Here is a 118,185-nt window from a genome sequence, read left to right on the forward strand (position 1 = left end):
ATGCCACGTCACAAGTGATAAAAAATTTTTGAAAAAAATCTATATATTAAAGACAAACAATTAACAGTTAGCTTTAATACGGTAAACTATATAAGTATTCGTGTTTCTACATTTATGTGAATCTACAGTTAGCTTTAATACAGTAAACTATAATCTATTGAAATGATTTTATCAGTTTTTTTTAAAAAAAATATTCAACATACACCTCCGGTCACTATTATAAGCAAAAAAGTACATTTTAGATTCATTCATTAAATGATGTATGTGGTCTTTATTATGAACCACATACATCATTTAATGAATGAATCTAAAATGTAGTTTTTTGCTTATAATATAATGACCAGAGGGTGTAGTCTGTTTCTACCATTTATATCAACAATTCAATCTAATGAACCAATCAAGACCCTTACTCATCCATGACCAAATGAAATCTTCAAATCAACGTTGCACTACCAAATGATCAAAGGTTTCAAAACTTATCATAGAACTGAAACCACAATACAACCTCTTTTCCTCAAATAATGATTTTACCATCACCTATGCTCCATGTAACATTTTCCAAGACAGTAGAAATGTACTGCTAAATTTCATGCCAAATGAAAGAGGTTGCATGATGGACAATTGGTTTGTTTTCTCTCATTTTTGCCCTGCAGCACTGAGCATGTTGTTCCTTGCTATTTAAGAAATTCCAAACTAAATGCGATATTGCAACCTCGTTGATATATAGTTCTAGATGATCTGATGGATAACCCCCCTTCATTTAGACTCAGTAGAAATCTTCTTGATGAGCCTGTTGGGTCATTGGATCATGAGATTCAACATATAAAAGTGTTCGACTACAACTACAAAAATAATATGTTGACAATTTTCTTTGAATGGATAGGGTTAGCAGGTTAGAATTTAACCATATTAGAGATATAAAAGTTAAAGCTAAATTACATCAGAGGTCTTCTAAGTTTGAGATTTGTAACATATTATTTTTAAGTTATTTTGGTCACACATAAATCCTTTAACTTTGAGGTTTGTAATAGATTGGTTCTTTAAGTTCTTTTTTGTCACACATGAATGTTTTAAGTTTGTAAATGTTTTCGATTTAGTCCTTCTACCACATCATCGTTTTTGTAATGTTTTCGATTTACCCATTCTACCATATTTATTGTATCATATAGGCTTAATTACAATTTTAGCCCCCTAAGAATCCAAATGTTACGATTTTGGACCCTAATAAAAACAATAACAACTTAGCCCCTTATGTTCAGCCCCTTTTGCAGTTTTGGCCCCACAAGCCAATTTTGACTCAGTCAACGCACACGTGACAATTTTTAATTTTAAAAAAATAAAATAAAAATGCTACGTGTAAATGCGTTAATTAATAAAATAAATAAATAAATAAATAATTTCAAAAATAAAAAATAATTAAAAAATAAAAAATAAATTAAAAATTAATAAAAATTAAAAATTACACACGTGGCGTCCACATGTGCATTGACTGGGTCAAAATTGACATAAGGGGCCAAAACTGCAAAAGGGGCTAAACATTGGGGGTTCGGTTGTTATTGTTTTTATTAGGGAGCCAAAATCGCAACATTTAGATACTTAAGGGGATAAAACTGTAATTAAGCCTATCATATATTAGCACATAAGACCCGTGCGTTGCACATGTTGGCAGTCTAGGAACCTAAACGGTAGCTAACAAACTATCAATGTTCAAATATAATATAAAAGAAAGCTGATAAAATCATTCCAATAGATTATTCCAATTTCATAGGAAAAAAAACAAGCGGAATTTACATAATGGTAGGAAGAGGAATACTTGTAGAGCTTAAAGTATTAAAGTTAACTGTTAATTATTTGTCTTTAATATCTTTTGAGTCAAGGGATAAAAAAAATAAAATATAAATTTCAAGCTTAGAGGGCATTTTGCACATAAGCGAAAAATTTTGGAGGGGTATTTGCTCATAACCGTAAAAAAAATCCAGTTTTTTTTTTTCAAAAAAAGAAAATAATGAAAAAAAAATTACCACATGTGACGTATGACACGTCTGACACGTGGCAGTGCCACGTGGACAGACAAATGCCACGTCGTGTTGACTAATAGAAGAATTTGACGGAGGGGGTAAATTGATTCACATTGTGCAATTTCGAGGGGGGTAATTGAAGTTTTGTTAATATCATGGGGTAATTGACGAAACGTACAATTTCGGGGGGTAATTGCCTATTTAATCACTGTATATGGGTTCGAATTCAGATGTGTTTATGGAACATTTAACATTGAGGTGATGGTTGGTTCAGAAGTGCTTATAACATCAAACATGTTTACTTATACATATTTTTGTCCTCTTGTTTTTGAATTCATACCTAATTTTACAAATAAATATTCCATCGACATTATAAATCAAATGATACAACTTTAGTTTTGAGAGCAATGAATTTGGACATACTAGTTTAACATTAAACGTTCACATGATCACTTTTTAACCAGGTTTGTTTAAAATACGATAATGGTGCAAGTATTTTTTGACTTAAAAATCAATTTGTTACAAATAAAACTTAAATGACTAATTCGTTATAAACATCCAACTTAAATGATTGCAGATGATATTTGACCTAAAAAGAACTAAAGCAAATATAATAATAGATTCATTGAAAAATGAAAAAATATAATAAAAAAAAAGTAAAGAGAATGAAAATCTAAAATATATTTTGTAAGACTAAAAGAATAAAATCAAACATTAAATTACAAATATTATTTTATTAATAACAAATGATTTTTTCTTATAAATATTTGTATGTATAAAATATTTTTATTCTAAATAAAGTATATACTATATAGAGGTAAAAAACTTATGTTGATACATATTTTTATTCTTTTTTATTTTATTGAATGATTATTTTTATTATTTTTACCATATTTAATTTTTGCTTAAGAGTATTTATGTCATTTTACAATTACACATGTTTTTCTTTCTTCATTTTCTTTAATTTTATCTCCTATCAAACTACCAACAATCATTTTATTTTCTCTTGCTATTGAAAGGAATTAATTGTTATTAACTGACTTTTTTTTTTTTTGGCTAGGGGTGTATTGGATTAGAATTTAAACAATTTTAAAAGGCTTTTTTTATCATGAAAAAATCTTGTGATACATCTTTACAATTTAAAAAAAGTTTTGTGACATTCAATCATGATTCTTTGTCATTTAAAAAAAGTATTACTGTATTTAATTAAGACTCTTTATCATTTAAAAATTGTTTTATGATATTCAAAATCATTCAAATTTTAAAGCATAGTTTGATAAATTGGATTTTGTGAATTTTTTTGATAAAATTTTAGCAAGAAAAAATCTTTCATAAAAACATGAGATTTAACTTTGTTGTTGGGTTACTGTCCAATGGAAAAGTACAAGAGGGCACTCCTACTTGGGATACTGGGAAAATACTTGGATGACATAATATCACCGTGACATTAAATCTGGGGCACACAAATGTACTCATGGATGTGTTGTGTAGCCCAGATGCAAATGGCAACGTGTGTTGTGTGGCTCAGATTTAATGTCACAGTGATATTATGTCACCCAAGTGCTGTCCGGGATACTGTACAGCAGATCCTCATGGAAGCTACCGGTGCCTTCCAGAATCGGATGCACATGAGGGGAAGGGGGTATGCGTCAAACAATGTAGGATATTTAGCTTTGTAACTTTTTTATTGTCATGTTTGGTCCCTGAGTTACGAGCAAATTTTGTAACTTAACTTGACATATTATCGTTTGGGTAAATATATCTTTGTTCTCATGTTTTGAATCTTGTGAAATTTGGAAAAGTATTTTGCAGAAACGAGTGAATGTTATTGAGCTGGTATTTGAAGAGTAGAAGACGGTCGTCTAATTAATGTATGGGAGAATAATTGGCTTCCTTATCAAAATGGATACAAGGTTTGGTCCCCTAAACCCCCTAATTGTGATATTATGTTTACCTCAGATCTCATTCACTATGATATTCGATGTTGAAATGCGCATTTAATTAATGAAATTTTTCTCCCTTTTGAGGCTCAACAAATTCTTCAATTGTCAATTTCTTTCTATCAATTGCAAGATGAATTTGTGTGGGGTGCTTCACGGTCAGCTACTTTTTCTGTGAAGAGTTCATACCATTTCTTAAAGGCAAGGCGTGAAGCAAATGACTCACATAGCTCAATGTAGGACAATAATCATCAAGTGTGGAAAAAATTATGGAAAATAAAAGGTATTCCAAGACACATCCACTTTTATTGGAGGATTTTACATGAAAAACTACAAGTAAAAAATGAATTGTTTAAAAAAGGAATAAGTAGCGATCCATTGTATGTTATTTGTGGGGAACATAATGAGACGATTTCACACCTCTTTATGGAATGTCAGTGGTCAAAGCATATATGGTTTGCTTCCTCTTTAGGTGTGGTATTTAATTCGCATGATTCGAGGTACATTCCTTTTCATAAGTGGTTGGAGAAAAATATTATTGATGTCGATGAGGATATTATAGTCCATGTTTTGGTCTTGTGTTATGAGATATGGTGTGTTAGAAATAAGAAATGTTTTGAGGGGACTGTTGTTGATGTGGCTGCCACTGTTTAAAAGGCACAAAGATCTATTGTGAATTTCAAGAGTGCTAGTACAGTGTTGGTGGAGACACTAAGTGGAGGTCCAATTTTGCCAATATCTGATGTTCATTGGACACCTCCTTTTAATGGTTTTTATAAGCTTAATGTTGATGCAACAGGGTCAATAGAGGGTGATAAGTGAGATATTGGTGTTATGGTGAGAGATAATGAAGGTGTTGTCGTTGGTGCTAGTTCCCCGCAAGTCTTTTCATTACCAGATTCAGAGGTTGCAGAAGCTTTAGCTATGCGGAAGAGTTTGGAATTTGCAAAAAACATGTCTTTTATGAATCTTATAGCAGAATCAGATGCTTCTAATGTGGTTTTAGCGTTGAATGCTCACCAACAATCTCTCAACTATGTTGCCTCTATTATTCGAGATTGTATTAGTTTTAAGGATAGTTTTCGTAGTTTAAATTTTTTGCATGTTAGGCGTGAAGCCAACCAAGCTGCTCATTATTTAACTAAATAGGCTCTTAGAATTTAGATTGCATATGGGTCAAAGAAACTCCGCCTTCTATTTCTGCAGTCTTGGCATTTGATTTATTGCGAAACTTTCATTATTGAAATTGTCTTTTAACGTCAAAAAAAAAAAAAATCTTGTGAAACTTGAATGTTTTGGCAAATATAATTTAGAGGGTCTAAAACAAAAAGATAGAATTTTTATAGGAACAAAAACATATTTAACAATTTATTTTACACAACAAACATTAAAACTTTTTTTATTGAGATTCAAACCTTAATTCACTATATTATAGCAAATTAGTTACTTATATCCAACCTAAGTTGGTTGAATTTTGTCTCTCTTTCAATTTTGTATACATAATTAATTTAAGGGTTAAATATGTTTTTGGTCCCTATAAATATGTCAACTTTTTGTTTTAGTCCCTCTAAGATTTTTCTTCAACTTTTAGTGCTCCAAAAGTTTTTCATCTTCACTTTTGTTCCATCCTTTGAAGTAAACTCATATGTATAATTCATATTTTTGAATAATATTATAAGAATCTCCAAAAAAATTAGATTTTTTTTAACAAAACATGATTTAAATATGAATTTTTATATTTTTTGCGGTTAAAAATTCATATTTTTTACAATATTCTACATATTTCCGCAAAATTTCATTATAAAATACAAAAATTGACTTAAAAATATGGATCAAAAGTAGTGATTGGAAATTTAATAGGGACTAAAAGTTAAAGGAAATTGTTAGAGGGAATAAAACAGAAAGTTGCTATATTTACAGAGATCAAAGACATATTTAACCCTTAATTTAATTTTGCTTGACAAGTTTCCCTTGTAAGTCTAAAAAAAGGTCCCCTTTAAGAAAATGAGAATTCATTAAAAAGTTGGGTTAAACAAACATCAAATCTAATGACACATCTTCTCATATATGAAGAAAGATTGAATTACTATAAGAGTTAGAGTTATCTCACTTAATAATTTATTGGGAAATGTTAACGAGTGCTTCTGGGGTACTCTTTAAACACTTTAAATGGTAAGTTTTATATGAAAAGTTATGTAATGAATGCATTGAAAATTTTAATAGTTGACTTTTTAAAAGAATAATTTCCAAATTTGGGATGCTTAAAGAGTGCCCCGGGGACACTCGTTAACAAGACCCTAATTTATTTTAAATATTAGATTTTACCGTTGTTCTCGTGAGCTTAGCTCAGTTAGTATGGACAATGCATAATATATGCAAGGTCTTGGAGTTTGAATCTCAGCCACCACAAAAAAAAATCAAGTCTACAATTTTTCCATAAAATTTATTATTTTGATTAGTGCAATTAATATTGGTAGCTTAAATAAAAAAAAGTTAATATTGGTTGGTAGTAGAAATAAATGAAGTAACAAAAAAAGATAAAAAATGAAATAAAAGGGGAAATAGTTTGAAAGATGAGTTGATTTGGTACAACAAGAGCAGTTGGTGAGCCCCCCCACTCACGTAACCGACCGGACCCCAACCATTTCTCCAACAAACTTCTTATTCTCTTCTCTTCCATTTCAACCCTTTCCTTTTCTTTCTTTCATTCATTCAAATTTCCACTCTTCTTCTTCTTCTTCTCCGCATTCTCATTTTTTACAGTAGAAACAAACAAACAAGAACATGACTACAGAGCTTCTTCAAATCGATCCTTCCGAACTCAGATTTGTCTGTAAGTCAAATCCTTCTTTTCTTAGCATTTTCTTTTCAAGACTAATTATATATCACAATGCTGTTGTTGTTGTTTTCTTCGTGTAGTTGAATTGAAGAAACAAAGTTCATGTTTGATTCAACTTGCAAACAAGATTGATCAGTACATTGCTTTTAAGGTACGCACGCAGTACCACAACTATTTACTCAATTATCGTTAAACCTTTTACTGTATATTATTACTATGATTGTTTTTCAAATCTGCATTTTTCTTGATTCTTGCTTTAGTATTTACTATTTACATTACATTACATTACGAACAAGATACATACATATGTCTAAAATTTTGTAATCTACTTGCAGGTTAAAACTACATCGCCCAAGAAATATTGTGTTCGACCTAATATAGGCATCATCAAGCCAAAGGATAAATGTGATTTCACTGGTATATACATATATTTATCTTATTGTTTAAGGCTCAATTCATTTCATATTTTTAGTATACTTTTTATCTGTTTTTTATTTTCAGTATGATTCAAGTAACACAAATTATTGGCCTATGTTTATTTGTTGGATGTACTAGTTACGATGCAAGCTCAACGCACGGCACCGCCTGATATGCATTGCAAAGACAAGTTTCTTATTATAAGCACCGTTGTCCCCTTTGGAACTACAGAAGATGACATTACATCTGATATGGTGAGATCATGTTATTTATATATTTTTCCCCGTTTTGAGGGTGTGATAAGGTTGTAAGCAGGAAGGGTTAAAGATATAGGAATTGTCTGGGTATAAGCTATTTCTATAATAAAAGTTAAAACAGATTTTAATTGTTTCGGTATAAGCTATAAGTTGTTTTCATAAGCTATCTTGAATAACTAATGAAAATAAGTTGAAAACAACTTATGAACAATGTGATAAGTTGGTTTTATAAGTTCTCCCAAACAGTCTCACAAAACTAATGCAAGTAGATATGTTCAAATAAGTCAATCCAAACTAGTTCAAATAGTCCAACTATTTTCATTCTATTTTTTCTTGAATGATTTTAAATTTGTTCTCTTTACAGTTTGCAAAAGATACTGGAAAGTACATCGAGGAGAAGAAACTGAAGGTAGTCCTCATCAGCCCACCATCTTCACCAGTTTTGCTACCAGTGAATGGTGATATCAAACAGGATCCGTCCAACCAAATTAATGCGCTAAAAGATAGGGTGTCCAGTGGAATTGAAAACATACCGCCCCCTCTAAGAGTGAGCTCCTCTCCCTCCAAGTTAAAAAAATTAATCTCTCTCACTAGTTACTTGAATTATGAAAACACAGTAGCCATTTTCTGTGGACATACATTGTAGTATAATATGAATAACATTGTTAATTTTTCACTTTCTGTGCCTATCAAGTTGCCAGCTATCTGTTAGGCACCACCAGATATGAATTTGAGATTTTTTAGTTTTAGTTCAACTCAGTGGTGGCATATAATGTCCCGTACCATTGGATGATAGATAATAAATTAATAACTCTCTCATTTTCTTAATTTACTTTTACCAGGATTCAGAGGAAGTTAAAGGTTTGGAACCAGCCTTGGATACAAGAGAGGATAAAACAGATGAGGCTACTGTCCCAAGGCATGCTGAAAATGTGGGTGATATGAGCCCAGAAAAAGATGATGTGCAGTTGAATTTAGCCAAGAGTTGTGAGGAATTGAAGTCAAGGCTTTGTATGATGGATTCCAAGCTAAGAGAGGTTAGAGATCCTGAATTTAGATCAATCATGATGACAGTAAGTTTTCTAGTCCATGTGGCCGTCATACTTTAACATAATTCTCTCAAAATGTTGGCTGATAAATATCTAAACCTTACTAGACTACTACCTTAAATGGGAAATGATGAAGGAAATGAGTAAACCCAATGTAATTTAAAGCTATCTAATATTTGTTAACCCCACATTATACTAATATATGGACAAATAAGGCTAGGATAATATCAGAATGGCATATTGTTTTGTTCCATGTGAGTCAAAAAGAGAGAGAGAATTTATCATCAACTATAGATTCTTGACTTCATTTGAAGTTAACATGTTTTTGATTGTGTAATGATTATTGCCTAGGGCCATAAATTGTCTTAAAAGGTTGTAATATGCTTATCCTATGCCAGTGTGGTTTATTAAGATATTATCTCAGCTTATGTATGGTCCAAGACTTGGTGTCAGTTCTTTTAAGTTGTGTTTTTTGCCATTTTTTGTAAAGTGCAAAGATGAAGCAATTCACAACTTTAGTTTTGATCTTTGCAGACTGAGGCTGCTGTGATGAAGTTGAATGAGGAGAGACGCGCGAACATTAAAGAAAAAGATTTGCTGAAGCAAGAGTTGGTAGGTTTTATTTTTGTTATTTTTTATTTTATGTCGATGTTATCCTGCATGAATTTTGCTTCTCATATCAATACAGTTGAGAATCCTAGAAAGTGTGTTTGTGTGCCCAGGGGTGGTGGGGGGCATAGTTTTAAACTGAGGTTCGCAGCTGCAATTGCTTTTTGTGGCTTCCACAATTGCAATGCGGCCACATGATTTGTCTGCATTTTTTCGCAATATTAAGGGCAACAACATAACCGCAAATGCAATTTAAAACTTTGGGGAAGGGGAGGGGGAAGGCATAGAAAGTCCATTTGATTGTTAGTTTTTTCATTATAAATCATCACTATAAACCAACATCTTTTTTTAGACTATACTAACTTCAATTTAGGCAATTAACTCAGAAGGAACTATTACATGTTTCTCATATCAGCAAACCATTAGAAGTTTTCTGATCAATGGTGCTTGATTTCTGTCTGGCATTACATACACAAGTGGGGGATTTACACTGATTGTTGAATGTTTCAATGTTCGTGTCTTCTGATTCTTTAAAGCAGTGAAATCATGTTTTGAGCTACTATACATTTTTTTATTGACAACGACAATTGATATAAGTTTTCTTTTGTTTTGTTAGGAGGCGTTAAAGAGGAAAAGTAATGCAAAAGTTCAAGCTGGCTTTCCATTACTGTTTGTCTGCATGGTTGCTCTTGTCGGCGTGGCAGTCGGATACTATGTTCATCCATAAGGCATAAAACTGCTTGAGCATAATAGCAAATGTTTTGAAATCAATTGTTTCTCTATACTTGTTTATTATGATGGTTTGACTCGATCGATGTTCATATGTGACATGTGAATGTGTTTAAAGTGAACTACGCCTATTAATAGAAGATTATAAGGAACCTTATGATATTCTCAGCTAAAATCTTTAATCCGTTCATTGACTTTCCTAGAAATGTTTCCCTTAGAATTCGTGATAGAAATAGAGACTGACTGAGGTCTCCATATTCTTCCAAGTACCTTTTTGAACTTTCTAGTTTCTTGTAAAGGAGTCCAAACCCTGCAACTAGAGCAACGACAGGACTCATGCTGTTGTCTTGTTGCACCATGTGAATTCAATCTGCTCTCAGCTCACCACCAGGGTGATTATGTGCGCCTAATTCTGTCATCATGGAACAGGAGATAAAACCCAAAAGACATTTGATTAGTTCAATCGATTCAACTATTGTTGAGTCGGATGATTAATAAATAAATATTATTCTCTACACAAAATATTACACTGATACACGATCTATTTGCTCCAAATATCAGTAATTTAGACACTCTCATTACACAACCAAGCAATTGTAAAATCTATATCTGCAGTGTCTCATGACGTTTTCATCCACAGCATGTACAAACCAAAAATTTGAATCACTTAATCAGCATCAAATTACAATTTAAGTTACCCAAGCAAACAACTCTTTCTTTGTCTGTAATATTCCTCCTATAAATCTTTTCTTTCCTTGTACCTTCTTCACTTTTTTCCCTCTTTTGGCAATTGGCATCGTATAGAAAGTTGAAATCTTCTAAAAATTGACAAAAGTGCACAATCAAAGCCAAAATTTAAGCCAAACCACACAGCACACCATCTATCAAACTAATTAGTATATAGATTCCAGTGTTTGACACTAAGTTAAAGGGGTGAACCAGGAACATAAGGTACAAAACCCCGGCCACCAAAGACAGGTCGCATGAAAGAATCATCAAATTTGCGCCAGTAGTGATGTACCCCATGACTAGGAATCCTAAGGAGCGTACGCAATCTGCTTGGTCTTTGGGTACCACCATTGCCCCTTACATCTTCTCCATTGCCAAGAAGTGGCACACTGAATGATTTCGGGCTAGATGGCGGGGACGGTATGCTGATTATTATGTGTTTAGAAGAAGGTAGCAATATCCGCACAAGTGGCTTCGTCATCAACCCAAACACCTGCACAATTTCAAATGTTCAAGACAATATTTGGTAACTTCTTCTCCTTTTAACATTCCTAGTTATGATGGAGTGTCACTGTCACTTGTATACAGGTCTATTTACTTTTACTTAATGTGAAAATGACACTTCTCCTAATCTATATTAATGTGCCATTTAATTGAGTAGAGTCTAACCACTGTGCTGAAGAGTACAACTGTAATAGTACTAGTGATCATGATGGCATTCTCGCGCAATTTAGTATGTCCTAGTCTTGTAAACTGCATGTAAGAAAGTGTTTATTAGTATGAGTCAATTCTTTCAGGATGTTGAACTGGAAGCTATGAAGTTTGATCTTTCACCTGATTGTAAGCAAGTGCAATAGAAACAGCTCCACGCATGAGACCAGCCCACCAAATTGTCACCTGTGAGACAGATCATCGGTGCGAAAGTGCAATACATCAAATGACTCACTCAGCTATGAAGATCTTGAAATGGAAATGAGAAGATACTTACTTGTTGCTTAAACTCAATTTTCTCAGATTGAGACTTCTTAGACAAGTTGGATATGAAGGAGAGAGGGAAAACAAATGCAGCTCTTCCCACTAGGATAAGTGCCAACAACAATGAACTGACCCCAATTGATTTTTTTGGGCTAATGAAGAGACCACAATGTTAATTTCACATCTGACAGTAATTTCAAGTCAGTTTATCGACTCCATCAATCTAAAAATCTTTATACCTTTGACTTACGAATCGCCACTTCTCCATATCTAGTGCATCCATCCCAACATAAAGGAAGATAAATATCTCAGCAATGAATGACATAGTAGCAAAAGTATGCCTGCAGCAGAGTGATTATATAAAATAACTTTCAAATTAGTATCAATATTTATACTAATGTAAATATGTTGGACAATTTAACGTACTTTGTTGTTATTCTTGAACTTTCTGTCACATTATGCCAGGTATAATGTGACATAAGAATGCCGCAGAAGAACACAGTCAGAATGGCACTAAAAGAAAATAGCTGCCAAAGAAATAATAAAAACGATCAGTACTAGAATCAGTTACAATATTATAGTAAAGCATCGACTCAATTTCCAGAAAAAAAATCTTACTTCAGCTAGCATATATGAAAGATAAGCCATTAGTATCATTAGAGCAACCTCGCGGTCTGTAGAGTGTCTGACATTTGTCCAAAAAATAAATAAATTAGAAAATCACTAACTATATGCTAAAACAATTTCTGAAAAATGCCCGAATTAATCCACCTTATCAACTTGCCAAAATAGAGCCTTTTAATAATGTATGCGCTAAACAATCCAACCTAAAAAATATCAGAAAAAACAGTTACTTAAGTCACAAGCAAACAATAGAAGAGACAAGGGGACAAGATTGAAGAGTCAAAGAAACACTTACAAAGATTCCCAAGACAGTGCTTGCTATGAACAAATATAAAAAGTTTCCTAATAAATGTAAAGCAGTGGTTAAGTCAATGTGGGAGAGGTCAAAATTCTGAATTGCTTTGAAGAGTACTATAGAAGTAGCATCATTTACTACGCCTTCTCCGAACACCAGGCTGTACAGTAAAGGTGTTTCATCCTGATTAAGAACCTGATGCATACATATAGATAATATCAAATAAATGCTGTGTAAAGAGCGAAAAATGTATTGAAAGTTATACCTGCAATGTGCACACAGAATCTGTTGCTGAGAATATTGCTCCAATTGCTGCATTCAGTAGAAGAAGATAAGGTAAGTGTTCATATTTGTGGATAAGTCCAACATTAAATCATCAGATAATCATATATAGAGTATATACCTAGATAATCTCCAATCTTGAGGGAACCAATATCTAATTTTTGGAAGAAGTGTATGGCACCTAGGCAAAATAAATAACAGATAATAAACGAGTTAGTATTAATTTAGACAAATTATCACACACAAAATGTGTTGGTTAGGGACAAATAATGTTACAGTAATAGAGAACGTGACGCCACATTTTGATCCAAAGTCTTATCAAAACAAGTATTTGTTATGAATTCTCAATTGATAAAATTGATTGATGGTATAGAAAGTAGAGGCATAGAGTTAGTCAAATTAATTACCTAGTGATATAATGCAGAATGATATGAGTGTACCAATTGCACCAAAAAGCATTATAGTCATAAAATTGCGGAAAAATTGTTTCTTCTTGACCTGAAACCTAAGATGGATAAAGAATAACAGAGCAAATGAAGTCAGAATCATGCAATTGTGCACTATCTTAAAACAGCACAGTTAAAAGTAAATATTAAGAGATTAGATTACAGTAATTCCTATGTGTGACGAGTGAGCGCGCAACAACACTTTATTTTAGTGTTTCTAATCAAATCATACTATAATGCCAGTATGTCACTTTGTTATGTTGTTCTCAGAATATCCTTTCAAATATCTACATTAATATTGTTTAATTATATTTTTGCAAAGGCGCAAATATGATTTGATTAAATGTATATGTAAAAAAGTTTTATATGGATTGTAAATACAAATAAAGGAAGAGTAAAAAAGAGACCCTGCATTGAAAATGATGGGTGGGAGAAGGTAAATAAAGAAAAGATCTTCACTGAAAACCATTATATGAGAGCTTCTTCCTCCAGTTGTAAACAAAATTAACACTCCAGTACACAAACCCTGCCATGCCATCAATAATATATCATACAATGAAAGCATAGTATATTTGATTATTGATGAAGAACATAATATTACTACTTAGTACTTACAATGAGAAGAGCAGTGATGGATTCATTAATCCAACGGTTCTCCTCCAACAAATGACCAATGACGATACAAGTACAAAGAAGAGCAACAAATATGTTGAGTGACACAACCGATGCATGATCCGAGGTCATCATCGTCGTTAGTTTCTCGTATAAAGCTCCTCCTCCAACCATATTCACACCTCCAAAACTCAATGTCACATATATTCCAATATAATCCAAACTAATTAACCTTTCTCCTTCACTTAGTTGAGTGATGAAGAGGTAAAATGGTTTAGAAGAGTTGTATGAGTGTGAGTCAAAATTAAAGAGAAAAGTTTAGGGTGAGTTAGTTAATGCAACATATATATAGTATAATATAGGGATGAATGAAGTAACACGTAAAACAGTTATGACCGTTGATTTAAGAGAGAGTGATGAAGATTGAATTCAAGTGTGATCGATGTGATATGATGAAATGAATGAGTTGGAATGCTTTTAGGCATGCCTTTGCCTTTGTTGTGTACTATAAGGGTGCAACACTCATCATTCTGTCATTTTCAAATCTTCCACCCACGCATCTTCACTTTTTCTGATATAATTATAATTCACCTTTTCATTATTCAAATCTCTCCCCCTCCCTCTCTCTCTCTTTTCATTTCATTATTCACCTTTTCTATTTTAAGTGTTTTTGTACACAAAACCAATTTGAATAAACTTAATTTTGTAAAAAGAGTATAGTATGAAAATGAGTTTATAAGTGACATGCATTCCTAATCTTACAGTATAGTGATTTATCTTTAGATATTTTTTTACTAAAATAAATTTGATGTAAAATTTAGTATAAATAAACTTCAAACTATTGTTAATGCTAATTTTCATAATTTTTTTTTGTCAAATGAAGGATTCAATTTGTCCTAAACAAGCATTGTATTTTAAAAGCAAACTTCAAACATAGTAATTGCATGGACTCTGTTATGCTTGAGCTTGGGAATAATTTTTAGAGTTTACCACGACGGTTAACAATACAATCTTTAACACACATTTTTAACACATTATTATTAATTGATCGGTTAAAATTCACACGAGTTCCAAAATATTATATTGAAGTCCGACATAGAAAGTTTGAGCATTGGTTGCCCTTATTCTGGAATCTTATTGAAGTTGACACATGAGAATGGCTGACATTGATCAGTGGATATTATCCCTCAAACTTAACCAACTGTACACGTACTTCATTGTTGACACAAAAGAATTCAATTGTCCCTCACTATGAACGCAAGCTCAGACATAAACTCATGCATTTTGAATCTTTCATGAGTGTATAATGTCGTGGAGGACTCCAAGGCTTAGAGTGTGATGTAGTATACCATTAAAAATGCCATTTGAAAAGTGCTCACAAGAAAAGCAGTTTCGTTAAATTTGGAACTAATGCCTACGAAAAAAACTTCTTTGTGGGGCCTTTTTTTGTTCATAAAGTAAAGCTTGGCACCAACAAGGAATATACTGGATGTGAAAATAGCACACAAATATTCAATGGTGATATGAGATTTGTGGGAAGAAAATGAGGAATATGTTAAAAAGAGTTTTAGAAAATAGATAAATGAATTATATTTCTCACACTTCTCTCCTATCTCATAATTTTCTCACATTTTCTTAACTTTCATCTCACAACAAAGACCCGGACTAAAACACAAACAACCCTTATACATAGGTGGAATACACCCTTTGACACCCACACACAAATGTGACATGTGACAAAAACATTGAAACTCATCCAAAAAGGGGAGATGGTGTGATGTGAGATTACTAAAATACCCCTGCCACATGGAGGTGTACATGAGAGGTACATAAAATGGGGTTAAAATCCTCTCCATTTATAAATTTATCCATTTGTTCCATTTAAAGAGATAAAGACACATAAAAATAAGAAATAATTAATGATAGTGGGACCCACTTAGTAATGGGACCCACCACTTATTTTTTGTGTCTATCTCTCTCCAAATTGCAACTTCCATTTATTTTTATAAATGAAGAGGATCTTTACCCCATGAAAAGGGTGTCTTGTCAGCCTATCATTTTTCAAAAACAAAATACCAATACATACACATGTATTTTGGTTTTCACAAGTTTTATAAAAAGATTAGGCGTCAACAAGTTACGTAGAAATATCAATAAATAGTTCATGTGAGCTTAGCTCACTTGGTAGGAGATAATACATATTATATGCAGAGACCGGGGTTCGAACCCAGACACCCCACTTATCCACTTTTCAGGTGAATTTCTCTAGCCGCTATGCTACTTGACAAAAAAAATATCAATAAATATATGGAGTACATTGTCAACAAGTTTTAATGATAAAATTGTTTGATTTTCATCATATCATAACTACTTATTTTTTAGGGATCTTTTTTTTACTAACTTGTTTTCTTTCTTTAAAAAAAAAACTACTTTTAAAATCACATATATAAATGAGGGTTAAATATGTTTTTGGTCCCTATAAATATGTCAACTTTTCGTTTTAGTCCCTCTAAAAAAATTCTTCAACTTTTAGTCCCTCAAAAATTTTCAATCTTCACTTTTGGTCCCTCCTTTAAAGTAAAATCATATGTAGAATTCATATTTTTGAATAAAATTTTGCAAAAAAACTTATAATAATATAAAAATCTCTCCTAAAAAAATTAGAATTTTTTAACAAAACATGAATTTATTATGAATTTTTGTATTTTTTAATGTTAAAAATTCATATTTAATTTGTGTTTTGTTGAAAAATTCTAATTTTTTTTAGAATATTTTACACATTTTTGCACAATTTCATTAAAAAAAATACAAAAATTAAATTAAAAATAGGACCAAAAGTAGTGATTGAAAATTTTATAGGGACTCAAAGTTGAAGGAAAATTTTAGAGGGACTAAAACGAAAAGTTGGTATATTTATAGGGATCAAAAACATATTTAACCCTATAAATGATTGCAATTTTCTAACATAATTTTTTTACAGCGACAATGTATTACAATTAAACTCTAAATATGTATTAGTATATCTCTTTCTCTCTGTTTATAAACTATATTCAAAATACCTTCCCAACAAAATATAGAAAATAATTAATTTTTGTATATTCGATTTTTAAAAAATTAAACAGTCGAAGCAAATGACGAAATCTAAAATGATTAACCAATATTTTAGTCTACTCTATATGAGAAAAGAAAATGTTTTAACTTCTAAGATATTTTATTGTTTTTCACATATTTTCTCCGTTTGAGATAATCATATTTTTTTATTTATTTTGTCGATAAAAGAGTATCACTATCACCATTTTTTTATACTAAAAACTTTCTCCACCTTTACTATAATTTTTTAAAATTTGCTATCCAATTCAATGACCGATTCATGTAAGATCAATATTATATCTTTGACGGATTCTATTTAAGGTCAAAATAAGCTCTTTATAACCTAATTCATTCCTTCAAAAAAAAAAAAAAAACCTAATTCATAGAAATTGACATCTCAGAATTTGAATCCAAAACCCTTATAAAAAGCATGCTTTAAAGCTCTAAGTCTACTACACTACCGGACGAACGTAACCATGTGAGTTTTCTTTTGCCATTAGTATTCCAATTCCAACTTTCGGGGTAGTGGAACTGTACGGACTGATGATAATTTCCACAGCCCAGACAGCAGCTTGATCATGGAAACAATACAATGATTATTGTCGCGCTTAGAAACGACAATATACCTCTTTCATTCAACCAAATGGTCCACCACAACACAATCATAAAGTAAAAACATTACAGCTTAGAAAAGAGATAGAGAAACATTAAACTAGTACTAATATTTTCAAGAAATCTAAAACACCCCTTTTTTAGTATATATAGTATTGTTTGATTTTGTCATTAACGGTTTGGCTAATTATGGTGCTGGAGACACAAAAACGAATCTTCTTCGGGTTTTGTTAATGGTTAGCCTAGCATGAATGATCATTAAGTCAAGGTGATAACATGTAGTAGGTCTCATTTGTTGGTTGATACGTGACATGGACCTCTCTTAGTCATGCCTAAAATGTTCAATCTTCTATTTGCTTTTCTCCACTCAATGTTTTAAGTATTCACCTCATGAGGACATATCAAATGAGAGGACCATTTATAATGAGAGGATGAGAGGGTCTTTTATCAACCATTAGATCTAAATCAATGGCTAATATCACAACTCTTATTTTAGCTACTGCTGTGCTTGATTTTTTTCCCCTTAATTTCATTCCATTCCTAAACCAGTAAACCGCGTCTACTCATCTTCTTCCTCTAGACATGGATCCAAGCAATCTTTTCGATCCCCCTCTCACATCGACATAACAAAGGATACTCAACCGACGATGTTTGAAACGGAAAGATCGAAAGAAAGTGCCTGAGAAAGGAACCTTAATGATGTGAATCTCGTTGCCGTGAAGCTGAGAAGATCTGACGACGGCTCCGGTGTTCATCGTTGGTGTTCCCATTCGTCGGAGTTCGCCGTCGGTGTTTCTGTTCGCCGGAAAAAGATTTATTTTATGGTTGTGCTTGATTTTGGATTTGGGTTTTGATGTTCTTATTTTATAACATTACATTCTATTGGATCTGACTTTACTGTTCTTCAACACTACAGATTTTTTTTTCTCTTAATTTAATTATGAATTGCATAAAATTTTGACAATCAGCAGAACAAATTCTGGGAATCTGGTGAGTTCGACATGGATTCACGTTTGAACACTACAAACTGAAATCAATTTATGCCTTGGATTTAATTTGCCACAAACCTATTCTTTTAATTTGGATATTTTAATTTGGAACAAAGCCTTTTTTTATATGGAATAAACATGTTCTTTAATTTATTGAAGATGAAGATGGGTATGATGGTGTCATGGTGCAGTGAGAACATGGAGAAGGAATTTTGAAGATGAAGATGGGTATGATGGGTAACGAACATGTGAGTGAGAACATGGAGAAGGAATTTTGTATGATGCAGTGTATATTAAAGATTTAATCACAACCGTACATTTACATCTTATGGTTTATATTAGTTCCTCGCATCTCTCACATTAACTACTCCTCTCACTTGATACATCCCCTTCACCTCATTTTACAAGTTTGTCATAGTTTACTTTCTACACAATTCCGCTTTTTTGACACAAATCCGTTAAAATCTTATTATAAAATTTGATAATGGAGAGAGAATAAAATAAAATTGACAACATAGTCGGTTTGAAAGACAAAATAATCCAATTCCTTAAAAATACACCCAACAACAACAACAATGATACAATTTTTGTCATCAACTCAGCCATATGAAAAAGATATCAACCAACTACGATTCAAAACATGCATGTAGGTTTATTTTGTTAATAATAGGGTTATGAATGCATCGGCTGGCTGGTTTGAAAATTGATAACTTACCTGACGAGACGGTTTTGGAGTGTAACTCGGTCGACACGGCAGTTATCTATGTTAGTGTTGTTAGCCACGGTCTTGGATGATGTAATACGTTAATTATATTAGTGGGTCAAGAATGTGGCACATATGTGTAGTGCAAGTTCCTTAGCTTTTTTAAGTATACAAATATCCATTGTAAAGATTATGTTACGCACACAATCAATCAAAGAAGTTTTTACATATTTTTATCACTTTCCTTTATCATTTTTTGCTTTATTTTTCATGCAACTTTTGATGGTAGTTCATCTTTCTATCATAAGTGCAAATACCATTCACGTTTGGGGTACCAGAACAAAAGCAACCATGTATTGAAGCAGAACCTTTACCACGACTTCTACGGACGGTGTTCGTGCATAACCTTAAAGGAAGAGACCAAAAAGTTTAAGCAAAACTATGCATTAATTCTGCACATTTCACAGGTTCATGGCTATAGCTGTCATCAAAGGGAGAACATTATGAGTGAATGTTAAAATTAGGGAGAATCATACTCATAGATCAATAAAACTGCTTGGAAAAACTACCTCATTAAATGTTCATAAACTGTTTAGTAAAGAAAAAAAATAGATTAAGATATACAAGATAGAGAATAATAAACCTTTGACCATTGAGAAAGAAATGGGAGCAGGAAATACAATGTTTTCTATCTCTCTTGTGACTAGAAAGAAATGGTACAATATCTTCTTGAAGCAGCATTTGTAGCATCAAGAATACTTAATCGTAATTTTTGGGCAAAAATGCTATTTAGTACGAAGCATTTCCATCACGAATGTCAATGTGATACTTTTTGTGGTGGAAATGTCAGTTCTGTATTTGTCGAATACATTGGAGGGATAAGTGATAAAAAACAACCAATCACATGTCGTGTACAATTTCGTGAGGCTCGTATTCACGAGAACTAGTATTTTTCTTTTTTGTAATGCACTGCAACTCTTTACATTCTATCTATTTATGTCCTTCTTTGATGACTTCGATTGTATGTGTTGGCCACCTTCCTTGTTCTTCTTTCTCCTTGGCGCACTCACCCTCGGTTCCACCAATGGGCCGGACCAGGTCTGAATATTTGCTTTATGATATGAGAAGTCTGTGGAACTAAATGGAACATCAGGAGGATCAAAAACTGGATTCATGTGACATGAAGAACCAAAAGGATAGCCTAAAGTTCCATCTTGATGCGGAGGAGGAAACTTCTCACTTTTACTCTTAGCATTAGTGCGCGTTACCAGTCTCCATCTCTGTGATGACACGAGTTAAACAATTACCACAGTATTGAAAAATAAAAGTATTAGAAATGTTTTTCTAAAATGAATATAGTGCCTGATCTAACATACATCAATATTGGCTTGCAGCTCAGCATTGACCTCTGGAACTGGAATTCCCTTCCCACTTCGATCACGCGAACGAGATTTCTTAGCACCAACAGCATTACCTTTGCCAGCAGCTCTTAATCTAAAGTCAGAAAACATTGAAATTAAAATGCTGAAATGTATGAATTTTCAATTATTTTATGCTCCTTCCATAATTTCTTCTCTCAAAAACTGGAAAGGAAAGAAATGGACTGAATTGACTTGAATGGCAAAATAACCTAATATATGTACATGTCAAATTTTTATTCACACAAGAATTCATAAGATATTTGAAACTTTCAATTAGAAATTCAGAAAATTTCCGCCATGCGTGTGTGTGTGTGTGTGTTAGAACAAAGAAAATCTTGATGAAGTTACTGTTAGACTTCAAAACTAAATTTAAGTTGTTACCTTCTAGCTTCTTCGTCTCGAAGCTTTGTATCCATCTCCTTACTGGGAGGATATTTTGGAAGGTTAGAGGGTTCACAAGCATAAGGTTGGGTTGTAAAGAACTGCAAAAAATTAAAATTAACAGTAAACTTAGATCCTTACCTTAAATTAATACTCCCTCCGTCCCGGAATATCTTACCCATTTTCTAAAAAAAAGTGTCCCAAAATAACTGAGGGATTTCAATTTTCAATACAACTTTCATCATTCCCAATACAATATAACTCAAATTAATACTACTTTCATCATTCCCAATACAATATATTCTACTTTCCCCTTTATTTATACATTTTTCTTAATCTGTGTGAAAAATCAAACTGGCTCAGATAAAACGGGACGGAGGGAGTAAAACATTAGGGATTTCAAGTACAATTTATCGTATGTCAAACTTCGAACAACATACATGATCTATGTGATTTCACAAGATTCATTTAACAACTAGATTACTGTCTTACTTCGCTGTGCAATGCAGCAGTGGCAGTTTGACGTTCAGCTGGATCGATTGCCAGAAGGGTGTCAATTAGTGGTAATGATGATAGTGGGAAATCTTCAAATTTCTCTGCTATGCACCGCTTATATGATTGTTGTGGCTTAAAAATTGTAGCATGTGGCAACTTTGCCTTTTTCCAATATTCTTCAGAAGGAGAACCACATAGCTTAAATATCTTATGTAGTTGTTCCACCTATGAAGCATGAAGGATATTATATTATCAGCAATATGAAGAAGCAGAAACCTCACAAACAAGTTGAAGAAAATCAAGAGAAACAAGTAAAGTAAGTAGTAGATTTTATGCTCTTGAAAGACGCCCTTAGAGAAACAATACAATGAAATTAGTAGGATTTGGATTTGCTGGAGTAACAAATTCCACGCATTCACACAGTCAACACATCGGTGGCCGTTGAATCATGACAGGACAATCAACATTTCAAGCTCATTATTTTAGAGTTTAAAAAAAAAAATCATAATCTGCTTCTTTCTCCACCGTCTGATCTCAATCCAATGGTCACCGTTGTGACTACAGCAAATCCGAATTAGAGATCTTACCTCTGTTTGACCAGGCATAATAGGCCTTCCAGCTAATAATTCAGCAAGAATACAGCCAGCACTCCAAAGGTCGATTCCTACACCATAATCAGTGGCTCCAAGAAGAAGTTCGGGAGATCGATACCATAATGTAACCACCCTACTAGTCATAGGATGTTTGTGATTAGGATCAAAGAAGGATGCTAATCCAAAATCAGCAATCCTAAGAATTCCTTCATTGTCAACAAGAAGGTTTGATCCCTTTATATCACGATGCAGCACATTACGGTTGTGACAGTGTTCCAGTCCAGAAAGTAGCTGATGCATGTAACATTTAACCTAAACAAGTTCCAAATAAAAAATATTCTTTTTTTAAATCATAAACAATTGTAATCACCTAAGGTAACTATTTCAATACCTGAGACATCGTAAACTTAATTGCAGGGCTCGTGGAAAGTCCAGCCAAATCATGCTCCATGTATTGAAAGACAAGATACAAACTACATGACATCCTAGAAGTCACTAAACCTTCTAGTTTCATAACATTGGGATGATCCAGACGACGCAATATCAGAATTTCTCTGGCCATGAATTTCACACTCTCTGGTTCTAAATTGTCGAAACGAACCTTTTTTAATGCAACAATTTTCCCAGTTAAAGTATCCTTAGCTTTGTAAACATTGCTATATGTACCTTGTCCAATCTGATTGAAAAATAGTACAGAAGTAAGAGACTCAGTCTCAATTTTAAGTTTACAACAAAACAACAGAAGAACCTACCATGTCTCAAATCCATATTACTATTTACACCATAAATGTTACAAATAGAATTGTGTCTACGTCGTCGTCGACTGTGCAGTACCTGTCTATTATTTAGTACAACTTGTGTTTAATTACTGCGGTCCAATTTAAATACTAAGATCCTGCTCTCGAGCGACTACTAATCAGTAAACTATGAGTTGTACACAAAAACAAATCAAGGCATTGGCATACCTTATCAAGCTTGTGAAAAGAATCGGCTCTTCGAGGTGTCAATCCATGTATGGCTTCTCCAGCAACCTTGGAAAGCCAAGAAGGCCACCCTGCAGCCACTTGTTCACCATGTATATGGTTAGGTGGATTGCTCAATCTTGGATTAGGCTTCAAAGATTGCCTCCTCTCCCTCCTTTCCCTTTGTCTCCTCCTCTTCTCATCCTCTCCACCCTCTTGCTCATTTTGAACTTCATACTCAACCTCCTCCACCTTAGCAACAACTTTCACTACCTCTTTCTTCCTCTTTGAACCCTCTTTCCCAAACACACACCCCATGTCTCACAATACACATTTACTCAACTTTTTCCTCACTTGCCACAACCACATTTTCTCTCATGCAACACCACAGAGTATCAATACCTAATAATAGTTTCTCCCACTGAATTTTAAAAGCTGCAAATGGTAATAATCAAAGGAATGTGCAAATGGTAATTCAAAATATCATAACTTTACCAGACAAAAGTGATAAAGCAATTATTTTGCAGACACCCCATAAATTGTGGTGCAGTTAAAGAAAATGAGTTAATATCAGTCACACACACAGATAGAAAAGAAAGCAACAAAAAAAAGCAGCAGTAAAATAAGACTAGCTTTTTTTACCACTGTGAAGGATTTTTTTCTTTTTTTGGGTCTCTAATTTCAGTATTTTTATGATTTATTTTTGCGAGTCTTTTGGTGATTAAATATTAAAGTAGAAAAAAAAAATGTAACAAAAAAAAAAGTAGAAAAATATATACTAACCAAATCAAAATCAAATTCCAATGGTAGAAAGACATGAAAAATCAAGTAGGTTCTTGACATCAAAATCAAATTGAGACAACTTTTTGACACAAGTGAAACAAAATATTGATTTTTGACACAGGTAAAATAACAGAACACAATACATATATGAAATTGAAAAATGATTGCAGAACACAAAAATTGACATTGGACACCGTATTCCTATACGGTTGGGATACATTTTAGAGTTTTGAATATCTTTAACTAAGATTTGTGTTCCAATATTATAGCTAAAGTTGAGTTACATATATAGTATAGGTGCCATTTAGTTTACACCAGCAAATAGAATGCCCCAACTTACACCACTAAAATAACACCTTGTAACAGCTTTTTCATCATAAGATCTGGACCGTTGGAATAAATTTATAATATATCAATGACTTATATTGAGGTGGTGTAAGTTGGAGCAATGTATTTGGTGGTCCAAAGTATAATTTGCCTATAGTATAAGGATAGAAAACGTTGAAGGGTCCAATTAGTTTGCACCCATGGAAGTATAGGTCCAACTTGGACCACAATTTCTCACCATTAGATTCATCTATGCACAATACACCACCCGCACTTGATTTTTTCCCCCTTTTCTCTTCCTGTTTTCTCCACCAGGAACCCATACACCAACCACCACCTCTCTCACTTCACAATACAAGCTGGCGACCCTCAACCGTCCTCCGCCGTGTTTCGAGTTCCGACCACCACATTGTTGCTTGTGAGAAATCGATGAGTGATGATACATAATAAGAAAAAGAGTGAATATGCAAGTTTATAAAGGGTCAATCATCATTTCTATATCAAACCATATAAATCAAAACATATGTTTTTTGATATTATATTTAACTTATCTTTGGTAAAATAATTTTTATCCACTCGATCTTAGGTTCATCCACCTTCTCTTTCCAAATCCCCAATACTTAATATTTATCATATTGCTTCACTTAATTAACAACAATCATCAACATGATTTTCAAGATAATTTATTGCTACAATTTTACCGCACACCTATTATTTCTTTAAGAAAATGTTCCTTCAATTTATGTGTTTTGTTTGTAGACCTCCATGGATCTGTTGATGACTGTTGTTTTAGTATGTGCGTGTCTGTCGAAGGTTTGTGTTAATTAAGCAAAATCTGTTTGCATAAATATTGATTTTAGTTGTATTACTATAGGGTCCTCTTTGTGATTTTAGTTGAAAAAAATTACTAGTGAGAGTTTGTACAGTGAAGTGAGAGAGGTCATGGTTAGTGTATGGGTTCCTGGTGGAGAAAACTGGAAGAGAGAAAGGAAAAAATCAAGTGCAGGGGGTGTATCATAATATTATGTGCATAGACAAATCTAATGGTGAAAAAAAGTGGTCTAAGTTGGACCAATACGTCAAGTGGTCCAAATTAAAATTACCCAACGTTGAAAGTATAAGAACAGCTACAAAAAACAAGGTTGGTAAGATAATTGAGCATAAACTGACCCAAGACATAGTGCATTGTCCATCCCTAATAGGGTCCTTTTAGCTTGGACCAGTGTATGTTTTGGTCCAACTTGGATTAGTGAAATTACCTGGTATCACAGGTAGTGTTCCAATTGTCCCATACCATACACCCCCTTATAGAAAACATGCTAGCAACTTCTTTTCCCCTTTTCCCTAGAGTCTAGATGCACATGGGTATGAGTGTTACAAATTCCAGAATACAGTCAATTTCTGTATCTTATTAAAAATAAATACAAGCCACTATAAAAATTTGTAAGAATGAAATTCGCAATAAAAATAAAAACGTAACTATTAATAAGAGATTGGCATCCAAACTTGATAAAAATTAATATAAGTTTTGTTTGAGGAATAAAAATTAATAAAAGTTTTTTTTTCCTTTCAAACTCTTTTCACTCATATAGTTTTTTTTTCACAAATCTTATTTTATTTTTCGTAAATAATTTTTTCTAAAAAGAATAAATTGGCTGATATTATATTAGTATATTACTTTACGTTACTCTCATCTTATGTTATATAAATTACTTGTTCGTATTTTATTGTAGCAGATTTTTTTCACATTAATCTTTTTCACAAATCTTATTTTATTTTTCGTATATAGTTTTTTCACAAAATGACAAAGGTCCATGTTTAGACCCAACCCATAAATCCATTTTCACAAAATGACAAAAATGTTACAATGCAGCCAATCTTACATAAGTCTTGCCCATCTTTCAACTTGTACAACAGGTAGTGAATAATTAATCTCAACCGTATGTATTAAATATTAATATATCAATGGCCAACTTTCAACTGGTCCAAGTTGAACCCCAACGTGTATTGGTCCAAATTAAAAGAAACCTCCCTAATAATATTGTATCATAGGATAGTCATAGATAAGTATCAAATATCAAGTAGTGAGTACCCGTATTTGATGATGTGAAAACTAACCATCATGCATGCAACATTTTTTTTAGGGGATCTATGCATGTAACATGTTTAGTAAATAACTAGATCGTGAACCCGTGCTTCGCACGGGACAACGATGATCACAATATTTATATATGAAAAATACATGGTTAATTGACATAAAAAACAACAAAATATGATTGTCAAAAGAGATCGCACTTGAAGCGTCATTATAATAGATAATAGGCTTAATTGCGGATTTGGTCCCTTTATTTCCAAAATTTCTCAATTTTGGTCCCCCTATTTCTAAATCAGCAATTTTAGTCCCCCTATTTTGTGAAATTCAGAAATTAAACTCATCCCTTGCCACTTGTGCTGATGTGGCATTTTCTATTTTAAATAATTAGTGCCATGTCAGAAGATATTTAAAAATCTAAATAATTTTACAAAAAAATAACTTTTAATTTTTTAAAAACGTAAAAAAAAAAAATAACAGTATTTTTTAGAGAGAAAAAAAGTTAAAATCAAGGTTTTTTTTTTGAAAAAAACTAATAAAAGACCAGAAAAAATTAGTAAAGCAATAAAATCATGTAAAATACCAGAAAAATAAGATAAATGCCTGAAAAATATAAAAATACCATAAATATTCTAATAAATACCAAAACAATATGATAAATGCTACAAAATTAAAAAAAGTACCAGAAAAATTAGAGAATATATATATAACAAACAAACAAACAAATATGCGCTTATAAAATAGCTAAAAATTCATTAGCATAATCATTCGGACCATAACTCACATAAGTCGCTAGTTGTAAACTAATCATTCAAGGTAATGTCGTAATGATACCCAAGTCATAAGGTATAAGCAAAAGCTATAATGCTAAAAGTTTCAAAAATAGGCATAACACTGCCATTACAAAAATAGGCTTAACTATCTAAGACCAAAACCATCTAATGACTTGATGCTTGTGATCCTCGAGGTTGAGGTGCTTGTGAACTCTCACCAGCCTGTGACTTCTTTTTTGAATTCTGCTCCTGCATAAATAGATAATAAGCTATATAGTTACAACGAACAATTATATGATTCGATCAACAACATAAACCACACACATTTAGGCATCACTCTATCTGCCGCTGTTTTACCCTTGCAAGTCCTCACATTGTGACCAAACTTTCCACAATTTCTGCATTTCACTGTTGGAAGGTCCCTTGGAAGTATTTTAGGATTCTTGAGCTCATCGTTACTCTTGTTTCTTTGTTTTTTTTTTTTTGTTTTCCTGGTGGATAGATTGACTCACTATCTATAATAGGCCAAAGCTTTGGACCATTCGAAGGCATGATGATGTGAGAATATGTTGCCATAAAGGTTGTTTTCCTATATGAATTGATGAAATTAAATTAAGAACTTTACAAGTAAAATACGAATTTAAAAGTTGAGTTAAAAATGTACCTGTAATACGAAGCAACATAATCCTCTGGAACTTCATGGTTATGCCACAATGAATGGTGAAGAAAGCAAAGAAGCTCAAACAAGGTTGATATGGAAAAGAATAGAACTGCAGGGTTAGTGAAAATACAAATTATCAGTATATTGACAGACAGTACAATAATCATAATCAATATTCAATAAACCACATGATCATGGATATCTTTTTTTTTTTTACACAGATCATGGATATCTTTATGAATTGTAGGAACCGATACTAAAAAAAATCAATTTTCATTTTGCAAAGTTATTCTTGTCAAAATTAATAGAATAGAAATAGAGTCAAAAACTACTTCTATGTTTCCATGCTAAGCATTAGAGTGTTGAACTTACTTGCTCCTTTGTGAAGACCGTCCTTAAAATTTTCAAATATTGCTTTTGTAATTAACCTCAATGCCCTAAACTAGCTACTGTAAATTAGAAACAAAATTCCACAATTTTTATTTGCAAATAAACGTCACAATTTTTATTTGCAAACCCTAAACTAGAGATACAAAATTAGTAACAAAATTTGCAAATAAACGTCACAGTAGCTACTATAAATTAGTAACAAAATTTCACAATTTTTATTTGTTATGGAACTTTTATGAATACATTATACACACACCTTAACTACACCATATTGGGTCAAAAGAGAAAATATATACATACCTTGAATACAGAGATGCATCTTGACTCCCTTCTCCTTTCTCCACCACCTTCGCCTTCATAGATGAATTCATCACGGAAAATGAGTTGATGGTCAGCAGAACACGTGAATTTATGATGATTTGCAGAAAAATGAAAGTTGTCGATGAAGAACAACTTGAGAAAAAACAATTCGATGAAGAATATGAGTTTTGGATTTCAAAATTGAAGCATCAGAAACACGATTTTGGTTCCAAAATCGCAAGAATGGAGTTGTGGCATTTTAGGGTTCTTGAGCGGTTCTGCAAGCAACAATCGCTTTTCATGTTTCTGCGTTTGTTTTGTCGTTTTAACAGTGTTTGGTTTTTTCAATATCCATTCTTTTAATTATTTTGCTTAACAATAATTAAAAATATAATGTTATAATTAACAATATAATATTGTTTTTTTTTCTTTTAAATATATTCTAACGTGGCACTGATTATTTGAAATAGAAAATGCCATATCATATATTAATGCGCCACATCAGCACAAGTGGCAAGGGATGAGTTTAATTTCTGAATTTCACAAAATAAGGGGACTAAAATTGCTGATTTAGAAATAAGGGGACCAAAATTGAGAAATTTTAAAAATAAGGGGACCAAAACTGCAATTAAGCCTAGATAATAAGTAGCAACAACATTAATTAGCGAACATTTTAAAATACTTCTTTGGACTCTACATTTGAGGTTAGATTTGTATTCGAACCCTCATCATCAGTCAACAATTTTAGCCCTTTTCTTGATGCAACTCTGGACATAACAACATATAACTGCCCATGCAAAAAGACCGACTGCGGAAAATAGACACCAATATAATGATAACAAACAAAACTGCTCTCATTTAGATGGTAACAACCAATATAATGATATAAATAAAATAATGTGATGTGCTAAATTTTAAATGTTATGGAATATGATCTGAAGATGGAAAAAGAGCAACATCGATGAAATTGCAAGAATTTTTACCGTATGAATGCATGAGTAAGATGGAAAAGATCCAACAGTCCATATATGTCTGTGCATATTCTTGATTGACTGGACTTGGGGGAAAAAAGCGCTCATAGCAAAGTGATTTTATGCGAATTGCAATAAAGTAGCAGCTAAAAAAATTGCTCAAAGAATAATAGCTTTCAAATAAATAAATGCTAATAAAATAGCTTTCAAATAACAAAACAAAGTTCAGATATCACCACAAATGTTAAAACAAAATTGAGAAGTAACATTAGCAAAACAAAAAAAAACAAATACATCCAATAGTTCAACCAAAATTGGACAACATGTCCACAGCTAAAAAGGAGGACCCTAGAGACATATAACTTGAAAATAGCAATAGAAGGATCACATCCTTAATTCTTCTAGAAGAGTTGCTGAATTTGGAAGATAGGCCCAATCCAATAGAGCTTCTGCATATACACAAAATAATGATAACTCACATAAATACACCAATACATTCATAAAAATCAAATAGATATTTCTCACCAAGTTTGGCTGATTGCACAAAAAAAAAAACACTTTCAAGTCTAGTGTTAGAAAGATTAAGCTCATAGCATACAAAAGCAAAACTAATCAGGGCAGTGTGATTGATTTAGATAAAAATAAAGACAATAGTTTGAACCATTCAATTACCCAATAGTTCTGCCACCAATACATCATTAGAAAACTTAATTTTCTTAAAAATAAACTCTTTTATTATCATGTTCACCGGCATGTTATCCTAAACAAGTACCTGCAAGTTCCACCACTCACTACTGAAAAGTTGTCAGTAATCTGTATCTATAGGCAACTCCTGTAAATATGAGTTGCAGACCAAAGATTTCAGCTGTAATAACTATGTCAAAGGAATTACATCCATGTGTTACAAAATATGAAGCATATTTGTTACGATGAAAACAACTTATGAAATTACGCTATTCTCTCAACATTTTTTATTTCATTCAGAATGATGATTATCGTTAATTCTAAAGGAAAAACCATAAGTAACATGATGCAAATATACATAGACATCCAACATGACGTGACTATATGTAAAAACTATCAAGTATATGTTAATAAATTTAAAAAAAGTTGGAAGAATATGAAAAAAAATCATTACCTTGTACACGTAATATCATTCATTGCCGATAAAGGACATCATCACTGAGGTGTTCCCATGTTTTACTCCGAACATATTCAGGCCTGGAAAATTGGTTTGATACCAGCAAGATATCGAACAGTCGACGCACATAAGAACAACAACGCATTTAATTCATTGACTCATAATGCATTTTGCAAAATATTAGCTGCAACAATGCTTGATTAATTGTGTGGCCTTTCAATGTGTATATAGCTTTTGACAACTTTTACTTAGTCCTGCATGTACACTGATCAGGCTCTGCAAAATGGCTCTTGTTAACTTATAGCTGATATTTTCTCAGCAACATCAAAGAAAACAACTACTAAATGAGTTTATAGGGTTTTGTAGATAAAACTAAAGATCCTTAATACTACTAATCAATAATATGCATTTTCCAATGTGGTGTATCTTGTGATCCTATACCATTAATAGTATGAATGAAAATTGTGGCAAGATATAGCTTTCCATGTAAAAATACATAGTATGAAAGATAGATTCCTAGAGGTCTAAGTTTAGGAGGGTTGGACCTAAATGAATCCATATCTCTCCACACAATACTTACACACATATCCATATAGACAGATTTTCAAATTTAAGGTCTAAGTTATCATAAGTAGATTAGATAACACTTGTACAAAAACCAAAAGAAGCATGTTAACTTTGGCACCCATTGATTTTCATTTTAAGAACATTTGAAGATAAGCAATCAACAATCTGTCTGATTATAATTGTCTCCAAGTACTTGTGTTGTGTCATAAAAGTAAGTGATTCATAACATAATAAATTATACAACAAATTTACTGATGAAGAATGCAAGTTTGGTGATATTATTTGTTAAAATAAAAATGAAGGATCATGCACTAAAATCATAAAGTGGCGATTGAAAGATGACCTATTAGTACTAACAATGTGAATAGCAAAGAGGACCCATTAGTACTAACACTTCCTTTTTTAGACACTCAACATATATATCATGAGATCCACTATGACACTATACTTGCACCAATAAACAAAAATGATACAATAATTCCTAAAAAAATCTGCTACTATAATTCTTCATAGAACGTTCAATTGAACATTTTTTTCTTTCAAGCTACATAATTATTTTTCTTTCAATCTTCACTATATTGAATTTGGCTATTGAAAAACCACTGAAATTTTAGATCAATAGATATGTCATAAAATGATCAGAAAGATGTGATTTTGCATAAATTCAATCAGATTCTTTAAGAACAATTCAAGACATAACATACTTCCTAACGAAAAAGAAACAAATATCAATATAGCGCAAAATAATTGGAAGAGAAGCTAGGCAACAGAGTTCAGGATACCGATAAAAACCATCGCATGAATGCCGGTAAAAAACCTATAGCAAATTATCAGGATCCAATGCAAAAAAATCAAGGAGAATCAAGCAAATTCCATTAAACTAATTAAAAATGTATATAACACTAAATTTTGCAATGATTTTTGAAATTGAAACCCTAGCTTAAAGACCCAACGCTAACAGTGATGTTTGAAGAGGTTACCTCTCACCATAGACGAAGTCACTCAACATGAAAGGGCCGTCAGTGTTTGAAGAAGACATCATGTTGCAGGAGAAATATGACGAAAATCGCCAAATTCCGCTCGGACACAACATTCGACTACATATGCGTATATATACACAAACAAAAGAAAACTAATGGATGCTCAAGAGTGAAGGGTTTCTGCCTGTAAAAAATTAAAATTAACTGAACGTAATTGAAATGGTGCAAAACCTAGATTTGTTAAAATCTAGAACAAAACCCTTTTTTTTTTACAACCTCATCTTCTACCCATAAAAATAAGTATATTAACTGTAATGTAAATGAAACAGATCCAAACCCAGATTTTTATTGTGAAATTAAACAAAATTAGCATACAATTAAAAATAAAACTAAGAAATTACACTGACAGATGAATACTTAGGAGATTCGATATTGGGAGCTCATGTGGGATTCTCTTCTCAATCTGACCTCTAAGCCTTCTCAATTTTACAGTTCTCGTGGTGGTTTCTGGTATTGATTGGTTTGATTTGGACATCAAAGGTTGTGGGGATAGCCATCGACAGTACGACGTTGCCGGAATTATATGAGGAAGAAGAAGGTTAGGAAATGAAAGAGAGGCAAATGAATTTTTTTTTTTGAACAATAGGCAAATGAAAAAATTGGTTCAATGTTGGGAGTAAGGATAGAGATGAGATCTTAATTTTACTCATAAACCTGTTGCAGTAAAAGAAGAAGGAATGAGAGATGGAGTAGAAGAAGGGTCTGAGAAAAGCACAAAATAAAAAGGAGTATCATTGGAAATATCCCTTTGCGTTGTGCTGCTCCGTTTATTTTTTTAGGGAATGTGCTGCACCGTTTTTAAATTATTACTTGTGTTGGAAACATAAAATAATTAAATTATGTGTGAGAAGGCTTAGAGTTTTGTCATTCCAAGACACTTCATTCAATTAATTATGGAGGGTATAGCTGATTTCGAAATTCAAATTTGATGGAGCCATTTTGTTGAATTAAGCAACATAGATAGATTAATCCAAGGGCTGAAACGATTTGGAGCCAAAAAATTAGGATTAGGGTTAGGGAATTAGGGTAAGCATGTTTGCTATGATTAGATATAAATGATAACTAGACTCTTGACCCGTGCTATCGCACGGGTCTGTTAGTAGTTTAGACTGTTATATATTTTTACAACCAATATTGAATTGTTATTAACATATTAAGTTATATAATCTAACATCCACCAGATGACAATCAAATATAATGTTATTGATTTGAGCAGACGCCATTTTTAGTGAAAATGACATTGAAAAGAGCATAGGAAGGAACATTTTCCTTGTAGAAAAGAGCATGCCAATTTGAACTCAGTGAGAACTATTTCTTTATACTCAAAGCAACACTAAGGTTCTTGAATAGATAAGATACAATTTTCTAATTAGACAGGTAGAAAAATATAAACGAATAAGTTATAACATATTAAAACATAGTATCCAATCGAAGTAGTATGATAAAGAATCAAAATGGATATTCTACAATAATGATCTAAGCAAGAATTGAGTTTGATTGAAGGCGTTTATTTAACTATCTCGAAAACAAAACAAAACCAACTACTTTAAAGAGACAAATACAAATAGCAGAGGCCAATTTATGCAGTGGTCATCCGAAGAACCCATGATTGAACAAAAGCATATTCTAATTGAATTTTTGATATATCATTCAAAGCTACCATTCAATGCTCTTAAAAAACTCTAATTATGCTTAAAATAGTACATTGATGAAAGGATCCATATACTATTATTTTTCATTTCTGGTTTCTTCAAAAAAAAAAAATTCATTTCTACCTTGTCTTTCACTTTCCATTGATTAAGGTCCTGCAGACACAAAGATAAGTATAAGCATCAGCTGTAAAAGAAGTTAAATATGATCAGATACAAACAGAAATGAAATATGACAATCGAAACAAAGCCCCATAGGTGAAATCATGAATAGTTTATCAATCTGTTAGTAATCATGTTATCAAATGGTTCATTTTCTTTCCTTGTTTTTCTTCTCCTAACTAATCATGCTAAATAAATTGAACCTTAACATACAACACTGAAGTTGTTATTAGTAAATAGAATTCAAAATATACATGATCTTAAAAGAGTACAATTACATTTATTAAAAATTAAATTTGTTAAACATAATCACAACATTTATAGGTATAGTTTAATCAAAACTTATGGATGATGACAAAACATGTACTATCAGCCTTATAGCAAATCATAAATCTGGTTTGCCAATTTCACCACACTTCTTTTACCATGTATCTCAATTAACTTACAGCAAAAACTACTCAAGAGCTAATGTTATAAATATAGAACTAAAACTTATTATAATATAGTAAGATTATAGGTTTCCATAGGCATCTGTTGCCCACATACAAACAACCCCTTGTGAGGAGATGATAAATAGAAAGGAGAATAAATTGAAATTCAAACAAAGGAAGAAACTCTTCAACTATCAAGTTAATTTCAACTTTCAGTTAATTTATAGAATCTCTATTAAACAATAGCCAGACTGCTTTATTTAAATCTGAGGCATGTATGCATTGTTTGCTCAGAGAGAATGCAGTCAATTAAAGTAATCTTTAATGCTCAAACCAAATGAAAGTTCCTCTTACATAAGATGTAGCTATTCCAATTAAAGTTTGTGCGCATGTATGTCAACTCCAATAGCAGTTTCCTCATTCTCAGCCCCTAAATGAATAAAGCAGCACACCAAAAACTGGACATCCTTGTAAATAACAAACCTTCCTTACAAACCAGAAGAAAATTAGCAAAAAACACACAGGACAGGCCGAGAGTGGGGCACAAAAAACAGCTCTCAAAAACTCAGCACCAAACAGCTCTCAAAAATAAAGTGGACAAAACGAATGCATACATGCCAAACTTTAATTATATAGATTTTCAAAAACAACTCTAAAAAATTTAAGGTATCACAACTAATTTAATTTTAAATTAAACTTAACAGAGTTGAAAAACAATCAAAATTCAAAGCCATTAACAATTGTAGCACACCCTAAAATTAAGGCAGATGTAGACTGATTATTATCTTCTTATGAAGCCTGAAATAGTACTAACTACATATCAATAATGTAAGAATACTTAAGAGAAGGACAATATTTTTCATTGACATTTACCCTAAAACCTGAGAACAATAAAAACTAAAACAATGAATTCAAACATAAAGCAACGTAAGCCATGGCGCTACTTAGTTTCACAGATGTAAAAACAAAAAACAGTAAATAAAATAGACATCAAATATAACATACATTTAGGTTAAAAAAACTGGTCATTTTGAAGCTTCCTTATATAGATGTCCATCCTCCCCATCCAAGCAAACATGCAAATAATCACTAACCAAACAAATAAGTAGCCAATATGAAGTTGTAACCATTACATTTCTCAAGAATGAAACAATGCAACAATGTCTTTTTTCTATGGTAGAAAAAGAACAACTAATTTGTAAAGAAAAAGAAAACCGCAAAATAGGATTCGTGTAAGAGAGAAGGGCTTACCGTTTGGAGATGGCGATTGGGTTCACTATGAACGAACCAGAGAGAAGCTGATTGGATTTTTTTTACGAAGAGAAATCAAACCCATTTGTCATAGAGATGAGATGAGAAAGATTTAACTATGGAACAAATATTTTTGAGATGTTTTCAATAAATCTGTATGCATAAGAGAGTAGGAGTGATGGATTCGGATACCTGGAAATATGAACAGCTACTTAAAATACTATGTTTGTATAGATTAATGGAGAAGAGGAAACCGCAGCTTCAAACAGAGGGTTTGAATTTCGAACCGAAGGGGAAGGGAGAGAAGTTGTGTTGGGGATTGGTATTCCAGAAGAGTCTTTGGAAATATAGAGGGAGAATAGTAAAAGCAAAAGAGCTGATTGGTTGATGTATGTATATGAAACGTCAGGTATACAACGGCTGAGATTAACTGGGGTGGTTGGCAGTTTAGGCTAGCAATTAATATGGGATTAGGAGGGAAATTAGGGAGAGATTAGGGCAAAAGTGCCAGCACATCAAGTTGAGCTTTTATAATAAAGGATAAATAAGGGAAATGTTAATTTGTGCCCTTAAGACACAAGTTAAGGAATCAAATATAGAAATAATGTATTGAAATGTGTGCATTTCATTTAATCTTTAACTTTTTAATGAATTCAATGCACAAAATTTTATAGAATATTTCTTCTTTTGGAGTTCTTAACATGTGCCCTAAGGGCACAAGTTAACACTACCCTAATAATAATAATAATAATGTATGTAACATGTTAACTTTTTTGTTGTTGGAGTTGCAATTGTGGAATCAAGCGATTTGGCTCAAATACTTGATAAATTTTAAATAAGGTCATGGTTTGAATCGGTCGAAAATATCTTATTACCATAATTGCCCTTAAATAAATTACAATAATTGTCGGCAACAATTTTTTTTTTGGTACATGTCTAAAGTAATTCTTGATCGATTTTTTTTTTTCCAACAGAATTCTAAATTACTAACACAACTTGTTGTTATTGCACTTTTTTTCATAGATTCTCAGCTCTAAATACCAACTTGTTAGTGAGTTTTTTTTCTCTCTATGCAAATGACAACAGCCACTAACTGAAAGATGAAGTGACAATTTTGATAATTTGTAAAAATGTTGATGATGCACAGCTAGATTTCACGAGTCTGAATTTGGAAAATGGGAAGGAGGGGTGTTTTTGGATTGATTAGTACTTCAATTAACTCTCACATTATGAAATGCAATATATAACTTAAAAAATGTATTTACAAGTTAGAGTAGTGCTATATGGCATGACAAGTTTGTCGCACCATTTGCATGAAAGACCTTTAACACTTGTTTAATCACGTCTCAGGCTGTTTAACAACTTTTTGACACAAGTGAAACAAAATATTGATTTTTGACACAGGTAAAATAACAGTAAACTAAATTATTTATTTATTTCACAATATGTATGAATTGTTTGTCTTTGTTAATTGTTATAGATTACTACAACATATTGTTAACCAACCGCTTGCACCAATTCTCCTCCGTATAGTTTGAAGCGGTGCTATGTTGGTTATATGTAGCATCATCCTTTGAAGTTTTAACCAAATTTTTTCCTATATATAAGATCCAGAAATCGAACTCTAACAAATTGCTTAAAATGCACAAATCCCTTATCACAAAAACTCATCATTGTTGGTTGACAACCCTTTTTTTTTCTTACGAAGTTTGGTTTATTTTAGGGAAAATGGTTTACCATATTGACCTGTTATTATCGCACCTATTATTTAATCACGTAGAATTCTAATTAGAGATATAAAAGTTCGAAATAAATAGACAAACTAACCACCCAATGGATGAATTGTCAATGGATCAACAGCCAAAGATCAACACTCCAATGATACATCACATGAGATAATAATCAAAGAAAGAAAAGATGTATATGTTCCCCTCACGCTTCTTCTTTCTCACGCCTAAAACTATAATAGAATTAGGTGTTATTTACACGCAATTGCAGATTGTATTTTATTCATAGAGTAGCTTCTAACTGATTTAATATCACCTCAAAAAATGTAATATTCTCAATTTATAAACTTTAGAAATGAAGACTCAATTTTTCCAAAAAAAAAAAAAAAAAAACAGTGAAAACTTAATCTGATCTCTCGCAATTTTTTCATAATCCAATTTAATTTCTATAAAAGAATCGTATTCACTTCAGTCTCATATATAAACAAGTAAATAGCAATCATACGCTTTAAGAAAAATAGTTGAACTCATTAATAAAAATTGTGTTTTATAAATTATGATCTATATATTAGTTGGAGGGCAATATTTTTTTTGCTTGTATTATGTTCGAATAATACCAATAAAAAATGAAAGATAAATTTTGTCCATCTCTAATCCATATCACAATTTTTGTGTCAAGTATAAGTCGTCTAAAATACCAAAATAATGTTTGTTTGAACAATACCAATAAAAGAATGAAAGATAAATTACTTCTCACTTGCTGTAAAAATGTGAAAAATTAATTTGAGTATTATATTGAGGAAAATTATAAGTAGCAAATTGAGTGTTTATAGAAGTTATGTACTACCTCCGTCTCTAATTATAAGACCTTTTTGAAAAAAAAAATTGTCCCTTGTAATAAGATCTCTTTGCTATTTCCAACTACATTAATTATTTCTTTACATACATACACCTATTTATTATACATCTTTTTTTTTTTCCAATCAGTAATAAAATGAGCAATGCTATATATCAAGAAAGATTTTATCAAGAAATTGTCCCGAAATTAATGTTAGCCAATAAAATCTCAGCATGGCCTGAAATCATGGGGTGGTGGGTGTTATGTATTTTTTTGTTATGAAACTTTAATAAATAAGATTGAAATCTAAGGGTGATTATTCTGCCATGTCATTCTTGAATCCATCAAGAAAACTCATTCTTGATATCTAGCATTTTTCGGATAAAATTATAAAAACAATAGCGATTACAAATATTTTTAATACTAATATTCATTTTCTTAATTCCCTTTAGCTAAAGGGTCCTATAATTGTGGATGCTCTTAGAGCATCCACAATGGTAGTTCTCTAACAAGGACTCCTTAAATGGACCCCACGTGACACATCACTTATCTATAATTTTTTAATAAAAGTACCTATTAAGGACTCAATGACTCAAATGACAATACACTAATAAGGACTCCAATGAAAAGTATTTAAATATGTCCCACTATTTTTACAAATTAAACAAAAATAATTTATATATTACTCATTTTTACAAGTGAGATCAAGTAGTACACATTTTATTACTTCTTTATGCAAGTGGGACCAAGTAGTACACATTTTATTACTTCTTTATGCAAGTGGGACCAAGTAGTACACATTTTATTACTTTTTTAAACGTGGGACCCGTTAGTTACTCAGGAGAGAGATGATCCTTATATAGTTGTCCGTTCCTTAATAGGGACTCAATTTTTCTTCCTCCAATGGAGGGTCCTTAATGGGGAGTGATCTTTGTTAAGTAAGGACCCCCGCTCGAGATGCTCAGGTAGGTACACCTGATCCTTTTGGTTATACAAATTGCAACTCCATCATCATCATATGCAAAGAAGATATGGCAGATTCTAGTTCATTCTTCATCTCCCTTCCTGAAGATATCAACTTCAAAATCGCTTCACTTCTTCAGGTTCCTATTTTCTAATTTTCATTTTACCTATATCATTCATGCATGCTATACCTTCCAATTCCATTTTCATTCACCCTTTTACTTGTTTCACGTTTTCTAGGTGCGTGATTTGTGTGCTTTGGGTTGTTGTTCCAAATTCTGGAGACAACTATGCTTCTCAGATTCCATTTGGCACTCTCTTGTCACTAACAGATGGCCCTTACTCCATTCCTCTCTCTCCCCCTATATCAAGGTAGGGTGGGTACCCATGATTTTTTTCTTGTTTTTTAGATTCACCCAATTTTTTATTTTACCAAAGTTTGTTACTTTTTATGAATTTGGATTCTGGGTAATCATCAAAACTCTAAAAATTCCCTTTTTCCATTTTTACGTTCAACTATTTTTTAGGCTCAAAAGGGAAGTGCCTCTTTGTTCCTTGTTGCTAAATTATGGTTGTTTTAGTGACTGTAAAATTTGGATGTATAATTTTGTCTCATATTCATGTTTGGATATATAGCTTAGTTAAGTGCTTATAGCATAGGCGCTATCATATAAGTGGTTATGTATAAGTTATTTCTAAAACAAAAAATAAAATAAAGTCAACTTATTTTCATATAAGCTATAAGCTGTTTTCATAAACTATCTTAAAGAGATTATGGAAATAAGCTGAAAACAACTTATGGACATGTTATTAGTTGTTTTCTTAAGTTCTCCTAAACAGTTTTATGAGTGGTTATGCCAATAGATAAGCTTAAATAAGTCAATCCAAATATGCCCCACTAAATGATAAGCTTAAATCAGAAAATAATAAATAATTTTAGTCAATGGAACTTATTTTATCAAAGATTATGCACACTAAATGATTTTCCTAGAAAATGTGCAACCTTAAACGACACTTAATATGAGACGGAAAAATTATGTGTAATATCGTTCATTATCATTATTGGCATATTAGATATTGAGAAGGTTTGGTTTGGGTAGTGTTATTACTGTTATGTGGTGTAATTATTTGGAGTTTGGATTGCAGACATGGAGAAGATTGTACTTCGAGAGGCACATCGAGTTGGGAATTAGAGCAGGGTCTGTTGAGAGGTTTTTGAAAGCATGTTCGCGTAATGAATCGCTTGAGGTTGGAGACTATCTGCAAGCCTTTGAAATCATTAATGGCGCAAGGTTTGGTTTTGAAGACATCCAGAGGTTCCTGTTTAAACCTCAAATGAATGTGTTGCTTAACTTGGTTGGTGTGCATTATTGTGCAACAAGCCTTGGGATTCCGGTATTCCATCCTTTTTCACCCTCTTTCATTACGTTTCCTTTTATAATTCCTTAACTAGTGTCCCGGGGGCACTGGGGCACTGGTTAACATTTCCCTTATTTTATTTGAGTATGGGTAGCTTACTTGGTTGAACTATGAGATTGAATGAGTTATGGAGTAAAAAGGTCCATGGTTGAGTCCCGGCAAAAGAGAAAATACTAAGATAGCATTTAACATACTAACATTTGCTATTAAAAAAAAAGAGTCTTGCTAGCTAGTGCCATTAGTGCATTAGTTAAGGAATCGATATATAGAGTTTTTATTGAAAATCACAGCACTCAAAACATTTATGATTTCAAAAACTATAATTTCAAATAAAACCGTGCTAATTTTTATCCCTTTACAAGTTAGAGCAGTGGTTTTCATTGGCCTCTTTCAAATTCTATCTTTTGCATATTGCCTGGTTTAGAATTGCTTCTGGTTTATGATAGCTTCTCCATTAAAATAACTGTATGCTAGAAGCTAGAAAACATGGTTACGGTTTGACATATGGTTTTACATTTTCCAACTGTGAATCCAAACAGCTGTTTCATTGTATGTAACTAAATTTTTTCAAGTTTATCTCGGCAAACTATTTGTACAGGTTTTTTTTTTCCCTTGTTACACTTAACTCAGAAAGTCACTTATCCGGTTCCTTGTTTCAACTTCTTCATAGATATTTATAATCTTCTGCCAATCAAATAAAATATCTTTTGGTCAGTTTTATTACGTAGGGTGTTTTTTTCGATAATTAGAAGTTTATTGATAAGGATCTAAGCGAAAGGCCAATCAGAGATCAAATACAAGTCATCTGTAATCTGCGATCACAGCTAAAACACCTTGTACTCCGACTATTCTTCACAAAGGACAGAAGGATAAACACGCCTAATATTAGCCAACTCTAAGAAGAACTACTAGCCTAATAAATTCTTTGTGCAGATGCTCAAAATTGCTTTGTTTCTTGAAAATAAGATACCATGTTTTCTAACAGCTCCTAATCTTGTCATTTTTTTACTTTTCTCCCAAATTTGCATGTTTCGAAGCTTAAAAGATAAGGTGTGTCTTTTCATCTTTGACCTGCTTTCTTTTCCTTTGAATATCATTTCCGGCCTTTATTCCTTGATTTTTTGTATAGAAACATGAGAAATGAAGAGGATAAAGTTGAACCATGTTCTGTAGTATATGTTTTGCCACTTTTCTCCTCTTCCAAGGAACACTTTATATAGAAATTGCTATTTGACATATTATAGTGTCTCAAATATTTAATTATATAGTCTGCCCTATGTTTTACCCCTTTAGAGGGATGCACATTAGACGGTGAAGTGCAGAGTTTTAGCGCTTGATTTATGGTTAAGATTGTGATTAGTGAAACCGTTAAAATCCCAACTGATAATTTTGTGGTCAACGATTATAATCCTACAACTTATTCTCTAAATCACATCCCTCACTTTAGAGAAGACAAATTGGAACAATACCTTATCGAGCTAACCTTTTGAAGGATTAGATCATAGTGATATGTATTTCATATGCAAGTGTCTCTGTTGGCAGGGTGATGATCTTCTAGAAGCCCTTCGGACTTGTGAGATATCAAATCGGCATGTATGCGTCAAGTGGTGGAAACTTGGTAGGTGGGTCTATGGCTACCGTGGTAGGGATGAGTTACTTTTTCGTTGGGTTTCTTTGGCAGATCTGGCAACAGAAGACGGTGAGTCTGTTTTGGGAGTGCTTCGTCGGGGTACCGTTCATGAGGTTTTACGTGTTCAGATATCTGCCATTGGTCATAAGTCAATTCCTTGGTCCTATCAGGTTACCCAGAGATTGGAATAGTTACAAGGAGATCAACTAAAAGTGTGTGTATTAGTATGTGTATAGTTATAGTTATAGTTATAGTTTTATTAGTATAACTATAAGTGTCCATATTTATCAGCATTAATATGTGTAAATATATCTATTAGTATGTGTATAGTTACAGTTTTACAAAATTCTGCAATAATGATACATGCGTAGTATATTATCAAATACAGGACAGTGATAAATTATAATGCTTATTATCTTATTCCCATTGGAATGTTTGATCTCCATATTTCTTCTATAACTTGAGAGTTCACAAACTTGAATTTTGGTAGCACCTTATAAAATGAAAAGACATAAAGGTTGTGGTGATGTTATTTGTTCAGCACATTTAGTAGTTCTGTTGTTATATGTATACACACACTGCTATTAGATTTTTCATGTGAGTGATTGTCAAGCTCATAATATGATGATTAGCAGAACAACACCACCTTTAAGTGCTACAGCATGGCCTACTTGTATTGTTAACAATCTCTCCATCCATGGTTTTTTAAAAGAAGCTCTCTTCATCCATGGTTATTTGCCGGTAAAAAATGCCATATTCAATTGTTTCATTCATTGTAGCAAATGCATTGCTTGTGTAGGTGAATGCACTTATTTTGTAGTTAAATTTTTTCTAATCTGCGGGAATTGTGGCTTTTGCTTCCAATTTAAACAACTTCGCATCAATAACATGGCACCATTCATAACCAACCATGCTGTGCTGTTATAGCTACTGTAACTTTTCCAGGTAGAAATTAAAATGCTCTTTAAAGAGGAGAAAATCTATCACTCTATGAATATGACATGCTATGATACTGGTTTTAAATCACAGCCACTTGGTTAATTATTCAATCTATTTTATATTTGTGGGAGCAAAATAATCCAAAATCATGTACCACACTAATAGAATGTAAAATACAATGTGCTCCTTGGTAGATAATTAATTACACACATTTACAAAAAACAATGAATAACACAATGAAAGCAACATTCGCAAAAATAGAAGTCAATTAAACATTAATAAATCACTCAACACACTATCTAATTACTTAACAAACAATTTCACACATATGTGTATGAAGAAGAATGATCCACAACTTTCTTCGAATCTACTTGGGAACTCGACTATGAATGCTGTGAGCTGAAATCCAAATGAGCAACAGAGTGACAATGCTACCAAACAATCCCACTGCTACAGAGGCACCAATATGCCTGCAAAACTTGTCATAGATGTGGCAAATTTTATGCCAATTAGTGTGGTTGTTTCCCTTCAAACCCAAATATGCAACACTCCCAGCTGTGCCTGTTGCTGAAGCTAATATCCCCAACATCACCTGCAAGAGAATCATTGGATAATGTTTAAAAGTTGAAGATGAGTATAATAGTATTTAGCAAGGTAAAAATGGAATTAAAAGGCTAATTGAGATTAATTACCGCATCCCAGAAGATTAAATGGAGGAGAAGTTTGGTTTTGAGGTTTGGCTTTCGGATGGCAGAGAGTGATACAAAAGTTGTAATGATACTATAAAGCCCAGCAACAGAGAATGCAGCCACAAAATATCTGTGATTATTGAACATTATAAATGTCAAATTAATTGCAACTTGATAAAAACAATTAATATAGGTCTTAATATGGTGGTAACATATGTGGTCTTAGAGCATCCACAATGGTGGGTGCTTAACCTATTTAGCACCGGAATTAATAAGCACCTTCATTGTGGAGAGAAAATGTTTGGTGCTTATAGAGAAGGGTGGTTATATAAGCAACATCTCTCTCTTTAATTTTGATGGGTCATATGTGATAAATTGTACACAAATCAATAAACTTTGTTGAAATACAATGAAATTGAGTTATTAATAGGATCTATTCATTAACTTTTTTCTGAGGTGCTGGGTTGGAGAGATTAGGTGCTTATTAAGTAATATCATTGAAAATTAAAAAAAGAGATGATATATACATGCATGGCCCACTTAAGCACCTAACATAGAGTGCTCTGTTGCATATGGTCTTAAACAAGTCATCATGGATGACTTTGCCTCCTTATAGCCTTCAAAAAAACTGTGTATTTCTTTAGTTCACAACTTGCGAAACTTGAAATATTTATTTGTTTATTAAATTTAATGCGAAAAAAACAAAGCTGTATAAATCAAATGGAGAATTGGCTTCTTACATTGAAATAATAATAATAATAAACGGTGTATTGCTATTGCAAAATTACAAATAATTTGAGACATAAAAATATTCTAAATAATACACATAATATATTAATATGAGACAAAGAGAATTCTTCAAAAAAAAAAAAAATGAGACAGAGAATAAATTTCACTATTGGCAAGGAGAAGCACATATAACTTCATACCCCTACAATATCGTTAGTTATGTCTAATAAATTTTGAAACAAAATTTATTCAAGAAAAAAAAAATTGTAACATAAATGGAAAAGTTGTTAAGCTAAGTATCCAAGGAATTTGTTCGATTTAAAGTTTGAATTTCAACTAAGAGAGGTATTTACTTCTAACATGACTATCTTTCATAGAAGGAACTACTAAGAAACCAAAGAATATTGCAAATAACTAAAATAAGCAGACACATATATAACAAACATAAAACTTAGCAGACTAATTAGATGCTTAATAGTTATAATAAAAACTAATTAGTGAATTGATTTGAATTTTGAATAACTAAAAATATTATCATGCAAAACTTACACAAAGGCTGGTGAGTATCTAAACTTGGCTGGTCGTTGATATTCTGTTTGATTACCAGTAACCATCACAACAACTGATGCCACTGATGCTGCAAACAACAGAAACCTTAGGATCAAATCATACTTAGAGTGATCAACACCAACCGAAGCCGAAGCCGGAGTTGAAGATGATTTGTACTCAGGATCACCAGTAGAAGCCATGTCTTACTTGCTAAACAAAAATTGGTTATATTAGTTTGGTTTTAATAGCAGTATTTATAGAATGGTGACTAGCTAAGGATAAGGATAGTTGAACAATGAATATGTTTGCAAATATATATAGATAGATATGGACTTGTGAACGAGGCAAAAGACCAAGAAAGTTGTAGCAACATGCAAATTAATTAAGTTAGAGTTTTCTGCACGCTAGAGTTATTGGTTTTGAAGTTTGAACAAAATTTTGTGTTAGTTGACGTGTGTGTATGTATGTATGTGAATATAATGAGGCTGCACAGCTAATATTACAATATATTTGATATGAGACTAATCTCAAAGATTACACGATACATTTTTTATTAATATAAGTATATATGATATGGGCTTACTTTCAAGTTTCAAAGGTTCACACATGTGATATTTTTGGTTGCCAGCTTGATGACTTGGTCTGTTGTGATCTTGTTGAATTTGAGTTTAGATTTGGAAGCAGTGATAATTATTAAGGAAACGTCCATTATTTACCTTTGCGTCTGCATATTAAAATAGAATTATCATTGGATTGGATTGGATTGGAGTGCTTTTTTAGCTTTGTTCCTAACTTCTTGTTTGGAAATATGACTAGAAATTTGTCTTATATGGCATTGATGTAGAAAAATATACACAAAAGTGGAAACATCTTATTTTGTACGTGAAATCTAGGTTTGTCCCAACCTATCCACTTTATTAATATTTTGAAATGATTTTTGAAACGTAAAATGTTAATCAAGTTTGTCCATTAGTTTCTATTTATCAGAATTATATATAATGATGTAATAAGTTGGTAATCTCGGGAATGAATTTTAAACTAAGCATGCATGCATATTTGATATTAAAATAAGTAAATGATACTATTACTGGCATGTATACATTTGATAGCAAATTGAAATAGAGAGACAAACTAAATTTATATTTTAATCATTTTGTAATACTAATAACGTGGGAATACAACTCAGTTGGTTGAGACATTGTCGTATACATGGGTCGTGGTTCAAATTTTAAATTCCCCACTTATTTATCTTAAATGGAGAAGTTATAATCACAAGGCGATTTGACAAAAAAGTTTGAAAACTAAATTTATATGATCTTATACAATTCCAAGGAATGATTTGAGTATTTACGTCATATATAAAAGGAGTGCCCAAAATTCTAATTTCTAAATTATTTGTTTGATTTTTTTAAAAGCAATACTTCTATTCTCTCCACAAAATTTCTGATGCTCTCGTATCGTATTCTTCAACCGTTGATTCTTCTCTATTCATTTACATAATTTCTTTTGTAATAACCGTGTTTTCAATATAATTTTAATATCACTTTTTTTTTTGAAGCCAAACCTTTATATATTATATATAAGTTGATAGTTTTTTTAAGGGAAAAAAGTTAGCTACGTGTCCATTTTGTTTGAAAATATTACGAAATTATCTTTTGGAACGCTTTCATAATTGACTTTTCATATTTTAAAATAATAAATACATTTAGTAATTTACCTTAAAAAATGAATTTTTAGCTACTATAATACTTGACATAATATATATATATATATATATATATATATATATATATATATTAAAGGGTTAAATAAGTAAATAGTCCTCTTATGCAATACTCAATGTAGAGCAGAGATTAATTTCATAGATGAAAAATTTTAAAGGGACCAAAAGCCTAAGGAATATTTTAGAGAGACTAAAATCAAATGTTGATATATTTAGAGGAACTATTTACTTATTTAACCCTAATTTAAAAATAAACTTACATCAGAGGACACTCTTTTTCAAAAGATTATTTTAATTAAGGACGGATAAAGTAATAGAACATGTTTGTCTCAAAAAATAAGATTCTTTTCAAACATGTTATTCGGTGCAACCCTTTTGTAGTTGCAGACATCAAAAATGAAATTGTGCCCTCATAATGAAGTCAAAATTAAGGTTACATTACGTAGGTTGTAGTCTATGACCATTTACTTTCATACGGAACCTTCACGAATTTAATTTATCGGCAGCTAATGTCGTAGGGTACTAGTGGTCGGTGGCATTTAGCCTGGGAAAGGCTACTTTTTCCCACCATGGGAAAGTTGTTTTTCAACCATTTGATTAAATGAAGAACACAATCTCATCATGCTCCTCTAACACTGGATTTTTTCTCACTTTCTTCCCCAACCATTCTCTCTCCCACGTTTCAGTTCTGCACATTTTATCAACCCAACAATTTTCAAACGCCACATTTCTACCACACATCATCCATTGGTTTTGCTTTAGCTGGTTCGGATTATGGAGATGGGTTTGTGTTGAAGAGGTGATTTACGGTGATGAGAAGAAGATGAAGTTGAGTAAAATTTTAGTGAATCAAAGTTTTAGGAATGTATTTTGTTCAAAAAAAAGTATTAGGAATGCATTGGTGTCTTTGATTCACTAAAATTTTGCTCTCTACATGAAGCTGGTAAAACTATGTCACCCAAAGCTTGACATTGATCATGTCAGGAGTTACTAAAAAAGGAAAGAGTAAATTAAGTTAGCTTTTAAGACATTTCAGATTTAGAGATGAAGTGATTCCACCATTCACTAAAATTAGATCTAAGGTTGCTCAAAGCTTCCATTGGTGATTAAGAAGTCATTTTGAAGAGATGAAGCTTGCTCAAATTTTATTTTATGTTCTTTTAGATCCAACAGGAGATGGCGTAGAGGTAGGTGGGAGGAAGATGAGAAAAGTTTGGAATGAGAAACCATTAGAATCAGGTGTGGAAGAACATGATAAGATTTAATAGAAGTGTGCAATCTAACCATTAATTTTGTGTTTCCCATGGTGGGAAACAACTCTCCTTTCCCATACTAAACCCCACCCTAGTGGTCCGTATAATCAAGTTCTATCTTTCATACATCTAGTATATGATTTTGACATGTAGTATCTTGTATGTATGGTTCCCGTCACAGTTGAACGATAATAACGCAATTGAGATTATTTAATGATTTATGTCTTATTCGCCCAAATGACCAAGTCTCGTTCCTATCTTAAATAATCATTTGATAGATACAGATAAATTATTATATCCAAGTGTAGAAACAGGCCACTAATATGACCATATGAACTTCGATTGAATTTCATTAATTTGCTTGAAAAATTTGGAAAAAAAAAATACAGATTTGATTATTTTTAGACGAAATTACAAACTCCTTTCACGCAAAATGGAAAATCACAAATTTAACATGAAATACCATATAAAATATCCAATCTAACAAGTAACAATCTTGACATGAAGTTTTAGTTAGACGTTGATAAAGTTCATTTAATTTTGTACCAAAAAAAAAAGTTCATTTAATTTGCACCTATATTTAAACAGAAAATTCTCCAATCATTTATATACACGTACAATGATAAATAGCAACACAAATTAATTTTGTTGTTGCGTGCTTATGCATCAATGCACGGTAGTTGAGGGATTTAAGTTGTCTAAACCGTCTAAATTTAAATATTTAGATTTTAAATATTTTGAAATATAATATGATCGACTATGTGCGTTTCACTACAGCTCACGATCATAAATGTTCACGAATGCATTGACCAATCAGCTTTCTCATTTGTCATTGGAATCGGAATCCTATTAAACGCTGTATCAAAGTTGTGGAGCTTCTATTATTTCAATAATTATAGTATGTTGAGTTTACATTTTTTCGTTGATAAAGTAACGTTGAGTTACTATGGGACAAACAAACAAACAAAGTAGCTTATACATCCTCCGATCACTATTATAAGCAAAAATTTACATTTTAGATTCATTCATTAAATGATGTATGTGGACTATAATAAAGATCATATACATCATTTAATGAATGAATCTAAAATATAAAATTTTGCTTATATTATTGACCGGAGGGTGTACTTTGACAACTAAGATCACATCTTTAACTAGTGTCCATCTTTTTATTGATACCTCATTTTATATTGATCATATTATTGCTAATGGCAAGTTTCTTTTTTTATTAAAACTTGGTAGGAATTTTATTGAGTTTTAATGGGTTCACATACACGTCACTAATTTTTTTTTTTTTAATGTTATTATTTTCTGAAATTAGTTGAGAGTTCAAATAAAATTGAAATTTTAAGATAAAGAAGTGTAAATTCAATGCAATCCTTGACTAGTTAGCAAGTTAGAGAGTTTACGAAGAAATGGACAAGCATGCATGATCAGTTGGCAGTTGCCCAGCTCCATCTATCATCGTGTATTAATTACTTGTTGACAACTTACTGCATCCCCATATTTATGGATGCTTTTATTAATTTAGATTACACTCTGCGACGGGTAAAGATCTTCTCCATTTGGTATAATAAATAGAGTATGCAATTTGGAGAGAGATAGACACATAAAATATATAGTGAGTCCTACTATTAAGTGAGTACCCCCATTATTAATTACTTTTTAGTTTTTCGAAATTTTTGTGTGTCTGTGTCTCTCCAAATGGATGAAATGGAGAGAATAATAAATGGAGAGGATCTTAACTCCTCTGGGACACCCTTCTGCCTCATATGCATTCCACGTTAAAGCTTCATTTGTTTTCGGCAATTAAAAATTAAAGGAAAATGAGAAATATTATCATTTTATTCGTTTAAAATTAAATTAAATAAAATTTGAGAATTTATGTGAGTTTAGTTCAATTGATAGGACTATTGCATATAATATACAGAGATCAGAGTTCAAACCTCAGACACCTCGTTTATTGAGGATATATTCTAGCTACTAGGTTATAAATAAAAAGGTCTTGTTAACAAGTGTCTTCGTGACACTTTTTAAGCATTCTAAAATAAGCAATCACTTGTTCTGATTTTACATATTGATCATTTTGAACTAATAGAAAACTTTTTGGTGGAATAATCAGTTATGTATAATATCGTCACTTTCAATAGTTACATACAAGTCTATATTACATATAAAAGCAGGATATCCATGACATGTACGTGTAGGGTGAACTAAATCTTCATTAAATTTTATTTTTCCATTCGAGGGGACTCGCACATATTCCGCAGTACCCCCTGTGAATACTCCACCAGTATGAAAAGTTCTTAATGTTAGTTGAGTTCCCGGTTCGCCAATAGATTGACCAGCAATAATACCTACAGCTTCTCCCAATTCTACTAGGTCCCCATGAATAGGACTCCTCCCATAACACAATCGGCAGATCCAAGACGTATTCCTACAGGTAAAGGGGGTTCGAATAAATATTGGTTGTGTTTGAAAAGTTATGAATCGATTGATAAGTCCAATTCCAATATCTTGATTTCTAACGACAATGCACCGTGAACCGATATATATATCGTCTGCTACTACACGACCAATTAATGTTTGTATCAAAATTCTTTCTGGTATCATTCCATTTCGGGTATTTACAAAAATCCCGCGAATCGTACCGCAATCTGTTCGACGTACAACAATGTGTTGAACCACTTCAACAAATCGACGTGTAAGATATCCAGCATCTGATGTTCGTACAGCAGTATCCACAACCCCTTTATGGGCTCCGTAACAAGAATTTATATATTCTGTTAAAGACAGTCCTTCCCGTAAATTGCTTTGAATGGGTAGATCAATCATTTGTCCTTGTGGATCTGACATTAATCCTCTCATTCCGACTAATTGGTGCACTTGAGATGCATTTCCTCTAGCTCCTGAAAAAGACATTATATGGACTGGATTAAAGGGGTCAGTCATCCTAAAATTAGGATTCATTTCTTGTCGCAAATATTCGCTTGTAGCATACCATATTTCAATGGATTGGCGTAATTTTTCTACCGCATGTACATTCCCATACTGATTATGTTTTTCCAAAATAGAACTTTGTTGTTCAGCATCTTGGACTAGCCATCCTTTAGAAGGTATTGTTAAAAGATCATCAATTCCTAATGAAATAGATGTAGCAGTAACTTGACGGAACCCTAGAGTCTTTACTTGATCCAGGATGTGTGATGTATATGCCATTCCGAAATGGTTTATTAATCTGCTAATAAGTCGTTTAATGGTAGTTCCACCTATCACGTTATTGTGAAAGACTAGATTGGCCCGTTCTGCCAGAAGTACCTCCATATTCCACTCAGTGGGATTCGGTTCGACAATGAATTTGAGTGAATGATTGGAAAACTTCCTTTTCTTTATGTTTATTCACGTAGAAAATTGAAAAGATGCTAGTTGACCTGAATTTACGCCAGTATCATAACATAAATTTACCTAGCTGGATATCAACACTAACCATCTATATGATTAGATACCATATGAATAGGCTCGAGAAAAACCTTGTATAGCTTCTTCAATTTCTCGATAAAAAGAAATATGACCAACAGTGGTTCTAATGTATATACAACGAATTTCTTTTTTTATACTTCTTATTACTAAACAATGCCCATAAATTTCATAATAGGTACCAAAAGATTCATAATGAACTTCGATAGGAACTTCTCTTGAAGACATAATGCATTGATCTATTCGCCACCGAAGCCAAAAAGGACTATCGAAATTTATTCTTTTCTGTCGATAAGCCCCAATTGCATCATAGGAATTGAAAAAAAGGGTTCTTTTCAATTTTAAGATAAAGAAGTGTAAATTCAATGCAATCCTTGATTAGTTAGCAAGTTAGAGAGTTTACGAAGAAATGGACAAGCATATGCATGATCAGTTGGCAGTTGCCCAGCTCCATCTATCATCGTGTATTAATTACTTGTTGACAACTTACTGCATACCCATATTTATGGATGCTTTTATTAATTTAGATTACACTCTGGGACACCCTTCTGCCTCATATGCATTCCACGTTAAAGCTTCATTTGTTTTCGGCAATTAAAAATTAAAGGAAAATGAGAAATATTATCATTTTATTCGTTTAAAATTAAATTAAATAAAATTTGAGAATTTATGTGAGTTTAATTCAATTGATAGGACTATTGCATATAATATATAGAGATCAGAGTTCAAACCTCAGACACCTCGTTTATTGAGGATATATTTTAGCTAATAGGTTATAAATAAAAAGGTCTTGTTAACAAGTGTCTTCGTGACACTTTTTAAGCATTCTAAAATAAGCAATTACTCCCTCCGGTTCTTTTTACAAGAAACAGTTGACTTTTTAGATACATTAGATAAATTATGTATTTGGTTTAGATTCTAGTCTAGATGCATAAATTATTCAATGTATCTAAAAAGTAAATTGTTTTTTGTAAATAGGACCGGAGGGAGTATTTTTTAAAAAAGTCAAATTTTTTTTTTTGAAAGAAAAAAAAGTCAAATATTTTGATCTCTAATGCATTGATTACATACATTTTCATAAATACTTACTAATTATAGTCTTTAAAGAGTGTACCTGACACTCGTTAACATTTCTCTAAATAAAATTAGAAAAGTATACGATTAAAGAGGGATATATACAAATTTTGAAGGTAATTTAACTTATGGTTGAACTGCCTGATCGAATTAGATTAAATTGGATGGTTTAGCTGTATAACAGGGTCTATATAAAAATGGTATGCATATGTTAAATTAAATTGAAACGGATGACTCAATCTCTAAAAAATAAAAATGATACATTTTATACATCATATTTAAATAAATATCAAAATTTATTTTTAATTTTAATACAAATATTTATAAATAAGTGTATTAAAGATATACTATGTATTTTTTTGTAAAGAAAAATATATGTATTTTAATTATAAGTGTAATAAATCAAAAGCATTAAAAAACAACAAATCATAAGTTAAAAATTTAAATGAGTTAAAAATTTAAATCATATATTGAGTTAAAAAAGTTTAAAACATATATTGTTATCTCGTAAACAAAGGAAGAGAAATTGTGTGATTGCTCTAACTATGGAGTTTCAAATAAATATATGTAAAAGTAAATATTTTAAATCTGACGCATATAATTAAATAAATAAAGCGAATATAACTCACATGAGTTGGTCTACTAGCATGAGTTTGAAATTTTGAAGTATGTTTTTCTCAATGTCTCATATTTAAATCCTTCAAATGAGTACAATTTATGTAGGTTAGTCCATGTACAAAATTTTGCTCTAAATTTAACCAGGGGCATCATTAATGAAGTCTAACATTCGTCAAAAATATCAGCGGCTTTCATATTCAATTCAAAAATCCTGTTTCCAAGTTTCATCACTATTTAAGACATACATTTTGCTCTATTTTGGGTACACCCCATTTCAGCATAATTAAGGCTTGTGCTCTTGTTACAATGGAGGGTCAAGGTAAGGCCATCAATATTGATGGAGTAGAAGGGAATTATGATGGAAGAGATGAATTGGCTGTAAAAAAACCTCCTGCGGGTGGTTCTTGTGAATTGCTTCTTAGGTTTTTGGGCTTTGTTCTAACCCTTGCTGCTGCTATAGTTGTTGGGACGGATAAGCAGACAACAGTTGTTCCCATCAAGGTTGTAGATTCATTGCCTCCTTTGAATGTTCCTGTTTCTGCTAAGTGGCATCACCTTTCTGCCTTTGTGTAAGTTCTTATTTTCTGATGTTTAATTTTGTGCAAAAATAAAGGAAAATAAATCTTGATCCTAAACACTTTCTGTTTGTGTGATCCTACATCTTGCTTCTTTATAATCTACCCAATTGCAGAATTTTACATTACAGCTCAAGTTACAGCTGGCTAGTGTGAGTGTAAAATCTAATCATATGTGTCAACTATAATTGGTGGTCTTGTGTGGAATTGGAAATAGTTACAAGACATTGGATTTGGAACTATTCTATGCTCTAAGAAGCACGTGTTGAAAAATATATTTTTCAATCACTTTATTTTTATTGCAAATCAATTACAAGTCGATTCGTGTATTTTTTTAAACAAATCTTATATTTGAACATGATCCCTAAATTTCATACGTTAATTTAACATCTTATTTTCTTTCTATCATCCACCATGAAAATATAATTTTCAATATTCTTTTATAAATGTATTGTATGGATATCGTCCATTAAAATTATGACAATGAATGGATTGAATTGAATTTTTTGGAGAAGATTTAATGGATTAATACATTGTTTTGATCCAATCAAAATCCACAAATTCCATCTATTTGTCACCCCTAGATTTACTATTGGATGGAAGGACCGTATTAGATGATCCTTCTTAACCGTCAAAGTATGTATAGTTTATGAGTTACTCATGCTTTAATCGGCAAATATATATATATATATATATATATATATATATATATATATATATATATATATATCTTTAATTAGTAAATATTGTGTGGTTAGTTTTAGTGGTTGGAGTGTACACAATAGCAAGTGATTTATTTATTTATTTAACATCAAACTAAATAGATATTTAGAGGTTGGGTAGCTCAGTTGCTTTAAATTGAAGGATAAGGAATTGAATGTTCTAGATTCAAACTCGAACAAAGGATAAAAATTAATCTAACAACTAATTATTAATATTTGTCATTAAAAAAAACTAAATAGAAAAACTTGTTGCGAAGTGGGAGTTTTAGGTGTTTATGAAAAGGGTGTCTATAGTAGAATCACACTTGACACAAGACTAATTGAAAATCCAAAATTGACATGTTTGTTTGTTTATTTAGTTATTTATTTCTCAGGAGTGACTAAGAATATACTTTTTTTTCATGTACAAGCTACTTTCTGGTGGCAAATGCAATAGGATGCACATACGGAGCCATCTCTATGCTACTTACCTTGCTAAATAGAGGGAAAAGCAAAGTGTTTTTGGGAACATTGATCACTATCCTTGACGCATTGACGGTGGCTTTGCTATTTTCCGGCAACGGTGCCGCCACCGCAATTGGTGTCCTTGGCTACCAAGGAAACTCTCATGTGAGATGGAAAAAAGTGTGTAATGTCTTTGATAAGTATTGTCATCAAGTGGCCGCCTCAATTATTCTGTCTCAGCTTGGATCACTGGCATTCCTCTTGCTAATAGTGCTTCTTCCTATCTTGAGGTCTCATCCAAGATCTTAGTCAATAATTAAATCATAATGTTATTTTTGCGTGGAGATATTAAATTTGTCTTGTAATACGTACGAGTGTGACAATTTTGCCACAATTAGACCTCACCTCAACACATATTGTGCATGATACTTGTGTTGTGTAGATTATGTATGTTTGGTAAAAATAAGCAACTCTTTAGATTTATATTGATGTAAAATAGAAGAAGTACTTCGTATCAACTTGAATAAATTTTGGACATAAACTATGTGGCACTGCTATAGATATTCTCATACACATCACATCAGAATTTATATCAAGTTATCAACCAATTGACATTAAAAACCTAGCTAGTAATCTAAATAGTAAATCAGAGCATTTTGTCAAAAGTAAATAAATAAACAAGAGTGCATTTAAGGATACATATTTTAGGACAATAAATTATGTTACGACACCCTCTTGTGATTATTATCTCCCAAAACAGGTTATTCGTACCTTAATTTATAAACACAAGATTCACTCAAAATCCCAAATAGGTGAAATTGAGAGTGGGAAAGAGGAGAGAATGAAATGGAAAAAGAAAAAAAAAATCGACCTTAACGGTGCACAATAGTATCCTGTTGATCTTCTTAATCGAACAGTGCCAAAATATACAAAACTATCAAATTCAACGAGAGTCTCAAAACAAAAGTCATGTTTGTTTAGATATAATATCAAATAATATTGTAAAATAAAAAGAAATCTTAAACACACCCAATTTGTCAATTAGGAAAGCAGAGATAGCATTACTAACTATAAATGAATATTTAATTTATATAAAAAATTGTAGAGTAGTACATAAAATAATGCTAATAGTACACTTTCTAACATACATTTTATAACACACTTTATTTAATTTAAAGTATTTGTCAAAATTCATATGGGTTCCACAAAATCTGTGTGACACCCACATGATATGTCCCACAAAATTTGGATGAGACTATCATAATTTAGTGGAACTCATATAAATTACAATGAATTGGAAAATGTGTTTTAATGAATGTAAAAATAACATAACATAATATATAATGAAAACGTGATGCTAGAACTCTCAATAGCATAATATAAATATAATGAAAAAAATCTCATATGATATGGTATACTTACTCAATTCTTATTTACAAGACTCCAACACTTTTTTACATATATTGAGAATGGTGTAATTAATGTGTATAATTTATGTATGACTATTTTTTTTTTTTTGAATAATTTATGTATGACTATTATTAAGTTATCTATAGTATTGTACATATATATAATTCAATGTTGACTTTTATATTCTAAGGTAAATTGATAGAACGATTGTTAGCATAACCCTTGCATAATTAGTTTTTGTAACCGATTTTAGTTTTAGAACCTTCTCTCACAAAAAAAAAAAAATGTACATACATACATAATCCTCCATACTTCCAATCATACACAATTTTCCCTTAAAAAAATCATACACAATTTTCTTTTTAGTGAATGGTGAATTCCAATCGTACACAAATAATTTTGTCAAAAAAAAAAAATCGTACACAAATAATCGCCCCATGGAACCAACTTCCTCGCAAAGATCATAACCGCGGGCACCCTATAGCTATGCTTTGCTTCCATTAACTCAGCATTGTGTGGGGTCCAAGTAATACCTTGTGCTGCAAACAAGAAGATTTTCTTACGAATACGGTTATCTCTTATTCTTAAAGCTTATTAGGTCATGCAACACCTAAACCTAGAATTTTCCCTCTAATTGTGCTGCATTAATTACTAAAATTGTTAACCCTAAAATTTCCCTCCAAAGTCTTTGCCAATTTGAATTCCAATAAAAAAATGGTGCACCGTCCTCATTTTATGAGCTGCATCGAAAATGTAATTTTGTATTGCATTTTACCCATTTTCCATAAAGGTAACATACTACTAAATTTTGGAAATGAAAAAAATGGTCAAGCGGTGGTTCCAATCTTTTGTGTTTGAGGTTTAGGTGCTTTTGTATTTAATTTGGATTATGTTATAAGAGTATTTATATTGTGTCTTGATTCTAAGTTGATAACTTTGTATAGTTTAGTTCTAATTGCTTTTATTGTAATTACATGGCTTTCATTTCTATAGGATAGGAATATTTGGTATAGAATATTTATTCCTTTTAAAATATGGCTTTGAATCTAAGTTGATAACTTTGTATAGTTTAGTTCTAATTGCTTTTATTATAACAAATCCCATTAGACGGATGATTTGACGGATGATTTGGCTTTCATTATTCAAATTTCTCTATTCTATTGTATAAAGTTTAAAATATAGTTATTCATCTTTGATCGTAATATAAAATTTCTTTGTTACCAAATTCACGTGTGCTTCTGTGTACGATTTCTAAAGCTGAATCACTTATGCATTACGTATAACACTGAATATTTTTTTTATATTCAAAAGACGCACCTCAGTTAGCATCAACGTTTAAGGTTTTTTTAATCGATCAACCTTCAAGTCATTAATAATAAAACAAGTCAAACAACTCAAAATAACTTATATCTTATATTTTAATGTCTCAACATATTTTTTTAAGAAACGTCTCACCCCATTAACTGCTAGACTACACCTTTTTACCCTGTGAGCTTAACTCAGTTGGTCTGGGGTTCGAATCCTGGACACAAAAAAAAAAAAAAACTGCACCTTTTTAGATAAAACTTTATTTAATATATGTTTAATTTATAAATAATAATTTACTCGAATAGTAAATAGCACATCAAATTCGTACATTACACGGGTCAAAGATTATTTATTGCTTTCTATTACAGTCGATAAGACCCGTGCGATAGCACGGGTCGAAAGTCTAGTTATATGCAATGATTGTATAAGAATAAGAAAGCGTCACAATCACATGGCCATTGTTATTCAATCACCCACTACAAACCATTTCCACACAAACAAACTAGTACTACCAGTTTTGGTTAATTTTTTATTTTCACTTTTCCATTCAACCCCTTAAATATATCCCAGCATCTGAAATCAACATTAATTGAAAACAAATTAACCAATGATGGAAATTCGGAGCTAAAAATAACTAGAAAAAAGTTACACAAAATTAGTGAGAGAAATCAAATCCCTTTTTTATTTTATTCTTTTTTTGACCCCAAACCTCACTAACAATTTTCTTTCTCTTTCTTTCACTTTCACATATAAACCAAACCAATTGTGAGAGTGTACTCATACACTCATATGGAAGAGTACAGTAACAAATCAGTTTCTGAAATGGGTAACAGAAAACGTGGCACTACTACTAAAACCGAAGAGGTTCTAAACGTTGAACGTGAAAGAAGGATGAAAATGAAGCAAATGTTCACTCACCTCACTACCACTGTCCCAACTCTCTACCCCAATGTAACTAACATCATTCCTTCCATTTTCTCTTTTATTTTCATTCTTCATTTGGGTTTCCAATTTTTCATGTTTAAATGCAAATATTGATCGACCCATTATAGTTTGATTTGTTATCTGAAATGGGTTTTTGTTTTTAGGCTACACAGGAAGTGATTGTGAAGGAAACAATCGAGTACATTAAGAAACTTGAAGAAAAGAAGAAAATGTTGGAGGAGATGAAGGAATCAAAATCAAAGAAACCTGTTGAAGGGGGTTTTAATTTGTTGGTTCCGTGTCGTAATAGGAATCCCAATTTCTCTGTTACGGTTACTGGTTCAAGCAATGTGGCTTTCTTTGGGATTGAATCTGTGGCTAAACCTGGTTTGATTACTGTGATTTTTAAGGTGTTTTTGAAGAATGAAGCTGAGGTTTTAGCTGCTAATGTTTCTGTTAATGATGGTAATTTGATCTTGGCGATCACTGCTTTGGTTCAAAATGCTGCTGCTATTGAGAAGATTAAGAGAGAGATTATTAGTTTGTAGGTTCAATTGATGAATAATTGCTTTTGTTTTTCTACAGGGATAATTAATCATGGTGATTGATGTTAAGACCATGTATATGGGGTTATAGTTTTACACGAAGGTAGATACACCATGTGACATGGTGCATATATTGGTGGTATACATGTGTGCATATTGATAGTTATGAGCAAAGAAATTAATTGGTGTTGAAATGGTTTTTATGATTTTTATTCTTTTTGTTGAAATTGATTGATTTTGGATTAAAGAAGGAATGCATCAAAGTTGGTTAAGGGAAGAAGAAAGGCCCTTCATACTTCGTTGTTCCAATCATTATTGAATGGACCATATATATATTGTTCTTCACTTTTTCTTTTCTTTTTTTGTCAAGTAACTTAGTGGTTATAATTCACCATTTTTGAGGTGAATAAGTGGGGGTATCCGGGGTTCGAACCCTACCCCTGCATATAACAATCAATGTCCCTGTCAACTGAGTTATGCTCACGGAGACTGCTTCTTATTATGTTTACCCAAAATTACAAATTTTTAGCATGCAGCAAATTCGTGACAGCAAATTCTTATTAAGAAGCATACTGCTTCTTATAATATAAACACACCAAATCATCGTCAAATATAAACACACCAAATCATCGTTAAATCAATACATTCATACATCAACAATCCTCTCCATATAATCAACATCACCACTTTATATACGTGTGCAATCACCATTTATATATATACACACACACACACACACACACACACACACACACACCATCATGAATTATCATCATCAATAATCATCATAAAAAATCATCATCGCCATGATCATCATCAAACGTTTACCTCATTAAAGAAGCAACATCTCTTCATTTAGCAAAGATTTTAAAAAATTCAAATTTTTTTGCACAGTCAACGTGTCACGTCATTAGTTTTGCACAGTCAAATGGCCTAGGGAGGAATTTTGAAAAATTTTATTTTACAAGGACATGATCCAAACAATTTTTTTTAGAGGGGGTAACCAAAGATTGCATATATTACAGGGGTAAAACACTATTAACCCTTAAAAAATGACACTTGTTAAGTCGGTTCACGTTTACCAGACTTAAGAAGTCTCTCTCTAAAGTCGGGTCTAAAGGTGACTTAAGAAGTCAATACTTCTTATGTCGGCGACTATTAAGTCATACACGGAACCAACTTAAGAAGTCGTTTTTACCCGACTTAAAAAGGTTTTTTTTTTTTTTTTGTATTAGTGATTGTCTTAAGTTGTTTCTCTCAATTCTAACTTAGGTAATTCTAGGCAAAATTACACTTTTAGTCCCTTAACTTAATTTCAGGTAACAGTCTGGTCCTTTATCTTTTTTCATTTCAATTTGGTCCTTTTTGTCCATTTTCAAGCTTCAAAACTAATATTCTCATGCAAACATGGACGAGGATCATGTAATTCTACCTCTAAACATGGTAACAACATCCTCTCTTCTTCATAACTACCACAACAATATTCACAAAATCAAACTCATGTATATTCCTACCATCAAAACATAACATCACAACATCAATTCATACAGCCATTTCATTATTTTCACTCATGTCATCATAAAATTCAAGAACACAACATTCAAATCATGACTTTGGCATGACAACATCATGAATTCACAATTAAACACATGCCTGTAATCGCAACAACATACTAGAACACAAATTCAACACTATTTTATCATAAAATCATAAAAATATCATGAATCACACAAAACCACTTTTCTACCAAATCGCTTATAAAATTCCAATGGTGAATAGAACTCCCCCTTGCCTTTTAACTCTTCAAAACTAGCCTCCCTCAAACTTGGGTCTCCCTCTCCTATTTGATTCCTTGAGATTTCCTCTTCTTTATCTCTATATCCACTTTTCTTCATCTCTTGCCTCTTTTCTCTTAATGTTTACAAATGATTTTCTAACCTTAATTCACAAAGACTACAATTTATGCTTCACTTGTTTAAGGTTTGGTTCTCATAAGACTTAACGGGCTTAATTTCAATTCTCTCCGTAGTTATAACACTACACATTTACTTCACTTGAACTTCCTTTGTACTCATACACCTCTATTTCTTTATTTCGTCATAATCTCTTATTTCCCACAACTTCACAAAAATATCCACCTCTCCTAAATTGTCAAAAATACCATTTACTCCATAAAATCAACTAACCCATCAATTCAACCACATAAAAATAATAAACAAATAAATTCTAAATAATACTAATATTACTAATATCACATAATAATCTTATTTATAAAATAATAATAAAAATCGGGATGTTATATCAATTATCTAATCACCTTTTGTACCTTTTGATTGTTTATTGAATTAAATTGCCGACGCAATGCACGCCTTCAATTTGCATTGATTATTTGTTGAATTACATGCGCCTTTAAATTTTGCAATAAAAACAACAAAAACCTATATTTTATTGCCACATGGATTATAATTAAATTAAAACAATAAAAAAACATTTTAACTATATTTTATTGCTCCTCTAATAAAACCTATTTTTTAAATCGCTTTTTGGAAACTTTTTTTATTAAACTTAAAATCTAAAATCAATGGAGACGGATTATATTACGGTGTCATTCAGTTTAATTCGGTTGAGTTAGTTCAATCAGTGCACTTATAACCTTGTTGATTCGATGATCGGTTCGGTTTTTGAAACATTGATCTGTCATCATTGAGCCTATGAAAATAAAGAAATAATAATCCGTGCTCAAATAAAAATAAAAAACAACTGAAATCAAAAATTGAAAACGAAAATGTAACGTGTCACATCAATGGCGGCTCCACCACCTAGGGGCGTGGTGTTTCAAATGCTCTTATTGGTACGAATGCCCAACGGTCGTCTTTCTGTTTTTGACGCCATTGACGCAAGGCGTGAATTAAAGGTTGTTTTGGAAGGGTTTGACCAATTGGCCAACGAGAACGCTGATTTTGCAACTTACCTGCGTGTTCACGCCAGAATGTACGTTCTTTTCCATTTGCCAATGGAAACTCCTATTTTGCAAAATTACTTACGTGTTCACGCCAGAGTGTATGTTCTTTTCGATTTGCCAATGAAAACACCTATTTTGTTCATGTTAAACATTCTTTTAATTAGTCAATTGGACAAGATGATGGACTCTGAAATTCATTGTGTTTGATGTATGAAATACCCAACCTATTCTTATTTTCATTTGTTAATTAACATGAAAAATATTGATAGGACATATCTAGTCATAATTTGAGAGAAGCTTGATGCCTAAATTAAATTCAGAACTTTGTTTCAAATAATTAGATAAATTTGCTCCTAATAGTCACTCTTCCTCCAACAATTGAGGTGGTTGTGAAGGCCATGAATTGAATTTTTTGCAAGTCGAAATATATTTGAAACTACCTCCATCAAAACAGAACATTTGCAGACACAAGTTAAAGAGGAGGCTCTGGATCCAAATTTCTTATGACGGTGGCACCATGGGTAGTTACTAGTGAAACGGTGATTGGTGAAATAGTAGTGTAGAAAAAGGGGTAGGAAGATATGATGTACTATATACAGGACAGATCTAGAAATATTGTTAAGTGGGGGCAAAATCATATACTAATTTTTTTTTCTTCTGAAATCATATACTATAATTATTGGGTTAATTATGTTTCTAGTCCCTATAAAATAGCGACCTTGTAAGTTTAGTCCCTACTTAATTTTAATAGCATTTTTAGTCCCTAATTTTGTTTTTCTGCACTGAGTATTAGTCCCTACTCAATTCAAATTTGTTTAATTTATGTTTAAACTCTTAAATTTTTGAACAATTTTTTGCAGACATGTTTAGAACATTACTAAAAGTTCGTCCGCAAAAAATTATTGCAAAATTTGATTTCTACATCCAGATTTTATTACTTTTTATCTTTAACTTTTGTCGTTTTAAAAAATTCATATTTAATTCATTTCATGTCAGAAAATTCTAAATTTTAGTAAACGAACCTTTCATAGTGTTCTAATCTTGTCTCAAAAAAATCGTTCAAAAATTTAAGAGTTTAAGGATAATTAATCAAACTTTGTTTTAGCAGGGACTAAAATTATAAGTAAATTTTTTTTTATAGGGACTAAAAATGCTATTAAAATTAAGTAGGGACTAAACTTACAAGGTCGCTATTTTATAGGGACTAGAAACATAATTAACCCATAATTATTTACATTAAAAAATCTACTAATACATAAGTGATATATTATTATCACTAAAAAAGCATAGACTACAAAAATTATGACATTTTATATCCAAAAAATTGAATATACTTAAATATCTATTCAATATATTTTTCCATTGACTTTATATTTTAAAACTATTGTTTATTTCATTATTTTGAGTATTGTTGAATAAATTTTTATATGCACGTCAACAATCAATTATTCATTAATATTATTTTTCATATTGTTGCATATTAATTTCTTCACAAAAATTATTTAGTAATATTTTGTGGGTGCAAAACTTATTTTTAATGGTAAAAAAGTAAAATTATTTAACAAATTTAGGTAAAAGTAAAAAAGCATGTGGGGTCAAGTGCCCCGAATTAGCCCTACTTGTATCAGTGGCTGAATGTATATTTAGTTACGAGTAGACTAATTCAAAAGCTTTCCCACGTTACTTGTCAAATTTCGCACGCTCTTTTCCGTGCTAAACATCATTTTCCTTTACAAATATAGAGATCAATGCAAAAAAAAAAGTTTAGGAACTAGTAATAACAAAATATAGTAGAAGTGCGTGAACCAATGACATATTTAAGCTAAACATCATTTTCCTTTACAAATATAGAGATCAATGGCAAACAAAAAAGGTTTAGGAACTAGTAATAACAAAATATACTAAAAGTGACATACTTAAGCATTTATTTATGGGGGCTGCTAACTTACACTAACTAAAAACACTAAGGTGCAAGTTAGCAAGCTGCACCCACTTATAATTTACTAAAACACCATTTTATTTATATTTTAATTAATTTTAAATAGAAGGGCAATTTTGTAACTAGCTTAAAAAAATCCTTAAAAAAAGAAACAAAAAAGACAATGACATGCTTAAGGTACAAAACATGTAATTAAAGACAAACTTTTAAGGAAACAATATTTGGAACGATGAAAGTGGGTGTAAATTAGTGAAGGCTACTAACTTGCACCTTAATAATACTTATAAAAATGAGGGTAAATAATCAAGTGGGTGTAGATTGCTAACTTGCACCTTAATAATTTTAGGTGGGTGTAGCTTGCTAACTTGAACCTTAAACCTCAGTGATTTTAGATGGGTGTAAGTTAACAACCCCTTTATTTATTTATTTATTTATTATTAATTGTGTAACCTCCTCCACTTTATTTGTAACGACAATAGTAGAACCGTCGATAGCGAAAACAGAAAAGGTTAACGAATAAACAAACAAGCGCAATTTGTCCATTTTTTTCATCCTTTCGATTATCACAACGATGCGTGACAGCGGAAAAGACGCACTCTTTGTTTTCCTTTCTATAGAATTGTGCAGTTGCAGGCCACATCCCTATACAGCTAAAACCATAACAACAAAACCACCTTTCTTCCATTCATATATTCCCTTCTCCATCACAAACACATCCATTCCATTCTTCAATCTCTATTTTTCTCTTTGTGCGTGTTTCCCACAATCATTCTATAATCAAAACTTAAAAAGAAATGGGTTGTGGGAAATCAAAACCGCTCGATGTTGCTTCTGCAAACACCGTTCTCAAGAGCAAGAGCAAGAGCAAGAAATCCAGCGTTGATGATTCTAAGGTTGGCCTTAAAAATGGGACAGAAACCGTTCAAACCAAAACCGTAGACAACAACAATGTTGATAATGAAATTTCAAAACCGGAACAAAAGAGCAATGAAAATGTTAAAAAGGTTGTTGACGAGCCCAATGTCCTTGTTGTTCCTAATGAGATAACAAATGTTAAGCAAGAGAATGCATTGGAGAACAAGAACCAAGAAGGTGATGTTGCTCAGAATAAGACACAAGAAATCGTTGTCGCAGATGAGAAAAATGATTCATTGAAAAATAAAAATCAACCAGAACCTGCAGAAGAAGCAAAAATAGTCACAGAAAATGAAAAAGGTGAGAATGATGTTGTAGATTTTTTCTGTAGTATTTTCATTAATTTCAAATAAGATTATTAAATATTGTTAAGCATTAGTTGCTGGTTTTAAATTTTAATTTTCTCTTTGCATGTTTACAGAGGAAGAGACTTTGGTCAAGGAAGTTAAAGAAGAAACAAAACAAGAAGAGGCTTTGGTTATGGAAGAAGAAGAAACTAAAGACACAAACCAGGAAGAAACTCTTATCAAGGAAGAAGAAAAAGAGGAAATCAAAGACACAAATGAGGAAGATAATGTGGTCAAGGAAGAAGAAAAGGCTCAGGAAGAAGAAACCAAAGAAACGGCTCAGGAAGTAGAAACAAAAGAGGTGTCCAAGGAAGAAGAAACCAAAGAAATGGCTCAGCAAGAAGAAACCAAAGTAACGACTCAAGAGGAAGAAACCAAGGTAATGGCTCAGGAAGAAGAAACAAAAGAGGTATCTAAGGAAGAAGAAACCAAAGAACCAGTTCAGGAAGAAGAAATCAAAGAGACAGCTGCGGAAGAAGAAACCAAAGAAGCGGTTCAGGAGGAGATTGTGGCCAAAGAAGAAGAAACCAATGTGACAAAAGTTTCAACCTCTGAAGGTGATGAACAAAAAGATGTCAAATCTGAGGAGCAGGTATGTAGGGCGTTAACATATCATCGCTAAAAGTTAACATATATAGTATTAATTAGTCAATTTTTTATTAAGTTCAATGTTTGTGATGCAGGGACAATGAAGAATCGAAATTGGATGGAGATAATACAGAAGTAGCAAGTTCAATATATAATTGAGGATGTTTTCTATTTGACCATGTTAGTATTAATCATGTTGTCAAGCTTGAACATGCATTGTATGTTCTTATTCTTTGAGTCCTCATACAAAAGTTATTCAAATGAAATACATACTATAATCAGTTTTGATTAATCTATGTTAAGCACCAAAAACTTCTCAATCTCGCGTTCTTTGTTTTTGTATTAATCTAAAAGTACTTCTAAATACCATGTTTTTTCCCCTCTTGATATAAAGTGTAGATAATTTGTTCTCGTGAGCTTAGCTCAGTTGGTATGGACAATGCATAGAATATGCAAGGTCGGGGTTCAAACTCCGGTCACTACAAAAAAAATAAAAATAAAGTGTAGATAATTTCAATTTCTAACCTTGTTTATACCCTTAGTATGAAAGTTTCTCCTAATTTTCCCTTTACACTTCTTTAAAAAAGATAAGATACACTATTGTTACTATAAAAGATAAGATACACTATTGTTACTATAAACAATGTTTAAAAATAAAAAGATGGTTTAACGGGGTGCCTTGTGAACCAACACGTTCTATAATCTAGTTATTTGGGCGATTCAATCACAATTTCATCTAAAATTGAACCGGTTAAAGCAATTGAACCATAACTTGAAGGCCTCGTTAGTTTAATTCAATTTCAATTATTAAGATTAAGACATTGACTATAAGTAAACTTGAATCTAACATTTTATAACACACACTTTCTTAAAAAAAAAAAAAAAAAATTATAACACACACAAAATGATGTGTTAGCAATCAGTGAAACATTTTTGTACTCTAACAATACATGTGTAACGTGAAACAAAAGTTATTCATGCACTTGTAGTTGTATAGTTCTCTATATCAATTTATAATTTCGCATTATAAAAGAGTATAACACCTACAACATTAGATTCAATCGACCCAGAAAAACTGCAATAAAACATTGCTCATATTCGGACTTGTTTCGAAATAATTTTTCAAAGTTGAAAGGGTAACCATCTAACATTGACATCACACGAAGATATAGATTATAGACTGCTTGATTAGCAACTACAACAAATTCATCACTCCTTTTTCCCGTGAGTAGAAATTACTGACCCGAATTTGTAAGACATGTTTTTGTTTTTTTGAGCATCATGTAGCTAAAGTTTTCGGGCTGTTGGGTATTTTTTATTGTGTTGCCGATATCATGTATTGTCCCTACAAACCGAGACAAACTCACGAGATCCGGGCGATTGGGTATAAATATGATGAAATACTAACTAAGAATGATGTATACTATATCCCCCTAAAAAAAAGAATGCTGTATTTCCGGAAATAATGATAACAATTAAATCTGGAAGTTTAGTCTTTAGAGCTTTCTGCACCCTATTTCAAATTGACATATGCAGTGCATACTATACAACTTCTCTCTCTAAAAACCTTTCTCCGCCTTCTCTCTAAACAAAGTTTTGCTTTTTCCCTTTCTTCCAAATCCGGCAGCCACGATGTAGATCTATGGCCGTGGTGGTGCGACGGGACTATGTCCCCGCACCACCGTTCGCCCCCCTCTTGGTGGTCTCCGTTTGTGGCCGTGGTGGTTTCTCCGGTGTCGTTTTCCCAAGCTCAGATCCAGTTTTAGATCTAGGCGGTGGAGATGACAGTGGTGTGTTTCCGTTCCGTTTCCGAACCGTTCCTACCTTGCTTCGTTACCAGACCGTGTCTCCCTGCTCCGGCCACTGCTCCGGGCGTGGTTTCCGTTTTCGGCCTTGGAGGAGTTGCTGGGTCTTGTTTCCGTCCTTGTTTCCTACTCCGACCTCTGCTCCGACCATTCTTCCGTTCCCGTTCTTGGAGGAGTTGACGACACGGTTCTCTGTCCGTGGCTGGTCCTTTTTCAGGTTGTTTCAGCCGTGTTTGTAGGTGCTTGGCTACTGTTGTTGTGCTCTGTTTCAGGTCTTGGGAGGCAGCAGTGGTGGTGGGTGGTTGTGTTCTTGTGGGGGTTTAAGTGGCGGTGATGTAGCGAGGGTGTGGGTGTTGGTGGTGATGATGTGGTGTTTTTGGTATTTTAGGGTGTTTTCGAGTTTTGAGTTGGTGATGTTGATGGGTGATTCGGTCGAGTGTAGGTGGTGTCGGGGTGGGTTGTGGTGGTGTCGGACGTGTGGTGCGACAGGGTGATGTGTGGTGCCGATCTGCGTGGTCTGATTCCGGCGGATGTAGGTGTGGTGGCAGCTCTTTCATCCATGATTAATCCTCCCTCAATGAACTCGTGGATCGTTTGTTATCGCAAGGATCGTGATTGTTGTAGTTGTTCTTGCCAGAGGCTGCGCTGCTTCAGATTTCGCATGTTTGGGTCATGGTGGTAGTCGTTTTTTAGACTCGGATTCGGTGTTGATACGGTTTGCGGACGAGAGCTATTTTAGGGGGTGGCTGGTGTTGTTTAGGTGTGGAGGAGGGTGTTTGTTTAGGTGAGGAGGTGGGTGTTTGTTGGGGTGTTTTTCCTTTGGAGGCAGCCTTTGTTTCACGGTCCTTGTCCGTCGTCACTTGCTCTTGTTACCGCTTTTGGGTTGTTTAGGTGTGTAGGTGTTTGGAGGGTGTGTGTCCCGTTGTGTTTGAGCCTTTTCCTTGTGAATGGTTGGCTGTTTGCACCAATCACATATCATGTCTATTGTCTTACTTATTGTGTGTTGGTGTCCGGTGGGCCGATCATTTTTGCTTCGAGATCGGGAGTTGGCGTCTGGTTACAATCCTGTTTGACTTGATATGGTGTTCTCTGGTGTACCGAGGGCGAGGGGTGCCCTGCTGATTTGGTTCTAAAGTCTGGTGGGCCGATCACTTGTGATTCGAGATCAGGAGTCAGCTGTTTGGCTCAAGTTGGTTTTTGGGCTTTTGTTTCGTGCTCTTTCGGTAAATCGGAGGTCGAGAGGTTGTGGAAGCTGCATGTTCAGTCGGTTAGGAGCTTTTCGAATGTGGCTCAGTTTGGGTGTTGAAGTCTGGGAGTTTTATTATGAGAGGTGTTCTCTGGGGATGAGTAGTGATGATGGATCGTTGTGGGTACTATGTTTACAGGGTTTGTTTTTGTTAAGGTGTATTTCTTAGGTGGTGATGTGTTTTGGGGGTTATCTTCTGGGGCTTTGTCTGGGGGTTATGGTGTACTGTATATATGCGGCACCATTTGTATCTTGTTCCGTCCATACCTCGCGTCTTGCGGGGATGACGTTTAATAATATTTGCTGATTCAAAAAAAATTTGATAACAATTATTTTGACATTAATTACTTCAAAAAAAAAATATTTTGACATTAATGTTTTTAAAAATTGCACACTATTGTTGATTTCAAGAGTCTATCATCTATTTTTTTTTGGTTACAATGCTAAAAAAGAGCAAAAGAGGGAAAGCAGCAAGAAAAAAGAAAAACTAGGCTCTTAAGAACAAAGTTCCTTGAGCATCTAGCCTAAGAAGCGGGCGGAGATCATCAGGAGGCTGATAGTGCACCAACAGATTGTCATCAGCTGTGGCTCCTAATTTGGCGAGAAAATCGGCACAATGGTTTCCTTCACGGAGAGTGTGGTGAAGAGACACATTATCCTGAGATAGCAGCTCTTGAATTTCATGAATAATCACTACATAGACATGGAACTTGGTAGAGGCTGCATTGATCGAACTGAGAGCAAGACTAGAGTCTGTGTAGCAAACTACAGGCGCGAATCCCATATCTTTCGCTATCTTCAGGCCGTGGAAAATTGCTGTAAGCTCTGCTAGCAGAATATCGGAAGATGACGGGATGAAACCTGAGAAGCCAGCGAGATAGAAGCCGGCGCTGTTGCGAATGAGGCCTCCAAAACCAGCTCTGACTGGTGTGTCTAAACAGCTTCCGTCAACATTAAGAATGTAGCAATCAAAGTTGTTATTATTCCAGCAGACAAATCTTTCCAAATGGGCATTCTGATGCGGCGGGAAGGCATGCATAATGCTGTCAGCAGAATTCAAGATGTTCGCTGCAACCCTGTGTAACGGCATCTGCTCATTGCTGAAGCACATGGTATTACGGCAAATCCACACCCACCACAATCCAGCAGCGAAGATTGTGGCTTTAGGACCCATTGAACCCTCCTTGAGCCAGTTCGCAGCATCTTGAGAAGCAAAGAAAGCAGCGTTATTGAAGCCAATTTTAAGCCAAATGTCTCTAGAGAACCTGCAATCACGCAAACAGTGAAACAAAGTCTCCTCTTGCTCTCCACATCTGGTACATGTAGGAGAAGGAACAATGTTTCGGTGGTGTAACACAGCCAAAGTGGGGACAGCATTAGAACAAGCAAGCCAAGTAAGAAACTTATACTTCTCGGGAACTTTGAGGCTCCAAATCCAGGACCAAGAATGAGCTGAAGTGCTAACTGTACCATTTTGAGAGATAATCCATTTATACCCACTTTTGGTGGTATAAACAGCATTTTTGTTATGAGGCCAAATAATTGCATCTTCAACCGCGTCATTGAACCTGAAAGAAATGGTGTTGATGAAATCTGTCACTTCCTGAGGAAGGGTAGTGTAAAGAGATTGAGCACGGTTATCGTCGATGTTGAGGACATCCTTTACCGTAAGGTGGAGGTCATGAATATCTATGATAGGGGTTTGTGTTCCGAGGCAGCCAAAAGAACTCCAACGGCTGAACCAGAAAGAAGAAGAACCTGATCCTGCTCTCCAAGAGAAACCTTCCTTCAACACGTTTTTGGCACGGATGATGGCAACCCAGATAGCGCTGCTACTGCTGCTGTATGTCGCATTGAAAATGTTTTCCCCGGAAGTGTATTTATCAGAAAGCATCTGCACCCAAAGCTTGTTATTCTTTTGAACCATGTCCCACACCAATTTTCCAAGGAGGCAAGAGTTTGCATCTCTCGCTGATCTAATGCCAAGGCCGCCAAGGTTCTTGGGTTTAGCAATTTTTTTCCAACCAACTAAATGGACCCCCTTATCATTAGTGCCCCGCCAAATGAAGTTACGGGTTATCCGGTCAATGTTGTCACAAATACTCTCTGGAAGCCAATTTATCTGCATGTAATAAGCTGGAATATAGGCAAGAACTGAGGTAGCAAGGGCCAATCTACCAGGTTTATTTAACAGTTTGTTCTTCCAAGATGCTAGACGGGTATGCATTTTATCAATGACAAAATGAAAGTCACTTCGTTTGGGTCGGCCTTTGAGGATTGGGAAGCCCAAATATTTGTCAAGGGATGTAGTGCTTCGGATGCCAGAGATGGAGGTAAGATTATGGATTTTTTGATTAGTGATACCTGATGAGTAGAATGCCCGAGATTTAGAAAGATTAATCTTGAGCCCTGAAGCCTTGCTGAAGCGGTCAAAGAGGTCCTTAATGAATCTGATTTGAGACTTTTTAGCTTTGGTGAAGAGAAGGACATCATCAGCAAAGAGGAGGTGGGACATAGGAGGACTTGTGGCAGACATTCTGATGGGGTCCCAATTACCTTGAAGCACAACATTGTTGATAGCAATAGAAAGCTTTTCCATGCAGAGAATGAAGAGATACGGTGACAGGGGGTCGCCTTGTCTGAGACCATGGGTTGGCTTGAAAGGAGGCATTTTGTTCCCGTTCCAGAGGATGGAGAAAGTGGATGAAGTGACACAGTGCATGATGAGCTTGATAGTAATTGCTGGAAACCCAAAGTCATGGAGGCAAGCACTTAAGAATTCCCAATTAACATTATCAAACGCCTTCTCAAGGTCAAGTTTAAAGGCCACATAGCCTTTCTTCCTCTTAGATCTCCTCATAAAGTGGATAATTTCCTGCAAAACAATAGAGTTGTCAGAGGTGCCCCTACCTGGCAGGAAGCTGCTTTGGTAGGGACCAATAAGATTATTAAGAATGGGACGGAGGCGCATGACAAGGACCTTTGTGATGATTTTGTAAATGATGTTACAGAGGCTGATGGGTCTAAAATCTTTAAAGGTTTGTGGGGGGTCAATTTTGGGGATGAGAGCAATGAGGGTATCAGATATGGCGGGGTTAAAATAGCCAGTTAGAAAAGCATTGTTAACAAGATGGAAAACATCATCTCCGACAATGTGCCAATACTGCTTAAAGAAAATGCCATTGAAGCCATCAGGGCCCGGGGATTTGTACGGTTTCATGGAGTTTAAAGCGGCTGTTATTTCATGTTTGGTAATGGGAGAGGTGAGGGAGTTTTTACCTTCATCGTCAAGAGTGGGGTGGCCACCTTCTTGGAAGTGGCGGTTTTGGTGATGTTGAGCTCTACAAAACAAATTCTTGAAAAAAGCTTGGGCCTCCTCTTGGAGGATGTCGGCATCCGAAGACCAATTACCATTAGGAAGTTGAAGCTTGTGGATTCTGTTCTTCTTCCTTCTGATGATTGTTTGGGCATGAAAGAAGGAGCTATTTTTATCTCCAAATTTCACCCAATTTTCTCTAGATTTTTGATACCAAAGCATTTCTTCTTGGAAGAGGATGTGGTTGTATTCTTTCTGAAGCTCCTTTTCAATAATGGTATGCCGGCTTGAGTCGACTCTTTCTAAGTAGCTTTGAATACCTTTGAGTCTGTTTTCAATATGTTTCTTTCTTTGAAAAATGTTACCAAAAACCTCTTTGTTGAAATTGATGGAATTCTCTCTGACCTTATCAAGGGTGACAATAATGTTGTGATTAGAAGAATCCCATGATCTGGCCACCAAGTCCGCATAATCATCATGGTCAATCCAGGCTGCTTCAAATCGGAAAGGTCTAGGGCCCCTTGCAAGGGGAAGGCCGCCGAATCGGATGAGAAGAGGGTTATGATCTGAATGTAATCTGCATAGAACCTCAACAAAGGCTTCAGGAAAAGAAAGTCTCCAGTTTATGTTGGCAATTGCTCTATCTAACTTCTTAGAAAGGATGCGGAGACCATTGTGGTTGCGGTGCCAGGTAAATTTTCCTCCAATCGTTGTGAGGTCAATGAGGTTACTATGGTTCATGAAGTTGGAGAAGAGAGTAGCTCTAGAGTGATTATATATTCCCCCTCTTTGATCACTAGGGAGGATGGTTTCATTGAAGTCTCCTATCAACATCCAGGGACCGGCAATGGTTTGGCTAAGGTTGGCAAGGTAGCTCCAGAAAGGTGAGCGCAAAGTGGGGTTGGGGCTCGCATAAACACAGGTACAAGTTGTAGTGGCATTACCTCGGCTGATAGTAAAAGTGATGGAGTATTGATTTGTATCGCATATGGTTGTGGCAGTGACATCTGCTGCATGCTTAAGTAGCCATATGCCGCCTGAATGACCAGTAGCTTCGACAATATAAACAGGTGTGTAGCCAGTGTTAGACCAGAAAGTGGCAAGTCTAGCAAAGAGTACGTGGGTTTCAAAGATAGCCAGAAAAGAAGGTCTATGCTTTCTAATCAAATCTTTCATGTGTCTTTTAGCATCGCTGTTAAGAGCCCCTCTAATATTCCAAGAGAGGAGTGTGGTATCTGCAAGGGCTTCCATAACAACAGCTAAAGTAAAATAGGAGGGATGGAAAGCTACGTGATCATGGTCTCCTCTATTAATAGTGGAGGATCATGAGTTGCTTCAGTTTTATTGTTACTGTCCATATTTTCATCATGTATATCAATCTGCGAAGAATTGATCGATATGGTTTTTTCTTGGGCAGGCATGCTTGTTTGTTTGGGCAAGAAGGATTGGTCGATGGGGGGACTGGTAGATTGGCTAGTGTGGGGTCGAGTTGGAATGGTCTGGAACACGTGGCTAGGGGTGTGTGGATCAGAGTGAGGGTTACTTGTTGTGGACGTGTTCATTATGGCATTGGTAGTATCATGTGGGGTATTGTTTTTTCTATTATGATGGGGTAATGATGGCTTGGGGATATGAGCAAAATAACTCTCTTCCTGGCGGCGCCTTTTTGGAACATTGTGACCAGGGGTGCCACGTGAAGCTTCATTGTTTTTTGGTCTTGTGGGGATTTTTTTATTGGTTGTAGCGGTTTTGGTTTGGTGGGCCATAGCAGACAGTGTAGTGAATCTATTGGTTTGATGTGTACCGTTATTTGGGTCATTCAATGAGGGCTGATTTTGTGATTTTTTCCTCCTAGTCACCAATAACCATTCTCCGTGCAGCTCATGATTGTCTCCATTATTGCTGATTATTCTTTCCGGTTCAGGTGGTATCACATTAATGCTGTCATTTATTGCATTTCCGTTATGGGACAAGGCTAATGAATGCGGTTGGCTGGCTGTGGCGGTTTGATGTGCCGGTTTAGGGTTTGCATCGCGGTTGTTGGTGGCTGTGTGGTGGTTCAGCTGCTGCGCCCGATTAGTGACTGGTGTTGAGCTGCAATTTCTTCCTAAGTGACCGTAACAACCACAACTTGTGCATATAAGGTGAAGTCCTTCGTACTGAACCTTGTACCAATGGCCGTTGACCCATATTTTCCCCACCACTGGAACCGTGAGGTCGACTTCCACACAGACTCTGGCAAATTTCCCTCTCTCCACCTTAAGAGTGTTGGTATCAACTTTGATGGGACGGCCAATCGCTGATGCCATAGCAAGAAGAAAGCTTTCATCGTAATAGACTAGATTCAAGCCAGGAAAACGTACCCAGACAACAGTGCGTTCAACCTTTGCAGTTGGAGAGGCGAATTCCGGCGACCAGTGAGTGACGGCCAAACAGTGATCAAATATTAGCCAGGGGCCTCCGGTGATGACTTTTTCCTTGTCTGCTGCTTGATCAAATTTTACCATGTAAAACCCGTTGTCGTTATCCATGATTTCAAAACCCCCTTGAAGCTTCCATAGTTTTTGGAGTCTTTCTTTCATGGTATTGTATCCAATGTTCTTCCCTAACAGCTTCACGACTAACACATCTTTCCATGGCGTGCAAAGCTCTTGAAAAACTTGAGGTTCAATGTGGATTTTGGGGAGGAGGCGGTTGCCATCTTCAAGTTCAGTACGAACGAGTTTCTTTTCAATCATGTCTTGCTTCTCTCGGATTGGTATTTCTTGGGAGGGGCCTAAAAGTTTGTCTCGAAAGGAGATATTGTGAGGAGGGTTCTTAGGATCGGGTGGCTTTTTGGTTTGTTGCAGGTTGTTAACTCCATGGGCAGAGAACACAAAGTCAGAGACCATGTTTTCCATCCGTTTTCAAACTGTATTACTACTAGAGTCTATCATCTATTCATCTTCATGATAGCAAGCAAAATTAAAACATTTTTTTTTTAAAAGGAAATGTTTTCTTAAAACAAAGAGGATATTAGTTATTTCCAGCGGCGTTATGTGTGATTCTAAACTTTTTGTACCATCATTGAATAAAAATTTATCTCATTAAATAAATAAAAATATTTAAAAGGGATGAAGCATAAGATGAATTTTTTGACTAAGTTATCAGGGTTAGAGGACCAACTTTGGAGGAGATATTGAAAATAATTCCCAACCTATAATAATAATAATAATTATGAAAAAGTATGAAAACCACAATGTGATTGTTCTATAGGTCCCTCAGATTATTCAACATTTGAAACAAGTTGATCGGGTGCTATGCTCTGGTTCAAAAAATAACTTATGAGTCGCAACTTTTGATAGATTTTATACAATCGAAAACTACAACATGATAATTTTAAAGAGTTTTTGAGCAATGTGAGAAGTCTATAAAGCAACCTTGACACCATATTTGAGCAATGTGAGAAGTCTATAAAGCAAACCTTGACACCATATTTGAGCAATGTGAGAAGTCTATAAAGCAAACCTTGACACCATAAACGAGGAAGAAAGAAGGCCCAAAGTGAAGCCCAAATCCAAATCGAAATATTGCAATTTGCAAGCGGGAAAATATCGGTTCATCATTGGCGCGAATTATTCGTTTTTCAGTACCACGTCATCACGACTCTAACACTACACCATACCCTAGAACCGCAACATCACACGGCTAAAAATCCCTTAAATAAATCCCCATCATGATTATTCCCTTTTCACTCTCTTACGCTTTGAAATAAAAATCTCTCTCTCGCGCTCCTCTTTCTCTCACACACTCACGAAACCCTCGATCTGAGACAAAACCATGGCTAGAACTTCCAAATCTCACGTTTCTAGCGCCTCCAATTCATCATCTTCCGAAGAAGAAGAGGTTGAGAACGTTAACGATCAGATCGAAGAAGAAGACGAGGAAGAACTCGAAGCCGTTGCTCGTTCCGCTGGCTCCGATGATGAGGATGCGCCAGATGAACCCGCCGCCGATGATGATGACGGCGTCGATGAAGAGGATGAAAATCAGGTAAAAGTTAATTCAGAATCAGCATTTTGTTAATTTCATAATTTACTTTAATATATTTTATTTTACGTATATTTATTTTTGTTTTTACAATGTTAATTGTAGGATGAAAGTGTTAATCCTGAGATTAGTAAGCGTGAGAAAGCTAGGTTAAAGGAATTGGAGCGGTTGAAGAAACAGAAGGTTCAGGAGATATTGGATGCACAAAATGCATCAATTGATGCTACTATGGTGCGTGTATTGTTATTATTATTATTATTCACTTTACTGTAATGAGTTTCTTCTTTATTTTGTTGTTAATTTGATTTTGAGATGAATTATTTGTATTGTAGAACACTAAAGGGAAAGGACGATTGAAGTATCTGTTGCAGCAAACTGAGTTGTTTGCTCATTTTGCTAAAAGTGGTCAATCTTCATCTCAGAAGAAGGCTAAGGGAAGGTACTTTCCAAAGATTAATATATATTGTGTAGCGACAATTGTCCTTTCATGTCTGTGCAAGTTATTTAACGGGTTTGGGAAATTTCTATACCCTATACTGTATCCATAAAATTGTGAAAGAAAACTTGAGTTAATTATTTGATGAATGGACAGTTTTTTCTACTTGAGTGTTTTAGATCTTCCATTGGAATTAGTTGTCTGTTTTAGTTTCCAATGCAGATAACATAGTTCAGCAAAACTTTCCTTTTCCAATTAAACTTTATGCAATTCTCACAATTATTAAATATACAAGTGAATGTATTCTGAATGCATAGAGTGTTTTAAAGCGACTTGTATATAAAGACTGTTAGAATGAGTGAGCTATGCAATTTGCTCCTCAATTTCTACTGGTGGTGGGCAAAGTTTAGACATGCAATAAACTTAAGAATTGCGATTGATCTGATACCGACTTTCTCTTGTGTCAAAGAACTTGTTTTGAAATAAATGTTGTTTGTTTTAGGGGACGCCATGCATCAAAGATTACTGAGGAAGAGGAAGATGAAGAATACCTTAAAGAAGAAGAAGGAGGGTTAGGAAATACCCGGCTGGTTACTCAACCATCATGTAAGCTATATTTTCTTTTTGTGTGTGCATTGGTGCAGTGATAAGATGGTTATCACTGCACATGCTTGTATTCATTTCTCACATTTCATTGTCTTTTTTTGGAAAATAAATGCTGGAATATCTGCTTCCTGTCATAATATTGGTTGAGAGTGCTCTGGTGTGCAAGCTATTTGTTGCGTTCTAAAAGGTTGATTTCTCATACGGGATACATGTGTTCTTGTTTGAATACATCTTGAGTTTTTGGTATTGTTTTTGGAGTTGGATGCAATGCACCAGTATATGGGATTAATCTTTACGGCTTTATGTGTACTCTTTCTATTTTCCTTTTTGGTTGATTTCTGGTTGGTTGTACAATCTACAGCTAGCCAGTTGAGATCTGATGGACAGTCTTGATTTTTTTTTTTGGGGGGCCCTCCTTTAATACTTGGATTCTTTCTGGTCATATTTGATATTCATTTTTAGTTTTGATTCATAGAAATGTGAAATTGGTTATTTATTCAACAGGTATCCAAGGGAAAATGAGGGATTACCAACTTGCTGGGCTAAATTGGCTCATACGTCTGTATGAGAATGGAATAAATGGAATTTTAGCTGATGAAATGGTAAGTTGGTAGTCTTAGAGAAGCTCATTTAAATATTCACTTGAACATAATTTCCATGTGATATGTAATACTGATGAGTTATGGGCTCGTTTTTAAAAGTCATGATGAATAAATATGTTGTTGATCTGCAGGGACTTGGCAAAACTTTACAAACTATATCTTTGCTGGGCTATCTACATGAGTTCAGAGGAATAACGGGTCCACATATGGTGGTTGCTCCAAAATCCACTCTTGGAAATTGGATGAATGAGATTCGACGCTTTTGTCCAGTTTTACGGGCTGTCAAGTTCCTCGGTAGCCCTGATGAAAGGGTAAGACTAGCTTTGATGGAGTGAATTATTTTATCAAGGGTTATTATTGGTATTGATACTTTTTATCTATTGGTTTTAAATAACTACAGAAACATATAAAAGAGGAGTTATTGGTGGCTGGAAAATTCGATGTGTGTGTGACAAGTTTTGAAATGGTAATCAAGGAGAAGCCCACTTTCCGTCGATTTAGTTGGCGTTATGTTATTATTGATGAAGCCCATCGGATAAAAAATGAGAATTCCCTCCTGTCCAAAACAATGAGGGAATATAAAACAAACTACCGACTACTTATAACTGGCACACCACTACAGGTATACCATATTATTTTCATTAAATAAATAATTTATTTGATGTTTGGTCTCTTCCTAACTTGAAAATTAACTTACCAAATTCTGTCTAATTGAATTTATAATAAACTCATGTTGCGGGGTTGATAAATTATACTTTTATTTGGGCGGTGTTGTTTAGTTTCGGAGCCTGACTTTTTAATAAGTCGTGGAGTTGATAAATTATGCTTTTATTTGGGTGTTGTTGTGTAGTTTCTGAACCTGACTATTTTATATGCTCTTCATGGACTGTAGTTGGTTGAAAAGATTTGAATGATCACCCTCCACACTTCTGTTATAAGTTCTACATAAATCTTTTTGTTTCATTTCCTTAACTTATTAACTCTTTCTTTTAGTAAATTTCCATTAGAAATAAGATTGAATAAAAGTTGTTGAACTCACCTAACGTTGATTTGGTCAAAATATTGTGTCAATATAAGCATTTTTTGCGATAGAATGTCCTTAAATATAAGACTGTTTCAAATTTGATACAGTTATTTTTTTTTTTTCCTCAATTCTTTTCCATGCTATAATACTCTGAAAAGTCAAAACTAAAAATATATTAATCATAAGCATTTTCTTCCCCTTCTCTGTGAAAGATTTTGCTCTCTTCCCCCCCTCACTTCCAAAGGTATGGCACATTGCCTTGGTTAATAGTTTTAACGCAAGGCTCTGATTCCTGTTTGAAGCAATTTAACTTTTGTAGATATTTATCTATTGAAATTAGCACCTACAAATGAAACTTAACATGACATACATGGGCTTTTGATTCCCACTTGAAGCAAAATTGTTCTTTTATGTGTGTGTGTGTGTAAATAAAACTAATAATTCTGTGTGTGGCCAGTCCATTATAGTTTTCACTAGACTGGGCTAAACATACTTCATGGATAATTTCTATGTAGTTAAATTGTGCATCTTTAGAAGGGAAGTGAAGGAAAGTTATTTATTACTTTTGTTAAATTGGTAGTATTTTATTGCTGTTTTTGCATGTTTTCCCTTCTACCCCACAAAATAAATTTAAATTTTGATTGAGTTCTGGCTTGTTTTCAATTTTGAATCTTAATTTCCCTTCTTTTGTTGTATTTGTAGTAATTATGCTAATACAATTGATTTTTTCATCTTCAATGTTGCAGAACAATCTTCATGAACTTTGGTCTCTTCTCAACTTTCTTCTGCCTGAAATTTTTAGTTCTGCTGAAACTTTTGATGAATGGTTTCAAATCTCTGGTGAAAATGACCAACAGGAGGTTGTTCAACAACTTCACAAAGTAAGAGACTCAAACCTTAGTTAATTGTTGAGTGTCTTATATAAACTTATGTTAATACGCTACTGAATAATATTTTTATCATCTGTGTATATTTCAGGTCCTCCGTCCATTTCTTCTTCGAAGGTTGAAATCAGATGTCGAGAAAGGGTTGCCACCGAAAAAGGAAACCATTCTCAAAGTAGGCATGTCCCAAATGCAGAAACAATATTATAAGGCTTTATTACAGAAGGATCTTGAGGTTGTGAATGCTGGTGGAGAACGGAAACGTCTCCTAAATATAGCAATGCAACTTCGTAAATGTTGCAATCACCCGTATCTTTTCCAAGGAGCTGAACCTGGTCCTCCCTACACAACAGGAGATCATATCATTACCAGTGCTGGTAGATTTTTATTTACACCAAGAAATTCCTGGTTGCCATTTTCAGACTGATCATTATAATGAAGTTTTTTTTTTTCCTTAAAAAAAAATAATCGACAGGCAAAATGGTTCTAATGGATAAATTACTTCCCAAGCTAAAAGAGCGGGATTCTAGGGTCCTAATATTTTCACAGGTCAGTTGATTTGATAATAAGATTCTCTTCACATCCCTTTTTTTTTTTTTTTTTTTGTGTAGCCTGGTATATGCATTTCTATCTGTGCTTAGTTTTATTTTATGATTCTTCCACAGATGACTAGGCTGCTAGATATACTTGAAGATTATTTGATGTTTCGTGGATACCAATACTGTCGCATAGATGGTAATACTGGTGGAGATGACCGCGACGCTTCCATTGAGGCTTTCAACAAACCAGGAAGCGAGAAATTTGTCTTTTTGTTGTCTACTCGAGCCGGAGGTCTTGGCATCAATCTTGCTACTGCCGATGTTGTTATTCTTTATGACAGTGACTGGTGAGTTTTTCAATTGGCTCCACAATTTTCTGATTTGTTTTTAAAAATGATATTACCCTAGCTGTTAGTTCCCAATTGATAGTTTTTAAAATTGCTGTTGGATCAGGAACCCACAAGCTGACTTGCAGGCTCAAGATCGAGCTCATAGGATTGGTCAAAAGAAAGAAGTTCAAGTTTTCAGATTTTGCACCGAGGTTTGCAATACTGTCCCATGTGTTCTGTAGCCATTTTATATGCTGGTGCTTTCCAGTTTTTATTTTCTGTTTGTGTCCATATCTTGATTATTTAATTGTACAGTATACGATTGAGGAAAAAGTTATTGAAAGGGCTTACAAAAAGCTTGCACTTGATGCTCTGGTAATTCAGCAAGGGCGATTAGCTGAGCAGAAGAGTAAGGATTTTTAGGATGAATTATTTTGTAATTTCTTTCATTTAGGACCTGAGCATTGTATGATGTAGTCTTATTGGTTTATGTATGCAGCTGTTAATAAAGATGATTTGCTCCAAATGGTTAGATTCGGTGCTGAAATGGTTTTTAGTTCCAAGGACAGTACAATTACAGATGAAGATATTGATAGAATTATCGCCAAAGGAGAGGAATCAACAGCTGAGCTTGATGCTAAGATGAAGAAATTTACCGAAGATGCAATAAAATTTAAGATGGATGAGAGTAAGCAACCTTCAAAAGTTTTGCACACAATACTTGGATTATTTTTTATTTGATAAAAATAGTTTGATATTTTCTATCAAATCTGTTGTTTGATTTTGATGCTTTAGATAATTAATTTATCATTGTTCCATGTATTCATTGATTCTTGATTCATACAAAAGTCTCTGGCTCCTGTTTTGCAATTTAATATGGCTTTTAACCTCTGTATATTGCTGTTTTTCATTTTGTAGCTGCTGATTTGCTTGATTTTGATGATGAGAAGGATGAGGACAAAGTTGATTTCAAAAAAATTGTGAGTGACAACTGGGTTGAGCCATCAAGAAGAGAAAGGAAGCGAAAGTAAACACTGTCCTCTGTACTGTTAATTAATTTAATTGTTTAATGATATATATTTTTTTTTTTCACAATCTGATGTATGGTGATTATTTTGGGGGATTGTGGTGGTTCTTACTTTAGTTACTCAGAGTCTGAATACTTCAAACAAACAATGCGCCAAGGTGCTCCTACTAAACCTAAAGAACCCCGAATTCCTAGAATGCCTCAATTGTAAGCTTCTCACCAAAAGAAATTTTTTCTTCCTAAAAAAGTTTGCTGCTTATTTTGCCTGATTATTTTTAATTGTGTTTTTCTTCAGGCATGATTTTCAGTTCTTCAACACACACAGGCTGAGTGAGCTGTATGAAAAGGAAGTTCGTTATCTAATGGTAGGTAACATAAACAGCTGATTCACATTTTTCACTTTACCTCAGTAGATGTATATGTGTTGGTATTGATTTTGTATAATAAAATTTCAGCAAGCACATCAGAAGAATCAGGTAAAAGACTCCATAGATGTTGATGAACCAGAAGGTACATAAGCACCCATACAGTTTTTCACCTAATTATTTGTATGTAAATATACAGTCAATTTAATAACGGCGTGCTTGTTGAATGTTTAGAAGTGGGAGAGCCATTGACTGCTGAAGAGTCCGAAGAAAAGGAGCACCTGCTAGAGCAGGTGAGTGAATTTGTTTTTTAACTAGGCTTTGATATAGATCTGTATATTTATTTTTAATTCTTGTATTTGGTGAACATAGGGATTTTCATCATGGAGCCGAAAAGATTTTAACACTTTCATTAGGGCATGTGAAAAGTATGGCCGAAATGATATCAAAAGTATTGCTTCTGAGATGGAAGGAAAGACAGAAGAAGAAGTTGAAAGATATGCAGAAGTTTTCAAAGAGCGATACAAGGAATTGAATGGTAAGTTGCCATGCACATGAAATGTGAATATTTTGCAGAATCCAAATGTGTATTTATATTTAGGCTTAATGGTGTGTTTCGCCCCTGCAAATAGGCGGCGTTTAAAAATTGGTCCCTGTAATCGCTAATCCTGGCATTTTACCCCTGCAATTGTTAATCATTTAAAATTTGGTCCTTTGACCAACTTAATCACTGCCACGTCACCAGATTAGCAAAAATGGCATGGGAAATGACGAAATTACCCCTGGCTTTTTTTTTTTGTTTTTTTTCCTTAAAAAAAAATTCAGTTTTTTCCCGAATTTTTTTTACGATTTTTTCCCGAAAATTTTTCAGTTTTAATTTTAACAATTTTTTTCCGAAATTTTTTTTGACTTTTAATTATTTTTTCAGATTTTTTTAATTTAAAAAAGAATTTTCAAAATTTTGGAAAAAAAATTTTTTTGAAGGAAAAAAAAAATTAGCCCAGGGGTATTTTGGTCAATTCCCATGCCATTTTTGCCAATCTGGTGACGTGGCAGTGATTAAGTTGGTCAAAGGACCAAATTTTAAATGATTAACAATTGCAGGGGTAAAATGCCAGGATTAGCGATTACAGGGACCAATTTTTAAACGCCGCCTATTTGCAGGGACTAAAGACATCATTAAGCCTTATATTTATATTTGTATTTTCTAGCAAGTTTTGTTTTTTTGTGATAAAGTCAGTTTTTACTTGTTTTTTGGCGTACAATTGTGGCTGTGAGATTTGACGGCTGTACAAATTATCTGAAATCCTTGCCCAACCCTAGGAACTTTAGTTTGCTTCATCGATGGGCCGACAACTCTGATATGTTGAGATGGACTGTATACTAGCATTTTATTGAGACAGCTACCATTCATCTACATTTTGGTTCTTTTTTAAGTGTTAGGTTTACTAATGAAACTTGGAATAAATGTATCTTAAAATATAAGGGATCTTCTGAATTATGTATTTTCATTCATTCCATGTAGATTATGATAGAATTATTAAAAACATTGAAAGAGGGGAGTCTAGAATAGCTCGGAAAGATGAGATCATGAAAGCTATTGGGAAGAAGTTGGACCGCTACAAGAATCCTTGGCTAGAGTTGAAGATACAATATGGACAAAACAAAGGGAAATTATACAATGAAGAATGTGATCGATTCATGGTGTGTATTTTATTATTTAATTTTCATTTTTGTAGTCCATTCTTATTAAAATCATTTATGCCCAGTTCATTATTATCTTGTTTTTTAACATAAAATTCTTTCATTATTTTACTGTGGTATAAACTTTGCAGATATGCATGACTCACAAGCTTGGCTATGGTAATTGGGATGAATTGAAAGCTGCATTTCGAATGTCACCGTTGTTTCGTTTTGATTGGTTTGTAAAGTCACGCACAACTCAGGAACTAACAAGGAGATGCGACACCCTCATTCGTTTGGTAGAGAAGGAAAATCAAGAATATGATGAAAGAGAGAGACAAGCTCGTAAAGAGAAGAAACTTGCCTCCAAGGTTTGTACCGAGTCCCCTTTTTTACCTAATGAGTTTCTTATTTCATATTTATATAACTGTTTTTAAATTTAAGTTCTACAAACCTTTCAGAGCACAACTCCATCAAAGCGTGTCTTGCCAAGACAGGCAGAGAGTCCATCTCTGAAGAAGCGGAAGCAGTTAACTATGGATTACTATGTTAGCTCGGTATGTTTGTTTCCAATGTATTATATATTCCATCATCTTGCTTACCTAAGTTTTGTGATTTCACTAAAACAAACTGGTATTATTGTGGCAGGGGAAGAGAAAAAAATAAATGGATGCAAGCCCTACATCCGGTAAAGGAGAGTTGTTTGTAGGCTAACTTCTGATTTTAAAGCTTGGTGATTTTGATATGGCCTTTGCAAACATGTCTATTGATTGTTGCTTCCCAAGTTCAGTCTAGGGGCTCTTACCTGCACCCGGATTTTACTTCTCACCTGCTTTTTGCCGATCTTAATCATTTTTCTCTCTCCAGTATCTGTTTGTCTAATGTAACCCTTGATAGGTTTGCTAAGAAAGATTAAGATGAAATCAAATGGCATTTTTTGTCTAAATCTAAACTGTTCGATTAAATTGCTGGTTTATTAACCGCAGGAAGTTTATTATGTACTATGGTAGTATTTTTAACTCTGGACCCTGTTATGAAGATCAAATCAATTAAACATTGGTCATGCTATTTTTGCTTGTTTTCAAAGTTGAACACTAGTATGCCAAATAAACTAATCTATGGGATATTTTGCCTAAATCAGAAAAACCAGGCTACTACTGGATGTAGAACCAAATGCGTCGATTCATTCTCGCAAATTATAATTTGAGTTTGTAGTCTATAGGATATTTAATCAATATTTATATTTAACAAACACAAGTAATATTGATAAAAAGAAAAATCAACATTTATTCTTATGAAACTCCTCTCCTCTCCCACAAATACCACCAATTTGCAAAGCTGGCAAAGTTAAATTTTTATGGCATTTTTCTTTATTTCTCAACGTGGTGCCTTTTGTTGATATATTTAATTTGTTGTGATTTTACGATGTTTTTTTAATTTTGTTTTGAATTTTTACTTGATAAATTTACTTATTCAAATATGATCGTGTTAAAAACTTAAAACAAACAATCCACAATATGAAACATAATATCATTCCATTGATGCAACAATGATTGAAGCTACGGCATGGTTGTAGTGCGGTGGATGATGGTGCTATGTGGTGTCCTAGCAAAATTATGGCAAATTCACACATGATATTTAACCGATATTAACCTTTTGCCAAAATTATCCAGATCCATGAGCAATCCATCTATAATTAAAAAAATATAATAATTACCAGTAACAAGCACTAGTTTATCCTTAATGATGTTGATGGGAGGAAAGAAGAGTTTGATGGGAGGAAAGAAGAGTGACAACTTAGAAATGGTTGTTAATTTGTTTGCAAATCAGTGGTAATTTTTTTTTGTCAGGTAGCCTAGTGGCTAGAATTCACCGTGAATAAGTGGGGTGTCCGGGGTTCGAACCCCGGCCCTTGTACATAATAATGCATCCTACCAACTGAGCTATGCTCACGAGACAAATCAGTGGTAATTTTACAAAGGAGCTTATTAATTTTTTTAATAATAATTAATTGTGTTTATGAAACATAAATATTGATTGAGTACGAAAAGGAATCTTAGATAATGTGAAAATGGTTAAAAAGACGAGGTCACATGATTAATAATAAACTTAAATCTAATTTTTTTTTTTTGGTCAGGTAGCCTAGTGGCTAGAATTCACAATAAGTGGGGTGTCCGAGGTTCGAACCCCGACCTCTGTATATAATAATGCATTGTCCTATCAACTAAGCTAGTTCACCGGACAAACTTAAATCTAATCTATTAGATCAAGATAAAATAAAAGGTGATGACGTGAGTTACTCTCGGAGGTAATATATACTTATCTTTTTGCGTATGTAGACACATTTTTTTTAATTATTTTCCGACGGTTTGCCTATTATATCAATATTTTACTCTATTATGTAACACTGTATTCAATAGGTGCATTATTAATTGTATCCAAATTGGTTTTATTAGGCGAATGTCACTAAGATAGTAATTTTTTGTTTTTGTTGACAAAGTGTCTGAAGTCTGAAATCTGTACTTAATTAGTTGGTATCACTATCAACCATTTTTTGCTGCTTCACTCGACTTATCTAATCAATCAAATAAACCACACAGGTCAATAACTGTATTTCATAAGTTCTGCTTTTATGTGCGTTTATTTGGTTATTGCGTCTCCTTAGGATTTAGAAGATACTTCTAACGTTCTTAATTATAAGTAAAAGTGTAAATTTAAAACGGGTCAAAGAAAGTTTATCTAATTTGGATCAAATGTATTACCTTTCTTTAACCACTTTTTGCTTACTATTATTGCGGTAATAGTATACTCAACCTTTTTGTGTGTGTATATAAATCGAAAAAATAAGACTTAGATGATATAAGATCTGTTTGGAAAGACATGTTTTGCCTTATAGTTTGTACTAGTTTGTAAGCTTATTTGACAAAAATAGATCTGTTAGAAACCATAACTATCTCACAAACTTATAACTTATTTTTACTAGTTTATAGCGGATTCCAATAAGCTAACTCAAGTAGTTTATAACTTAAAACTTATCATTATTTATCTCCATTTTATCCCCACAATCTTAATTATTTTTTTTAAATATTAATTAAATATATCATTTTTATGTCATTTCATATTTATAAACTAGTTTAACCACTAATTTTATCAAACACTACAATTTCAATCAATTAACTTATCTGCTATTAACTATAAGTTAATTTATCAGTTATACACTATAAACTCAGCCACTATAAGCTAACTTATCAGCTATTCACTGTTGTTTACCAAACAAAGCCATATTATAAATTGGACAATAGTATGACATAAAAAAAAACCAACTCCAACATATTTTCACGTCTAAAAACTATGATTTCTTTTATGTAAGAATAGTAACATAGAAAATCAATCACAAGTCGGAAAAAAAAAGTAAAATAAAAAATATATTGGTCACTCATATATTTAAATATTTAGTGGTGTAGTTTATTATCCGCTTATATTCGATTCATGTGTAATTTCCATGTACACATAAATTCTTTAAAAACAAATTTGTCACAAAATTGTATTATCGAATATCAAAGTGCAAACGAATCGCAGATATTAGCAATTATGCGTGAGATGATGACTCAAACCCGCAATAGTATTTGGTCACACACACATAAATTCTTGCATGGACACAAATATAAATGCATAGTATTTGGTCACACACACATCAAAAACCTTTTTCTCAAAAGACTAAATCATTTTATTATCAAGTTCTTTTTTATTATTAGAAAAAATATTTCTATGTGTGTGTGTCTAAACACTGTACATTTACATTTGTGACCATGATAGACTTTCTCCCCGCAATATAGGCATGAAAAATCTTTGTGGTGTTGGCTTTTCATCCCCTTTTCTTTTTGTTTTGTTATTGTTTGTATGCTCTTCGAGTATTTCTTGTACTCATTGCTACACTTGTATCTCTTTCTCTATTTCTCTATCTGCCATTCAAAAATAAAAGCTAGAAGAAAAATTTAAAATATGTTCTTCACTTAATAATTTATTAACAAGTATGTATTTTGTTGCAAGGTCTTTATTTTGAGTCAAAATTTGGTGGCTTAAAAAGGTTTTGGCTTGAGGCACAAAGCACACATGGGAAAAATATTTCCCTTGCTGCCTTGTAATATGAATCTTATAAATCCTTAGTTCATATGCGAGTATCAATGTTGATTTCACACACTCTACTACGTGACGATTCCATTCAAATTTCCTGACATACACTACTTCTCTTTGTCATGAATTTTCTTTAATTAACTGAATGAAGTAATATATTTAGAGTTTGGGTCTAAGATGCTCATTTCCCATGTTGAAATTTCATTCTTATCACTCAATCATCATAGATCTTTTCAATTTGGGTGATGAGTCAGTTCTGGTCATGTATGTAAGAGCATCCACAATTTCACCAATAAGAGGTCTTTCAGAAGCTTGTGTTTGCACACACATTGCCGCAATAGCAACTGCTTGTTTCAGTCCCCCCATTGGACAACGACCTTGAAGTAGAGGGTCAACCAATTTGATAAAGTTCTTACGGTTTTTAAGAACACTTTTTACCTGCACATAGATATACAAGACAATGAGAAGTTCATTTAATACATGCCGAGAATCTTAAAATATTTATGTCCAAACCATTACACAAAAACCCTAAACTTTACACAAAACATGACCAAACACATATTTGAAATGATTTATTTCCATAAACTTTTTAGGATGGTTTACAAAAACACTTTGTACGAAAATAAGTTGTTTACCAAACTGAGCTCAAGTGAGGAACTTACCCATTCAACTAGACTGCGCTCTCCTTGTGGACGTGTATTATCAAGAGCCCTGCGTCCTGAGATAAGTTCGAGCATGACCACTCCATAGCTATACACATCAGATTTTATAGTTAGTTGTCCGGTCATAAGATATTCAGGGGCACAATAACCATATGTTCCCACTACTTGTGTGGAAACATGAGTCATATCACCAATTGGTCCAAGTTTTGCGAACCCAAAATCTGATAACTTGGCATGATAATTTTCACCGAGAAGGACGTTGGATGACTTTAAGTCTCTATATATCACAGGGGGATTTGCCTTATGCATATATTCCAACCCCTTTGCTATTCCCAATGCTATATTCATCCTCGTGTTCCAATCTAGTGGCTTCCTATGAGGAGGAAGATCTGAAAGGAATTTCAAAAGTGATCAGAAGATTGAAATCATAGATGGATAATAATTCTAATAAAGAAAAAATTTCCGTTCAACAAAATTTTGACTTATTTTATTTCTCTTCTCCTAAAAATAAGTTAAGTCGAGCAACATTTTATAAAAAATATCTTTTACGTATTTTTTTGTGGAAAAAAATATTTTTTGTATACTAGACATAATAAACTTTTCAAATATTCGTTGAGAGTATCTTTCAATTTTTTTTTGTTGAGAGTAGTTTTTCGACTAAAGTAGGATACTTTCAAGAATTTACCTATTTTTTTTTATTATTTAACATAGATTCTTCCATTTTATAAAAAAAAACTTTTAAGCTAAATTATAACAATAATTATCAAATAGCCTTTTTTTTTTTAATCTGCAAATATTATTAAGCAAGGTTAGCACAATGCGCACTACACCCGCAAAGGAGGAAAAAGAGTACAAATGAGTAGACTCTTACTTTTAGCTTTAGTTTTTAAAGGCTTATAATACCAAAACAAGTCCGACCAAAGAAAGCCTCATGTAACTTTCGCAACAACTTTCGTAAATGATCAATGAATGAATATATGAGGTGTCAAATCTCATTTAACCACTAACAAATTTTTTTTTTTTAAGAAACCACTAACATAACTTTATTAATCATGATTAACCATATTTTTCAGGTGTCGAATATTTATATATAAATTTGAACCATAACAATTCAAGAAACAATAAGTTTCTAAAAAAGGAAAGAGAGTGCAATCTGACCATGTAAATGCTCGTCCAAAGACCCCAATGGCATATACTCATAAACAAGTAGACGTTGATTGCCATCAGCACAATAACCAACCAAGTTCACAAGATGTTTGTGATTTAAGAGGTTGAGCATTAGGACCTCCACCAAAAATTCTCGATCTCCTTGACCACCTTTATGGTTAAGCTGTTTCACAGCAACTACCTGTTGCACAAACATCAGTTTTCATCAACACATGTTTAAAATGTACAATGTTAATGAAATGAAAAATTGACCACTACATATAGTTTGTGTTTGGATGAACTAGCATTTGCAAAAACCAAAATCTTTGTAACAGCTATTACAACTTACGTTTTTAGGGTTCTCAAGGTAACCTTTGTATACAGGCCCAAAGCCCCCTTCACCTATAAAACATTCGGGCGCAAAATTATTGGTTGCGGCTTTGAGCTCTTGTAAGGTAAATGTATGTGCACGCGGATTGGTTTCTGCCTCATCACGCGTCTTAGGACCCGATACACTCTCCAATTCCGCCTTAGGACTCGAGGAACTCAGCAATTTTGATCTCTCTACGCAAATGATAAAGTATTAGTATTATTAAAGCATGATAAAGCAGAAAACATATATATTAAAGAAATTAGAGAGAATGAATAGTATGTAGAGAAGGCAATGCCAAGAAGCTCATAAGGATTAAGGAGCAAAGCCATAACCATAAATAATTTATAATACTTCAAAAGAGCTTGTTTGTAAAACACGTTACCAATTATCTTAAAATAAAACAACCTAATGGGTAATGACAAGGGGAAATAATCTGATATTGAAAAATTACATGTTGCACAGCATCACAAGTTAAAAATGCGACCCTGACAGTTTTAATTTACTTAAGAGTTTAATTTTGATATATTTATAAAAAAATATTATACTTTCAACAAATCAAAGACAATCATATGTGATTTTAGAAGTAATTATAATTAAAGTCAAACACTTTTAATTATCTGACTGTTATGATTTATATATTGGCAGTGTAAAAATATTTTACGCCAACATTTGACGCAATATATGAATTAAATCATTTAAAAATCTCAATTGTTCAGGATAGGTGCATAAATACTCTGCATAGAACTTATTTTAAAAAAAAAAAACTGCATAGAATGTTAGGCATTTTGATTCATTTGAACAAACTTAATATTTCAGGGGATGAGACATTTTTCAATTACATTTTTATGGACACAAACCCATCTCTGTAAAAATTAAACAATTTCGAAATTTGATTAGCCAAAACATTGAATATTTCTCTAAATGCAAATAAATATCCTATCACATTTGCTTGCATGCATCTCACAATTGTTGTTATAAATGTAGCTAAATGCATCTTTTAATAAGAAATAAATTCAATAAAATGAAGCTAATAGATATAGATATCCCCTACCCTATCAAATGATTTCACAACTAAGCCGTGGGGGCACAATCTGAGACGCATTATATCAAATGAATCAAGAATTTCAATTTTATTGATGATAGAAGAAAATGTAGAAAGAAAGAAAGATACCTGAGGTAACCTTTCTGGAGTAAACATGAGATGTTTCTTTGTTGATAGGTACAAAACAATGAAAGCAACCCATATTATCAAATTCAATGATATACCTCTCAATCATTAATCATTATTGAGAAACCACCTCGTCGGAGAAGCAGATCAACCAATCTAAGAAAATTGACCAAATGTAAGAACGATAACAATAACAATATATATATAGTATTGTAACGTTGTAAGACAAGATAAAGGGAAAAAAAATGTATTGTTATAAACAAATAAATAGTAACATGAGAAGAAAAATCATGCATATAACTACCTTATAGGAAAGAGTTTAAATTTGGAGTTTGAATATGTCAAAATACAAATTGGAGTTTGAAATCTTCTTGGGTTAGAAGGAAAATAAGGATTTTGAGATTAATCATTTGGTTGGGTTAAAAAGAAAGAGATTAATCATTTGGTAATTGTGCAAATTGGAACATAATTGTGTTGTGGTACATCATCATAACAATAAGATTGGTGCCAACTTGTATCTTAGGGCATAAGCTAAGAAGTTAAATATAAAAATATCATGGAATTTATGCATTCAATATCCTAAAAATTTAAAAAGTTTATCTATTTAATACAAAATTTGTATTTTAATTCCATTTTTAACTACTCAGCATAATCCTTAAAGATTTAAGGGTTAATTATGTTTTTGGTCCCTACAAAATTGCAACCTTGTAAGTTTAGTCCTTACTTAATTTTAATAGCATTTTTAATCCTTACAAAAAAAAATTTACTTATAATTTTAGTCCCTACTAAAATAAATTTTGTTTAATTATCCTTCAACTCTTAAATTTTTTAACGATTCTTTTTATACAAGTTTAGAACACTATGAACGGTTCATTTACTAAAATCTATAATTTTTTAACATGAAATAAATTAAATATGAATTTTTTAAAACGACAAAAGTTTAAGATATAAGTAACAAAAATATGGACGTAGAAATCAAATTTTTGCGATATTTTTTTCGGAGGACCTTTTAATAAGGTTCTTAACACGCCTGTAAAAAATTGTTGAAAAACTTAAGAGTTTAAGCATAAATTAAACAAATTTGGATTGAGTAAGGACTAATATTGAGTGTAGAAATTTTTTGTAGGGATTAAAAATGCTATTAAAATTAAGTAAGGACTAAACTTACAAGGTCGCCATTTTGTAGGGACCAAAAACATAATTAACCCAAGATTTAATAACTTAAAAGATTTTTTACACCGGTGAATCAATCAATTTTTTTTAGGGATGAATCAATCAAAATTGAACTCCAATAAAAATGATTTGGACTTAAAGAATATGTTCACTATATATAAATTATGAACTATATAAATTACGAACAATAATTTTTACAATATTTTGATTAAAATTATAGGTATAATATTTTGCATATTCATATTGTAACAAACTATATTTATATCTTTTATTGACATCAACAACATAGAAAATAGACTCAGGGGTAGTGCTAGCTATGTGTGAGGGTGTGCACCTATTCTTTTAAAGGATCACTTTAAGACATTAATTTTAATTATGAGACCATTTTGAAACATACAATTAAGTTAAGCGATAATGTGAAAACTTATGAAATATAATATAAATTCTTATTTTTTTCAACTACACCAACAATATAGTACTTTTATAGGAAATTTATTTAAAGGTATAATTGGAGGTGAAAATGTCTCCCCAGAACTTTGTATTCTCTTTACATATAGTATAAATATCCAATAAAAATGCATAATTTTATCATATTATTTCACTTTCGTAAGTGTATTTTAGATTTGATTGTATGAAATGAAAAATTGAAGGTGTACCGTAAATTATGATTTAATTATATTGCCCATTAAACTCTAATAGAATAATAATAAACTATATACAGTTCTTTGATAATTAGGATTCAAGGGTTAAAGAACTTACTATGATTTTTTAATTGATAATTGAATCATTATTTTTTGATAATGTAATCTATAACAAAATATAAAATGGAAACACCATTTTGAGTTGAATTTTTCCTTTCTAATTTTATCACTTTATTACAAATATTTTATCATTTTTATAATTTTATTTAAATTATAAATTAAAAAATTAGTTAAATTAAATCTCATTTAAATAGGTACAATTCACGACAATAGGAGAAACAATTTACATCTGAGTTAAACTCACCAATACTTCGTTTTTTATTTTACTTTATATGTTATGTAAAATAGTATTGATTTTTACATTTTCTTCCATTTTTAACCTTGTTATTTAAATTTTATTAATCCTTTGCCAACAAAAAGTCATAGTATACTTAAATAGTTAACAGATTCAAAGGAGAGAGGAAAATTTATGCTAACAGCCTAACATTATACATCCAAAATGCAATTGAAGTTAAATTAACTGATCCAAGTTAGAAATGAATCTTCTCAAATAAAAGAAAGCCAAAAATTTACCAGCTACAAAATATTGGGATATGAAGCCAATCAATATATAGCAATAGTATAAACAATTGAAATTGAGGAGGTGAAAAGGAAAAAATTTGAATGACTCAATCAAACCTCCCATTCACCATAAAATTAAGGAAACTGAAATACCAATAAAAATGCATAAATGAGGAAACACAAAAGAACAAATCAAAGAATGCAATCATTAACAACATACCAACAAAAATCTAGCAATCAGAAAATTTTGGTCACCACTTGCAAGTAATGTTTAAGACTAATGTTTATACTAACCTTTTTGTCATAGTCACCACTTGTAAGTAATTTTCCTTAGGAAAAATGGTAACAATAAAATGATTACCAAAATAAACAAGTGTTTGCTTTGAGGAATTCCATGAGTATTGTTGCCAACCAGAAGTTCACCTTCATCAACCACAAATCATGTTTTGAAAAATATATTAGGCAAAGGTGGAGGCAAACATTTTCAGCAGCTCTGCAACAAGGTTCCATGCCTGTCAGTACTCATTATGGCAATCTTTGTCCGAATTATGGCTTGCTCATAGCTGCAATTGTGGTAGCATTCAACCTTGGTCAGATTACAACCAGATGGAACATGTTATACATTTTCTTATGGGATTGAATGAATCATTTTCTGCAATTTGTGGACAAATCTTGTCCACTGATCCCATTCCTCCCATCACTAAGGTGTTTTCCATCATTGTTCAAGAAGAAAAACAAAGGGAAGTTTCTGTTACACCAACAGTTTCAAGCGATCCTCCTTCTGCTTCTGCTGTCAAGAATATCTATGATAACAAGCTCAAAGGTTCCAAGAAAGATCGTCTTCTTTGTGCTCATTATTGCATCTTAGGCCACACTCAAAACAAATGTTTTAAACTCCATGGTATCCACCAATTTACAAGAAGAGTTCTAAACCTGCAGATTCGGATACAGCCAGCTTAGTTGCTTCTAATGCTGCTGCTTTCTGATTAACAGCACAACGGTATAGCCAATTGCTGACTCTCTTACAAAGCAATGTTCCTGAAGTCAATTCCACAAGTGTTTCAAATCTCATGGTATTGTTCTTTGCATTAATCCAAATTCTTTTATGTTTTCTCACGATCAATGGATTCTGTTAGTGCATTAACTTGATTAACTTGATTTCTGTTAGTGCATTACTCACTGATAATCAATTTTCTGCTTTCTTTTTCAAAAATCATTTCTAATTCGGGAGATGGCACATTCCAAGAAGATTGGGAAGAGTAACCTCATTAACGCCAGAAGAATTTAGAAGGAAAAACATGAAATTTGTCTCTGATTCAATTGTTATGTGTTAGTATTACAGACGCAAGAATTAGACTAATTTTTTTTCTTCTTATGTCTCAAATTTCAGTTGGTAATTCAACTTTTTCTACATGTTAAACTGACACAGATTGAAAAATTACGATCTATAAATAATGGCTTGCCATTCCTGATAGAATATCATCACCAACTGCTGAGCAGTTCATATTTTGCACATCATGCAATGATTTTGGAATCAATAAGGAAGCTTCTTCTACACCATCATATGTCATATCTCTTGATTCCAAGACCGGCACAAACGTAGAAACACAAATTATAGCATACATCTAAACCAACTATCTATATATCTTTGAATTAGAAGCTTGAACTATTCTTAGGCTTCCATTGTGATGATGTGGCATCTCTAAAAAAGCATCTTACTCTATGTTAAAACCTTATACTATCATCTCTTATAATTATTAATTAATTAATCAATTAATACTATCATCTCTTATAAGTATTAATTATAAGTCCCACCACATTACACATATTCTTTACTGTTACATTCTCCCGGTTTAAAAAAAAAAACACTACACATGCTAACATGGACAAAATGCATTGTGTCCAATTTATTCCTTTGGCTAATTTATGAGTTACCGTTTTTATTAATTAGCAATCCAACACTTCATTTTAACGTACAAGTAGACCGATTGCATCCTAGAGGACTTTGCAATTTCCAAAAGCTACAACATATAAGCATCATTGTTTTGATAAAAATGAATTAAGTGATATTTATTCATTAAATAAGAAATCTCTCACTCTTCCACTATCCTGGTTTTAATTTGTGTCGATATATCTTTCCTCAGATATATTCATTCATTTCTAACTCACATCCTTGATCACACATATATAATAGCATTCCTGAGTTAGATATCTCATCTTTCATTCATAACCTCGATATCACACACACAGACACATCATTCTTGAGTTTGATATCTCATTTTTTAGTCATAGTATTTTTTTTTGTATGTATAATATATAATATTTGTGTGTGATAATTTAGTTTCTCCCATTATCATATTTGCCTAATACTTTATGTATCAAGTATCAATTGTCGAAATCCATAACAATGTATTTTTTTTTCCCTAAATTTCCATGTTCATGAATCACTGAGTCAACATATGAATAGTGGAAATTATCAACCAATGAGAAAGAAATTAATAGAGAGGGTTGCGTTGATGACAATCAAGCTATGTCATCCGTACACAAATTGCGACGTGGCCTCAATACTTCATCAACCATGATGAGTGAAAGAGCAACACCATGTATCTCCAATACCATGACTCGGGTGAGACACTAACTATGAAGAAGAAAAAAAACATAACGCATATTTAGAATCTGTTTTTTTAGGGATCATATATCTATAATCAAATTAATAAAGTTGTTAAGCTTTGGTTAAAAAAAATTCACCCTTTATCTTTATTCTATTTGGTGTGCTTAATTGAGTGAATTCAATTGTGTTGCCATTCTCATAACCCATTGTATCAGCATCTAATCTTAATTGATATAAGCATCTAATCTTAATTAATATATTTTAACGTATTTTGAACTTAATTTGGACAAATGTGTTTCTAATTGTTTGCTGGACTGGTGTACGGTATTTAAAACTTTTATTTGCTTATTGCTCTATATGTAGATTCATATTCAATTATGGAGCCATGGTAGTATATTTTTGCAATAATTTATCAAATTTATCTAATGATATTCAATATAGGGAAGCCTATGGTTCCTCAAAGCTCTTTGATGCCATCAAAGAAAAAACACAAATAAGCCAATGTAGCACTTACTTTCAGCAAATTGTCCTACTCAGTTTTTTCTTCATGAAACTATATGTTGTATCAATTTAATTAATATTCAATCCGAAATGAAATATTAGAAAAAATAGTAGTTAAAAAGTCTATGTATATGGACTAACAAAGTATAAAAAAGTATAAGAGACTTGAGCTTTTATAGACTAATACTATTATGGCATTAGTATTATCCAACAATATTAACTTTTTCTTAACAAAGTATAATAAACTTAAGTTTTTTTTAGAATTAAAAAATAAATAAAATGAAATAATATGTTAATTTGATTCTTTACTATTATTTTTTATTGAAATGTTGCTAAAAAGCATTCATTTAAGTTAGTGTCTTAGGTTGAACATGTATCTATGATTTTAAAGCATATTAATATTGAAATGTGTCTTTGGAATTTTAAAAGCTTTGATGTTTTTTAAAGCTAGAACTGCATCGATATGACACACAAAAAAAAAAAGTCTCGCTCTTTTTGATACTATCTAATTTTAAGTTAGAATTGTGCAACTCTTAAAAAAACTTTCCACTCTTATTCTATCTAATAATCACTAATATTGATGTAATTAAGCATAAGTTAAAAAAATATCACCCTTTATTATTCTATGTTTATATATGATTAATAAACCTGGGTAAATAAACATTAATTGGAACAAACAAAAATATGAATTAAGCAAAGTGACAATAAGGTCAACCAAACCGTTGGATAAAATAATTTGGACCAATAAAAGTCAGAATAAAATTCCAGAAATAAAGGTTTGATAGAAAAATCCAAAATAAGCTAATTTATCACCATAATGATTATCTTTTCAATAAATATATGAAACCTTAAATAACAAATAGGAACGTAAAACTAAGTAGTTATGTCACATTGCATAATTTAGAAGAACATGGTTAAAAGATGAAAAAGACAAAACCACCAAAGATTAATCATTACCTAACTTGAACTTATTACAAGAAGCATGAATGACTCTGACTCTAATAGAAAAGAATATGAGATTTCAAGATTAAAAAAAAAAAAAACAAACAAACAAAGCAACATATTATTACATCGCTACGATACCATAAAAGAATTTTCTTATATGATTGTATTAAGGTAAACTATGATATATGTCTTTCAACTTATTAAATATTATAGGATCCACCAAAAACTGTATTATTTGTCCTTAAAATATTTAAAAATATTATTATAAATTAATATAAATTCTCATAGGTTTTAAAAAATACTCCTATTTTAGTATAAATTAATATTAATATAACCATATCACTACATTTTAAAATATTATAAATCAGCAAAATACATTTTATTATACCTATCACAATTTTCATTTTCTCAAATACAAGCTATAATCCAACCCGTGCAATGCACGGGTTATATACCTAGTTTCATATTGTAAGAATTATACTGCCTGTCTATTCTCATTGATTTGGCAAACATATATCAACAATACATTAACTCCAATTAAGGTGGGAGTTATTGTACAATTAACTATAATTATTTACACAATGATGAATAGTTATTGTACAATTAACTATAATTATTTACACAATGATGAATAATGAATGTGATCAACTCTTGCTGTATTCTAACACACCCCCGCAGTCGAAGCGGGAGGCCGCCGTATGCTGAGACTGTCTCTGAAATCTTCAAATAGTATGCGCGGAAGACCTTTCGTGAAGATGTCGGCAATTTGATAACGAGATGGAACATGAAGAACACGGACTTGTCCACGGGAAACTTTTTCACGAACAAAGTGAATGTCCATTTCAATATGCTTAGTGCGTTGATGTTGAACAAGATTACCAGAGAGGTATATTGCACTAATATTATCACAATGCACTAAGGTAGCTTTAGGAATTGGGCAATGGAGTTCCAAGAGAAGGTTCCGGATCCAACAAGATTCAGAGACAACATTGGCAACCCCTCTATATTCGGCTTCAGCACTTGATCGAGATAGAGTTGGTTGACGCTTAGATGACCATGATATCAAGTTGTCACCAAGGAAGATGCAATATCCAGAGGTGGAACGTCGAGTATCGGGGCACCCACCCCAATCGGCGTCTGTGTAGGAGATGAGACCAGAAACAGAAGATTTATATAGATGTAGGCCATGGTCAAGAGTACCTTGAAGATATCGCAGAATGCGTTTGAGAGCATTCATATGTTCATCCTTTGGGTCATGCATGTGCAAGCACACCTGTTGTACATCATATGATATATCTGGTCTCGTGAATGTGAGATATTGTAATGCACCTGCTAATCTCCTATAGTGTGTAGGATCTTTGTATGGAGAACCTGATGAGGTACTTAGCTTAGATTTGGTATCCACTGGCGTAGCTGTTGGTTTGCATGAGGTCATACCTGCTCGTTCAATTATCTCAGACGCATATTTTCTTTGACTAAGAAATAAGCCACCTGCATGATGTGTAACTGCAAGGCCTAAAAAATAACTTAGAGTGCCCAAATCTTTCATAGCAAATTCGGAGGCAAGAAGTGACATAATAGACTGACGAAGAGCATCAGATGATGCAGTAAGAATGATGTCGTCAACATAGAGTAAAATATATGCCATGTCATTTTCTTTCCTATAAATAAATAGAGAATGATCAGATTTGCTATGGGAAAAACCGATGGTGAGTGCAAAATCAGCAAACCGTTGGTACCAAGCACGAGGGGCCTGTTTAAGGCCATAAAGAGATTTCTTCAATAAACAAACATAATCTGGATGGATTGGGTCTCGAAAACCCATCGGCTGATGCATGTATACGGTTTCTTGAAGTTCACCGTGAAGAAATGCATTTTTAACATCTAGCTGATGAATGGACCACGACTTTGATAGAGCTATAGTAAGTACTATACGAATAGTCGTTGGTTTCACAACTGGGCTGAATGTTTCATCACAATCTAATCCAACCTGTTGAGATCTTCCATCACCTACAAGTCGAGCTTTGTACCTCTCAAATGACCCATCTGATTTCTTTTTGTGACGAAATATCCACATAGAGCGAATAACATTAACATTTTGTGGACGAGGTACCAATTCCCATGCCTTATTTTTAATAAGAGCATCAAATTCGTCTAACATGGCAGCTTTCCAATTCGGGTCGGACAAGGCTGCCTTAGGGTTGTGGGGAAGTGGTGATGGTGTAATTGAGGTGGTCAAGTTGAATTGAGTTTTAGGTTTATGAATTCCATGCATACTGCGGGTTGCCATGGTTCGGGTTGGTTCTTGATGGATTTGTTGTGGAGTATGCATAGGAGATGTGAGTTCAGTTGAGACGAGTGGATGGGGTAATGGGTTAATAGGTATAGGGGAAGACGGTATTATGCTTTGGTTTGTCACATTAATGGGTGAGGCCTGTGTTATGGCAGGTTGTGGTGATTCAGTTGTAGGTGGTTCCGGTTCATCTTGTTTTGAATCATTTTGGAGGTGGTAGTGTAGAATTGGATGAAGGCCGTCATTTAAGAATTCATAAGTGTGAGTGGAGGGAGTATGTATTTTGGCAAATGGGAATTGGGTCTCATCAAATATGACATGTCTAGAAATTATTATTTTCTTGCTAGACAAATCGTAGCATTTGTAACCACGGTGATTTTGTGGATAGCCTAAGAAGGCACATGGGGTGGAGCGGGCTTGTAGTTTATTGATGGTAGTAGAGGGAAAGAGAGGATAGCACAAACACCCAAATACACGTAAATGTGTATACGAGGGATCCTTATGATATAAGTATTGAGTGGGGGAGTGATGTGAGAGAATCTTGCTGGGTAGAATGTTTTGAAGGTATGTGGTGATTTGTAGAGCATGGTGCCAAAATGATGGTGGCATAGATGAATGTGCAAGGCTAGTACGGATGAAATTATTAATTGCTCGTATTTTACGTTCAGCTTTTCCATTTTGTGGTGAAGTGTGTGGACAAGAAAAACGAAATACCATGCCATTTTTGTGACAAAATTGTGTAAAGTACTCGTTATTAAATTCTCGTCCATTATCACATTGAAAACATTTGATTGTAGTTCCAAATTGGGTTTTAATGAATGCATGAAATGAGGAAAAAATGGAAGGGACTTGTGACTTTCTTCCAATGGGAAATGTCCACACAAAATTGGTGTAATCATCTAAGAAAAAAAGGTAATATTTATGACCTGCTGAACTTAAAATTGGCGATGTCCACAAATCACTATGGATTATATCAAAAGGCTTGGAAGTAGTAGAATTTGAAATAGAAAAAGGTAATTTAACATGTTTCCCATAAATGCAAGATTGACAAATAGAAGAACTAGAGATTTGTTTACACTCAATAAACTTATTTTTGCTAAGAAAACTTAAAACATTGGATCCAGGGTGTCCCAAACGGTTGTGCCATAAGGTAGGAGAGAGAGCTGCAAAGGTTGCTGGAGAGGTGGATTGATTTCTTATGGTTGTGGTGAGAGGATATAGATCCCCTGTGCTATCACATCTCATTAGTGGCATCCCCGTCTGTATATCCTTCACAGAAAAACCAAAAGGATCAAACTCAATGGTAACATTATTATCAATTGTGAAACGACGCACAAATATTAAGTTTTTAATGAGTTTAGGGGCATGAAGGACATTGTTTAATGATAGGGGTGGATAAGTTGGGGAAAGATGTGTTTGTCCATAACCACGAATTGGAATTTCCTGTCCACTGCCAACAACGATATTTTTATTAATGCTCAAATTAGAATAAGTTGAGAGAGTACCTTGAGATGCAGTCATGTGTGTTGTTGCACCAGTGTCCATGTACCAATTTTCATCAGGAACATTCATGGACATATTTTGCATTTCCGCATCAATGTCTGTAGGTGCATAATTTGAAGGAGTTGGTCCATGAGCACTGTAAGCCTGTGGTGGACGAGTTCCTGCAGCCACGGGAGAACGATTTGATGGTGGACGAACCCAATTGGATGTGGGGTAAGGACATGGTGGAGCTGCCCATGGTTGTTGTCCCCACGGTCCCCATTGTGGGTATGATGGCCACTGTTGTTGCTGCCATGGACGTGGATTGTATTGCTGTCCACTATTTTGATTGTTGTTACTACGACCTCGTCCTCTACCGCCACCATTTCTACCACGATTGTTGTTTTTGTTCTGACCGCGTTTTTGACCAAAATTATTACGGTGTGCTGGATTTCTGGAACCTTGGGTAACACCACGATTGTGACCAGAGGTGTCATCATTGGATTGATTTGTGGTGAGGAGAGCGGTGCCTGCGGCATTGGCTGTGGCAGCAGCTTGCTTTGCCTTGCGGGTTTCTTCGAGGATCAACCTCGATCGTGCCTCATGAAATAGCGGCAAAGGATTACTTTGTTGAATAAAAATAGCAACACCATCGTAGTTCTCATTTAGACCCGTAATTAACTGGAGAACTAACCTTTGGTTCGAAACCGGTGAACCAACGTTTGACAGTTGGTCAGGAATCATCTTGAGTTCTTTGCAGTATGCCGAGATGTTGGGAAAGTCATCCAAATGGACGCGTGTGAATTGGTTTTCCAGGTGGACGGCACAATAAGCTTTGTTGTCCTGGAAAATGTTTTCCAATCGCTCCCATGTTTGCTGTGCGGTTGAACCCGGTGACATGATGGTGTGAAGGAGGTCAATGGAGATCGTTCCGTAAATCCATTGGCGAACGATTGCATCCAGGCGCGACCACTGTTCTTTGTCACTCTTGGAAGATTTTTCCTTTTCTGTAACGGATCCATCTTTGTTACCGGCCGTTGCTTTATCTTTTTCATTTGAGGATTCTGTTTCTGGTGTGGTTGGGATTATGTGATCAATGACTTGGTAGACTGTGCAATGAGTTTTGAACAATTCTACCCATGTGGAGTAGTGATTGGTTTCCATTTCTAGAGTGATGGGAATGAAGTTTTTGATATTGTTCACGGCAAGGGCGGGGTGAAAGTTTTTGTTGTCTGCCATTGATGAAAATGAAAGAGAGTTGCGGTGGGTTTGTGTTTTAGGATCAGACTCGTGATACCATGTAAGAATTATACTGCCTGTCTATTCTCATTGATTTGGCAAACATATATACAACAATACCTTAACTCCAATTAAGGTGGGAGTTATTGTACAATTAACTATAATTATTTACACAATGATGAATAATTATTGTACAATTAACTATAATTATTTACACAATGATGAATAATGAATGTGATCAACTCTTGCTGTATTCTAACACATATATTTATACATATCAGGATGGCTAAACCAATACACCATATATAGCGAATTCAATTAATGCAAAGTGAAAAGTTCAACGGGCTTATGGCCATAACTTAGGACAGTTAAAAAATATTCAAAAACAGGTACAAGGCTGATTTTCTTCAATCATCTAGTCGCAAAGCTGCAAGTAAGATGGTTATCGAAATTTGCAAATTTTACTTACGAGTTTAAAGCTACATGTTTGTGTCTACTTGATTTGGTACGCACTTGAATTAGTAACTTGGCAATTTTATAAGAAAATTTATAGTTGAATTGATTTAATAACTGCATACAAGACATTGTTTTTTAGTTTCAAATCCAAACACATTACTCACTGAAATAGTAGTTATAAGCAAATGTACAATCAATAATTTACTTTCAGCAACCTTAAACACTGCTTTAATAAATACTGACTAAAATCACAATTTACAATGTTAGGAAAGAAGATATTCCTCAAATGGACTTCTATGCTACAAACTTTTTCCAAATAAGAAACTAATTACAAACTTTATAGTATGAACTAAATTGACTAAGCTTCTGAAGCTACAGTATTTTCTGGTTAATAACAGAATCAAGCCACACTACAAGACAATTTTTGCTTCTTGAGATGGGTTGCCTGAGTTTCCTCAGGGAATCGATAGTCGAAAAATTCTTCAATTCTAGAAGAACCATCTTGGGTAGTAACTTTTCGTCTCTTCTGTCGCTTCTTGGGCAGCTTAGGTAGGACTAAGCTAACATCACCCAACTCTCCAGAGAAAGCCTCCAAGTTGAGCCATTTCACCAAAAGCATCGCCTTCTCTTCTCGTGAATCTGGAGCTGATGATGTGATGTAACTCACAGCTTCCTCAAACACCCTTCTGGCATGCTCAATGCATTGCTTCTTTTGTTCTAAACCCGCCTTATAAGTAGCTGTTGCTTCAAACTCTGCATAGCTTTTCCATATCTCCTAGTGCTGCTTTTTCCGATTAGGAATTCTTTCATAACGCACTCTTGTTCTCTCAAATTCAATCTTAGCAGTCTCAAAATCAAGGAATGCCTTCCATAACAACTCAGGCTCAGGTCGAGCAATTGCAGACTCAAATATTGCTCTAGCTCGTTCAGTCTCAGATGAAGATCTCTCCAACTCTTCTGCATACTTGCTCCATGCATCACATTTTTTAGCAGACCACTCCAGATACTTTACATACAAATTCCTGCATCGATCTATATTACCAAGCTCCAATTCCATTTCTATATACTTCTTAAATAGCTCATGTTTAGGAGCGATTCCAATAGCATAACCTAATATTCGACGAGCACCATTGAAATTCAGCATACGTATTTCAAACTGGGCTGCTAGAAGCCATAACTTTGCAGATGAGATCTTCTTGAGAGCCATCAGGTTGAAACACCTCCTGTACACATCTCTTGCTCGCTCCATATCCGCAGCATCAAGCTCTTCATAGAGTGCATACTTCATGAACAGATAAATATAGCTCCGCCATGAAATCTTTTCCTGATTTGGAGGAACATTAGATATAGCTCTCTCATAAACCTCCCTAGTTTTTTCCTTATCCCCCACACTTTCTTCCAATCGTATATAGTTTAACCAGGAATCATAGTTGAAAGGATTTTCCCTCACTTCTTTTTCAAATACCACAATCTTGCATGGGTAATTTAAGAGCGCGTGGTTCAAGTAATCAACTTCAGAAACGGAACATGGGCGTTTTTGTTTCGGAGTGCAGATTTCGGTCTCTTGGAGTTCCTTAGCTTCGACAAGAATCTGCTCAGTTGTGATTTGAATTGGTGCATCGGTTTTGTTCTTCACCGTTGTTGGTCTAGGAAGCTTCCCCTCTGTGTCTTCTCTAGTGAAATAACTCAGGGTCGAGTGGGACATGGCAGAAATCTGAAAATACTATGCGAGGAAGTAGAGTTAGGGCTTTCGAGAGCTAAGGTTCTCGAGACCCAGGGCTCTCGATACCAGGAGCTAATTATGATCGATTTTCTTTCTTTGCCTCTTATTTATTTATAGGCAGTTTCCCCCCCCCTTTTTTTTAAAAAGAAGGAAGGTTCCATTAAAGCCGACTAATTTATTATTTTTTTTTATCACGGGCCACATCCAAAATATTGAATTTATTAATGGGCCACAATCCAATAATCTAATTAATTACAGATTATTACTTTTTACCCATCTATTTTGGTGCGTCTTATTTTTCTTATCAAAATGCCTATGAGATTTTTTTATTATATAATCCGAACACAATTCGGATGTGTTTGGATTATAGAATCTGAAATATGTTTATACATTATATATAAGTAGTAATTAGAGCATTCACAATGGTAGTTCCTTAACAAGGACTCCTTAAATGGATCCCACGTGACACATCACTTATTTATAATTTTTTAATAAAAGTACCTATTAAGGACTCAATGACTCCAATGACAATACACTAATAAGGACTCCAATGAAAAGTACTTTAATATGCCCCACTATCTTTACATCATTAAACAAAAATAATTTATCTATTACTCCTTTTTACAAGTGGGACCAAGTAGTACATATTTTATTACTCCTTTATGCAAGTGGGACCAAGTAGTACACATTTTATTACTTTTTTAAACGTGGGACCCGTTAGTTACCCACGAGAGAGAGGGTCCTTATATAGTTGCCCGTTCCTTAACGGGGACTCATTTTTTCTTCCTCCAATGGAGGGTCCTTAACGGGGAGTGGTCCTTGTTAAGTAAGGACCCCCCATTGGAGATGCTCTTAGATCCCTAAAAAAGAAGTATCAATTAGAATCTCTCGTATTTCAGTAATTGCGGATTTTATTTTTAAAAACAACTAAAAAATAAAGTAAAAAATGATAAAACATTTCAAATAAAACAAAAAAATACTACCAAAAAAATATAAAAATAAAATTAAGTTAATGCAAATTTATTTTTTTTGAATTTTTCTGAGAATATGAAAAGTTTAAAAAAATGAAAAATAGATCTAAATGATGAAATTTGAGATTTTGAGGGAAAATAGTCTGAAAATCGGATTTTCAACTAGGACATGACGGGAATAGCTAACAGTGACCTAAAACACAAGGATGAAGGTTATGTTGATTAATATGGTTCTTAAACCCATCCATGATACAAAAATGCTCAATTTTGTGAGATACGGTTCAAAGTATATAATCCAAACTGTTTTCCCCTGAATTTTAGACACACAATGGGTGTTTATGGGGTGTTTCGATTGTATAATCCGAAAAAATCAAGAAACTCGCCTTATTTTTTGGGCGTGTTTGGATTATAAAATCTGAATTAGTGAAAAAATCATTTTTCCACCCCAAAATAGGGGAAAAACTCATTTTAGATTATAGAATCCAAAAATTCCATAAGCATTTTCGTAAAAAACTAAGGCGCAAGAGAAGGTCGTAGGGTGAAAAAGTAATAATCTTATTTATTTTAAGGTTTAATAGCAGTTTTAGCCCCTAAATTTCAAGAAGTTGTGATTTTGACCCCCTAAGAAAAAAACTACAAAACCGCCTCCTAAGTTTTTCCCCCTAGGTCAATTTTGACTAAGTCAACGCACACGTGTGTATTTTTTTATTTTATTTTTTAATAAAAAATATTTTATAAATGTTTAAAAAATAAAAAATAATTTTTTTAATTAAAAAATGAAATAAAAATCTTTTTTTAAAATATGTAAAAAAATACAAAAATATTTTTTTAAAAAAATTATTTTTTTAATTACAAAAATAAAAATATATTTTTTAAATAATTAAAAAATAACAAAAAAATACACGTGGCGTCCACGTGTGCGTTGACCGAGTCAAAATTGGTCTAGGGGCCAAAACTGCCACACGGGTAAAACATAGGAGGCGGTTTTGTAGTTTTTTTTTCTTAAGGGCCAAAATCGCAACTTTGGAAAAGTTAGGGGGCGAAAACTGCTATTAAGCCTTATTTTAATGATTAATCAATTTGAGAGTTCGCAATTGAACTCAAGTTAGAGGTGCTTAAACGGGTTGTGCGCGTATGCGTCACTTTTTTTTTTTTTTTTTTGAAAGAGTGTATATGTCACTGTTGTTATAATTAATACTTAATAAACATTCAATTTATCCAACTCAACATTTTAAAAAAATTATTAAACAGGCTACAACAATAATTTTATACAATTAAATTTTAAGAGTAATTTATTTTTTGATTCATAAGTATCTATTTTTTAAAATATTAAATAATTCAATTACAAATTATATATATTTTTCAATATTATTAATAATACAAAAAATAGTGAAAAATAAAGAAAAGAACAATTTATATAACAATTAATCTTCTGACTATCACTCCAAAATTGTTGTCAAAATATTCTTTACAAAATCCCATTGAAGTTAAAGACGAGTTCGTCTATTTGCTAGAAAATGATCACAATGCTCATTATAATCATATGTAATTCTTTGGGAAAAAAAACATTTGCTCTTTGAATTACTTCTACAGGTGCGTCCTTAAAAATATTTAGCCATGAGTGAGGAATTTATTTTCCTCACGGGTGAATCTTATACGCTGTTGTTTATGAGTTGTATGTTCTTCCTCATTGAGCATAATATTATCCAGCCCAACTTTAGCGGTAAATAGTGAAGTTTGATCCTGCGTCACAAAGTTTGACATTGTTTCTTGCTCTTTTTCATCATCAAAAGTGGACTTAGTTGGTAGTGATTAAAATTAAACATGAGAAATTGATATGCCGAAATGGGGTCTAGAAAATGAAAAATTATATTTCTTCAAAAAAAAAAAAAATTATTATTATTTGGATTATTATGTGGATATGAAAACAAAGAGGAGTTTGAAGATTTGAAGGATTAATGTTGTAAAATTTTGTGCGAACAAATTTATAAAAGTTGATCGTGGATTATAAGAGTCAATATGCCCATTAATATGGCCAAAATTTTTAAAAGTTGATCGTGCAAAGGATTAATGCTTCTCAATACAACAAAAGACCAAAAGCACACCCGAAAGCTAAGGCCAGCCCAACAAACCGAAAAACAACAAGCCATAAACTGCACCCAGCAGCAAAACCAAAGAATCCTTCAAAAAAAAAAAAAAAAAAAAAGAAGAATTGAGGAGCAAGCCACGTACGAACGACAAAAAATACTTGCATTCGCGGATAAAAGTCGCCACGAACAAGTAACGATGCTTTAATGGCCATCCACAGATAAAATAAATGTATATATCAATTATATGTTACCCTAATGGAAATAGATATAAATTTAATGGTAACCATGCTGGTGAATATCCATATCCGTCATTAAACTAAGAAAATTACATAAATATTCTCACTTAAATATAAAACACCCTTTCAACTTTAGTAAAAAAAAAATGGATACTATACTATTTAATATGCTATCGACGCTTCTTCTTTGAACCACTCGTCAATATCACTTTTAACTCATGTCCCTTAAAAAACTTTATTTTTGTTAAATGTAACAAGCTTTATGCTTTTGTTGCATCTGTGTTTGTTTAAGCAAGTGCCTATGCTATTTCAGGAGCTAGAAAAAATATTTATGCTTTTGTTGACTGTGATGGTTTTTTTTTTTTGTTAGAAATGAAATGTATTGATGTTATTATGTACGAATATTATTATGTTCTGGTAAAAAGACTAAAGCATATTTGATGAGTTTTTTTTTTTGTTGTTGTTAAATTTTAGGTAATTATAAAAAAAAAAATTAACATTTCTTTTGAAAGTATTCACAGACATCTGTAAAGTACTCATGGATACTTTAAAAGACGTGGATAACTCGCCTAATAGATACTGTAATGCCTCGTGTGTGTGTCTATATATATATATATATATATATATATATATATATATATATATATATATATATATATATATATATATATATATATATTCTTTTAATCCAAGACATCACTTTAGAAATATGATTCTTTAGAAAATGTGACTATATATATTGTTTTTTTTAGGGAGTATATATTGTTTTCTTGAAAGGGTTTGTTTTAAGTAATTTAATATATGACTATAAATAACATTAATTTAAGGAAAATGCTATTTCTCTAGAAAAATAGCATCAATAATTTTTCAAGACACAACTGGCAAGTTTTAATTGCATGATTTATTTGTTCACTTCTTATTTTTCAGCCATACCTCATTGAATTGTGACAAATAGTGCATTGTAATTGGCTGCTCTTTATTCTTGAAGAATTCTTGATGTTATTTTTCTAGAGATATAGCATTGCTCTTTAAGCATTTTTTGAAAGTAACAATTCTATTTATGAAGTTTGGTTTAGAAAAACTTGCTAGTCGCGAATTAGTGCGCTCTGCGCCGCCGGTGGCGCAGGCTGATCTCTCTGGTTGAGGCTGCATTCTTTTATTCAACTTTACACGTGGGAAGGGCTTACTCTTCTAGTGGCTCGGCTTGGTCCCGCTCCCTTCCTGCACTATTCCTCCCCACTAAAAAGAGTGATTGATAATCTCGATACGATAACCTTTCTTTCTGAACGCAAGACTACCCCTCTTCCCGAAAGCTTCGCGGGCGCGATTTGAAAATAACATCAATAATTCTTCAAGAATAAAGAATAGCCAATCACAATGCACTATTTGCCACAATTTAGGGAGGTGTGACTGAAAAATAAGAAGTGAACAAATAAATCATACAATTAAAACTTGCTAGTTGTGTCTTGAAAAATTCTTGATGCTATTTTTCTAGAGAAATAACATTTTCCATAAAAAAAATAATATCCTTTTGCCCACAAAGCAGGCACTTCAAGAAATAACATCAGGCTCTTTCACGAGTTGATTAAAAGATTTTGATCGCGAAAAATACTTTACAAATAGACGAATCCTACAATGATAGTAGATCTTCAAGTCAATAGTGGTTATTCAGAATCAAAGAAGAGAATGACCACTTTATTTTTTAACTCAAACGATGGATAAGAAACAACAACAATGGTTAGGGCAAGGTTTCTAAGAAATAATAAAAAACATGGGAGAAATCATGTTTTTGTATATTATCAATTAAGTTCTTAACAATGAGGAATACTCTAAATTATAGCTCTTGTTTCTACGTTCGTTCAACAATAAACGAAATTGAATTTCACATTCAGATAAGAAAGTTATGAACATTTTAATGCTGCTCTTAAATCTCGTCGATTTTTATCACCAAAATATGTGACTCTAATTACATTAAAACAGTGGCTTCAAAGTATCTATGGTTGAGTTTGTTGAGTTATTTACTAATCCAATTCATTTCGATAGGTTTAGAAAAAGTTTAAAACTCAAAACCATGAAAATCTCATAATACGGTTGAGACAATTATATAATTTATATTGCTTCTTTGTTTTGAGACAAATATATATACTTGTTGATTCTCCATGCTTAAGAAGATATATATGAGCCAAGAAGAAGTGGCCCTTGGCATCTACGAAGAGCTGGTTACTTATACTTAAATCGATCGATCTGTGCTGTGGTGAACGAAAAGGAATTCCTATTCTGCAATCTACATATAAGTGTGCTTTTGCAGCCTTTTACGGTTAACCTAAGTATTGGACAAAGTAGTTATGGCGACAAAACGTGGCGCCTTGACATTTTTGACATGAACTTAACTTGTACCATACCAATATTCTTCTAGCTAGTTGTAACCATGCCACAATAGAATATGACAATATTAACTTTAAAATTTAGATGGATTTTTTTCCTAGAGTTATCGAGGAGAAAGCCAATAACAATGCTGCATATATTCTTTATCTAGATCATTCCTAGAATATTTTTTTAAAATAATAATAATAATATACATATATTCTGGGTTACCATGTTAACTGTACAAAAGTTTTACAACTATCTTTATAATTTTTTTTTACTGTTATTTAGCTGTGATCAATTTTAGTGAGAACCTATGAGACATACAAAGTGTGGTTCTTATCTTCAATCGATTTTTTTTTTCACAACAACAAAATAATAATAATTAGGATAATGCTACTTTTTACGAATAATCATTTGAAGAAGGCAAATTCTATGGTACAATGAGAAATTCGAATGTACCGGTACACTAAATCTTTAAATTTAGGGTTTACTTATTAAGGTTTCCTTAAAAAAAGTAGAAGAAAAATTATTAAGGTTGCATATACACACACACTATATCCCCCGCTCAACAAATTGTTTTATAATTATATATATTTTTTTTTGGTTACAAAGCTAAAGGAAAGAAAAAGAAACAAAAACAGAAAAGAGAAAAGACTAAGCTCTAGAGAAATAAGTTCCCATTGCGTCGGTCCTGATCAAGGGCAGGAGGTCACTTGGGGGAGTAACATGAGTGACAAATTCTTCATTAGAGATGGCTCCAAGCTTAGCCAAGAAATTTACACACTATATCCCCACTCAACAAGTTGTTTTATAATTATATGAACATGATAATTCTTTCAAATTTTTTTATGAAAAATGCTATTTCTCACGACAAAACACTGGCCAAGAGTTTCCCGAATACACTTTTATGCTGTTTTTTTTTTTTTTTACAAAAATTTCATGTTGAATTATTATAAAACGGTTCCTTGTATTGTGGAAAAGGTTCCGTGTATTGTGGAAATTGAGATGGACATTCCCACTACACACACTACTGGTTTCCTTGAATTGTGGAAGGCATGAGTTTTAATTGGTTAAACTCTCTCGGGATGATTTCTGGAAATTATTTCTCGGGACAAATAGCAAAGCTGAAATTTTATATGATAATTGGAAAAGGAATACAAGCGTTGCACGTATATTTTGTCAAAAAAATAAAGAAAAGAAGAAGACTATCCATTTATATGTCCTCTAAAAAAAACGCATAATGGTGTATATGTACAAACTTGATTTTATTCCAACAATATCAATGTGCTACAAAAACCATCCCAATTAAGCTTTATTATTTGTAAAGCAATTCCGATTGTACACAAAGCGTTATTCATTATTTCCCTTTCCGGAATCAGATGCAAATCCTACTTGCAAAAAAGAAAGGTCCCAATTGGATAAATCCAACTTTTCTTCCAACGCAGCAAATGCTCAAAAGATCGATATGGCATAAATTTCAGTATTAGGAAAAATAAAACCCAACAAAAAAAAATTATATTGATGTCATGGATTAAATGATTGGCTAATAAATTGTAATTAAATTAGATAAAAATAGTTAAATTAGTCATTATCCATAATGGGCTAGCTCCAAGGCATTCCATGATACTCTACTTTTGCTTTTTCCTTTTGTAGATTAGTTGAACTAGGAGTTGTGGATAATATTTTTCTTGATTTTTTTTTTTTTGGTGAATTGAAAATAGCTTGATTTGTATTGATTTGAAAAAAAAAGGTAACAAACAATCGTGATGAGATAAATGTATATATGAAAAAATTAAATTATTCTTGAAGCCGTACCAAAGGACTTGTCTTGATTTGTTCCGTATGCATGCAATCAATCAATGCATGGATTGAAGAATCGTTTGTACTAGCTAGTAGTAAAAGTGGACTTAATTGATCAATCACTTTCAATGATTTTGAAAGTGACCCAAATATCTAATCGACGATTCTCCACTTTTCTTTCCCAACAAGCCTTAATTTCTTCCCTTCAAACCCCTATATAAGCATGCCACATTTGGCTTAACTCAACAACACACATCAAAACTTCAATTATAACTAACACACATTCCTCACATATCAACCAACATTTTCCACATTCGGCATTACAATGGAGAGAGTAACAAAGATGGTTTCAGAGAGACCAGTGGTGATATTCAGCAAGAGTTCATGTTGCATGAGTCATACAATAAAGACACTATTTTGTGACTTTGGTGTGAATCCAGCAGTTTATGAACTTGATGAGATACCAAGAGGGAGAGACATTGAACAAGCACTTATTTCAAGACTTGGTTGTTCTCCATCTGTTCCAACTGTTTTCATTGGTGGTGAGCTTGTTGGTGGAGCTAATCAAGTCATGAGTCTTCATCTTAACCGTTCCTTAATTCCAATGCTTAAAAAAGCTGGTGCTCTTTGGGTTTAATCTCATCAGGCTCACACAAAGCTACTAATTAATAATAAGTTGACCTTTTTTGGTTATATATATATATATATATATATATATATATATATATATATATATATATATATATATATATATATATAGAGGCAATGTTGAGTTAATCTTAGAGATTATGGCACCAGGTATAATTAGTCTAACTTAATTGATAGATTTGGGGTGCCACTTAAGGACAAGGATCTTCTATGGCCAATGCATTGTGCAGAAGCTACTGCTATATATAGAGGATTCAAGTCCATCGTTTAGCCTTCTTTTTTCTTGGGGTTGAATGTAATGTTATCTTTTTGATAAGTATGATAATAAATTAAATATATGGTTTAACGAGTTACCTTTTTGTATTAATGCATTTTTTTTCTTTATTAGAAATATCAGCATCATTAAACTGATTACAAATAAAAGGTAGACTCTCTAAATGCAGAGTTGACCTATGGAAGGAAGAATAGAAAATTTCAAACATTCAGCTGATCAGTAGATAAGTTAAGGGGGGCACTTGAAGAATACTGTTCAAGAAGTTCAAAGTTCAAATCGTGAGAACTAACATAAGCTACTGCATAAAAGAGTTTGACTCCAACAAATAGAATTACTTTCTCTTGACAACTGAGTTTAAATAAAGGTGAGGTTTAGTATGGGAAAGGGAAGTTCTTTCCCATCATGGGAAAGTTGAACCATAACCATAGATTTAATAATTTTTTATTTGGATGGTTGAGATTTGTAACCTGTTAATGGTTGTAACTTGTTGCTTGGTATTGTGAACCACAACTGTGGACCCCACCGATTTATTAAACAACAAATTTCCATTTGTTTGTGAACAGTCCTGGGCTTGGCAATTTGTTTTGGGATTTTTTGTTCTAACAGACTCACAGCCATTTCTAATTTCTTTTTAATTTGTTTCTTTTTATATTAACATCATCTCCGCCGTCTAACCTGCATATGACCCCTTCCCTTCCTTCTTCAAATTCCAAATTTTCCAAACTATGGCTTCTTCAAGCAGTACCAGTTCTAACCGAATCTGCATTCGTTGCACCAACGTGAAGCAGAGATCGTTCCAAGCCCAAGCGAAGTCAGATCTGTACTGTTGGTATGAGGCCATCGATGGAGAAGTGAAAATTGGTAAAAAAATTGGATTAAAATTTCCCAATTAAAAACAGGAGGGAACACAACGGTGTAATTTCCATAAAAGGAAACCAGATTGAAATTGAGACTAAAAACCTATAAAAATAAGAGATAAAATATTCCTATTAAGAGATAAGCAATGATTTTATATTATTGTCTCGCTTAATTAATTAGAAGAAGAGCAAATCAAATATAAAAGGAATCAGACAAAATACACATGATTTTACAGCTAAGTAAAAATTCTTTTGGCAGAAAGCATAAGTATGAGTAAGAAAGAAGATGAACTTGTCAATGCTTTTTACACGCTAATCTGTTGGAGAGAAGGTTGAAGAAAATGAATGAGATGGTCTCTGGTGAGGTGGAGCAATAGTAAACAGAGGGGAGGTGCACTAGAAAAAACAAACAACATTAAATACCTATTTTCAGTTTTTTATTTTTTTTATCAAAGAGGTTTTGCACTGACAGCTGTCCTGGAAATGGAAGCTTTCCCATGGTGGGAAAAAACTCCCCATTCCCAGGCTAAATGCCACCTTAAATAAATTCCCAACTTGTTTGTAACTTGTGAATTCTATTTTCATGTTTTGTATAAAGTCTTTAACTTGTTAGGACGAGAGTATGTAATTAATATTAATCAACTTGTTTCGTTTATTCTTGATCTTTTGCTCTATTAGGGTTGACTCTTACTTGATTTGACTATAGTTTGACATTTTATGGTGTGTTGATTTGGAAGTCGTGAAATGAAAGGAAAATGCTACATCTCGCGAAGCCAGGCTTCACAAAAGCTTCCCGAGCGTGTTGCTTCTTAAGTAACAAGGTGGCAAATGTTTTCCTTCCTACTCAGTTGCACTGCTTCAAAGGTCAAATTCAAAACTTGTAACATAAATATGTTATTCAATTTTCAACAACAACAACAACAACGCCTTATCCCACTAAGTGGGGTCGGCTACATGGATCAAATGCCACCATAATGTTCTATCAAAGACCATATTTGGATCCAACTCATTGACCTCTAAATCTTTTCTAATGGTTTCTCTAATAGTTTTCTTAGGTCTTCCTCTACCTCTTTTAACCTGACTCTCCTCCATTTGATCTACTCTTCTTACCACGGCGTCTACGGGTCTTCTCTCTACATGTCCAAACCATCTAAGCCTATTTTCTACCAACTTTTCTACTATAGGTGCTACCCCCACTCTCTCTCTAATGATGTCATTCCTAATCCTATCATGTCTAGTCTTACCACTCATCCAACGCAACATCCTCATCTCCGCTACGCTTACTTTACTCTCATGTTGGCTCTTAACCGCCCAACACTCCGTACCATACAACATTGCCGGTCTGACTGCTGTCCGATAGAACTTTCCTTTCAGCTTAAGTGGTACTTTCTTATCGCACAAAACACCTGAGGCTCTTCTCCATTTCAACCACCCAGCTTGAATACGATGATGTACATCAGCTTCTATTTCTCCATCATTTTGTACTATGGACCCAAGATATCTAAACCGTGTAACTTGGGGTATGATATGATCTCCAACTTTCACCTCTAAGGTAGGCCCACTTCTCCTTTTACTGAAGTTACATTCCATATATTCCGTCTTGCTTCTACTCAGGCGGAAACCGTACGCTTCTAAGGCTTGCCTCCAAGTCTCTAGCCTCCCGTTTAACTCCTCCCTCGACTCACCAAGCAAGACTACATCATCTGCAAAAAGCATACATCTCGGTGCTAACTCTTGGATGTGTTCCGTCAGTACATCCAAAACAAAAGTAAAAAGATAAGGACTTAGGGTTGACCCTTGGTGCAGTCCTATTGTTATGGGAAAATCTCCGAGATGTATTACTAAGCTGATGGATAATTACTAAGCTGTCTTGATTGTCCAAGATAGAGTAGGTAAATTTGTTGGAAAAAAAAATAGAGTAGGTGAAGAAAAGGTTTTGGATATATATTCTCAAATATGTTCGTGAATATTGAGCAATTTGTGGATCCTATAAAATTATCTTCTTTGAAAGTGATTTTTGGATAAGTTATTAGGGTATCCTTACATGCTGATGGATTTCTGAGTGGTTCCTTGGTTGTTTGTATGACTTTTGGTTCGTTATTGACTCTAGTCCTCAATATCCCCCTTCTTTGTTTTTAGGCTCTTCTAAATTTTCTATATTTGTAATGGGTTAAGTATTGTACTATCTTTTTCACGCATACGATTTGCAAATAGCAAGTGAAGTGAATTCTGATTCTCAGACACAAGCGGGAAAAAAATAGCAAGTGAAGTGAATTCTGATTCTCAGACAGAAATGATCAATTTAAAATAATTTTTGAAACAACTCTTTCATATGTTCACTGTACTGCTTTAATTCTCTCTCAATTGTTTTTGTTTGAAATAGAGAATAAAAATGTTGTACCAAAAGTTATTAAAAAATAGTTGTGTAAATACTATTATTTATCAATTCTTAATCAAACAAATAAATAAGTAATAGTAAAGTAATTTTTGGAAACCTGCAACACCCATTCTAGACCTTGAAAAAGATGAAAAAAAAGTAGAGATAGAAAGATTGATGTGATAGATTTAATATGGGCTAAATTACACGAGAGGAAGAATGAGTTGCGGGTTTCTATATCAATTAGGTCATTTAAGTTATTTAACCGTAATAATTTGGGGGATTTCAGATCTTCAAAATGTAATTTACTTGGGTCTAAAAATTACAATTAAATAACTTAAAAGACTTAAATGTTATGAAAAATACTTTTTTTTACAAGTGAAAAATACTTAAATGACTAATTTATTACAATTAAGTAGCTTAAAAGACATAACTGATACGAAAAAAACTTAAAAGGACTAGGATGTTATAAAAATAACTTAAAAAACTTCCGGTGTAATTTAGTCTTTAATATATTGATGTGATGGAAATACATATAATAGATAGATAGGAAGAAAATAAAGTGTTGACTTGAATTAGTGTTGAAAAAACAGGGGTGTTCAAATATCATAACTTTAAAGAATATGGATGTTTTGTGTAGTTAGATGATGAGTGTTGAAGTACTCCCAATGTTTCTTTTCTGAATCACGTACTTTATGACCAATGGTGTGTTTGGTTTTACAGGAAGACGCATGTCAATGGGGCGGAGTGGGGACGGTTTTTACCTACCCCATCCCCAAACCCAATTCCCTGATAAAGCCTCGTTCCCCGCCCCGTACCCCGACGGGGATGAATAATTGAATCCAAACCCCATCCCAAATGGGTTCGGGTATCCCCGCCCCCCGCCCCCATACCCGCAGTGGATTCAGATTTTTAATAAACATAATCCTTTGACCCAAACTAGAACATATATCATAAGCCCAAAATTCGTCCGAACATACAATAAATTATTTCAAATAAAGTAATGCAGCAACCATACAACTCATAATCCAAATTATTAAAACCAATATCAAATTTATCAAAACCAAATAATATAGTACTAGTAGATAAGAGTATTCCAAACTACCATCAAAACAACCACATAACCAAACCAATATTCCAAAACTGCCATCAAAACAACCACATAACCAAAAATATTCTACATCATGGTTCATTGAAATTGCTAACACAAGTAGATAAAAATCACTATTCATTGAAATTGCTAACAAAAGTAGTTAGATAAGCTGCCACCAACAATATAGTCTTCTTTCTTTCTCTTTTCTCAAAATACTATTGACCATCTTCAAAGAGGGAAGTAACGCCACTAGCTAATATTTCACCTATATAAAATATACAAACTCCAATATGATTAATTGAGACTTTCTATTAAAATACGGGTAATTATGTAATTTAATATAATTGGGGCGGGTTCGGGGTGGGTGCATGTTTCCCCATTACCCGCCCCACCCCCATTCTTTAAAATCGGGGAAAACCCAAACCCAAACCCAAACCCAATCAAAGCGGATTTTCTCCGTCAAAATCGGGGCGGGTTCGGGTGGGTACCCGCGGGTACGGG

At 33.2% G+C, this 118,185-nt stretch overlaps 11 protein-coding genes, 2 long non-coding RNA genes and 2 pseudogenes across 20 annotated transcripts; 7 read left to right on the top strand and 8 right to left on the bottom strand.

Annotated features, from left to right (window-relative positions):
- The first annotated feature begins 6,538 nt into the window (after positions 1–6,538).
- LOC146902515 (vesicle-associated protein 1-2-like) lies at positions 6,539–10,033 on the top strand. 2 transcript variants are annotated; one of them, XM_085737666.1, is made up of 8 exons: positions 6,539–6,791; positions 6,878–6,948; positions 7,133–7,214; positions 7,353–7,468; positions 7,836–8,018; positions 8,314–8,544; positions 9,055–9,132; positions 9,746–10,033. In XM_085737666.1, the coding sequence occupies exons 1-8, from the start codon at positions 6,743–6,745 to the stop codon at positions 9,854–9,856; spliced, it is 921 nt and encodes a 306-aa protein (XP_085593792.1). In that variant the 5' UTR covers positions 6,539–6,742; the 3' UTR covers positions 9,857–10,033. The 2 variants fall into 2 exon arrangements, with proteins under 2 accessions (XP_085593792.1, XP_085593793.1); XM_085737667.1 differs by having other exon boundaries at positions 8,314–8,508.
- A 258-nt stretch (positions 10,034–10,291) lies between these two features.
- On the bottom strand, positions 10,292–14,141 carry LOC146902516 (sodium/hydrogen exchanger 1-like). The gene is made up of 14 exons (XM_085737665.1): positions 13,825–14,141; positions 13,617–13,735; positions 13,171–13,268; positions 12,885–12,944; positions 12,747–12,793; positions 12,482–12,676; positions 12,334–12,389; positions 12,181–12,247; positions 11,989–12,089; positions 11,802–11,903; positions 11,576–11,714; positions 11,422–11,484; positions 11,257–11,340; positions 10,292–11,080 (listed from the first exon to the last, which is right to left on the bottom strand). The coding sequence occupies exons 1-14, from the start codon at positions 13,993–13,995 to the stop codon at positions 10,784–10,786; spliced, it is 1,599 nt and encodes a 532-aa protein (XP_085593791.1). The 5' UTR covers positions 13,996–14,141; the 3' UTR covers positions 10,292–10,783.
- A 5,702-nt stretch (positions 14,142–19,843) lies between these two features.
- LOC146902517 (putative serine/threonine-protein kinase At1g54610) lies at positions 19,844–24,108 on the bottom strand. Of its 3 annotated transcripts, none has more exons than XM_085737668.1 (7): positions 23,071–24,108; positions 22,497–22,781; positions 22,100–22,417; positions 21,510–21,737; positions 21,018–21,118; positions 20,592–20,709; positions 19,844–20,495 (listed from the first exon to the last, which is right to left on the bottom strand). In XM_085737668.1, exons 1-7 carry the CDS (start codon positions 23,383–23,385, stop codon positions 20,202–20,204), a joined length of 1,659 nt encoding a protein of 552 aa, XP_085593794.1. In that variant the 5' UTR covers positions 23,386–24,108; the 3' UTR covers positions 19,844–20,201. The 3 variants fall into 3 exon arrangements, with proteins under 3 accessions (XP_085593794.1, XP_085593796.1, XP_085593797.1); XM_085737670.1 differs by having other exon boundaries at positions 22,100–22,396; positions 23,071–23,761; XM_085737671.1 differs by lacking the exon at positions 22,100–22,417 and having other exon boundaries at positions 23,071–23,761.
- Positions 24,109–29,523: 5,415 nt separating this feature from the next.
- Positions 29,524–32,924, bottom strand: LOC146902518 (uncharacterized). 2 transcript variants are annotated; one of them, XR_015022482.1, is made up of 4 exons: positions 32,470–32,924; positions 32,053–32,236; positions 30,503–30,781; positions 29,524–29,813 (listed from the first exon to the last, which is right to left on the bottom strand). It is a non-coding gene; the product is annotated as an uncharacterized LOC146902518 (long non-coding RNA). The 2 variants fall into 2 exon arrangements; XR_015022481.1 differs by having other exon boundaries at positions 32,460–32,825.
- A 606-nt stretch (positions 32,925–33,530) lies between these two features.
- LOC146902519 (uncharacterized) lies at positions 33,531–36,149 on the bottom strand. 3 transcript variants are annotated; one of them, XR_015023467.1, is made up of 3 exons: positions 35,606–36,121; positions 34,709–35,443; positions 33,531–33,917 (listed from the first exon to the last, which is right to left on the bottom strand). It is a non-coding gene; the product is annotated as an uncharacterized LOC146902519 (long non-coding RNA). The 3 variants fall into 3 exon arrangements; XR_015023468.1 differs by having other exon boundaries at positions 34,709–34,837; positions 35,360–36,115; XR_015023466.1 differs by having other exon boundaries at positions 34,709–36,149.
- Positions 36,150–39,139: 2,990 nt separating this feature from the next.
- Positions 39,140–42,609, top strand: LOC146902520 (F-box-like protein). Its single transcript, XM_085737672.1, has 4 exons — positions 39,140–39,273; positions 39,374–39,505; positions 40,280–40,528; positions 42,095–42,609. The coding sequence occupies exons 1-4, from the start codon at positions 39,202–39,204 to the stop codon at positions 42,371–42,373; spliced, it is 732 nt and encodes a 243-aa protein (XP_085593798.1). The 5' UTR covers positions 39,140–39,201; the 3' UTR covers positions 42,374–42,609.
- A 648-nt stretch (positions 42,610–43,257) lies between these two features.
- Positions 43,258–45,374, bottom strand: LOC146902521 (CASP-like protein 1D2). Its single transcript, XM_085737673.1, has 3 exons — positions 45,089–45,374; positions 43,814–43,940; positions 43,258–43,713 (listed from the first exon to the last, which is right to left on the bottom strand). Exons 1-3 carry the CDS (start codon positions 45,286–45,288, stop codon positions 43,489–43,491), a joined length of 552 nt encoding a protein of 183 aa, XP_085593799.1. The 5' UTR covers positions 45,289–45,374; the 3' UTR covers positions 43,258–43,488.
- An 8,123-nt stretch (positions 45,375–53,497) lies between these two features.
- LOC146902522 (CASP-like protein 1E1) lies at positions 53,498–55,515 on the top strand. The gene is made up of 2 exons (XM_085733510.1): positions 53,498–53,802; positions 54,941–55,515. Exons 1-2 carry the CDS (start codon positions 53,540–53,542, stop codon positions 55,281–55,283), a joined length of 606 nt encoding a protein of 201 aa, XP_085589636.1. The 5' UTR covers positions 53,498–53,539; the 3' UTR covers positions 55,284–55,515.
- A 2,666-nt stretch (positions 55,516–58,181) lies between these two features.
- Positions 58,182–59,568, top strand: LOC146902523 (uncharacterized). Its single transcript, XM_085733511.1, has 2 exons — positions 58,182–58,643; positions 58,781–59,568. The coding sequence occupies exons 1-2, from the start codon at positions 58,482–58,484 to the stop codon at positions 59,162–59,164; spliced, it is 546 nt and encodes a 181-aa protein (XP_085589637.1). The 5' UTR covers positions 58,182–58,481; the 3' UTR covers positions 59,165–59,568.
- Positions 59,569–64,708: 5,140 nt separating this feature from the next.
- Positions 64,709–66,204, top strand: LOC146902524 (uncharacterized). The gene is made up of 3 exons (XM_085733512.1): positions 64,709–65,277; positions 65,399–65,916; positions 66,008–66,204. Exons 1-3 carry the CDS (start codon positions 64,857–64,859, stop codon positions 66,014–66,016), a joined length of 948 nt encoding a protein of 315 aa, XP_085589638.1. The 5' UTR covers positions 64,709–64,856; the 3' UTR covers positions 66,017–66,204.
- Positions 66,205–73,565: 7,361 nt separating this feature from the next.
- On the bottom strand, positions 73,566–75,170 carry LOC146902525 (uncharacterized). The gene has a single exon (XM_085737146.1). The coding sequence runs from the start codon at positions 75,168–75,170 to the stop codon at positions 73,566–73,568; it is 1,605 nt and encodes a 534-aa protein (XP_085593272.1).
- An 841-nt stretch (positions 75,171–76,011) lies between these two features.
- Positions 76,012–84,871, top strand: LOC146902526 (ISWI chromatin-remodeling complex ATPase CHR17-like). The gene is made up of 24 exons (XM_085733513.1): positions 76,012–76,311; positions 76,414–76,539; positions 76,641–76,747; positions 77,247–77,350; positions 77,855–77,952; positions 78,084–78,263; positions 78,353–78,574; positions 79,723–79,857; positions 79,955–80,237; positions 80,336–80,409; positions 80,526–80,746; positions 80,853–80,940; positions 81,044–81,137; positions 81,228–81,416; positions 81,647–81,755; positions 81,873–81,962; positions 82,051–82,120; positions 82,211–82,265; positions 82,355–82,413; positions 82,493–82,658; positions 83,646–83,824; positions 83,956–84,174; positions 84,265–84,360; positions 84,452–84,871. Exons 1-24 carry the CDS (start codon positions 76,099–76,101, stop codon positions 84,467–84,469), a joined length of 3,195 nt encoding a protein of 1,064 aa, XP_085589639.1. The 5' UTR covers positions 76,012–76,098; the 3' UTR covers positions 84,470–84,871.
- Positions 84,872–88,047: 3,176 nt separating this feature from the next.
- Positions 88,048–91,478, bottom strand: LOC146902527 (serine/threonine-protein kinase PBL27-like). The gene is made up of 5 exons (XM_085733514.1): positions 91,290–91,478; positions 90,095–90,309; positions 89,758–89,947; positions 88,600–88,988; positions 88,048–88,375 (listed from the first exon to the last, which is right to left on the bottom strand). Exons 1-5 carry the CDS (start codon positions 91,393–91,395, stop codon positions 88,148–88,150), a joined length of 1,128 nt encoding a protein of 375 aa, XP_085589640.1. The 5' UTR covers positions 91,396–91,478; the 3' UTR covers positions 88,048–88,147.
- Positions 91,479–103,648: 12,170 nt separating this feature from the next.
- LOC146902528 (uncharacterized) lies at positions 103,649–104,953 on the bottom strand (annotated as a pseudogene).
- A 7,720-nt stretch (positions 104,954–112,673) lies between these two features.
- On the top strand, positions 112,674–113,436 carry LOC146902529 (monothiol glutaredoxin-S2 pseudogene; annotated as a pseudogene). Its single transcript, XR_015021792.1, has one exon. The product of XR_015021792.1 is annotated as a monothiol glutaredoxin-S2 pseudogene (transcript).
- Positions 113,437–118,185: the final 4,749 nt, after the last annotated feature.

Source organism: Medicago sativa, chromosome 8, assembly GCF_051527215.1.
Source record: "Medicago sativa cultivar Bolivia chromosome 8, Bolivia_mono, whole genome shotgun sequence".
NCBI classification, from domain to species: Eukaryota; Viridiplantae; Streptophyta; class Magnoliopsida; order Fabales; family Fabaceae; genus Medicago; species Medicago sativa.

Bases quoted from the DNA above. Each gene is read 5' to 3' on its own strand.
- LOC146902521 (XM_085737673.1), bottom strand. From the start codon at position 45,288: ATGGCTTCTACTGGTGATCCTGAGTACAAATCATCTTCAACTCCGGCT. The intron at 43,941-45,088 runs GTAAGTTTTGCA...CAATAATCACAG, and splicing joins AGATACTCACCAGCCTTTGT to ATATTTTGTGGCTGCATTCT. The intron at 43,714-43,813 runs GTAATTAATCTC...ATTCTCTTGCAG, and splicing joins ATTTAATCTTCTGGGATGCG to GTGATGTTGGGGATATTAGC.
- LOC146902515 (XM_085737666.1), top strand. From the start codon at position 6,743: ATGACTACAGAGCTTCTTCAAATCGATCCTTCCGAACTCAGATTTGTC. The intron at 8,545-9,054 runs GTAAGTTTTCTA...TGATCTTTGCAG, and splicing joins TTAGATCAATCATGATGACA to ACTGAGGCTGCTGTGATGAA. The intron at 9,133-9,745 runs GTAGGTTTTATT...TTGTTTTGTTAG, and splicing joins ATTTGCTGAAGCAAGAGTTG to GAGGCGTTAAAGAGGAAAAG.
- LOC146902527 (XM_085733514.1), bottom strand. From the start codon at position 91,395: ATGATTGAGAGGTATATCATTGAATTTGATAATATGGGTTGCTTTCAT. The intron at 90,310-91,289 runs GTATCTTTCTTT...TCATTTGCGTAG, and splicing joins CTCCAGAAAGGTTACCTCAG to AGAGATCAAAATTGCTGAGT. The intron at 89,948-90,094 runs GTAAGTTGTAAT...TTTGTGCAACAG, and splicing joins ACCTTGAGAACCCTAAAAAC to GTAGTTGCTGTGAAACAGCT.
- LOC146902526 (XM_085733513.1), top strand. From the start codon at position 76,099: ATGGCTAGAACTTCCAAATCTCACGTTTCTAGCGCCTCCAATTCATCA. The intron at 77,953-78,083 runs GTAAGTTGGTAG...GTTGATCTGCAG, and splicing joins GAATTTTAGCTGATGAAATG to GGACTTGGCAAAACTTTACA. The intron at 81,756-81,872 runs GTAAACACTGTC...TTCTTACTTTAG, and splicing joins AGAAGAGAAAGGAAGCGAAA to TTACTCAGAGTCTGAATACT.
- LOC146902520 (XM_085737672.1), top strand. From the start codon at position 39,202: ATGGCAGATTCTAGTTCATTCTTCATCTCCCTTCCTGAAGATATCAAC. The intron at 39,274-39,373 runs GTTCCTATTTTC...CACGTTTTCTAG, and splicing joins AAATCGCTTCACTTCTTCAG to GTGCGTGATTTGTGTGCTTT. The intron at 40,529-42,094 runs GTATTCCATCCT...CTCTGTTGGCAG, and splicing joins CAACAAGCCTTGGGATTCCG to GGTGATGATCTTCTAGAAGC.
- LOC146902523 (XM_085733511.1), top strand. From the start codon at position 58,482: ATGGAAGAGTACAGTAACAAATCAGTTTCTGAAATGGGTAACAGAAAA. The intron at 58,644-58,780 runs GTAACTAACATC...TTTTGTTTTTAG, and splicing joins TCCCAACTCTCTACCCCAAT to GCTACACAGGAAGTGATTGT.
- LOC146902516 (XM_085737665.1), bottom strand. From the start codon at position 13,995: ATGGTTGGAGGAGGAGCTTTATACGAGAAACTAACGACGATGATGACC. The intron at 12,090-12,180 runs GTAAGATTTTTT...TTTCTTTGGCAG, and splicing joins TTTCATATATGCTAGCTGAA to CTATTTTCTTTTAGTGCCAT. The intron at 11,715-11,801 runs GTATAAAGATTT...TCTCTTCATTAG, and splicing joins TGGCGATTCGTAAGTCAAAG to CCCAAAAAAATCAATTGGGG.
- LOC146902524 (XM_085733512.1), top strand. From the start codon at position 64,857: ATGGGTTGTGGGAAATCAAAACCGCTCGATGTTGCTTCTGCAAACACC. The intron at 65,278-65,398 runs GTGAGAATGATG...GCATGTTTACAG, and splicing joins AGTCACAGAAAATGAAAAAG to AGGAAGAGACTTTGGTCAAG.
- LOC146902517 (XM_085737668.1), bottom strand. From the start codon at position 23,385: ATGGGGTGTGTGTTTGGGAAAGAGGGTTCAAAGAGGAAGAAAGAGGTA. The intron at 22,418-22,496 runs GTATTGAAATAG...GAACTTGTTTAG, and splicing joins TTAAGTTTACGATGTCTCAG to GTTAAATGTTACATGCATCA. The intron at 21,738-22,099 runs GTAAGATCTCTA...CATGCTTCATAG, and splicing joins TTATGCCTGGTCAAACAGAG to GTGGAACAACTACATAAGAT.
- LOC146902525 (XM_085737146.1), bottom strand. From the start codon at position 75,170: ATGGTCTCTGACTTTGTGTTCTCTGCCCATGGAGTTAACAACCTGCAA.
- LOC146902522 (XM_085733510.1), top strand. From the start codon at position 53,540: ATGGAGGGTCAAGGTAAGGCCATCAATATTGATGGAGTAGAAGGGAAT. The intron at 53,803-54,940 runs GTAAGTTCTTAT...TTCATGTACAAG, and splicing joins CATCACCTTTCTGCCTTTGT to CTACTTTCTGGTGGCAAATG.